Source organism: Nicotiana tabacum, chromosome 17 (assembly GCF_000715075.1).
Source record: "Nicotiana tabacum cultivar K326 chromosome 17, ASM71507v2, whole genome shotgun sequence".
NCBI classification, from domain to species: domain Eukaryota; kingdom Viridiplantae; phylum Streptophyta; class Magnoliopsida; order Solanales; family Solanaceae; genus Nicotiana; species Nicotiana tabacum.
In genome coordinates this window covers 95,083,506-95,208,824 of record NC_134096.1, presented here as the reverse complement: position 1 = coordinate 95,208,824, position 125,319 = coordinate 95,083,506, and the positions used below count along the sequence as shown (strand labels likewise).

The following is a 125,319-nucleotide window of genomic DNA, read 5'->3' as shown; positions in this document are numbered from 1 at the left end:
GACCCTCCCGCCTAGTCGCTCCTCTATAGCTTTCGACGCGGACCGGTCATTCTCCCCCTCAGCTCGAAGGGTGTTGTTCGCTAGCTCAAGCACCTCCAATCTCCTCTAAGCTTCTACACGGAGAGATTTCGCCCTTTTTATCTCGCTTTGTTTCTCATCAACTTCACCCATAAGTCCCTGCAACTGAAGACGACAATATTCCAATTGCCTATTTAGCTCAACTACCTATGCTTGAAGATCGCTACACTAAGCCTCCACGCCCTTACTGATTTTAAGCTCCTCCTCCTTACTTCGCAACGTCCCCTTAAGGATGCTTCACTTCTCGATGGACTTTACCAAATCATCATCCTTCTAGTTTAACTCATCTCGAAGGGCCTGCATGTCGCCCCCCTCATTAAGTTACCAACGAAGTTCCCGATGCTTGCGTCGGTACTCAAAGTATTTGATTTGCAATCTCATAAAAATTTCCCTACGCCTCTCCTCCCTTCGAGCACTCTCAATCTCCAATATCATCGTATACGACCAAAAAAAGAAAAGAAATGAGTCAGAAACAAAAGCAAAGAGAGAGAGAGAGAGAGAGAGAGAGAGAGAGAAAATAGAATGCCAGAAACCCACTCTAAGGGCGAGACCAGCAATACTCCTCGACAGAGTATTGCCCTTCAACTCTTTCAGGGTCTTACCCTCCGTCTCGGAACAAAGGGGGCCAAGGCTAGGGACCACGCCCTCCGTGTTCTTTAAGAGGTCGCGATCCATAGGGATCGCAATGGTCCTCGTGGACCCCTCCAACCTTACCTCAAGTTGGGTGAAACCTTCCTCCTCAGTAATACCTTTGCCCCTTTTAACGGTAGGCAAAGAAGTATCTTCGGCCGGTTGTGAAGTCGACGGCTTATCTTGCCGCAAAGTATGTGAGACCCCGGTGGCCGGCCTTTTTGTATCCATCATCACGGGGGAAGGCGCATTTCCTTCGGCCTCCCCTAACCCCGGAATCTTCGATACCAGTTCATCCTCATATCCAATGAAGATAGTCGCCGTCTCGCGTAATGAAAAATCACATTCTACCACGTCGGCGGTGTGGGCAACCCCGTCATTAGTATACACATACCTCCTCTTGCGGGGCATCAAATCCTCCTCATCGGTTGCTGGCTTCTCCTCGTCTTCATATATGAGATAGTATAATGAGGCAATCGAAGGAGGAGCAGACCGAGACTTACCAACAGAAGGAATTGAGGCACGAACAACGACATCAATAATCAAAGGAGGAATCGAGGCACTAGTAGAAGATGACATCGTCGAAGAAAAAGTGAAAGCATAGTCCTTGGCGTTCTTCCTCTTTCTGAACGCGGGGACGGGGGCCCTCGATCTCGCCGAAGACCTCATGTCTGAAGTTAAGGAAAATACAGAAAAAGCAAAAATCAGCCAAAGAGAACCCAAAAGCGAAATAACCAAGAAGATGGTAATAAAGATGACTTACCAGTCGAGGGAGGATGGGGGCCAAACTTTTTGAAGAAGCTCGGCCATTCGCGTATCCCCGCGACGTGGGGAAGAAGTCGTCCTACCCAGTAAGAAATATTGTCGACCAAGGGAAGAGACAAATATGTAACTACACAAAAGGACGGAGGGTTAGAACCACAACCAAGCACGACGGGAAATTAAATACTTACAAACGAGAAAGCCGTGTACTTACGAGTACAGTTCCAAACCTCAGGAAAACCCTCGGAATTGGCCACCACTGTTACACCCTATATTTTCGTACGTAAAACTGTGTCGTGAGCAAACTAATGTAGGACTTAAAAATGAGATCATCTTTGAATATATATAAAGCAAGTTAATCATGTTACCTCGGAAGTTACAAATAATGAAGATCATGAACAACAAGTACAAAGAGGGTTGAAAGGTTCAGAATCTAAAGGAATTGAAAAACATAATGTTTCGTCGAAAACCGAAAAGTTAGGAATGTTATAGCTTGTACTTTTGGGGTGATACCAGTGTGTTTAATATCATAAGGAGGTTATGTTATGATTTATGCTATTCGTATGATAGTCGTGTGTTATGTTATGAAGTCAAGCGAGTGGTGGAAAAAAAGTCGATGAAAGTCATCACAAGTTACATTCATAAGTTTTACTGAAACTTTGGGTCAAATGTAACTGCAATTTACACCCAATATACTTAGATTTATGGGGCGTTCTACCCATAAAATTAAAGATCTATGAGTCTATTTTCCAAGTCATTAAATCGTTTGTCAATACGATATCGAAGTAGAGAGATATGGGCGATTTTACGAGACTGCGCAGACTGTCACCTACTTGCTTAAGCGAGAATCCAAAACTGGGCCAGTTCGGGTCGTTCAAAGAGGACTTTTTAAAGGCATATCCCCTTCATATATTATTATTATAATAGGACAAAATAACCAAACTTAATCTCTGCAAAAATCCTCCAAAAAAGTTTCCACAAACCTCAATTGATTTTCTCTCCCTTTCAAATTCTAATTGGAGGTAAAGCCTAGAGTTTGAAGAACCAAGATAGGAGCTGAGTTATCCAACAAATAAGGTAAGTTTAATACTATCTTTCATCCATTATTTACCTCTGTAAATGCATAGTAAGTTGTTCTATATTTGTAAGAACTCACGGGACGGTGATCGGAAGCCGTGAGTTCGAGTTATTCACTTGTAGCGAACTATTTTGTGGATTGTTTTGTGGACGGTTTGGTGTTGCTGTTGGGCTGAGTGATTTACTATTGTTTTGTGGAGTTTTGTAGGAATAAGGGTGTGGATAAATACCACATAAATGTAAGATTTTGGGCTGGTCGTTCGCCATAACATTTTTGGGTTATTAACACTACTACGGTGGTCGTTTTGTGTATGAAGGGATTGGGGTGTGTTGGGCTGTTTTGTAGTATTGTGTGGTGTACATAAGGTTGGAAATAATGTATATATGTTGTTACTGTTGTTTTTGGTGTTGTTGGTGTTATCTTGAATTTGGAGGAAGTAAGGATTATAGGGGAGATGTTGTCCGCTTTAATACAAAATAAGCATGTTGTTCGTTGTGCGATAGTTGTACCTTTCGTAACTTAATGATAGTATCATTCTCGTTGTTGTAGATTAAGGTGAGAAGAGGCGAGTTCAACTTGGTGATTGGAAAGATTGTGATAAGGTATGTTAAGGCTAAACCTGTTCTTCATTTGGCATGATCCCGTAACTACATATGTTTGACAACGAGACATAAAAAGAAGTTCGTATTCATGAATTTAGTCACATTATCCTAGTCTCAGAAGTTATAGTATTCTCCCTTATCATGACTTTATATTTAGTTAAGTATTGTTTTATTCTAGTTAAGAGAGTAGAGGGTCCATATATATATATACAGTATTACAGTATTTTCACCATCATCGAGCTATAATCGATGGGTAGGCCCCTATTGGGCAACCTCTAATAGGTGGTAAGTTATATACCGAGCCTACTGTGGCCGAGCACCTATGAGCGAGCCCAGGATGGCTGAGATATAGAGCCTAGTATGGCCGAGCGCCTATGAGCGAGCCTACTACGGCCGAACAGTTACACGTACCGAGCCTTATAGGGTCGGACATTTATTTTACATACTATATTGAAGGAGTTGAGTCAATATGAGCAGGTAAGTATATCTCCAGATCATCTTTGACTCTAAGTTACTTCCAATTATTATATTATCCGTTCAGTTTTAGTTTTTAGTTATGTTATTACCTTACATACTCGGTACATTATTTTGTACTGACGTCTATTTTTTGGGGATGCTGCATTTCATGCATGCAGGTTCAGATAGATAGATGGGTAGACCTCCTCAGTAGGTGTTTCTAGAGTTCAGCTTGATCGGTAAACTTCATGTCCTTCGGAGTTATCGGGTCTAGGTTTTCGTGTACATCTTCTGTATGTATGTATATATGTTATGGGAAGGTCGGGGCCCTATTCAGATCACAATATATCCATCAGTAGAGGCTTGTAGACATATCCTGTTGGTTAGTACAGTATGTTGGGCTTATAGGCCCGGTACGTATATTTTGTTGGTTTGTCAGTTGTAGTAGTTATGATGGCCTTGTCAGCCCAGCTTTATATTGATGTTTAGTCAGCGCTAGTTTTTATTCAGTTTTATATTTTTCTTCGCAAATTGTCATGCAAGGTGGCCCCATGGTCAAATTATGACATTATATGTTTAGAGTCCCTTAGTCGCAATTAGGTATGCTAGGTTAGGTGAGGCACCGAGTGTCGGTCTCGCTCCCAGGTTCGGGGCGTGACAAACTTAGTATCAGAGCAGTTATGTCCTAGGGAGTCTACAAGTCGTGCCTAGTAGGGTTTTGTTTATTGATGTGTTGTGAACCACATTATATAAGCAGGGAACTACAGGGGATTTAGGAGTTGGTTACCCTTTTCTTTCAAATCTAAATCATGTTGTAGAACTGAGTTATAGGAAATCTGAGTTAAACTTACGTGTTGGGGTTTGCATACCCAGATGACGATGACTAAGAAGACTACGACTAGTCATAGGGGAGATACAACAATAGGTGAGGGGACCAGCAGGGTACCCCCAGTAGATGGGTCCCAGTCTGAGGCACAAGGCGAGACCCCTACTCAGCCATTACCAGCTCCTCCACCACTTGAGGAGATTCCTAGGGATACCGCACATCCAGTTCCCCCTCCACTTCCACCAGATCAGGACTTGAGGAGTGCGGTGCATTTGTTGACACAATTGGTAGCTACCCAGCAACAAGCTCGGGCATCAGCTAGTGCAGGATCTTCTGAAGGGTCTGGGAGTTCAAGGGTCTGAGAGTTTATTGCTTTGAGTCCCCCAGAGTTCACGGGGACAGATCAGAGGGAGGACCCGCAGGATTTCATAGATCAGCTTCACAGGATCTTTCGGGTTATGCATGTCACAGAGAAAGAGGCAGTTGAGCTAGCAGCTTTTCGACTCCGAGATATAGTCATCCTTTGGTACGAGGTATGGGAGAGGTCCAGAGCACGTGATACACCTCCAGCTAGTTGGGAGAATTTTTCAGATGCCTACCTTGACCAGTACTTACCGCAGGAGATCCGACAGGCTCGGGTCGATTAGTTTCTAGCCCTCAAGTAGGGAAATATGAGTGTTCGAGAGTATAGTCTCTGTTTTGACTCATTAGCCAGATATGCACTATCCATAGTTGCTACTATGCGTGACAAGATCCACAGGTTTATATCAGGGTTAGCCCTAGAGTTGACCGAGGCATGTACCACCACTGCATTGCATGATAATATGGATATCTCCATGATTCAGGTATTCACTCAGAATATAGAAAGAAGTATGCGTCGATAGCAGGGTACAGAGAGGATTGAGCAAGGGCAGCATAAGAGGATGAGATTTCCCAGGTCTCAGGAGTAGTCTCAAGGTAGTTATAGGCCCCAGTACTTCGGACGGCCACCTAGGCCTCCGCCACCTCGGTTACAGGGTTACAGGTATGACCGTTATACTCAGTCAGGACCAGGTGAGAGCTCACGGGTGTCGGTTTTGCAGTGACATCGAGGTTCAAGACAAACATGGTCATTTCTGCCGCGGTGTGACATATGTGGTAGAGGACACTTGGGCCAATGCCGAGCAAGTTCCGATGCTTATTATACATGTGGGCATCCGGGGCATATGATGCAAGATTGCCCAAATAGAGATTCTGGGGGTATGGCACAACCAGCAAGTTCAGCAATAGGATCATCTATGTCTATGCATCCTTCAGGGCGCAAGTCTCAGTCTTCGACTGGTAGAGGTCGAGGCAGAGGTAGAGGTTCCAGTTCAGGTGTTAATCAGAACTGTATCTATGCTTTAGCAGGTCGACAGGACCAGGAGTATTCACCAGACGTTGTGACAGGTATATTGACCATTTGCTCTCACGATGCTTATGCCTTGATAGACCCAGGATCTACTTTATCATATATTACCCCATTTGTCACATGGAAGTTTGGTATAGTGCCTGAAATACTAAGTGATCCTTTTGTGGTATCTACACCGGTCGGAGAATCGATTATTGCTAGACGGGTTTACCAATGTTGGACGGTGGCAGTTTGTAGTCATCAAACCTCAGCCGACCTAGTTGAGCTAGAGATGATGGATTTTGATGTTATCATGGGTATGGACTGGTTGGCAGCTTGCTATGCCACAGTTGATTACCGAGCAAAGGCAGCCAGATTTCATTTTCCGAGTGAGGCAGTCCTTGAATGGGTAGGTAATACAGCGACACCTAGAGGTAGGTTTATTTCCTATCTAAAGGCGAGGAAAATGATTGCAAAAGGGTGCATTTATCATATTGTGTGAGTTAGAGATGCAGATGCTGAGATACCTACACTTCAGTCTATTCTCGTAGTCAAAGAGTATGCAGATGTGTTTCCAGATGAGCTTCCAGGTATTCTTCCAGAGTGAGAGATTGATTTTAGCATCGATTTGCTTCCAGGAACTCAACCAATATCCATCCCTACGTATAGAATGGCACCTGCCGAATTAAAGGAGTAGAAGGAGCAGTTAAAAGATTTGTTGGAGAAAGGTTTCATCAGGCCCAGTACCTCACCTTGGGGTGCACAGGTACTCTTTGTGTGAAAGAAAGACGGCTCGTTAAGGATGTGTATCGATTATAGGCAACTGAAAAAGGTAACTATTAAGAATAAGTATCCACTTCCAAGGATCGATGACTTGTTTGATCAGTTACAGGGGGCTAGATTCTTTTCAAAGATAGATTTGAGATCGGGATACCACCAAGTCAGAGTTCGGGAGAAATATATTTCGAAGACAGCCCTCAAGACCCGATATAGCCACTTCAAGTTCCTTGTCATGTCCTTTGGGTTGACAAATGCACCCGCCGTATTTATGGACTTGATGAATAGCCTATTCCGGCCATTTTTAGATCTGTTCGTGATAGTATTTATTGATGATATTCTAGTCTATTCAAATTTAGAGGATGAGCATGTGGACCACTTGCGAGCGGTACTCCAAACCCTCCATGATCGTAAGTTGTATGCTAAGTTTTCTAAATGTGAGTTCTGGTTGAAGTCTGTAGCATTCTTGGGGCATATTGTATCCGATGAAGGTATAAAGGTAGACACTCAGAAGATTGAGGCCGTGAAATCTTGGCCTAGACCTACCACTCCGACAGAGGTTTGTAGCTTTTTAGGCTTAGCAGGATACTACCGGAGGTTCGTAGAGGGGTTTTCTTCCCTTTCGGCACCATTAACGAAGTTGACGCAGAAATCAACTAAGTTTCAGTGGACGGAGGCTTGCGAGTGGAGTTTCCAAGAGCTTAAGAACAGGTTGACCTCAGCGCCAGTTCTAACACTTCCAGAGGGTCCAGAGGGTTATGCCATGTATTGTGATGCCTCAGGTGTCGGGTTAGGATGTGTCCTGATGCAACATGGGAAGGTAATTGCGTATGCTTCAAGGCAGTTAAGGAAGCACGAGAAGAATTATCCAACCCACGACCTCGAGTTAGCTGCAGTTGTCTATGCACTTAAGATATGGCGGCATTATTTATATGGTGTTCATGTTGATATATTTACAGATCATAAAAGTCTGCAATATATATTCAAGCAAAAAGAGTTGAATTTGCGACAGAGGCGATGGCTTGAGTTATTGAAAGATTATGATGTTAATATTCTCTACCATCCAGGGAAAGCTAATGTTGTAGCAGACGCCTTAAGTCACCGATCTATGGGTAGCTTAGCACATGTAAAGGCCGAGAAAAGACAATTAACTAGAGAGATTCATCAATTGGCTTGTTTGGGGGTTCGGTTAGTAGATTCCGACAATGGTGGAGTTGTACTCCAAAACACTGCAAAATCATCTCTCATAGCTGAAGTCAAGGAAAGGAAGTACGAGGACCCAGAGTTGGTCGAGTTGAGAGAGCGAGTTCCGCAGTAGAAGAATCCATTGTTAGAGCTCAAGGGAGATGGGGTTCTCAGATACAGGGGTCGTCTGTGTGTTCCATATATAGCAGGGCTACGAGACAGGATTATGTCAGAGGCACATTATTCGTGGTACTCCATTCATCCTGGGTCAACGAAGATGTATCATGACATTAAGGATGTATATTGGTGGAACGATATGAAGAAAAATATTGCTGAGTTTGTCGCCCAGTGTCCTAGTTGCCAACAGGTGAAGGCAGAGCATCAGAAGCCCGGAGAGCTAATGCAGACTATAGAGATCCCGACATGGAAATGGGAGGCGATAAATATGGACTTTGTCATGGGTTTACCTCATTCTCATCGTAAGTTCGATTCTATATGGGTGATAGTCAATAGGCTCACAAAATCAGCTCATTTCCTACCGGTCAGATCTACATATACAACAGAAGATTATGCAAAGTTATATATTAAGGAGATGGTGCGGCTACACGGAGTACCAGTATCTATTATATCTGATCGTGGGGCCCAGTTTACAGCATATTTTTGGAGGTCATTTCAAAGAGGTCAAGGGACTCAAGTGAATCTCAGCATAGCTTTTCATCCACAGACTGATGGACAAGCCAAGCGCACAATTCAGACACTCGAGGATATGTTACGAGCATGTGTGTTGGATTTTAAAAGAAGTTGGGATGAACATCTACCTCTTGTCGAGTTTGCATATAATAACAATTACCACTCCAGTATCCAAATGGCTCCTTACGAGGCTTTGTATGGGCGTAAGTGTAGATCTCCTATAGGGTGGTTTGATGTTGGAGAATCTGGGTTACATGGGCCAGACCTAGTTCATCAAGCCGTATAGAAATTAAAGCTTATCCGGGAGCGACTGTTGACAGCTCAGAGTCGCTAGAAGTCATATTCTGACGTGCGGCAACGAGACTTAGAGTTCAAGGTTAATGACTGGGTATTCTTAAACGTATACCCTATGAAGGGCGTGATGATGTTTGGCAAGAAAGGCAAGCTTAGCCCACGGTATATTGGGCCTTATAGGATCATTCGGAGAGTGGGCCAAGTAGCTTATGAGTTAGAATTGCCCTCAGAATTGGAGTCAATCCATCCGATTTTTCATGTATCTATGCTACGGAAGTTCATTGGCGATCCTACCAGAGTGGTGCCCACAGATGATGTACAGATTACGGAGGACTTGTCATATGAGGAAATTTCAGTTGCCATCCTAGACCGACAAATCCGAAAGCTACGAAATAAAGAGGTAGCCTCCTTGAAGGTTTTATGGAGAAGCAGGAATGTGGAAGAGATGACATGGGAAGCGGAGGAAGAAATGAAGTATAAATACCCCCACCTATTTCAAACTGAAGATATAGCTCGAGGTGGGATGCTATAGCACAACTCTATTCAGGCTAGTAGGTCATCAGGTAAGATCTTATTTCATGACTTTCAGTATTTATGATTTACGACTGTTTGAGGCAAAGTGTTGTTATTTATAGACATTGTCCATGTGTGGCATGCATAGTATATTTTCTGGCTACATGCAGGTTGGTTATAGTCTAGTGTACGGAGGAAACTCTGTCAAAATTTATCCAAAGTCTCTAAAAGTAAACATTCGAAGATGAATGTTCCCCGGGGGAGGGGGAGGGGGAGGGATGATGTTACACCCTATATTTTCGTACGTAAAACTGGGTCGTGAGCAAACTAATGGAGGACCCAAAAATGAGATCATCTTTGAATATATATAAAGCAAGTTAATCATGTTACCTCGGAAGTTACAAATATTGAAGATCATGAACAACAAGTACAAAGAGGGTTGGAAGGTTCAGAAGCTAAAGCAATTGAAGAAAATAATGTTTCGTTGAAAGCCGACAAGTTGGGAATGTTATAGCATGTACTTTTGGGGTGAGACTAGTGTGTTTAACATGATAAGGAGGTTATGTTATGAGTTATGTTATTCGTATGATAGTCGTGTGTTATATTTTGAATTCAAGCGAGTGGTGGAACAAAAGTCGATGAAAGTCATCACAAGTTACATTCATAAGTTTTACTGAAACTTTGGGTCAAATGTAACTGCAATTTTCACCCAATATACTTAGATTTATGGGGTGTTCTACCCATAAAATTAAATATCTATGAGTCTATTTTCCAACTCATTAAACCGTTTGTCAATACGATATCAGAGAGTAGAGAGATATGGGCGATTTTACGAGACTGCGCAGACTGTCACCTACTTGCTTAAGCGAGAATCCAAAACTGGGCCAGTTCGGGTCGTCCAAAACTGGGCCAGTTCGGGTCGTTCAAAGAGGCCTTTTTAAAGGCCTATCCCTTTTATATATTAGGATTATAATAGGGCAAAATAACAAGACTTAATCTTTGCAAAAATCCTCCCAAAAATTTCTCACAAACCCCAGTTGATTTTATCTCCCTTTCAAGTTCTAATTGGAGGTAAAGCCTAGAGTTTGAAGAACCAAGATAGGAGCTGAGTTATCCAACAAATAAGGTAAGTTTACTGCTCTCTTTCATCCATTATTTACTGTTGTAGATGCATAGTAAGTTGTTCTATATTTGTAAGAACTCACGGGACGGTGATCGGAAGCCGTGAGTTCGAGTTATTCACTTGTAGCGGACTGTTTTATGGATTATTTTGTGGACTGTTTGGTGTTGTTGTTGGGCTGCGTGATTTACTATTGTTTTGTGGAGTTTTTGGAGGAGGAAGGGTGTGAAAAAACACCACATAAATGCAGGATGTTGGGCTGGTCATTCGTCGTAACATTTTTAGGTTGTTGACACTACTACGGTAGTCGTTTTGTATATGAAGGGATTGGGGTGTGTTGGGCTATTTTGTAGTATTGTGTGGTGTACATAAGGTTGGAAAATAATGTATATATGTTGTTATTGTTGTTTTTGGTGTTGTTGGTATTGTCTTGAGTTTGGAGGAAGTAAGGATTATAAGGGAGATGTTGTCCGTTTTAATACAAAATAAGCATGTCGTTCGTTATGCGATAGTAGTGCCTTTCGTAACTTAATGATAGTATTATTATCGTTGTTGTAGATAAAGGTGAGAAGAGGCGAGTTCAACTTGGTGATTGGAAAGATTGTGATAAGGTATGTTAAGGCTAAACCTTTTCTTCATTTGGCATGATCCCGTAACTACATATGTTTGACAACGAGACATAAAGAGAAGTTCGTATTCATGAATTTAGTCACATTATCCTAGTCTAAAAAGTTACAGTATTCTCCCTTATCGTGACTTTATATTTATTTAAGTATTATTTTCTTCTAGTCAAGAGAGTAGAGGGTCTATATATATATATATATTACAATATTTTGACCATCATCGAGTTATAATCGATGGGCAGGCCCCTATTGGGCAACCTCTGATCAGATGGTAAGTTATATACCGAGCTTACTGTGGCCGAGCGCCTATGAGCGAGCCAGGATGGCCGAGATATGGAGCCTAGTATGGTCGAGCGCCTATGAGTGAGCCTACTACGGTCGAGCAGTTACACGTACCGAGTCTTATAGGGCCGAACATTTATTTTACTTACTATATTGAAGGAGTTGAGTTAGTATTAGCAGGTAAGTATATCTTCAGATCCTCTTTGACTCCCAGTTACTTCCAGTTATTATATTATCAGTTCAGTTTCAGTTTTCAGTTATATTATTGCCTTACATACTCGGTACATTATTTCGTACTACGTCTCTTTTCTAGGGATGCTGCATTTCATGCATGCAGGTTCAGATAGACAGACGGGTAGACCTCCTCAGTAGGTGTTTCCAGAGTTCAGCCTGATCGGTAAGCTCCACGTCCTTCGGAGTTATCGGGTCTAGGTTTTCGTGTACATCTTCTGTATGTATGTATATATATTATGGGTAGGTCGGGGCCCTGTTCCGATCATAATATATCCATCAGTAGAGGCTTGTAGACATATCCTGTTGGTTAGTACAGTATGTTGGGCTTGTAGGCCTAGTATATATATTTTGGTGGTTTGTCAGTTGTAGTAGTTATGACGGCCTTGTCGGCCCAGCTTTATATTGATGTTTAGTCAGCGCTAGTTTCCATTCAGTTTTATATTTTGCTTTGCTAGGTTAGGTGAGGCACCGAGTGCCGGTCTCGCTCCCAGGTTCAGGGCGTGACAACCACATCCTCAATTCTGACGAAGAAGAAGTTGAGCCAGAATTGGCGGTTGGCCTTATCATCCATCTTCACCACCAAGCATTTGCCTAATCGGTGGCAGAGGTTCAACAACGTCCCTTTGTAAAATCTGGGAGTGAATAGGTTCATCAAATGTCGGAGTGAGAGCTTGATCCCGGCCAACTCCGCAAACTTGGTAAGCATCCTCAAGAGTTTGTAAACGTACAGCGCAAGCTAAGCCAGGCAAACACTGTAATAGCGACATAACTCATCTGCCAGCGGAAGAATGGGAAAAGTGTAACCGACTTGGAATGGGTAGGCATAGAAGGCGTAGTACCCAGGGCGATAAACCTGCACCGCATCCCACCTGACAGGAATCCGCTCGATATGGTTGGGGAGACCATATTTTGCTTTAAGCTCCCTCAAATCAGCCTCCGACATCGTTGATTTAAAAGTTTTGGGGTCGGCTTCAGGCAGTTTTGAGAAGTCGGACTAGATATCGGGGTTACGAGGAACTATCTCTTCTACCGTTGGGAAGCTTCCGCCCTCGGAGGCCACAGAAGCATCCTCCGCATGAGGGGAAAACACCATCGCTAAAGGTATCACATTGTTTCCCACGCTAAACTTAGAAGGTACATTAGACATATTTTCGACGAAATAAGGGAAGGTAATAATAACAGAGGATTTAAAAACAATAAGGATCCCTGGGACGAAGGGGGAAATGTGCAACAGCAGCAGCAGCAGCAGAAGAAGAAGAAGAAGAAGAAGAAGAAGAAGAAGAAGAAGAAGAAGAAGAAGAAGAAGAAGAAGAAGAAGAAGAAGAAGAAGAAGAAGAAGAAGATTTAGGGTTTCAATACAGGAATGCTGTAAAAATCGGAATTGCATTCTCCCATCCCTATTTATAGAAGTTTGGGCGTCAGAATAACGAAATTGCCTCATCATTACATGGCATCAGAATCGAAGTGGCAGGACCAATCAGGAGTCCCACGCGAAACGAACCGATGCATCGGGAACACGTGTCATGATGACGTGTGAGGTCGTGACGTCATGTGAATTCATGGACAGCACAACCCCAAAATTTGTTGTTCACGAAGGGCCATGTTGCCAATTCGCCCAATCTTCGCGACTCGCTCAGCTCGTTCAAACGTTCCGACCATGATGAACATAATTCGCTCATCAAGCCCGCCCGAGGCCGGCCTCAATAAGCGGAGGGACTAACTGTATGGGTCAAAATCCGCTCTAGAATATTTGAAATAAAATAATACTAAGGAAAGAGTTTTCGAGCCATTGTTGGTCGCGGTGGATCAGGATGAAGTAAAGCCCATAGCTGAAGAGTCAACATGAGTCGAGGTTGAGGTCGAGGTGCCAATCATGGTCGAGCTCGAGCACCGTCAATGAAACTGTAATGACTAGTTTTCAAAATAGGGTATTAAAGGGAATATTCCGTGGATATTCTCTGTACATGTACTATTAGGGTTTACTAGGAATGTGTCTCATATAAATAGAAAAAAGGGTAAGAATAGAGGCACGTGAGATTTAATTATAAGAACAACACTTTGAAACAAGATTCATTCTTCACTCAATACAAGACTTCATTTTTTTCTAAGATTCTCATCAGATTCGAAGAATCCTCAACCGTTTGAGGATCTGGTGTTCAATCATTGTCAGGTGGAAGGTTTTTTTGTTCAACCTTTTGCTTATTAAATTATTCCTTTTAATTACATAAGTGCCATTGTATTGTCATTTATTGAAAATCATATACACGCTGCTATTGTTCTTGATAGAAAAAGGGTATTTATTACAGAGAATCATTGTTTCCCTAGTAAATTCTATTTGACCACCTTTTCTGATTTATAAGATATGAGAATATTATTTTTAACTAAAATTAATCAATGTTTAACTGAAATTAATTATTTGAACCAAAATTTAAGTTTTGGGGTCAAACACTTCTCACTTCACATCTATCTATATTCTTTATCAAGAGAATGCTTATAAATAGAAAATAATTTTCTGACATAACAGAGAAATATTTTTACCGAAAAAGGTCAATGATGGGCCCATGGAATTCTCATAATAGAGTGTCTAAAAGGACGTTACAGCCTTGAATGGTTTTGTTTTGTTTCTTCCGACTATAAACGGAAAAAGGGAAAAATTGATTCTGTTTCTTTCTTTTGGTTTTCCGTCCGGTGTTCGGTATTCGTATTGAAATCCGATTATATTTTGTTTTGCACCGCATAGGACGCCATTCGAGAAAAAACGCTCCCTACCAAAGATTTTTTCATACCCAAAAACTCGAACCTGAGACCTCCGGTTAAGGAAAGAGTAACCTCATCCGCTGCACCACATTCTTTGATGGTAAATTGGTTTTGTGTCTGTTACTGTTAGATACGATACTACTATTTATTTTTAGAAAATATTCCATCCGATCCAAAAAAAAAGTGTCAGTTTAACTAAATTTAATTTGATCTAAAATAAGTGTCGACCAAAAGTGCATTAATTATATTTTTCTCAAATCTACTTTCGCTCCAATAAATGATCTAAAAGTTATGAGGAAAGATAAAAGGACAATTCGAGGAAATATAACGAATAATATTTAGTCAAAAATAATCTTTTTGATTTATTATTAGATATCTTTTTAATGAGTGTTTCATAATCTTAAAAACACTTATTTTAAATCGAGGAAATTTAAGTTTTAACTATCTTTGAGAAAAATAGACACTTATATACACAAAACAAAAATAGTTACTCCTATTACTGCTTTGTCGGAAAACAACAGACGCTTACAGAAATAAGATCAATTAAAGATGTTCCATGAAAAGAAAAAAAAAGGTTTTATATACTGATAAGTTAATTATTGTTTTTAATAAATTATTAATTTTTACCTATAATTACTTAATAAATAATTTAATTATGTAAAAATGTTTTATACCATAACTAGATATAATTTGTTTAACTAAAACAAAAAAATTCAAAGATGTTCCGATGTTCGGATGTTGAGTTGAGGACGAGGAATTGAGGGTTACACTAATTCAAAATTTGAAAAATTTCGAAAGCATTCCGCGCTTGGTGGGACCCACCTTCTCAATTTTATGCGCGCTTTTCAACTTACCCAAACCAGCAACTGAAAAACACCTCAAAAGTGTGAACTGAAAGCGGCGATTCTCTTCACATAAAAAAGGGTAAATTCTGTTCAAATTATTACGGCCATGGACGAGCTATAGAAGCAGATTTAACATTTTAAATCAGTAAGGTAGAATACTATTCGATCCCCTTTTTATTTGTGACATTGAATTGATGAATTCTATTTAGTATAAATAAATATTCGTATTAAATTATTTTAACTAAGTATTTGTTTGAGCAGTATTAGTTTGGATAGTAGAAGATGGAGGCTCTGAAGAAAGCATATGCGGGGATAATTCTGAATATGGCAAAGGAGGCGGCAGCTCGGGTTATGGCCTCAGAGCAAAAAGCCCTTAAATTTCAGCAGGATTTGCATTCCACTAAAGAGGAAGCCCTTCGAATGCTTCTTCGTTTGAAATTAATGATTGATACTAAGGTAGTTCCAAATTGTGAATATTCTACTTAAGCTGCCTACTTGTTTGATTGATTGAATTGTTTGGTTTGACGACTTATCATGTCTCTTCATTTGTACCGAATTTAACTTTTGTTTTTGAAGCAACTATACATTGAATGATCTTATTCTTAGTATAGTGAGTGCTCCATTAGATTTTATCTGTCTTTAGAGCTTAGGAGAGTAATGCTATATTTTTCTCCATCTATTTTGTTTTTGTTTTTGTTTTGTGTTGGATACTTTAACAAAGGCTTCAATCGATAAACATAACAATTATTTGATTATGTTCGTTCTCACATGTCTGTTAGTTCAACCAATACACTGTTGCAGTTATTTTAATGTGTTTTGTTATATATCCTTCTACCAGTTATATGATTGATAGGCTTTCTCGATCATATAGCACCCCCTAAAAGATATGACTAATAGAGACTTCTAAATTTTGTTGAAAATGTAGCATTATACTGAATAGAACTCATAACAGATTGAGTGCTATACCAGCAACGTTAACCACACACACACAAAAAAAAAGGCGTGTTTAGAGGGAAAAACTTGAGGGACTGGAAAAAAAGTTTATAACGACTTCAGTCAGTCCAGGGCAAAAAAATTTAAAGCTTAACTTCTTGTACAGATGTTCTCCGTTGTCTAACATCAATGGAGTTAAAGTACCAAAGAGGTCACTAATTAAAATTATGCTGGTGCTAGTAATGTAGCTGAATATTGCTTCTTACATTTAGCGTGGCACCATATTTTCTTTTTTGAATCTAAACGCGTGCATGAGGATTTAAAAGCTGAGACATATGGTGAAACAACTGTTCTATTCTTTGAGGCGATTTCACTAGAAAGACATAATAGTATATTCTAGCAGGATGTTGATTCCTATATCTCACAGTTTCAAGTGGTCTGCCTTATCTTTATTGCAGACAACTGAAGCTGAAAGATTGTCCCAAAATAAGCAAAGAAGAATTGATGAATTAGAAGCTCAGCTTAATGAAGCGGAAGGGGTGATAATAGATCTTAGAGCAGAATTATACAATGTTCGGGAGCAGTTGAATGAGGCAAAGAATAAGCATCTCCATCACTTGAGACCACATGTAAAAGAGGATTTGGTTTGTCGCAACAGTTATAAGTCAAAGCTAAATAATTCTGAGTCATTAAAGTTCCCTACTGAATTGGGATCCAATGTCTTCAAATCAGCAGACATGACAGACATAGCATTGTGCAATTACTCAACAGACAATCATATTTTGGCTGCAGAGATTGTGAAAAGCAATGAGCCCGAGATTTATCAAAATGGATATTGTGCAATAGAGATGAGCTTAGCAGATGAGAGATTGCATTCTGGAGATGATCCAAGTTTTCCCATTGAAGTTACACGGGTTACTGAACCAAGTGGACGAGATGCTGGAGCACACAATGTGCCAGTGACTAAAGCTAAGAAAATAGAGAATTTAGTTGGTGAAAAACCACTTAAAGGCCTTCCCTCTAAGCAGCGGCCCTATACATTCCGAGGAAAAAGACGAAGAAAAGCTCAATATGGCAAAACCAAAAATAGCTCTTGCAAGGTTCGTTGTAATAAGCTCATGTTGTCACAACGACCATTGACAACAATTTCTCGTTCTGCAAGATGCTTGCATGCAGGCACTTATTATGATAGTCCTGATAGTCCTTCCACTAATACCGAGAGAAAAAACGTAGCAGGAAGTTCTTTCTTGTTGGGTAAAAGATTGCCACAAAACAAGGATCTAACCATTGCTGTTGCTCGTAGAAGTATTAGGAAAAGACGCGTCAAATACTTGGACGATAGTTTTCCTGCATCATTGTCACATAGCTCCCATTCTAATCACCCGATCAGAGCTGGTCAGCAGTGTCCATCTTTTTCTCATAGCAAGTCTAATGCAGTTGAATGCACTGTGAAATCCACTAAATTAACAAATGAATGTGATATTGAAGAGGGTGCGGGTTTTCTAACAGATAACAAGATATGTAGAAAGTCTGCAAGTGCAGATTCAAATGAGGACAAAGAGTTGATAGATGTGTCGGTGATTGTAGAGGAGGGTGATGATAAATCACTGCTTGACGTGACCATGTTACCAGTTGAATCTATCTTTGGAGATGACAAAGCATGTGAAAGAAGTAAGGAATCACCTGTTCAAGGTAACAATAAGACGCCTCTCAAGTATACATTCAGCAGGAAGCGTAAGAAGGATTCCTTGTTGAACCCAAATGAGAACCCTTCTCTAGTAAGCTCAATGAAGAAAAGGACTGCAGAGATAGAAAACATTGATCCAAGATTGAAGGATTCAAACCCGTTGAAGGATTCACCTTTAAGAAGTAAACAGTTGGTGCAGGTTGCTCGTCAGGTTAGTAGTAGTAAAACTCAATAATTTCAGGAGTCCATATTATTTGCTCTGCGACATTTTGAATTGTGCTTACAGTTTTATGCTGTGTTCTGATGACACATCTTTGATAAGTTGATATCTTTATGCCCCAATATCTGGAAATCCTCTATGAGTAAGTTAACAGAGGCATATGATTAAGACAAAAAGGTCTTTTGAAATAGTAGTTTTTTAATTAAATGTTACCATTTATTTTCAAATAATGCTTAGTTAGGAACTGAATTCATCTAGTTTAATGCTGTTGCATACTTGCAATTCTCAAGAGAAGTTCTCTGTTTCTTAAATGAGAGGATCAATTAATTAAAATAGAATCAGAATTCTGGAATGAAATCTTCTTAGCTGACAATAGTAGGTCGTGAAACCATTGTATAAATTGGTCTTTCAGCTTTTATCCACATCTACTCGATCGGATTCATATATGAAAATATACATTGTGCCTTTTTTCTTTTAATCGCTTTGTTAGATGTCTGAAATTTCTGGCAATTTTGCTTTCCTCCAATCTTGCAGCTTGTCTCTCTTTCTGGAAGAAGCTGGTGGTAATAGTTTTGCAGTCCCTATGGGTGTTGAAGACCATAAATTTATAAGGCTTTTGGGCAATGTAGACGCATATTTATTCAATTTCCTGGTACCACAGCAATGGCTTAATATATAGTAGATGGGCTGTTCTTTTCCATCTCTGGCGGGATCATCGTGTAATTATCCAGGCATTATGAAAGTTAAGCTGTTTTTTGAGTGTCATTATCTGTTCTTTACTTCTTTATTTTGAGGAAGCAGCACAATGGGTTTCAACTTACTGAAGGTGTATAAGCCAGTTTATCTTTAGGCAAAAACTATCCGGACAAACTGCTTTTGGCACAAGCAAAGTGGTGATTGGTGAACCTAATCTTTGCTTGGTAGCTTTCCAGAAACATGATCTCACATATTCTGGAGCAGTTTCTGTCGAAAGATTTCTTCGTTAAGGTGTTTTGTGTGTGCAAGAAGTTAAAATAATAAAAATGAATTACACATAGAGGACGAAAAGATCAAGTGTGTGACTCATTTTCATGAGACTCCCATTGTCTACTGCCTTGACCATGACCATCCACCTCATTTAAAATTTGACCAAATGCCAGAAGAAAAAAGCCCTTTTTAAGTAACATTTTCTACTTCTATTTACCTTGATTGGGTAACTTTTCACTAAAACTCCCAACAACAAGCAACGCAACTAAAGACAAACTTTTCCAAGACGGGGCTACTCGTAAATAACATGTCTCTTTTCGAATATACAACACAGTTACTTGATAAATAAAATTCAGAACATAATACAAGAAGAGCTGAAATGCAAAAGAACTGCTACAATTGATGAGAACAAGTCCCAGCGCTGATAATATTCAACTTAAAATCATATTGATGCATGACTTTCGTGTATTTAGTAAATGGTAATTCACCAGCGAGTTTGGACATCTTTTCACCTTTTTTTGCAAAGCAATGTGAGTTCATGGCAAAATTCACTAACGCGATTGATTTGATTTTTTTGGGATATTATCACTTTTAGCCAACACCAGAAACTATTTATATCTGATAGCCGAAAAGGTGAATAAAATTTGTATAATTTTTGTATATAACATACAGAATGTATATATATACAAATTTTATACATTTTCGGCTATTATTTTTACAGCGGCTATACAATATCATTTCTACGATTTTTTTGTCTAGAAGGTCCACTAAAGGGAAAAAGCGTTCCGGAAAGAAACAATTTTCCAAGGCTCAAAATGCATCAAGTTATTCAAAACAAAGCTTGAAACTGTTCAAGTAAAAATCAAATGTAAACTTTGACCCACTCATCCTCTCTTTTCTGCTGGATTGTTTTCAACTTGCTATTTTGTGGGTTCATGTATAATGATAATGGTTTCTTTCATTCTTTTCTTTCCAATGGCCTGTGGCCACAGTATGATGTCTTGTTTCTATGTTGCAAGAAAGTAGAAGAAGTTCAAACAATAGTAGCTGAACAAAGCACTAATAAAATTTTACTCATTCGGCGTTTGAGAGATATGGTTGACATGAACAAACAAAATATGTTTGGATAGAAATAGTGATGATGTGCACATATCGGACACAAGTGGGGTCACATTGAGCTAATGGTAAACATCAAAGGACGTTGGCGTGCCTTTAGGCTCCCATGTAGTGTTGACACATTTCATCCACTTCTCTTGTCACATAGGATTCCTTATTCTTTCAGTTATTTATTTTTACTACACGTGCTATATAATTTTGACTAATTCCACCGAGTTATCTGTATTTTTCACTACCACAAGTATCGAATAAATTTATCTACCAAAATTTAGACAGATAAAAAGAAATCACTTAATATTTTTGTTTCCGCTAAAATTTGAACTTAAAACCTCATATGCTTAATACTGTAATGCATTGCCCGTTGAATATGGATAATAATGTTCGAATTATCATGATCAATAGTGACCATTTCCCCTTCTAATGCCTATGCTAGTTATCAAAATTAAAACTTACTTATCGGAAGTATTGGATGCTTGGACAGATGAAAGATTTTACATGTTAAATGTACTATCAAAAGAACGCCGCCAATCTCACCCTCTAAAGATAAGGGCGCAATAATACATAATCAAAATGGGGTAGAGGCCTCAAACTAATTCAGAGTTAGAGAAAAAATATTAAGTTAATATATCAACAAAATTGTCCTTTTATATCACATTAAAAGAAAAAGAAAAAGGAAAAAAACTATTGTAGAGAAGCAGGATTTCAAATTTCAAGGTGGTGATTGGTATAAGATCAGAATATTCTAAGCATTACTAGTTACTAGTTTATAAGAGAAGTCGATCCAATTCCTTAAGTTTAAATTGCTTTTTGGTATCATCTTAATGGTAAAAAGCCGGTGCACGCCTGAAATTGAAAAAGCCAAACAGTAACAAACAATTAAGTAAAGATAGAATAAATCAGTAGGAGCAATGATAAGATACAGCAAGCAGAGTGCAGAGGTTTCTGTGATAGTATATGAGAATGTTTTCTTGTCCCTCAAAAGACATTATCTCTTGTCACATCACCTGATCATTAAAAACTATGGCATTTCACGTAAATTTACCCCAAACTCATGCCTTATTTTTCCCTTGTACCCTCTCTATAAAAATCCCTTTTGGCTTCTCACTACTCAATAAATTAAAGATCTTTAAATATATTGTGTTAAGAAGAGTAAAATGGTGATGGTTGTAGGAATGGAGGATAGAAAGAAACAAGATAAATTACAAGCAGTATGGTTTGCTGCTGGAGTGGCTGCTTTAATGGCATGTTTGGAACGTGCTATGTTAGTTTCCTTTGTAGAGCAGTGGCGAGTAATTGCATTTCTTGCTCTTAATCTCTTGCTTTTAGCTATTCTTTTCACATCTAGAAGTACACCAATTACTCCAATAGTTGAAGAAACCAGCCCAGAATGCATCAGCAACACTACTAAATCCAAGATTGAGGTGAGAACATGTTGAATTATGTGACCATTATATTTAGCTTCCGTTTGGCCGTAATATTTGGGAACTTTTTAAAAAATTTATTTTCAAATATCAGTTTGTTTATACATTTTAACAATGTTTTGGCAGATTTTGAAGAAAAAAAATCTTCAAATCCCAAAAACGACCCTAGTGTATTTTTTTGAAGTTTTCCATGTATAAAACTTCAAATTATTTTAAAATAAAATGCATGTTCAAATACATGCTGGTATATAAGTAAACATTGACGCGTTTTAAAACCATGCGGGATTAGACTGTTACAATTTCAACTTTCAAAAGCCATTTTTATCTCATCTTCAAAAACTCTTTTTTTCAAAATTTCAACCAAATCTATGTTCTAACGCTAGCTTAAATGCTTGAATTGTTTTAAGCTATGTTGCTCGAACTTTAAAAAATATTGTTCGTGTGCGTGCCGGATTCTCCAGAAGTAATGTATTTTTGGAGAATATGATACTAACGTGACAATATTTTTAGAGAGTTCGAGCAACATATATATTAAGAGCACACGTTATTTTATTTATTTATCTATTAATTATATCTCCAACACATTGCACACTTTTATTTATTTATTTAATATTTCTTCAACAGAAAAGGAGAGTGGAAGAATGCAAGAAACCTTTGGTAGTGCCTTCTGTAGATGAAGTATCAGAAGAAGAAACAAAGGATGTGAAAGAGGATTATACAATAATAGACAATAAGGAAAATAGAGAAGACCAATTAGATGATTCTATAGATGAAACTCAGCAAATTTCAATGGAGGAATTAAATGAGAGAGCAGAGGCATTTATAGCAATGTTCAGACAACATTTAATATCTGATGCAAAGGCTTATAGTTATAGCAAAAGCTGCAGAATTCGAACTCCAATTATACTCAAAGGAGGTGACAAAACTTTTACCAAGCGTAGACCCATTTATTAATTAGGCCAACTAGTCTAGTTGGTGATCAAGATGGTTCTTCCCATTCAAAATAGCATTTTATTTTACTCTTGTAATGCTAAACTTTTTTTTTCTGAATAGAAGACCTATCTTGATCTTTAGTTTACAAGTTACACATATCATTCTATTTTCCGGAGGGAGTATTTAGTAGCAACCAAAGGGTTTCTCTTGTTGTTCCAATTGCCACAATTTTGAAGCTCTGTGTATCCTCAATATATTTCAGGTACAATCTATATAGGCAAAGAATAAAAACTGATGTTTCTCAAGCTCTTGAAATGCAGTATTTTCTATTCGAATGAAAGAGAAAATATACTTTAAAAACTTATTCACATTCTATGTTTAAATCAAACCATTGAATGCAAGATATTATGGTAAGGTGACATGAATTTTTACTTTAATTTTTAACTAATAAAGTTAATTAAATTGCTTAGTGTAATATCTTCTTTCATCTTTTCAAATTTTGATCTCGAATGAGATAAAAGAGCAATGATATTTAGACAACTTTAAAAGGACATGATTAGTAGTCTTTTTACTTTACATGCCTCGCCCCAGACCTTTTTGTTTCAAGTGAGTATATGATAGTAAGCGTGAAGGTAAGCTAATTACATAACCTTTGCACCAAGGGGCGGACCGGCAGAAATTCTGTATATGTATATGTATATATCTTAAAAATAATTAATTTAAAGTACTTAACACCCTAAATACTAAAAGCCTTTAGAGGATACTGGTTGAAGATACTGAGCCCCGTATAAAAATCCTGGGTTCATTGCACCTGTCATACTAGCCACATATATTCTGGCCTGCAATTAGAAGAGCACGCGTAGTATCTTGTTTTCTCTAGAATACTAGGCTGATCTAAACATTTTTATTCTTCCATATATTTGCATAACTAGTTGGGTATACCCTTTCGTCAAATTGTATGAGCCGCTGACTTCTTTTTTTAAATTTCCTATTACATGCGGAAGGGAAAGGGGAAAACCTTAAATGGAACTCACACACAATGTATGAAGAGTGAGTTTAATTTATATACATTGATATACCATATCACTTTTACCTAGGTGACTTGCATTTTTCAATATTACAAATACCTTTTGTTCAAAGATGGTTACTGAAGATAATTTTTAGTGACTTGACTTGATAGTGTACTAATATTTTAAATTATCAATGTATAAGAGTTAGACTTTTGTGTGCAGAGGCAGAGCCAGAATTTCAAGTTTATGGGTTTAGAATTCTAATCGTTTTAAATTATTGGGTTCTAAATTAATAATTTATCCATATTCAATGAATTTTTTAAGATAAATATAGGGTTCGAACCAAATCTACTGAGTTCGGCCGAACCCGCTGGCTACACTCTAGCTCTACCCCTGTTTGTGTGAAAGACTTCAACGATACCATGAAAATAGCATGTGATAGTTAGTTTTCGAAAAGTAGCCAGCATTTACAAAGTCATTGAAAAATAGTCATTATTTTATGCGGAGATAAAATCTGAACAAAAATACCCTAGCTGAAACACAGAATGTTCCAGCATAATATGCTGGATTATGGAGTACGTGCATATAAACATCCAGCATATTATGTTGGAATTCCAGCATATTATATTGGAATTCCAGCATATTATGAAATTCCAACACATTATGCTGAAATTTCATGTGTAAAAAATTAGAACTCCAGTATATTGTGCTGGAACTTTTTCGGATTTTTAGGGTATTTTTGTTTAGATTTTATTTTTACATGAAAAAATGGATAAATTTCAATTACTTTTGAAACCGTGGTAAATTTTCAAATAGCAATTTTTATTTTCCAACGATACCACTAATCACTTTTGGGATTTTTACCTTCCTATACTACATATAAAACTTTATTACCCTCCCTAATCAAGTTTTAACTTAATTACATGGCCATATACAATTTACCAATTATATAAAAATTAGTTTTAAATGAGTATCCTTTTATAGTATGAATTGAATAAGGAATCAGTTATTTCACATCCATGTTCTCTCTCCTGCTCGCTCTCTCTCCTACGCGCTCTCTCTCTCTCTCTCATTCTCTATTCTTTCCCCAATTTTTCTTCCTCTGATGTTATCTACTTTTTATCTTTTCATATTGTATATATTTTTAATGGAATTCATCAATAGATTTCAATCATTTTACTATAGAGTTTTAACTTAGCAATTTTCTTTCATGTTGCACAATTAGTATTTAAATTGAAATTGTCAATCAATAAATTTTGAAGGTGATTGACTCCCCACCATTGCCAGCCATTAAAAAGCTTTGAATTCGAATTTGGATTTTCAAAAACCATTATTTGTTTGGATTGGGTGTTGTTACAAACAATTGGGAATATTATTTGGAGTTTATATCTCAATTTTGAGGGTGTTTGGTGAACATTAGACTTAATTTTGGTTGAATTTCAGATTGAAACTCGAAGAAGAAGAAGAACACATGACATACAATATATACTTACGAAATTGTAGTAAAGTTGTATTATAATTGTATGTAAATTGTATCCTGTTGTAGTTATATATTTTTTTTATTTGAATATTGTATGAAAGTTGAAAATAGTTGTATAATGTATGAATCGTTGTATAAAATTTATATTTAAGTTGTCAATACTATCTTTTTACATAAACTTATTGATATATATCAAAATTGTATTAAGAGAGAGTTTTGATTGAAATTTTAGAGAGGAAAAAACACACGCCACATACAAAATATATACAAATCAGATACAAAATATACAAAAGATATATTGTATAAAATTTGTATGAAAATTGTATTTAAGTTATATGATGTTGTAGATGTATTTTAACTGGTAAAAATAATATATGAAAGTTGTAGATAAGTTATAAATAAGTGTATACTATATAATTAGTTGTATGAAATTTATTTTTAGTATGTATGAAAGTTGTAGATAAGTTATAAATAAGTTGTATATTATATAATTAGTCGTATAAAATTTGTTTTTTAGTTTATATATTGTTGTGGATGTATCAAATTTTTACGCAATTTATTTTTAATTTGTATGTTGTTATATCATACAAATTGGGTTGGGTATTGGATCCGGCTTCTCAAATGCTTTTTGTGAAGAAGGAACAGAAGTTGGACCCTAGTAAATTGTAGCGCTTGGTTGTCTTCCATCTTGAGCACTAATCAGTTTGTTGGCTCCGATATTTCTAAATCTATTAGGATTAGTTTTCTTCCCTTAGTCCAATGGTTGGAGAAATTAGAAGGTGGACAAATTTATAGCATCAGATCTAAACGTGGGTTTAGTGATTTTTATGTCTCTTGAAAAGTATTACTACCATGGCATAATGGATTATCCTCAAATGATGTAGATCGTTGATGAATTTTGTCGCCGGAGGATGTTTGTTGTCAGATAAATATATTTTTAATTTTTTTTAAAAAAAAAAGAGGAGAAAAAAAAAAGGAAAAGGGTGTAAGTGAATCCCTTAATTTAAGGCAAAATGGTAACTGAATCCCCTAATTTAAGGCACTATTAATGAATTATATATAAATGTAAGCAAACCTTATTTAGGGCGGGTAATATACAAAATTAGTATAATTTTAGTAAATAAATTTCAAATATTGTATAGGAAAGAAAAAATCCTATTCACTTTTACTCATGTGGGTCTGCATAAATTTAGAGTTTAGCCCGTTGGGCCCAAATTGTAGTGTACATATTCTAGAGAAATTTCTATTGGCCTTAAAGTTTTGAGCGGTACTGACCCTCTTCCATCAAATTGTATACTAAACTTTGTCATTTGATTTGTCAGGAGAGTGATGCATTAAAGATTGAAAGCAACTACACGCAGATGAAGAGCTAAGATTTTAATTTTAAATGCTAAGATTCATTACATATATCTATATCTATATTATATTAAAAGTACGAAGGCACTTAGCGAAATGTCGTTCGTCTTTTTTGCCCATTAACAATAGATTTCACTGTGGATAAATTTGTAATTTAATTATTAGTTTGAATCAATTGAAATATTAATTATTAATTCTTTCCTTATTTAAACTATGTAGAAAATCTAAATATTTTAGGAATTCAAAATCAACTATGATTTTCTTTGCATAAATTCATTCCTTATTTGAATTATGTAACATAATTTTTATTCCTTCCATATTAGTTGACCTGATAGTATAAAAAGACTTGCTAATCTATAGTACTTCGCCAACGATATATGCATTGCTCTTTAGTAGGTGAGTTCTTTATATTTTTTTCGATTGTTCTATAGAATATTGTTGTAATCTTTGGAGTTTTTTCTTGAAGGTTTTATGGAGAAGCAGGAATGTGGAAGAGATGACATGGGAAGCGGAGGAAGAAATGAAGTATAAATACCCCCACCTATTTCAAACTGAAGATATAGCTCGAGGTGGGATGCTATAGCACAACTCTATTCAGGCTAGTAGGTCATCAGGTAAGATCTTATTTCATGACTTTCAGTATTTATGATTTACGACTGTTTGAGGCAAAGTGTTGTTATTTATAGACATTGTCCATGTGTGGCATACATAGTATATTTTCTGGCTACATGCAGGTTGGTTATAGTCTAGTGTACGGAGAAAACTCTGTCAAAATTTATCCAAAGCCTCTAAAAGTAAACATTCGAGGATGAATGTTCCCCGGGGGGGGGGGAGGGGGAGATGATGTTACACCCTATATTTTCGTACGTAAAACTGCGTCGTGAGCAAACTAATGGAGGACCCAAAAATAAGATCATCTTTGAATATATATAAAGCAAGTTAATCATGTTACCTCGGAAGTTACAAATATTGAAGATCATGAACAACAAGTACAAAGAGGGCTGGAAGGTTCAGAAGCTAAAGCAATTGAAGAAAATAATGTTTCGTTGAAAGCCGACAAGTTGGGAATGTTATAGCATGTATTTTTGGGGTGAGACTAGTGTGTTTAACATGATAAGGAGGTTATGTTATGAGTTATGTTATTCGTATGATAGTCGTGTGTTATATTTTGAATTCAAGCGAGTGGTGGAACAAAAGTCAATGAAAGTCATCACAAGTTACATTCATAAGTTTTACTGAAACTTTGGGTCAAATGTAACTGCAATTTTCACCCAATATACTTAGATTTATGGGGTGTTCTACCCATAAAATTAAATATCTATGAGTCTATTTTCCAACTCATTAAACCGTTTGTCAATACGATATCAGAGTAGAGAGATATGGGCGATTTTACGAGACTGCGCAGACTGTCACCTACTTGCTTAAGCGAGAATCCAAAACTGGGCCAGTTCGGGTCGTCCAAAACTGGGCCAGTTCGGGTCGTTCAAAGAGGCCTTTTTAAAGGCCTATCCCTTTCATATATTAGGATTATAATAGGGCAAAATAACCAGACTTAATCTCTGCAAAAATCCTCCCAAAAATTTCTCACAAACCCCAGTTGATTTTATCTCCCTTTCAAGTTCTAATTGGAGGTAAAGCCTAGAGTTTGAAGAACCAAGATAGGAGCTGAGTTATCCAACAAATAAGGTAAGTTTACTGCTCTCTTTCATCCATTATTTACTGTTGTAGATGCATAGTAAGTTGTTCTATATTTGTAAGAACTCACGGGACGGTGATCGGAAGCCGTGAGTTCGAGTTATTTACTTGTAGCGGACTGTTTTATGGATTATTTTGTGGACTGTTTGGTGTTGCTGTTGGGCTGCGTGATTTACTATTGTTTTGTGGAGTTTTTGGAGGAGGAAGGGTGTGAAAAAACACCACATAAATGCAGGATGTTGGGCTGGTCATTCGTCGTAACATTTTTAGGTTGTTGACACTACTACGGTAGTCGTTTTGTATATGAAGGGATTGGGGTGTGTTGGGCTATTTTGTAGTATTGTGTGGTGTACATAAGGTTGGAAAATAATGTATATATGTTGTTATTGTTGTTTTTGGTGTTGTTGGTATTGTCTTGAGTTTGGAGGAAGTAAGGATTATAAGGGAGATGTTGTCCGTTTTAATACAAAATAAGCATGTCGTTCGTTATGCGATAGTAGTGCCTTTCGTAACTTAATGATAGTATTATTATCGTTGTTGTAGATAAAGGTGAGAAGAGGCGAGTTCAACTTGGTGATTGGAAAGATTGTGATAAGGTATGTTAAGGCTAAACCTTTTCTTTATTTGGCATGATCCCGTAACTACATATGTTTGACAACGAGACATAAAGAGAAGTTCGTATTCATGAATTTAGTCACATTATCCTAGTCTAAAAAGTTACAGTATTCTCCCTTATCGTGACTTTATATTTATTTAAGTATTATTTTCTTCTAGTCAAGATATATATATATATATATATATATATATATATATATATATATATATATATATATATATATATATATATATATATATATATATATATATATATATATATATATATATATATATATATATATATATATATATATATATATATATATATTGTTACATTTGTTTTTAATGCTTTTATATGGGTTTTGGAAGAATTATTTTCCGTTAATGTATTTTTCTTTTCTTATTGTCCGTCCAATTCAACTTTTTTTAGGAGTAAAAGATTATGTTGATTTTGGATTAAAAGAGGTTACACGTTTAAAGAAATATTTAAAGACTAATGTAGATCAATATGGATTTCTGTGACTAATCTGCAGGTTTTCATTCTTAGTCAGAAGCTTCTTTCAAAATCTTTGAGGCCACCTTCTTTTCTTTTCTTATTTCCATCCAATTTAATTTTCTTTTAGTAATTAAAAATTATGTTGTTTGAGATTTTGGGTTAAAAGAGAATTCCTCATGTTTGACAAAAAAATCCAAACACCATTGTCGCTAATTTATAAAAAGAGCACCACTCTAGCAACATATATGTGCAACAAAATGTTGATTCTTCTCCTAACATTTAGTAATTAAAATCAATTAAATTATAATTAATTTATATAGTTTATTCTTTTTATTAGAACAATATACCATTATTGTAATTCCTTCGACGTTACAGTCAAATATTTCACGCGATGAGCTAATATTAAGAATTTTAATCAATAAAAATAAAATTAATTCCTTTAATTTTGAGGATAAATAATTAAATATTTGAGTTAATTAGTTAGCAAAAGAACTCAATTCAATTATTTTTTTAAATTCATCTTATAAGTAAAGATTATTTTTTTAGTTGACAAAACTTTTAGAATACATAAATTTATTTCCATAAGATTGTATTGAGGGCAAAACAAGTCAGAAAAAAAGAGCAAGAAGCACTAAGAATGAAACAATAAAAGATGACATATTAAATTATTATTAATTATTTTTCTTTCATTTTTTGCATTAATTCCAATAAATGATATTTTCCTTTATTTTCTTTACAGATTAGATTATTGGTTTTAAATTTAAACTCAGTAATATACTTATCAGTTATCACTATTTTTGATGAGCAACCTTTTCATTCCGGAATCACAAACGACCAAAAAAATAATATTTTAATTTGTGTTAGTTTACAAATTTTTGAAGAATCCTGATAAGTTTTTTGTATGACTTTTTTTATTTTTGTCATAAAAATAATATCAATTTCATAAGATATCTCACAAAAGTCGTCAGAAATCACAATAAAACATCTAAGAACTTTATGAGACATAATATTTCCCTTTATAGTGCTAGCTAAATGAGATCAATATTCATCACTTTCAAAGCTTACACTTTTTTTAAAAAATATTTTATTTTATAACTCAAACACAATATTTATATATGATTAATGTACTTAAATTTTATAATACTAAGTATTAAGTGACATGGGTATACGTGCAAAACACATACCTTAAAAATAGATTTTATCTATCTATACTATATTAAAAGTACGAAGGTCCTTGTCGAAATGTTGTTCAACTTTTTTACTCCTTTAAAATATAGTTATAAAATAGTAATTTGATTTTTTTTAACTATTACCCTAATATTTAGGAATATCCACTTAATTATCCCTAATATTTAGGAATAACCACTTAATTATCCCTAATATTTTGTACTTTGACTTTTTAGTTCCTTTCTGTTCTAAAATTCCTACGTTTCTCAACTGGAAAGTTTCACCACTTTGTAAGTTTATTTTTGTTTTTTAATAAAATTTTCACTTTTAACTCTATTTTGATAAAAAGAAAAGGAACTGAAATTTTACACCCTGTTGCAGTCACTTAGTTTTTTACAACCTTTAAATTTATATGAGGAGCACTAGACATGGACGTATTTGCAATTCAAGAGTTCTCAAAATCCTTGTCTTCTTCTTTCCTACAAGTAGCTGTCAAATAAATTTACAAGGTTTGCTAATGAATAGGCGACAATTAGTGGAATACTTAATCTTCTAATAGACTCTATTCTTGAGTCCAATCTTGATTAATATATTCCAACTCGTGTGATCTATATTTCTTTTGTCTTTACTTAATTTCTATTACGATGTAATAAAATAGTAAGATGAATCTCTATTATGGCTATCTTTCATATTTCCTTGATGCATCGTCTTTTAAACTGTAAACATATCTAGAGAATACGTATTTTATCGCGTTCTGAATTCTATTAGCGACTCTTACATGATATTTTAAGAAAATTATCAAAAATTAACCGAACTGTACCGACACCAAAGAGAAATCGAGATGACCGGGACGGTTTCAAAAAGTTGTTATACAAAATAGAGTAATCGAAAAATTACTATGATATAAATTTAATAAAATAACCGGCTGAATCGAACTATTAAATTTATCTTGCTTGCTTGGATTTTTAATAACGTTTTAACTTTTGTATTTTATTGTATAAAGCGAATATAAATATAATACTTAGGTGAATTTTAAAAAAATAAATAAAATTTACTAAGGCAGTGTACACACGCAAAATACATAGCTTGTTAAAGCATGGACGTATGCAAAGTAGCACTAAACAACTTTTTTAAGTTTTTAATGATAACAAATTGCAACTCTTTGAATCTTATTATGATGAGTAGGATCTTAATTAAAAATCAAATTCTTGAATCATATTAGGATGACCGATGACCAACTAGAACAAGAGGATGAACCATCGTGAGTGGATTCAAATTCCTAAACATAATCACATTTAGGGGTGTTCATAGTTCGGTTTGGGTCGATTTTTCCCTAAAAAGAAACCAAACCAAGTAAGTCGGTTTTTTAAATATTGGAACCAAACCAATTAAGTCAGTTTTTTATCGATTCGGTTTTTGTCGGTTCGGTTTTTTCGGTTATTTGTCGGGTTTTGTTTTAAATATGAGACATACACTACCAAACGCATATTCCGGCGAGTACATTTTCAACGTAACGCTATCAAACCAATTGCTCTTTAAGAAATCTATCATTTACTAATATATATTGATGATAATTGACTCAAATAGTGATGAATAACTTAAGTACTCAATTAAAAATTAATTATTTTTAATATAAAATAAATTATTGTACTTAATAAAAGAAAACTACCAATCAAACTAGAAGGCAAATAATTAGATTATTATAAAAGCAAAGAACTAGACTAAAAATACAAATGACTAATATGTACCATAAAGTTTTAGAAACTTTATATAAAAATATACATATATATAGGTGTAATAATAAATTTAAATAGCTACTTTTATAGTCGGTTTGGTTCGGTTTTTTTTTTTATTAAAACCAAAACCAAACCAAATTTGATCGGTTTTTAAAATTTAAAACCAAAATCAAACCAAACCTAAAAATATCGATTTTTTTGGTCGGTTTGGTTTGGTACGTTTTTTCGGATTTTTATGAACACCCCTAATCACATTTATAATTTTAAGGAACTTGTAATTTTACTCAATGTTTATTGTATAACTCAAATACATATACTTTAAATATTACTATTTATATTGTTTTTAAAAGAATTTATTTTCATTAATATTGGGAACACGCGCAACGCGCGTACCCTAAGACTAGTATATATATATAATAAAATTTTTTATACAAATACACTATTTGAACAAAAGCTACTGAGTAAGGCCGAACCATTGTAGCTCTCCCAGCAAGTGACATTAACCTGAAAAAATATTCTAGAGTAGATGGTACAAAGAGTAGCAACGTATAACGTGAAAGTTGAGGAAAAATTACTCTATATAAATTTGGGGAAAAACAAAGTTAAAGGACATCGCGGTTAAAGCGTGGTCAACGGATTTCAGATGGTTATTTATTTTAATAATTAGCACGGCCTCTGTTTCAAATTATTTAGCAAAGTTTGATTGACGATGGAGTTTGAAAGAAATACATATTTTAAAAACTTACTTATTAAATATATTATAATATTTATGTGACTATAAAAGATTATCATTAAGAATAAAGTTGAGAATTTAAGTTAAAATATTTTCAATTTTAAAAACCTATTAGTTTTTGTTGAATGAATAAGAAAAAATGCTATCACATCAACTCGAATGGAGGGAGTTGCATAGGCTAAAATCGGTTTATATTAAATATTTGTATCATAGCGTGACACGTGGAACCGGAGGCAGATGGAAGATGAAGCAAGTGGAAACCAAGACCGAGGACAACGGCTTCGGTTGGCACCAGGTAGATCCCGAAGTGAACATTATCAACGGGAGAAAACGAATGTTTGTCACCAGATGACATTCAACGAAGAATATTCCTCGGTATTAAATACGTAGTCGTTACAGCGAATTTTGGTATTCATGACATGCCGTTACATATTCATCAATGACCCTCATTATTGTCATTTAAGAAGGGCTTGATCCTAGAACCTTGTTCCTTAGGTATAGCTATAAATAGTGGCTTCAACAACCATGGTAACACACGAAAATTCTGACAAACTTATGCTACACACTATTCAAAACTAAATAATACTTTATTTTCTGCCTAACGTTATTCTTATTGCCGCCTTCGGAAGCTTTGCTCCCGGAATCAAGTTGTCTGCTATTTATCTCGATTTCAACGCTAAGTCTTGCATTTTATTTAATTTATTTATTACTTTGGGATCAAATCGATTCGCCTGTCTATATATAAACCACACTATAAATTTAACTGTACCGTTTTATAGATAAACATGAGTACTATTTAATAAAAAAAGAAATAAGAGCATTAAGTATGATATATACTTGGGGAGCCGAAGACCATCAACAATGAATATCTTAACATCGATAGATGTAGCGGGACGAATGTGATTTTTCTATTCTTAACCGGACATTTCGAATTTGAGACTTGAGAATGAAGAAATTCTGATAAGGCGCATTTTCTCATTTAATAGGTCTTACGCGATGTGAATCTAGATTAATCGGGCCAATAAATTCTAAATACCAAATGTAATACAAAAAAAATCAATGGATACCTTTGATCAATATAATCGATCTTTTTTCTTCTATACGTCTATATTCTGACCGGAGATCTCTACATTATTAACGTAGATTGTGTTGATTTGGTGAAGGGCGAAAAAAGAAAATGCAAATTTGATGCTACGAATTCAGCCCAAAGATCCAGTCCGTCCCAGCTAGATATCTGCCAACCAAGCATGAAGCATATATCCTAAATTCTGACCTAACAACATGAACATCTCATCCTAGTTAGCCCAGAAATCATCAACTAGGGTATCTTCTATTACTACTTGACAAATAAATATTGCAAAGTCTTTCCTTCTTGTTCCACTTGTGTTAAAATAACTACAAAAAACTCTCAAGGGAATAAAGGGGAATGTGGCTTGACTAACATTTTTAAAAGAGAGGGATGAGCAACAAATATTTATTAATTTCACGTCTCCAAGGGTTTTCGGAAGGAAAAGCGAGAGGCGTAGAGGAGTTGACTATTTTGATTTTTGAGATAGCTTTTTGGGATGAAAAATGTGATTTTCTTTTTTCTTCAAGAATTTGCAGTAGCAAAAGTGCCATAGTCGAAAAACAATATTACGAGTACAAATTCATCTCCAATTTCGATTTTCATTTTGGGCAAATATTACTTTTAGCCCATGCGGCCAAAATTATTTATATTCGATAGTTATAAAAGTGTATAAATTTATATATAACATATATATATATATATATATATATATATATATATATATATATATATATATATATATATATTTCCAACAAATCTTAGAAGCTTTTACTTATATATTATTTTCCATTTCATTTTTTACGGTGGCAGGCCCAGCTTTCCATTTGCACGAAGTTCAAAACGAATAAGCTTAAAACGAAAAATCACATTGCCTCACGACCTCCTTGCTTTATCCTTACACTGATCAATTTGCACTATTTTAATTCTAATTAATTCCACTTAACTTGCTTGTACGATATTCTCTTTGCTAACTTTAAAAAAAGGGAGCAAGTCAAGTACAAACTTTGAATGTTATTTACCCTCCATTCTCCAAATTTTATATGTGAAGAAGCTCTCACTATGAAGAAAGGCTTATACGTTTCCGTAATGGCCGGCTTCAATCCCATCAAAGTTATAATTAATTTTGGTAGAATGTCACAACCCGAGAAAGCTACTACTATTGATGTGTCGGACGTCGAAATCCGTCGTCTTTAAATGTTAATCACACATTTTTTAAGCAATCCAGATACTCTAGTTCTCCGATCCGTGGACCATTTTACTAGTTAATGTACTTGAGTCCATCTAAATAGTCTACACTCATTTATTTATATTAAGATTAAGATATCTGAATCTAAATATATATTTGAATATTAAAATATTGCAGTATAAAAAATAACTTTTAAAAACTCCAAGAATTAAGAAAGACTAAAAAAATGCCATCAATCATACTAGTATAAAAAAACAAGTTTTGAAAACTCCACGCCAAGAATGAAGAATCTGTGACCATACAACTGGTAGATAATTAAAACGCTGGGATGGTTCACCTTGGACAAGAAATATTTATTATGATAGTTACTACCTTGAAGTAATAGGGCGTTTCACGGCCTTCTCTCAATAATAATTCACATTTTATGCTTTAATGATGGAGGCCATGCGATAAATTAAACAATACTTGCAGCTTAATTACTGATAATCCGACTTACTGCTCATGACAGTACGAGCCAAATGGTCAGAGGTGATTCTAAGATTTTAGATCAATAAACGTCGAACACTAATATGCCACCTACTAGTTTGCTATAGCAGGTACATACTTAATATATATAAATATACATATATTTAAAATTGTTCCACCATAGAGGGTACTGCAGCATATCTGCTATCTTCACCTATCCATGTTTTTGGTAGCGAAGCTTGACAAATACAAAATTTGGCACCTGAAATTTTGCTAAAGGAAACATAATGAAAAAATATTTTATGACGCGATGAATTCGAGACTTGGCAGACGATAAGTCATAGACAGCTCTAATAAGTCGTCTCACGCAAATGATGCAGATATGTACGGTTGTAAAAAAGGGTTAGTTTAGTTAGGTATCGTGTTTTGATTGAAAGTAATTAACAAATGCACGTCTTAGACAGTTTGATCTGGCCATGTGGTATGATAACTTCTACTCACAGATAAAAAGTTGCACACGAGACTTAAATGAACTTTTTGTAAAGTACAACATAATCGTAAATCTGATAGAACCTTGTGCGGCCTATATTCTGTTCTAATTTCTTCCTGGTTGAGCTACTCAGTGAAATAAAAATAGACTATTAGGGAAGCTTCTCAAATGTGCAACTCAACCACCTTTGACATTTCGTTCTTTCTCTTCAAGTCTTGGTATTATCGCTTGAATTAGGTGGTATTCGACCTTCTTGGGGCTGTCTTTTTCGTCCAGTCCATAACATTTTCTTCTATCAAGGCGACCAATACAATAATAGCTTTACCCAGAGCCTAAAAGCCAGCCATGTGGATATTCTTCAGCTATCTAACTTGACAAGAAAGAGATGTCATCTCTTTGAGTTTGAGGAATGGACTTTATTTCAAATCATGGGTAACAGGCAACGAAAATCAAGACGAAAAGCAATTCGGTTGTGGTTTATCAAAAGACGAAGCAAAGCTGATGCATCCCATTTAAGCGAAATTTCAGGTTTATTTCATTTCTTGGTAATCTTGATTGAGTCTTGCCTTGATGTTATTCGTTTAATTCATTTTATGTATTCAAATTTCTTTTGGTTGGTTTCCACAGATAACGACGAACAAGATGATGAGTGCATGGATGGTTTTGTTGGTAGGTCACTGGACATGGAACCATGCATTAGAAACAATGAATTGAGGTGAGCATTTCGGTTTGTATATCATGTTATGGACTTTAAAGCTTAACAAAATAATACATTTTTGGGGAAATAATTCGATATTTGCTCTGTAGAATCTTTGTTGGTACATGGAATGTTGCAGGAAGATCTCCAGTGGGAAGTCTAGCTCTAGATTTGATTGAGTGGCTCCATCTGAAAGAACCAGCTGATATTTATGTTCTTGGGTATGTATAAAATTCAAAATACAACAATCTTTACTCATCACACTAAAGAATTGGTCATTCAAGAAAGCTTTTGCTTTTGTAGCTTCCAGGAAATAGTACCTCTAAAGACTAAAACAGTAATTGGAGCAGAAGATCCAACAGAAGCAACTAACTGGAACTCGCTCATCGGTAAAACTCTAAATAGCAAGTATGGTGGTGCCTGGTTGACACCCATGATCAATCCAATCACCAATGATAATTATCAATATGATGCTGAATCAGATAGGAGACTAAGGAGTGACTACGAAATATCAAGTCCAGCAAGAGGTCAGACTAGAACCAAATATGAGCTTTCAGACCGTGTTGGTAGGTACAAATTGATGGCGAGCAAGAAGATGGTTGGTGTCTTCATTAGTGTCTGGATGAGAAGGGCATTGCTAAAGAAATATCGTGTCTCGGAGGTGAAAGTCTCGTCAGTAGCCTGTGGCATTATGGGCTATTTGGGAAACAAAGGATCAGTCTCTGTGAGCATGTCTATAGGAGGAACTAGTTTTTGCTTTGTGGCAGCTCACTTAGCCTCCGGAGAAAAGAAAGGTGATGAAGGGAAAAGGAACCATCAAGTCTCGGAAATTTTTAGGAGAACATCTTTCCCCCGGCTGCCTGAAGACAGACGTAAAAATCTTCCTCTCACCATTTTAGGGCACGAGTAAGTCAGTCTTTCTCATACCCGACTAAATACAAGAGTTGTGCTAACATGAAAGTACTAGTCAACGCATTCGTAACATAGATTCAACCTATTATGTTCAATATAAAACATAGGCAGAGGAATTTCCTTTCAGATTTCAGAATCAAACTACAAGAATGATAATGGCAATAATAATAGTCGGAAAGTAATTGGATTCAAAGTAAAGATATAGAAGTAAGAGGCTAAGCAGATTTTATATAATTATTGAAACTCCACTGCATAACAAAAGGATGACATGTTTTCACCTAAGATGACAAGATGTATTTTCTTGTAGAACAGCCAGATATTTTGGTTTGGAGATCTCAACTACAGATTATACTTGGAAGACAACTTAGCAAGGGAATTAATAAAGCAGCACAATTGGAGTGCCCTGCAAGAATTTGACCAGTTGCGGAAGGAACTAGAAGAAGGTGGAGTGTTTCAGGGTTGGAAAGAGGGAAATATAGAGTTTGCACCCACATACAAATATTCTTCTTACAATTGCAATCGTTATTCTGGTGGACTTCCAAGCAGAGCTGGGGAGAAGCAAAGAACTCCAGCATGGTACAGTCATCACTTGACATTTTTTCCTAGTACTTTTGACAGTTAAACATCCCCACCCCTTGCGAAAAGGCACTCGTCGCTATCCCCCAGAAAATTAAAAAACCTCAGGTCTAGTCCCTTTGTCCAAACTGATGGTTTAAATTAAACAAAAGAAAGATTCTATAGGAATCTGACCAAGTAATGGTCATTGCTAGCCCCTATGTGCTCATACTTACTATCATGACATTTGGAATGTTGATGGCAGGTGCGATAGGATCCTATGGTATGGTAAGGGAGTTAAACAGCTTTCCTATTTCCGCAGTGAAAGCAAGTTCTCTGACCATCGGCCGGTCTCTGCTTTATTCTCTATACATGTTGAAGATCAAAAGTGTGCCCGTTCAGGTCTGGTTTCATTTCCTCCTTCAGTCCCCTCCACAATTCCTAGTAAAGCTGTAAGTATCTGACTCATTGTTCACTGTGGTTTCTTGGCTCTTTAGCTGATTATGGATGACTTTTTGAATGTCAATTTACAAAGTTCTAAAGTTGAGCACATGCTGGCAGGTAACCAACTACAAGGCAAGGGTAATAGAGATGCTAGATCTCCACTCTTATCATTGATTGTGAGGGATATAGAAGGATCAACAACATATGTGCAAACAGAAAATCCAATAGGTTACTTCCTATTCAGCTGAACAAAACAATTCATATTCTTACAACAATCGCTTCCAATCCTTCAAAAAAGCATTCTGGTGGATTCACTTTCAAGCCCCCCATAACACCACAATAATGGGAGGTAGAGCATGGGCGGTGACAACCCTTTTATTAGGATATTAGAGGCAAGTGCATTTAACTTTCTTCTTTACCAATGCAAAAGATTGCTGAAAGAGCAGAAATACAACTATCCTCATGGTAACAGTATGTTTTATTTTACAGCTTTCATTAAATTTGTTCTTTGGGAAGTATTAGGGAAATGAGTAGAAAAGTAGGAGTGTCAATTTTGCAAACTAGACCTCTCTATAGTAGAACAAAGCTTAGCCAAGCCAGTGGAAGACATAAGAGCAGAAATGTAAGCACCTCAGGGTCCTTTTGACTGTCATCAGCTTAATGTCAGGGACTACTTACAAGAAGCTAATATTCATCGCCTGCTTGAAGAATTTCACCTAATGCCTCTGCATTGTCCCTATGACAACTGGGAGATACCGACCTCTGTAGCTCATCACCAAGGGAAGCACATCTGTTTTCTAATTCAGAAGTCTGCTTGCTTCCAGTCAAGGACACAAAAATAGTTGACAAATCTAAAGCATGGGTGCTCATTCCATAAGTGTCATTTTGAGGTGTGAAAGAGTTTTCTCAGTAATACAATAGGAGATTACGAGACTGTAACAGCAAACGTGGAACGTGTCATGAAAATTTGAGATCCACTGCAAATTCATTCTCTTCCACCAATGAGGTGAACTAGTAAATAATTAGCTATATGTAGACGAGTCCAAACAATAACGATTTAAGGATATCTGGCTAACTCCTGCATTTCCTTATGTTCTTTTGTGATTCTCTCTATCAGTGATGCTTTCCTCTCCGAAACACCCAACTCCTCTTCAAGCTGAAAAACACCACACAGCTCAACATACTAAGTTCTCCTAATACTAATAACCAGACAATACAGCAACAGAAGAAAGGAAATGAGAGCAGTTAGGCTCAACAAAAGCGTAATAACTTGCCTGCCTATGAATATTCTGTTCTACTTGGTATTCCTCTTCTTCCTTAGTGAACTGGGAACTATCTGAGCCAGCTTATTCTGGAGGTCAGTTTTGACAGCTTCAGCATCTTCTGCTTTGGTTTTTGCAGAACCTGCTAGTGAAGGTATAAAAATTCTTGATCCCCTTGAAAAAGCTATCGTATAGAAAAGCAACAATAGAATTTTTGAAATCATTAAATTTGAACATCCTTATAATAGAAGAAACTCCCCAACACATCAAAAAAAGAAGAGCGCTTATCTGTGTGCGTTAAACACACCAGGCTTTGATGCTGGCTCGCTGCAATTATCATTTTGGAATGTAGAGACTATTGTCTCATGGAATTTCCTTCTTCCACTTTAGTAGAAGAAAGCTCAGCCATTTAACAGCAGATCAGCTAAATCTCAACACGGTGAAGTCACAAAATTCAAATGAAATGAGCTATGGAGTTGGAGCAAAACAGATAAATTTATATCTGGCCACTAAATCTTCTGTGCTCAAGCTAACGTGTCACTTTGATAACTAAATTTGAGATATCCAGTTCCCTCAAGAAAAGAAGTATACTAACAAGACTGGCACCAATTAACAGGTTTTTCTGCCAAATTAGAAACTCAGAGTTTTAAATTACTATCACAACAGTGGAGAATATTTGCTCTGCATCTCCATGTCTACACTTTGCCAGTTGAACAACTAATGTGCATGAGTGCCAATGGAGGGAATATGTACTAGTTCCAGTGATAAGACCGCTGTATCACGTTCAATTTATATTATTTGCATACTTCTGAGCCAGAACTGAACAAGAAATATGATATAGGCTAAAGGACTGGCAGCTTAATAAAAAATTCTTTGTTTCTGTTACTATACAATATCACCAAATTAATTTTGAAAAGCAAAACAAAAACCACATAATCATTGGATAACTGTAGATTCTAATTCAGAAGGTCAAAGTGTTCGTCTTTCTCATTTAAAAAGAAGCCACAAATTATGATCACCCCCCAAGCATAATTACGCGTTGCTAGTAATCATGACATACTCAAAGATTGTAAGCATGTCTAAACAACAATATCATCTTCAAACTTCAAGTACTACAAACTGAATCAGCCATTAAAGCAATGCCAAGTTCGTTGTACTACTTAGGCCATGTCATGTATAAATGCAAATTAGATCCTAAAATATTAGCAGCAGCCAAGTAAGAGTTAGCTCTTCTAACATCAGCCTGGATTGACTAGAGACTGTTTTATCTCTGAGTCTGCACTTAGCTGTCCTATGTCTGAAAAAACTACAGAATGAAAGGGCAGCGCGGTGCACTAAACTCCCGCTATGCGCGGGTCCGGGAAAGGGCCGGACCACAAAGGTCTATTGTACGTAGCCTTACCCTGCATTTCTGCAATAGGCTGTTTCTACGGCCCGAACCCGTGACCTCCTAGTCACATGGCAGCAACTTTACCAGTTACGCCAAGGCTCCACTTGAAAAAACTACAATATAAGAGCTATAAACCTTATCTATAATTTTTTTTTTTTTTAAAATCTACTGGTAATACCTAAATAGCCAGACTTCATACTGCCATTTCAATAGTAAAACATTACTGTCTATTAAGGGGACACAAAAATTAACTCCTAATATTTGCACTTTGCAGGGGGGAAATCCTATACCACATAATGGAATCACATAAAAACTAAAATAAGATGACATCCATGTTAATAGAAGTGAAAACTACCGATAACTTACTTCAACAAACAGTACCTTATCTGTGCGTTGAGTTCAAGCATTTTCTCAATGAAGCCATCTCTGCATAAGCAGTGATAGATACAATAAGAAAGACAATTGCAAAGACATTCTAAACTTAGTTAAAGATGCAGTTTCTACTTAGCCAAAGTGATTGTAATCGAACAAAGAGAGTTGAGACTTGAGAGGTTAACTTAACGAAGCATGTCATTACCAGAGTTTCTGCCTCTTTGTTCTATTCACGGTTCAGAATATCATCAGTAGTGAGTTCGTATAAGGAACAGCGTTATTGTTAGCAAGCCAATGCAGTGATGTTCAGATTTACAAATATAATTAAGTACAAATACAAATCTAATACAAACATCAACAATCATTACAAGCTAGCAGAGAACTAACGTGCGCCTTAAAGGAGAATATAACTTCGAGTAGATGTTTTACCTTAAGTGCCTCTATTTCAGATCCATAAGCAGATAATTCATCTTAAATCAAAGCGATCCTTTCCTATAACATAAAAATTGAAACAGATCTTTTAGAAATAGGAGAAAAGTAATTTTCTGGAGTTAAAATTCAGCTAATTAAATATGTTTTTTATTAGCTTAAAAAGTTAACCAGTAAATATCAGCGAATTCAAATACGAATGAAATTGAAAACCTCTAGGGCTTGAATAGCAGATTCATTCCTGGCTAATTCAACCTCGTAGCCTTTGAGCTCTTGCTCAGCAAACTCCTTCTGATGTTTTGCCTCTTCGAACTCAGCATTTGCAATTTCAAGCTCCAATTGAAGCTTTTGACTTCGTTTCTTCAGATTTATTATTCTTCGCTCTGAAAATTTCGAGATATTAGATTACAAAATCAATTTCAGTTTGTATCAATTTTCAGTTTTCAAAATTCGTTGAATTATCAATTGAAGAATTTAACACGAGTTCTATTGGAGGAAATGAGGGAGCAAAACGAACCTCCTTCAGATTTTTCAGATGCAAAGTCGCGGATTAGATGTTAGGAATTGCTTCTAAGAATCATTTCCCGCCATCTCTTCCTTCTCTGAGAAGCTGTTTCGAAATTTCGAACTCTTCACTGTAATATATGTTACTTTTACAGTGGCACCGCGTTGATCTCGTAATGTAAAAGTTTCACCCCATACCCTATTTCTATTTGCACCCTGCTATTTAACCTGAACCTACTTTTGAAAAAAAATTAACTTGTACCCAATTTAATTTAACAATGGTGAATCAGGTTTCTTTCATATATGTTGCATCAGTTAATGAGTTTTACAACTTTTGCGACTTCAGACAAATTCTGTTCCCGTTTGGATAGGCTTATTTTAAGTGATTTTTAAACATAAGTCATAAGTTAGGAATTCGACTTTTGAATTTTTATTTTTAATCATTTTAGGTTAAAAATAAGTGCTTAAAAGTATTTTTTTTTTACTTTATTCAAACACTACAAAAAGGCTTAAACGGTATTTAGGCTTAAAAGCACTTAAAATAAGTCAATCCAAACGAACTCTTTGTCTAAAGTTTGTGCGCGGTAGTGCAAACTTTAGACTTATTTTGTCTGAATTTTATGTGCAATAGTACAAACTTCAGACTTATTTTGTTTTATCTGAAGTTAGTGTGCAATAGTGCAAACTTTCAGACTTATTTTACCTGAAGTTTTGTATGTTGTAGTGCAAACTTCATATTTATAGGGCTGTGTTCGATAGTGTAGACTTTCAGACTTATTTTGTTTTGTCTGAAGTTTGCGTGCGGTAGTGCAAACTTCAGACTCATTACCGAGTTTCTGCCTCTTTGTTCTCTTGGAGAAGAAAAGTTGGATAGAACAAAATTTTGGATAGAACATGAAGTATCACACTTGTTGGGTTATGAGTCTTCTGACTGAAGACAAGAGAGTAAATTTATGTGACATAGATTAACAGTTCCAAATGAAGTCTTTAGTTATTTTGATATGAGTAGATTGCAGCTTGAGTGGCTAATCCAATTTAGCTTCGAAATGGTGACTCTGGTAAGCAAATGTATATTCTCATCCCAAACTATAAATAATCCATAACATAAGCCGTTTGGAACTCTAGCCATCTTAAGCTGCATTTCACTATGCATCAACAATGGATCTGATGAGTTTGTGTTAATAATTATCCTATTTTATATATTTTGTTCGTTTGTCTATTAAACTATGGTGAAGGAACAAATCGAAACACGTCTATGTACTTCTTATAGAAATGTATTATAATTTAAATGAAATAAACTCACGTTATGGGAGCAAACTTCTTTCAATTTTTTACAGGAAGCTAAAAGAAAGACCAAAACTAATTACTAGTTTGTTTATCTTCAGATCCTTTTATTCTACATCCCTGCCTCTTGAGTAATTTTTCCTTCCAGAATGTCAACTGCTGCTGGGAAGGAACAAAGATGATATTTCGAAGAAAGATATACCTGGAGAGGTGAGTGGCTCATCAACTTCATTGAGGCACCTAAGAAAATTTTAAAATAAAGAACTGCATATGAGCACAACAATCGTGTTGTCGTTTAATTTTTGCTACGAGCAATAATAACATTTAATGAAATGCTGGTTAACAAGAAACTGATAGATTTGAGAATTTAAAGAGGATTAGGTATTCCACGAGCAGAGTGATGGAGAGGCCAGAGAAGCTATTGATCCACTTTAGCATAGCTCTCTGCTTTACATTGCTGTAAATTGTGGAAACAGAGCCATAAATATTAGTCACCAAACACAGAAATACAATTTGAAATTCCATAATACAGTGGACACAGGTCAAACACCTCAAGAAATTGACTGTGTTTTCTGTTGTTTCCTGTAAAGCATAATCTACAACACAGGGTCATTCAGCAATATCGCCTTCTGGCATCCACACACGAAGGAGCTGGTCATAAAATGAGCAAGTAGCAATGACATTGTTCTTATCCCTACCGTTCCTCCCTAAACAACCTCTTTGCCAATCAGCTCCATATGCCAGGGAACCATGTTTATTGTAGGTTTCAATTACTTCAGCTGTATTCCCTTTAACTTTAACAACTGCAAATCCATTGTGCATACAAGCTGTCAAGACTAGGTCAGGTACAAAAGGATGGTACTTAATTCTCCAAACTCCTCCACCTAAGGAGATTGATGTCTCGTGTACAGGTTTTGAGATTGATCTTACATCCCATACCCTTAGGTGTTCATCATAGCAACCAGTGAGTAACGTGTAAGGATCACTTGGACTCTTAGTAATGCAGCAAATCCCCATTGTGTGAACCTTTCTATTTTGGAATGCCAAGTTAGATGGATCATCTCGCAAATCCCAGCAATTAAATTTGCAGTCATCTGACCCTGTGTACACCAGCTGTGGTTGGTGGATATCAAAAGAGGCAGCCCAAAGTTCAAAGTCATGTGCTTTCCAGTCTCTGGAAATGCTTAGTTGAGACTCAAGGAGTGAAATTATTGAGACTGACCCATCCGAAAGCCCCACAGCGAGGGATGTAGCTGATGGGTTCCAGTCTATACACAAGCACATGGAGGAACTGACATGTTCATCACATACCTCTAGCAAATGATTCCCTATAAGAAAGAACATCTTGTCATGGTAGTATGCTAGTGCTTAACGCAAAAGTAAAGTGTTAAATGAAGAAAGGTACCACAAGGACCACCAGTGCTAGATGAAAAAGGATAGAAAAGCCGATGAAAATATGATAAATATAAGTCCATGTACTTGGACGAATCAGAACAAAAACATAATCCTTGTTAGAATTTACTGCACTTGGCAATTAGTAATTTAGTATCAGTAGATTCATAATAGCATATATGTTCCAGCCCCCCGCCGAAAAAGCAAATAATCTCTTGTAAGATAGTAAAGGTAGAGATAGCGATTGAAGCACTCAAACAAAAGAACTAACTAATCAAGTGTTTCAAACTCTAAAATAAATCATTTCACACTTTAAAATCAAAGAGAAGTGCTGACAGGTCATTGCTTCTTGTCATGAGAACAGACAACTAGGTAGTTTTATTAATATTCAGCATGCACATTGAACTCCTACACTTTGTCAAAATACATGCCCTCAAAGGCTCAAACCTATGATTTATGCATTCCAAGCTACCTGAAGTATGATCACTCACAAGACAAGAACTATCAGTACCAAAAACTTGAGCTAATCACTACTACTCTAAGTAACCACTTGAGTTGGCTAGCCAATTACTTAATAAAGATTAAAGGCCAAATACATATCTGCCCCTTAGCTAGCGTTTGGCCATAGATTCCCAAATTTGTTCTGAAAAATCTAATTTGGGTGAAGTTTTATATGAAGATGAAAATGTGTTTGGACATCAGTTTTCAAAACATATTTCCCAAATTTATTTTGGAAAAACATGAAACATAACTTATACCCACAAGTTCTAAAAACTAATAAAATTCATTATATTATCGCAAACCATAGTCTTGAACATAAATAAATTTGATACAAAATTATCATTTTTATAATGAACTACATGATACACTATCAGGTGACCGAGAAGACGAAGCAACATTGTTACAAAATAATAAATGATGGGCTCTTTTATAAAATACAAAAGTTTGGGGCAATTTTAGAAAAATATAATAGTGATATTTTGGCCCAAAACCAGCTATTGAGTTGGATTTTGGGATTTGGGATTTTGCCAAAATGTAGGCAAAATCTATGGCCAAACATGTGTTTGCCAAATAAAACCCAAATTTATTTTGGCAAAATCTATGGCCAAACATGTGTTTGCCAAATAAAACCCAAATTTATTTTGGCAAAATCTATGGCCAAACGGGTCCTTAAACTAGTCTAACTTTTTCATTTAGACACATAAACTCAGGCAGGTATCAAATGGACCTCTAAACTCCTTCAAAAGTGTATCAATTAGACACATTTTCTCTAATTATACCTAAACTATTAATTGTCTAATTGGTACACTTTTTAATGAGTTTAGGTGTCCAACAGATAGTAGCTGGAGTTCAAGTGTCTAAATAAAAAATCTGACAAGTTTAAGGGGTCGCATATGTATTTGCCCAAGATTAAAAAGCATGACATTAGAACTGAGGAAATTTTTTTGATAGCTACGTTATGAAAAATTCAATTTCTAATGAAGGTGGTTATGAAGTTCGTATTACATCTAGGTCATTGACCCATCGTACTCCGATTCCTGCAATCTACAGTTCTTAAAACTTTCCAGTCTTTCCTTCTTCTGGTTCAGTCTTGTACTGAGGAAAGACAACTATGTAATTCTATTAACATTTTGCATGCACATTGAACTCCTACACTTTGTCAAAATACATGCCCTCAAAGGCTCAAACCTATGATTTATGCATTCCAAGCTACCTATGAAGTATGAACACTCACAAGACAAGAATTGTCGTTATCAACAAACTTGAGTCTTTGGTCACTACTCTAAGTAACCACTTTAGTTGGCTAGATAATTACTTATAAAGATTTTAAAAAGATGATTTTAACTGAGGAACACTTCCTGATAGCTAAATTTTTTTTAAATAAAAAATTCAGTTACTAATGGAAGTGGTTAAGCGATATGTATTTTTCTTTTTCTTTTTTTGATGCATTGTACTCCAATTCCTACAATCTACATATTATTTAAAAAATAATTCCTTCTCCACCATAGACAACTGCTATATATAAATGTAATAAAAGCAAGAATATGATATTACATACAGCTATTTTTTCCTGATATGATAGTAACCAGAGAGACTTCTCCATGTTCCAATACAACATAATACGCCCTTACAATACTACAGTATATGAATCCCAAATACTCATTTCACTACACTTTGGACCCATTTCATTTCAATACTCTACAACTTGGTATTCACTAAACTGTAAAGAAAATTAAAATAGTTTTCTCTTATCACACAAAATTTCCCACATTGACAATGATAACATGTAACACGAAAGGAGACTCAAACATACCAGGAATATTTGATTCATTCAAACAAGATTCAAGCTTGTGAACTCTCACATAACCATTAGCATCAGCTTGAGCAAGTGATGGAACCACATTTCCACCAACTGGGCTCCATTTTATATCAAAAATACCAGCTGTTTGTACTCTCTGTGTCAAGCTAAGTCGACTGGATTCAGCATCAACATCAAAGAGGGATATACTGCCAGTTCTACTAGGCTGATCTCCTTCTTGTAAAGTGTAGGTGCAAGCGGCAAGAACGTTGTGGAAAGATTCGTGTGGACAAAACTCCACAGCATCGGCATTTCCATCAAGGTGGCAATGAGCTATATCCATACCTGCATAAGTTTAACAAATAGGGTGAATGGGAAAAAAAAATGTTTAGTTAGACAATTCGTCAAACAGGTTGTGAACTAAGAACTATAAGAGAAATGTGTTTTTCTCAATGGAAGGGACAATAATTATCAACTAGAGTTGTGTTAAGGATATTAAACACCTTTGTTCCTTTGGCTTCAAATTAAGACTTGACTGGTTGGTTGAAGCGCCAAAACAACATCATACTCCTTAACTACCCTGGTGTAAACTACAGGCACATTGCTCTCCTCCAAACATCTCCATAGGATCTCCCTTGCGATTTTGTCGTAACACCATATGCAAGCCCCTCTTCCTATCCCTATACTGCTCCACCAATCTCCTTACAAGGTGAATGATTTCTGTACTCGAGTGTCTCGACATGAATCCGAACTGGTTCTCGTAAGTCGTAAATAAACACACTCCTCTTCACCCTCACTTCTACCAATCTCTCCCAAACTTTCATAATGTGGCTTAGCAGCTTAATAACCCTATAGTTGTTGCATTTTTGGATATCACCCTTATTCTTGTACAACAGAATCACCGTACTCCATCTCCATTCTTCGAGCATCTTCGTCGTCCTAAAAATGATATTAAACAACCTAGTAAGCCACTCCAAATCTATCATGCCCGTGTTTTTCCAAAATTTCACCGGAATCTCGTTTGGCTCAATCGCTCTTCCCTGCCCATCTTACACATAACCCCCTCAAGCTCCACAACTTTTATGCGCCTACGATACCCAAAATCACAACGACTCTCGTAGTACTCTAAATCATCTAGCACAATGTTCCTGTCCCCCTCTTTGTTCAATTGTTTATGGAAGTATGTCTGCCATTTTCGTCTAATATGTGCCTCTCCCACATGTCTGTCATTTTCGTCTAATATGTGCCTCTTCCACCAATATCTTGCCTTCCCCGTCTCTAACGTACTTCACTTGGTCCAGGTCACGATCCTTCCTCTCTTTCACCTTGGCTAACCTGTACAACTTCTTGTCCCCACCTTTGTTTCCAGGTTTTTCCTACAAACGTCCAAAAGCTGCAATCTTAGCCACCGTAACCGCTAAGTTTAGAGAATACCAAGTTGTAGAGTAATGAAATGGGTCCAAAGTGAAGTGAAATGGGTATTTAGGATTCATATAATGTAGTATTGCAAGGGCGTAGTATGTTGTATTGGATCATTGGAACATGAAGAAGTCCCTCCAGTTATTGTCAGATCAGGAGCAAATATTGTATGTGATATTATTTCCTTACTTTTATTACATTTGTATATAGCAGTTGTCTATGATGGAAGGAAGGAAAGACTGAAAATTTGTAAGTAAGGTGTAAATTGTAGGAATTGGAGTACGATGTGTCAATGTCCTGGATGTAATACATGTTGCTTAATCACTCCTGTTAGAAACTGAATATTTTTATTTAAAAAAAAAACTTAGCTATCAGGACGTGTACCTCCGTTAAAATATCATCTCTTTAAAATCTTTATAAGCAATTCTCAGAGTAGTGGTCAAAGATTCAAGTTTTTTGGGACTGACAATTCTTGTCTTGTGAGTGTTCATACTTTATAGGTAGCTCGGAATGCATAAATCACATGTGTGAGGGCATGTATTTGACAACTTATATAAGTCCAATGCGCAAGCAAAATGTTAACAGAATTACCTAGTTATATTTTCTCATTACAAGACTGGACCAGAGGAAGAACGGGAAAGTTTTAAGAATGTGTAGACATGATTTCTGTGATTTGAATAAAATCGAAAGCTATAATCTCCGAGAGAAAGTTAACAGAATACTCTTCCATTTTTATATGATATTAAAATGGTTAAACAATGATTAATCCTAAATACTCAATAATTAATGAGTTCTATTGATGACTAGGTGCGTAGTTCATAGAATAAAGAATTCTTGACATAACACTTCTACTTCTTAACAATAAATTGAAAACAGTAGTATTTGATGAGCACGTTTCTTGGATGAGGAATGGCAAACTACAGGTAAATACTTCCAACATGACACACACAACTTCCATGCAACTTCTCAATAAGCCAGGTAAAAATAATAATAATAATAATAATAATAATAATAAATGACTAGTATGTAATATCTCTTATACTTTTCTGATCCTAAATTAATAAAGACATGCCAATAGCCGTATTCTCTTAAATCTCAACAGTGTATTACTAAATCACAAAGACACTGATTTAACAGATTAACAAACATTCAGTAACACATCCTACTTAGTTATTTTCTAATATTTTAACAATATTGCTAGCATAGGAACGCTAAAGGAATTTAAATCCAGTAACTAAACTCATTTTTCATACCAGTGATTTTCTGTGGATATGACTCTATACATAAGAAATATTGCTAGCATAGGAAGGCTAAAGGAATTTAAATCCAGTAACTACACTCATTTTTCATACCAGTGATTTTCTGTGGGTATGACTCTATACATAAGAAAAAGCAACTAAGCAACTAAGTGATTTTCTATAACCAGATAATCACAGAAATCTAGAAGATGGTTTCTACTGCACAAAATATGAAATGTTTTATGGCCTAAAACCGAACAAAGAAAGAAAATTAAAAAAAAGGAACGAAACTGACCTTTTTAGTGCAGCGAACCAGGGCGTGTACAATGGCTACCTTGAACCAGTGGCGGACCCAGGATTTTTATCAAACAGGTTCAAAATGCGAAGAAGCAAATATACAAAGAGGTCAACAAAAACTATATATTAATAAAATATATTATTACAACTGTCCTCTACGAGTTTTCATTTCCTCAAACGTATTCATAATAGTCTCATCAGAAATGGTGTTAAATATTTTTCTTTCTACATAAGGTACCAAACAACCGCTCATGAATTCGTCATTCATTCGGTTTCGCAATTCAATCTTGATCAACTTCATCGCCGAAAAAGTTCTTTCAACTGTAGCAGTGGCAATTGGTAGAAGCAAAGCAAATTTCACAAGGCGAAACACAAATGGATAATTCAAATGCTTCTTTGTCTTAACTAGTGTTTCAGAAAGATCAACAAGTCCTTGTAGATTTGAGAACCTTTTATCAACATCGCGAACATCAACAATATAAGTTTCAAGTTGATTCTTGAGCGTAACCGTTATATTCTCATCAAAATCGTTATGATACAATTCAGCCATCCTCAATATCTTATTTATGTCAAAACTTGAAAATGAGTCAACTGGATTTAAGCAAGCTACTCCAACAAGCAAGTTAGTTGTCACCTCATTAAAACGAGCATTGAGTTCTTGAACTTACCAATCAATAATCTTAAAAAATATATCAACACGATAGTGATGTAAAATAGTATAATCAACAACTTTACGTTAAGATCTTCCAGAGTTAAAATAAAGTCATCAAAGTTTGGTATCAAAATATTATACTTGACACAAAATGCAGATACCTTATCAATAAGTGAATCTCATTCTTCTTCTCTTAGCTTTTGCAACCGTCTCTTTGCCACTTCAACAAGTAGAATAGCATTTGCAATATCTTGCTCCTTTTTTTGTAAGGATGTATTAAGCTCATTTGTGATCCCCAAAACATCTCTCATTAGGTGCAACATGAAAGCAACCTCAAATGTTTGACAAGTGCTAAGATATCCCTTTGCCTTAGCTCTTTCTTCTAAAGTCCGGGCATCAACAACGATAGTATCAAGAACTTCAATAATTGAGCCAAACATAGAAATAAAGTTCTTAAAAGATTTGTAGTGCGAACCCCAACGAGTATCGGCAGTGGGCAGCGGTGCATCGATCAAATCCATCTCCAAACAAAAAGATTGATCATGTTCCTACAAAGCTGGCAAGTGCATCAAAGGAAGTTAGTATCTCTAATTCTTTTGATGCGATGGTGTATGAATCTATTGTGGGTGATGCTGGGAAGAAGGAACAACAGGTTGGGCGTGAGCCAGCCACAAAAACCAGCATGAAACAGTCACTAAGCAGTGGAAAACAGCAGCAGCAGCTAATTCTGCCTCGTCATAGCAGTGAGGAACATGGTCAACACAGTGATGCTTTGAGTGAAAATTTGGGTGCTCAACAAGTTGCATCAATGAACAACTTAACAGAGGTGTTAAAGAGTGATCGTGTACCTACTTCCAGCACTCCAGGCAGTAGCAAACAACAGAAATTTTCCAACACCATAGGTGGTCGATTAATTGTTTCGAAAGACATTGTTCCTGTTGATGGCCAAAGGCTGAGGCAGTCCAATTGTCTACTGCAACCACAATGACCAGCACTCCAAAGCTACATAATTCTAGTCCATAAGTTGCAAAAATCATTAAAGATACTCAGATGGCTATGATGATGAGTTCAAATCCTATCATCAAGCAACCATTGGTCACTTTGAACACATCGGTTCATGATGTCCCTTCTCAATCGCTAGAATCATTTGGTGAGCATGGTGATGTATCCGGGCAGCTTCTACTGTCCACTGGGAACGATTACGATGTGGTAAAAGAGGATATGAGGGAGGAGAACAATGTGCAAATTGGCCAACATGAAAATGCACAACATCAACGAGAACTCTTTCATAGATTGATGTTCCAAGGAAAATTGTGGGCTGATCAAGTTGATGATGAAGTTGATTTTGACGATAGTGATGGCAAGGAAAGTGAAGGCGGCAGCCCACTTTCAGTGGGTTCACCAACGGCAAAAGGTAACAAAGCTACTCAAACTTCTCCTAAGAAACAGTTGTGCCCGCTTGCGCCTGTTTTTGTGCCTTCAAGTAAGGCTATGATTACAGCCCATGATAGGGCACTCTTAGATGCATTGGAGAGTCCAACACCACACAAATTTGCACTGTCAGCAGGTGCACAAATGCTGCAATCTTCAGGTAAGAACAACAACACAAATATTCAATCTCAAGCTTCCATTGTTAAACCTAATATGAAAGAAGGAGTTGTCATTAGGGAACTCCCAATGAGAGTTGCAAAACAAAAAGTGGTTGCCGCAGCCACGTCTACGAGGTCCAACCATTCCAAAAAGAAATCATGAATTTTGAATACATATTGAAGAGGTTTGAAGAAGAAACCAAGGATCTACAAATTGAAGATTACACAAAGTTGAAGAAAGAGGGGCAAGACTCAATTTTTTACATTGTTTTATTTTATCACTTTTTAAGTATCATCATTTGTAATATCATCACAGAGTATGTGATAATCATAAAGTACTTCGTTATTAGTAGTTCATATTTTCTTCATGCATACTAGTAGATGAGGTTTTTTTACGCCTCAATAGGATTTGTAAGGTAAGGTCTAGCCCATTATGTGTGTGCTATATTCCTATGCCTTTGGGATTGTATCCAAGCGGCTATGAGATTATACGCCTTCGATGGACTTTTCCGACAGCTACACCATGATCCTCTACATGAGGCCGCCACCATAAGGCAATGTGAGGCGCAGAGGAGTGATTATATAGCAAAAGCATAGAGGCAACACCACTGTAGCTAATGCCCCCATTACTTGTTAAAAAAAAAAAACGAGTATTGGCAGCTCTGGCAAGACCAAATTCTTGATTCAAACCCCTACCATTTTCAAGTTTACCCATGTCTAATGCCTCTTGAACTTTTTCTGCTTGAGATTCTCGAAGATCATCCATACGTTTAAAAGAACCTCCCACTATATTCAATACATTAGAAACCAACAATATAAGTTCTCCCACTTCAAGACACTTTTTTGGATACCGCAACAAGAGTCAATTGAAATTGGTGTGCAAAACAATGAATGGAATAAGCAGATTTACTTTCTTGTTGAAACATTTTGAGGCCACGTAAATCCCCTTGCATGTTGCTTGCTCCATCGTAGCATTGTCCACGCACATAAGATAAACTCAAAGAATGTTGAGCAAGGTAATCAACAATTGCTTCCTTTAAACATAAAGCACTAGTATTACGAACATAAATGATCCCAATAAAATTTTCCACCACAGATCCACATCTATTAACATATCGCAAAACAATAGCTAATTGCTCTTTGCGTGATACATCACATGATTCATCAACTAGCAATGCAAAAAAGTCTCCATTTAGATCGTCCAAAATTGCTTTAATTGTTTCAATTTTACATGCAATGATAATGTCTTTTTGAATTTTATGAGAGGTCAACTAATCATTCTTTGGAGCCTTTTTCAACACAAGATCACGGATTTTATCGCACCTCTCTGCATACCATGAAAGAATCTCAAGAATGTTACCCTTGTTTAATGATGATTCATCTTCACGATGTCCACGAAATGCCAATCCTTGATTCAATAGGAGTCTCACCACCTCAATTGAAGCCTTCAAGCGAATTTTGTATTCGAGCTTGGTTTGACTGGATTGCCTATCAAATGAAGTTTGAATTGACTGTTTTTGTTTTAATAGATCTTCACATTTCCTTTTTGCATGATTATGAATACTGCTCGACTTACCAACATGCATATCTAATCTCTTCTTTTTGTGCCAACTCTTAAATCCTAAACTTGAAAATACATCGCCTCCACCTTGATGAATGTCTTCATCTTGAAATAAGTAACAACACAAACAATAAGCTGCATCTTCTATCACACTGTACTCCAACCAATTACGATATTCATCAAACCATTTATGATTGAAACGGCGCTTTAAGCCCGAAAAATCTCTTTGAGGAAACTTATGATATCGGGGTTGGTAAGGACCTCTTCGGAGATATTCTCTTCTAATCTCATGACGCTCATTTGGATGATAGTCTCTAATGTGTATTCTCTCCTTTGGATCAGTCGGTAAAGAATCGAGATCTATTCCTTGTCTTTGTTTTTTAGAGGATTGAGTTTGTTCTTCTAATTGGTTCAAATTTTCTTACACGGGAGTAGCAATTAGAGAGGATGAACTTGATTGTGGCAACTTGGAAGATACTGGAGGGTAAAATCTCTTCGTTGTAACACAAACTAGATTACCAAATTAGAATTAGAATTAGAAGAATAATTTTATATATGTTTAACCTTAAATTTAAACTAGCATGGCAAACAAGAATTAAAAGTAAAAGAATACAATGAGATTTTGGAACTTCAGTCCTATTCTGAGATTTTGATTTGACTTACTTTATGGTTTCATGTGCAATTTGATTTATAAGCTTCTGGTATGATATATCAATTTTGAAGAATAAGAAAAAATTAACAAGAATATATGGGTGGAAGCAATCATATTAGATTTTTTAAGTTATCTCAAAGAAGATGTAATGTCCAGTATTTTCAATGGCAAGGCCAACTAATTCCATACTACTTTCAGAGATAAGAAAGCACATACATTTATAAAATTGAAAAACCTGCCCTTCTTAGGATTTGTAACTGAAAGATAAAAGAAAGATTAGAAATCAAAGAGAAACCTGATAGTAACAGTTGATGGGCTGACGACGAGAGAGGCGACCCAACGAGAAGAGGCAGTGGCTTATGGCTAATGGAGGAGACGACTATGAAGCTGTTCTGTGAAGTTGAACTACAACAAAGAGAAGAAAGCACATATATTTAGAAAAACCTACCTTTCTCAGACTTTAGTAACTGAAAAATAACAAAGATTAATACTTTATGCAAAAGAGAAATAAATACTGAAAATTGGAAAATCAGAATTGTTGCTTATTGATCACCTGGAGTTTTAGATGAAGCCCTTTGTGAAAGACGACCTTCTCGGCAGGGGCTAACGGAGGAGACGACTATGGAAATTCTCTTTGAAATTGAACTATCAGCAAAGAAAGAGAGAGAGAGGCATCGAAGGGTTTGGGTCTTTGGGATTAGAATTTTAGAACTGATCGTTCTTTTGATTTGGGAAATTGGGGCCTTTTGTTTGGCAATTGGGAAATATTTTAAGAAATATAAACGGCGTCGTTTTATGGGAAAACAGATGTTGTATATAAATATTTAAGAAACAAAAGAGGGCATATGAGACTAACTAGTTTCGAACTTAGGACCAAGTGGAAAACTTGAACCCTCTTTGCCAGAAGGCTAGGCGTTTAACTCTTTTGAAGTGGGTTCAATATAATATTTATAACATCTCTGAAAGAAAAAATATACCTACATACACAATATTATTTTTCGACAAAGCGAGTTCATATGAACCCTCTTGATCCCATGTGGTTCCGCCCCTGCCTTGAACGGCTGTCGAACTCCGGAAAGAATAAAGTAACCCCTCTGTTGTTGTTGCGCAAAACAAGTAGAGGCTAAAAGAAGAGAGGATTCTTTAGAGTTGCCCGAAATTGTGAGATTCTTTAGAGCATGAAGATGGTACGCCAAAATGAAGGCAGATGGCGGATGGCCTTTGCATAAAATGCTGTATTTTGGGCTTAATGGGTCAATATTGGGAGAAATTCAAAAATAGCCAGATTTACAATCGGTAATTGAAAAATAGTCATAGTTTCAAAAGTAATCGAATTTTAGCATCTTTTCATGTAAAGATAAATCTGAACGAAAATATTGTTCAAAATTCAGAAAATATTCCAGCATAATATACTGGAGTTCCAGTATAATATACCGGTCTGGCATAATATGCTGGAAGTTCATACTCGGGTGCACCAATGTCCAGTATATTATGCTGGACCGTTCCGTGTTGCAGCAAAATAGTAACTATTTTTCAATGGTTTTGCAAACGCTAGCTATTTTTGATTTACCAGTCCAAAAACTGGCTAGTCCATGCTATTTTTACATCAATATTGGGTCATCCAGATCGACTGATGTACGTGCAACTTTAGTGCTTTAAAACGTTGGGCCTATAATTTTGAAATGGTCTTGTGGTCATTAGCTATACTATAATAAAAAAACTATTTACCTATTTTCTATATGTTTTATAGTTTTTAATAAGTATCTAGATTTTTCTTACGAATTGTTTATATTCCCCCTAAAAGGCTCATACCCTATTATTAGTGCATTCAATTAAGGGATTCAATTACATCATTTTTTTTTCCTCTATCCTCTTTTCTCTCCTTCCTTTTATATATCAAAATCCCTTAATCTATGCCCAGAATCTTCATCTTCTCTCTTCCCATGGAATTTGATATTCATATTTTCAGATTTTTTTTATTTGTTTGGATTGAGTATTCTTGCAAATGAATGAAAATATCCGTTGGAATTGATATCTCAATTTTGAGGGAGATTAGTTAAGTATAGAATTGGTTATAGGTGAAATCTCATATTGGAACTCGAAAAAGAAGAAGTTGCAGGAATTGTATGATAACTGTATCATAATTGTATTTGAATTGTATCTAATACATCAATGTCTAAAAAATAATTGTATCATATTTGTATTACAATTGTATCTAACTTGTATCTGGTACATTAATACTCAAAACAATGCTTGATACAAAACTAATAAATTAATATACAATTATCATATATTTGTGATACAAACTGTGAAATTGGTCTCAAACTCACAACTGCTCGTAATAATATACAATGAATATACAATTATCATACATTTGTAATACGATTCTTGTAACAATTATGATACAAATTCAATTATAATACAATCGCGATGCATTTCTAAAAAATTATGATATAATTATAATCTTCATCTTCCTCAAGTTTCAATCACAACTCTAAACTAAAAATATAATATAACATCGTATTATAATTGTATTAGTATTATATCAAGTATCTTATTGGGTATTGATGTATCATCTACAAGTCACGTACAATTTTGATACAATTGTGATATAATTCTAAAACAAATATGATACAATTGTCATATAATTCAGATTTTTACTTATCAATCACTACAGTATTGCATGCCTAGAATTCGACTTTTTGATATGTTCTTCTTGTGTAAATACACCTCAGTCGAAACTCGAAACTAGGTGTGTCGGCCACAACTTTTTCTCTATATTTTTTAAGAGATCTTCAAACTGTTGTGTTACCTATTGGTGTATCACCAACAGATTTTCCACTACGTTTCTCGAAGATTCATGCAAAGGTTTCTTACCCATTGTTAATTTTGAAAAAGGTCGAAGCAATATATATATATATATATATATATATATATATATATATATATATATATATATATTATTAAAGAGACATTGTTTAAATAGATAGAAAACACGAAGAAGAACAAATACAGAGAAATTGATACATAGTCATTGTTAATCCAGAGCAAAGCTTGAAAATTAGAAAAAATAAAGAAAGAAAACAAGATTCAAAACTTATACACAACTTGATTCTAGAGCAATATTCTGAATTTCGTCTGCACTGTATCAATAAGAAAGAGAGATTTTGGATAATTAGTAAGAAAGAGGAAAATTGGGGTTGAAAAGCTTTGGAAAAGGAAAAGAATAGCAATTTTGAGGGAATAACATTGGGTAAAAAATTAAGAGAGATTTTGGATGATTATTAAGAGAGAGAAAATATTTTTGAAATCCTTTGGAAAAGGAACAAAATCTTAAATGTAGGGAGGTTATTGGAAATGGGGGGTGAGTGTCATGTAACTGATAGGTTAAATTTAAGGTATCTTGAATTTTCTTTTTTTTAATGATTTTGTATATAACTTATAAATATAGATATACAAAGTAATTAATGAGGAACCTAAATAAAGATGGTAAATAAGTTTTTATAATAGTATAGCAAGGTAAATTTCCCGACTATTTTAGGCCGACATTACAAGACTTTAGGCTTTGCTTTGGGCCTTTTACTCCTTTCATTTTTCTTTTTCTTTAGGCTTCTAATATTTCTTGGCAATTAAGGATAAACAAATCATGAGAGACTCCAAACAGAACAAAGAACTTCAGGACGAGATTTTCGCAAATTAAAATCCTAAACATTCGCTTCCAATTTTTCCGCTCAGAAATTTGTTTTGGATATTAATACATATACCATTTGGAATTGTACCTATTATATACCATATATTATACTTATTGCTTATAATACAAAAAATGAAACTAATAAATTTGAAATATAGACTGTATAATAATATACAATGTATAAATCATGTATGGATTATAATAAATCATGTATAAATTACGGTACATAATTATACACGACATAAACCATATTACATCATATATTATATCAAGTATAAACCATGTATAATCGAAAATATATATAACAATAATTCCGGTTTATTGCAATATTTAATTAGGAATGCTGGTACAATAATGGAATAATTCAATTATATATTTACGGAATAGTAATATTTAATTATATATAATAATATAATAATGTAATAATGTATATCATTTGTGTTTATTTGTGCAGTTTATTTTTAAAAAATGCAAATTTATTTGTGTTAATAAATCTAAATGTTAAAGTGATAGAATAATCATGAAAGAGAATGGAAATAAATTGATAAGAATTAAAAGTGATCCCCTTAATTATCTAAATGTTAAAGTGATAGAATAATCATGAAAGAGAATGGAAATAAATTGATAAGAATTAAAAGTGATCCCCTTAATTTGAGGGTCAGTACTTATTAGTTTCGAAACCTAATAACTACTACACATAATCTTCTTGTAATACAATTGTTATTAAATCTGCTATTTTTAAATAAACCAAAAGTAGTGTTATTTATGAAATAAATTCTTAATTAGTAAATATTTTATGATAACATTAATATTAGTTTGGTAATTAAATTATTTAATATGACTAATTATATTTGCTAATATTTGAATAAAATATTAATCGTGAAATGTGGGAAGACTCGTTAAGTAACTATTGCTTAATATTCTAATATTTATAAATTACAGAATTACGGAAAATGCTCTCGTTTGATCATAAAATAAAAATAAAAAAGCTTTTTGCGAAAGGCAATGATAATAAATATTATGAATATATGAATGATAAAGACTATAGTGACGATGATAGCTATTTTGTCATTATAATTAAAACATAATTAAACTCTAATAGCCGACTCAAAAGTGACTATTTATCAATTTCATTGTGTTTTCATTGGTTTTGTCAGAAGGAGAGTGTAATTTCTCTATAGGCCAAAATGTTTTTGCATATTAAAGGTTGAAAGCTACTGCCTGCAGGTGGCATTAACCAGGAAAAATACTAGGGTAGAGGCAGTACAATCATACACGAGTAAAAGGACAATATAATTTGGAAAAGAAAAAAAAAAAGTAAAAGGACATCGCCGTGAAAAGCATTCTTATAATCTTATTGATGTGCGCTTCGCGAAACAAGGCGAAGTCAACATATTTCACATGGTTATTTACTTTAAAATTACTACCATGGGCAGAGTTCGTCCAAACCCAATAACTTTTGTTCAAACAATATATTTTTATTGAAAATTTTATTAAATATGTATACATATTAAATTTAGAACCTAATAGAAATCATTGTTCTAGAATCCAAAACTCATAAAATTAAAATTCTGGCTCCGCCTCTGATTACCGCTCCATCTATTTAGTTTGATTGAGCACTGAATTTAGAAAATAATAATATTTTGATACCATTTTTGTGACCGTAAGACTTTTACAATTTATATTTTTTAAACATTCCATAATATTTGTGTGACTATAAAAAGTTGTCATTTTGAGTAAAGTTGAAAGTTTTTTTAATTTAAGAAAATTATCAACTACTCCCTCCGTTCACTTTTAGTTGTTCACTTTGGACTTTTTACGCTCCTTAAGAAACAATAAATAAAATATGTATTTTATAATTTTACCCATAATAATGGTAGCATTTCCAAAAGTCTTGGGAAATGATTTGGGGAATGAGTACTTAATGATAAGGGTATAACAGAAAAAAAAAGATTGTCTTTTTCTTGATTTAGTATAATAAACAAGTAAAAGTGAAAATATATTTTTAGTATATTGAATAAGTAAAAATGAACGAATGGAGTAATTAAAATGAAAATGATGTCCTCTAGAATAGAATAGAGTGAGTACCATTTAACAAAAAGAAATAGTTGCATTAATGAAGTACTCCTAGTAGGATATATTTCGGGAAGCCTCCGAGAATGGGATCAACAATGGATTCCTTACCAACCAAGAGGTGTGGTCGGATGGATTTCATCTATCTTTAATAAAAGATTTCAGATTCTAGCCTTAAGAAGAAGAAACCCTTTTAGAGGCTTTCCCTATTTCCGCAGTGAAAGCAAGTTCTCTGAACATCGGCCCGTCACTGTTTTATTCTCTGTACATGTTGATTGTTGAAGATCAAAAGTGTGCCCGTTCAAGTCTGGTCTCATTTCCTCCTTCAGTCCCCTCCCCAATTCCTAGTAAAGATGCAAGTGTCTGACTCACTGTTCACTGTAGTCTCTTGGCTCTCAAGCTGATTATGGATGACTTTTCGAATGTCAATTTACAAAGCTGATATTACAAAGTTCTAAAGTTGAGCACATGTTGGCAGGTAGCCAGGTACAGGGCAAGGGTAATAAAGATGCTAGATCTCCAGTCTTATCACTGATTGTGAGGGATATATAAGGATCAACATGTGTGCAAACTAGCCAGTTTTTGACTAGCCCTATCTATAGTAGAGCAAAGCTTAGCCAAAAGTAAATCCAGTGGAAGACATAAGAGCAGATATGTAAGCACCTCAATGTCCTGCTTTTGACTATCATCAGCGTAACGTCCGGGACTACTTACAAGAAGCTAATTTTCATTGCCTGCTTGAACAATTTCACCCAATGCCTCTGTGTTGTCCCTATGGCAACTGGGACATACCGACCTCCTTTGTAGCTCATCACCAAGGGAAGCACATCTGTTTTCCAATTCAGAAGTCTGCTTGCTTCCAGTCAAGGATACAATAATTGCTGACGAATGTAAAGCATGAGTGCTAATTCCATAAGTATCATTTTGAGGTGTGAGAGTTTTTCAGTAATAGAATAAGATAATTTTTGCAGAAAAAGTGGAAAGTCTCATAAAATTTCGAGATCCACTGTCAGACTCATTTCTCTTTCCACCAATGAGTTGAACCTAGTAAACAATTAGCTATAAGTAGCAGGACTCCAAACAATAACGATTTAAGGATATCTGGCTAACTCCTGCATTTCCATATTTTCTTTTGTGATTCCCTCTATCAGTGATGCTTTCCTTTCCAAAATATTCAACTCCTCTTCAAGCTGAAAAACACCACACAGATCGATGTACTTAGTTCTCCAAATACTAATAACCAGACATATAGCAATAGAAGAAAGGAAATGAGAACAGACAAGCCTAACAAAAACATAATTACTTGCCTGACTATGAATATTCTGTTCAACTTGGTATTCCTCTTCTTCCTTAGTGATCTGGGAAACTATCTGAGCCAACTTATTCTGGAGGTCTCTTTTGACAGCTTCAGCATCTTCTCCTTTGGCTTTTGCTGGACCTGCTTGTGGAGGTGTAAAACAATTCTTTATCAACTTGAAGAAGCTGTTGTATTGAAGCAACAATAGAACTTTGGAAGTCTTTACAAAAACACCCCAACACATCACAAAAAGAAGAGCGCTTATCTATGTGCGATAACACACCAGGATTTGATGCTGAGTCGCTGCAATTATCATTTTGGAATATGGAGGCTCTTGTCTCATGGAATTTCCTGCATCCAGTTCAGTAGAAAAAGTTAAGCCATTTAACAGCAGGTCAGCTAGATCTCAATATAGTGTAGTCACAAAATCCAAATGAATAAGCCTCAAGTTAGAACAGAAACAGATAGATTTATCTCTGGCCACAATATCTTCTGTGGTCGTGTTAACGAGTCACTTTGATTACTACATTTGAGATATAAAGTGCCCTCGCAAGACTGGCACTAGATAACAGTTTTTCCTGCCAAATTAAAGAAACATGGTTTTAAATAATAAATACTACCACAACAGTGGAGAATATTTACTGTGCATTGAACTCTCCATGTCTAGACTATGCCAGTAGAACTAATGTGCATGAGTGTGACATGAGGGAATATGTAATAAATCAGCGATAAGACTGCTTGATCACACCCAATTTATACAATTGACATAATTCTGATATCAGAACTTAAATAATTGAGATACTATATGGGCTAGATGACTGGCAGCTTAATCAAAAAGTCTTTGTTTCTGTTACCATACAATATCACCAAATTATTTTGAAAAGCAAAACAAAAACCACGTAATCATTGTAAAAGTAGATTTTAAAGCAGAAAGTCAAGTGCTTCTCTTTCTCATTTAACAGCTATGATCACTCCCCAAGCATAATTACTTGTTGCTAGTAATCATGACATGAAAGTTTATAAGCATGACTAAACAACAATATAGATAGATGATCTCCAATCTTCAAGTATTACAAACTGAATCAGCCGTTAGAGCAATGCCATGCGGTATTACTTAGGCCATGGTATGTATAAATGCAAATTAGATCTCCTATCATAAGAGCGACAGCCAAGCAATGCCAAGTAAGTATTACTTGGGCCAGGTATGTGTAAATGCAAATTAGATATAAGAAGAACAATGACTAAGTTAGCTCTTCTAACATTAGCATGGATTGACAGGAGACTATTTTATCTCTCCGTCTGTACTTAGCTATTGTATGTTTGAAAAAAGCTACAGTATTGGAGCTTTAAACCTTATTGACATTTTTTGTGAAAAAAAATCAAATTAGCTACCAAACTAACCTGACTTCATACAGTCATTTCAATAGTTAAAGATTACTGCTTATTAAGGACACACAATAGAAGAGAACACACAAACTGTACCTTATCTGTGCATTGAGATCCAACATTTTCTCAATGAAGTCATCTCTGCATAAGCAACGATAGATACAACGAGAAAGAGAATTTCGATGAGATTCTTTTCACAACGCTAAATTGAGTTAAAGATGCATTTTCTACTTAGTCAAAGTGATTGTAATAGAACAAAAAGAGTTGAAACGTAAACTGAAGGAAGCATGTAGTTACCGAGTTTCTGATTCTTTGTTCTTTTCACAGTTCAGATATCATCAATTGACCAACGAGTTCATAAGAAGAAACAACGTCATTATTAGCAAGCCAATACAACAAAATAATGTTCAAATTTACAAATATACAACAACACCCCAGTATAATCCCACTAGTGGAGTCTGGGAAGGGTAGTGTGTACGCAGACCTTACCCCTACCCTAGGGTAGAGAGACTGTTTTCAATAGACCCTCGGCATCCTTCCCTAGTGGGTCCCTAGTGGGGTCTGGGGAGGATAGGCATCCTTCCCTAGTGGGTCCCTAGTGGGGTCTGGGGAGGATAGTGTGTACGCAGACCTTACCCCTACCCTAGGGTAGAAAGGCTGTTTCCAATAGAACCTCGGCATCCTTCCCTCCAAGAACTCCCCACCTTGCTCTTGGGGTGACTCGAACTCACAACCTCTTGGTTGGAAGTGGACGGTGCTTACCATCAGAGCAACACACCTTGTCTAAAATTTACAAATATAAATAAGTACAAATACAAATCTAATATAAACAAGTACAAACATCAACAATCAATACAAGCCAAGGGAGCATTAAGTGCGCCTTAAAGGAGAACATAACCTCAAGTCAACTTTTACCTTAAGAGCCTCTACGTCAGATCCGTAGGCTGATAATTCATCTTGAATCAAAACGATCCTTTCCTATAACGTAATCGAAACGGATCTCTTAGAAAATCGTAAAAAGAATTTATCAGCAGTTCAAATTTTAACTAATTAAATATACTTCGATAAGCTTAAAGCGTTAACAAAAAAAAGGATATACAAATACGAATGAGATTGAAAACCTCTAGGGTTTGAATAGCAGATTCATTCCTGGCCAATTCAACTTCGTAGCCTTTGAGCTCTTGGTCAGCAGTCTCCTTCTGATGTTTTGCCTCTTCAACCTCAGTGTTTGCAACTTCAAGCTCCGATTGAAGCTCTTGACTTCGTTTCTTAAGATTTATTACTCTTCGCTCTGAAAATTTTGAAGTATTATAGCTCAAAAAATCATTTTTAATGTTTCCAGTAATCAAATACGTTGAATCATCCAGTGAAGAATTTCATACGAGTTTTGAAGGAGGAAATGAAGAAGCAAAACGAACCTCCTTGAGATTTTTCAGATGCGAAGTCGCGGATTAGAGTGAGGAATTGCTTCTGAGAATCGTTTCCCGCCATCTCTTCTTTCCTAGAGTAGCTGTTTCGAAATTTTGAACTATTCTGTATTCCCTGTATGTTCTTTATAGTGGAGTAGTGGACCGCGTTGATCTCGGGATTGGGGCTCACGTGTTACTTGGGCCAATAGCCCATTATTTCACGCAAGCCCAAACATTACCAGCCCATATCTATTTTCAGTCGCAAACTGCCGGGTCCTCATATTTTGTCGACATGTCAACATTGGAAAAAGTAAAAACTACTCTAGATAGACCTTTTTTAAATCACTATTTATATTTTAATTTTATTAAGATTTTTTTTTGAGAAAATAGATCCGTGTCAGAATTTTAAAACAAGCTCGCCAGTATTTTGAAGCATCCGCAAGAATTTTAAAGCACCATAAATCTGACAATCACTAAAATTTTCATCGTCAGAATTTTGAAACACCAAATATAAAGACTATCACCAGAATTTTCAGCCACAATGCTGGAAAAATTCTAGTGATTTGTCAGGATTTATGACAAAATTCTGATGTTCACCGGAACTACTGCGTGCTTTAAAATTCATAAAATGGACTAGGGAACAAGAATCCACCTTAAGTTAATCAAAGCAATTTTAGCCCAACCACATCCAATTTTATAATTTCAGCTTGAATTTGATATGAACTAGTTATAGTACATCTACTCATAGCTTGTATGGTGATATGTGATTATAATTATATATTTTTAGTACATTATTTACTTTATATTTTAAGTGTTTTAATGTTAAATTATACTATATTTGTACTTAATTGAGTTTATTTTATGTGTAGGTACGTTGAAGAAGAAATTGAGAGCAAAGTAAAAATTTTATATATATTTTATGCAATATAAGAATGACTCATGATTTTGTCCATGCAATTGGAGACAAAAAGAAAACAAATAAAAATTAAAAGAAGCAAAAGAAGACAAAAGAACAAATTGAAAAAAAAGAGAAAACGTGAATTGGAAAGTTTGGCAGAAAGAATCAAAATTCAAAGTGAAGCACGCGAAGGGTAAAGGCCGCGTTAGAGCTTGGGTCGCTAATTTTGTTCGCGTGTTCCGAGTTTTTAAGGCCTATTTTATCTCATATTTAGTTTTGGATTTGGTTATTTTTTTTAGGTTTTTTCTTTACACATATAAATAGTCATCAAACACCAATTTGAGGGGAGACGAATATTAGATCGAAGATTCGACCTAAGGAGGCAAGAACACACTAGAAGCAAGGCGGAGCATTCTTCTACGAGTTTTTCACTTTCTTCTTCCTATTTTCATTATTAATTATGAATTTTAGTATTGTAGTTATGCATACTATTATGAATAGCTAATTTGTTATCTAGAGTTTTGATAGAACCTTTTGTAGGATAAATTCTTGTTATGATTTTATATAATTTAGCCGTTGAATTTTTTTATTTGTTCAACTACGTTTATATTGTGGTTGGTTGAAGAGCTCTCAATCGATTGTGCCTATTTAGTGTGTATTACTCGGGAGAGAGTGCATATTTAGGTAGTTGTTAAACAACGTCACTCCTAACGTATATGAGGGATCAATACAAAGGGTTTAAAGATGGGATTAGGGATAACAAAACCTTGGTGCGATCCGAGTGAGCCGTACTTAATGCCAGCTAGCTAATTCGGTATAATATGTCTAGTAAATTGTGGTAATTACTCTAGAGAGAGAGTTACGACACTCAGAGCGCTCATGATCGGTAGGAAAAACTTAGGCGAAATTATATAAGGATTCCGACAATTGGGGAAATCATAACTCTAGACCTTCTTAGTCTTGTCTAAAATTTCATCCTTGTTAGTTGATAATTTTACTTCTTTATAATAGTTGTTAGTTAATTAGTTAGAAATAAATATTATAATCTCTATAATTAGGAAATTATTTGGACTTGTGTTTCTTAGCAATATTAAACAGTTGTAGCTACGCCTTAGTTCTCTGTGGGATTCGACTCCGTACTTATAAACCAGATTATATTTGCAAGGACCGCTTAGTCCTTTTTATAAGGCATAGTTGGGCGTGATCAAATTTGGCATCGTTGCCGGGGAACTAACAATGTAGTTGTAGGTGTACATATTGCTAGGTTGCAAGTTTGAACTTTCATTTTTATTTTCTTGTATTTGATTTTTTATATTTTTGTTTTACTTGTTGATTTTAGAAGCATGGCATCTTGGAATTATGAGAGTTTTGATGTTGGTAATTCTACTTTTGATGAAGTTAATAGGAACAAAGAACCTAGGGAAACTGACCTGAATGAGATCAAAGATATGTTAAAGTGTTTCATGGAACAAAGTAATGAGAAACATCTGCAAATACAAAGGCTATGAGATACTATCCAAAGGCAAGAGGCAACTATGTATAACCTGGAGACACAAGTGAGTCAATTAGCTGAAGCATTTAATGCTCAACAAGGTGATATTGTGGATAGTAGCCAAAATGAGCATGCATTAGATGCAGAAATTGAGGTACCAATAGAGGGGTCCATAGTAGAACACCAACAATCAATCAAACTAGAATTTGAGGATGCCGATGTTGTAAAAGAGATATTAGAGTCAACCAAGGACATTGATGATACATATTTAATTGACTCTAGTGTCATTAGTGTTGAGGGTGTAGACATTCCCAATGTTCATGCAGTTGAGCGCATTGGTCCATACTCCAAGTTTTTTTCCACATTGTGTTTGGATGATGATATAGAAATAGAGTCATCCGAGCCACTCGAGGAGTCAAGGAATGAGAAACAAGGTGCCTACATTCTAGAATTCTTCTTGCCAGAAAGTCGGAATTACACACCTCGTCTAAAGGCCAAGAAGTGCAAAATACTATATTATTTTATTGGGCCAGTCAGATTCGTTCCACCACCCCAGGAGCATGATCATAGAGCAGAATCAAAACCTGGGATCTAATTCATAAGTTCAAAGTAAAGGCAGAAAGTGATTCACGTCGTGCCGCGGCGTTAAATCAAGCGCTTGTTGGGAGGCAACCCAACTTTACTGCTTTCTTTTACTTTTTATTTTTTTTTAATTGTATTACGTTTGTAGTGTCATTTTTTAATTTTCTAGGAGCATGGAAAGTAAAGCTATTGAAAGGATGCAACAACAAACCAGATGGTTGGAACTAAGTGTCAGGTACCCGCACGAAGGACCATGCCTGGGAGAAGTCTGAGTACCCCATGAGCTGTTAGTGCTTTGACATTTGGCTTACCAAGGAGTTTCTTTTAACCTCTTATTAATATGATGTGCATTGGGGATAATGCACAATTTTAAGTGTGGGGTGAGGAGATTGTCTGGGTGACTCTCTACGCTATTTTAGTTGTGGTAGTTTAATTGGATAATTTTTTTTTTAGAAAAAAAAAAGAAAAAGAGTGGACTTTTCTCGACGATGGATATCCTAGACAATTTTTTTGAGGGATTAAAGTCTAAAAAATATAATACAAAAGTATGTCTTTTTATTTTTTTCGGTAGTAATAACCCCCCGTGATATTTCTTTGTGCATCGGTTTTTTTTTATGGGATGTAGTTTGAACCGGGTAGTAGTTTTTCCTTTTATTTCTTTTAGAGTAGATTAGAATTTAGGAAATTATCACGACCCAAAATCCAACTAGTCGTGATAGCACCCAACCCAAACCGTTAGGTAAGCCAATTACCAACTAACCAATTTCAATAATAATTATTAAAGTAATTTAAGTGAATAAAGGTCTTAATCTTGTACAATCCCCAAGAACTGGTAGTACAAATCATGAGTTTCTAAGAATAGAGTATACAAAGCGGAAATGAAATAAATATATAGTTTGTTTGAATAATACTTAAACAGAGCTTTTATAAATCTAAGGCTACCCTGAACAAGAGGCAGCTACAACAGGAACACAGGTACATATTCAAATCCTGCAACCATCGAGCACAGCAACAACAACAGCCATCATCTGCACGAAATGTGCTTAAGTGTAGTATCAGTACAACCGACCCCATGTACTGAGTAAATAACAAACCTAGTCGTAAGTTGAAAGTAGTGACAAGCTTCTACCAAGGTTAGGTCCACAACCAATAGTCCGCAACAACATAAAGCAAATAATACCAGAAGTAACTCACAGATAAAATGCTCAGCCAAATCATGATTTCAAAAATAATAGTTTTTCTTTTCAAATACATCAGTGAAAACCCAAGTCGTTTGCTGAAGTTGCCAAAAATATGAATAGTTTGAAAACAATAATTTCTCCCAAATTTTTTTTTCAATAATAAATAAGATGTTTCATTTTCCTTCGGATAACCCGTGTAAAAACAAATGCATCACTATGCCCATCAGTAAAAAATGTGTGAGAAATTATGAATGATATGATGTTGTACAGCATGAGAAAAATACATATCTATGCTTGTATGTCATGTGTGCATGCCAATACGATGCAACTCAGTGATAAAATCATAAACAACCCCTCGGGCTTACCTCACAATCACTCATGCCTCCCAGTCACCCATCACTCGACACTCGCACTCAGTAGGTACCTGCACTCACTGGGGGTGTGTACAGATTCCGGAGGGGCTCCTTAAGCCCAAGCGCTATATTAAGCCAAATCATGGCATAAATCACTCAGGCCCTCGGTCTATATCAAACATGCTGCGGCGTCCAGTCCGATAACATAAATATGCAACATGCTGCGGCGTGCAGCCCGATCTCATAAATATGCAACATGCTGCGGCGTGTAGCCCGATCCCATAAATATTCTCACAAATCAGGCCATCGGCCTCACTCAGTCATCAATCTCTTCGGTCTCTCTCTCATGGGCTCAAAATGTCATGAAAATATAAAATAGCCTAAAAATGAACATATGATGTATCAATAAATAACAATAGAGATTGAGATATGAAATGCAATGAAATGAATATGACTGAGTATGAATTTTCAATTTAAAATAAATAATTCACAGCAATATGACCTCTGTGAGTCCCAATAATACTTGCACATAGCCTCAACATGATTTTTAATATGCTTTTCAGCTCAATTTCTTTAACTCATAAAACCGCATGGAAAATGGCAAGATCATTCAACTACAAAATTTCACAGAAACAATTATGTCACTATTTCTATAGTGCACTCCCATACACCCGTCACCTAGCACGTGCGTCACCTCCCAATAATTTACGAAATACATAAATTCAGGGTTCATACCCTCAACTCCAAGATTAGAAGAGTTACTTACCTCGAACAAGCCGAATTCAATGTCGAGCAAGCTAAGCAATGCTCCAGTAATTCCATTCTGCGCGTATCAACTTCCAAACGGCTCGAATCTAGTCACAATTAATTTGATTCAGCCCACAAAATTCATAGGAATTAATTCCATATCAAAATACTAATATTTTTTAAAAATTTAAAATTACGCCCCAAAAACCACTTGTGGGTCCACGTCTCAGAAATCCGATAAAAGTTATAAAACCCGGAAGTCCATTCAACCACGAGTCTAACCATACTAATTTTACAGAAATCCGACCTCAACTCGACCTCCAAATCTTCAAATCTTATTTTCTAATACCTAAGTTCAAACCCCCGATTTACACTTCAAAAACATGTAATCTAGACGGATTATTCGATGATAATTCAATATTATGGAGTAGAAATGATCACAAGTGACTTACCTCAAGTTTCCCTTGAATTCTCTATCAAAATCGCCCAAAAAACCGTGCTTGAAGGTCCAAAAATAGTAAAAACTCGGAACCCCTCTGTTTTTAACATTCTGTCCAGGATTTTCGTACCCGCGATGATTTCTTCGCGCCTGCGGTCTTCGCACCCGCGATGATTCCTTCGCACCCGCAGTTTTCGCACTTGCGATGACTGTTTTCGCACCCGCGATGATTTTTTTCGCACCCGCGGTGCCTGGACAACCCATGCATTTTTGCTTCTGCGTATCATCCTCGCATCCGCGAGCTCGCACCTGCTGCCCTTTTTGCGTATGTGTGATCACACTAGCAGCCCAGCTGCTTCAGCTCATCTTCCAAATTCGAATTCAATCCGTTAAGCATCCAAAACTCACCTGAGGCCCGAGGGACCTCGTCCGAACATACCAACAAGTTCCATAACATAACACGGACCTACTCGAGGCCTCAAATCGTATCAAACAATATCAAAACGACGAATCGCACCTTAAATCAAAATCTATGAACTTTAAACTTTCAAATTCTATATCTTATACCGAAACATATCAAATCAATCCGGAATGACTTCAAATTTTGTACACAAGTCACATTTTACATTATAGACCTATTTTAATTTTCAGAATCGGATTCCGACCCCGATATAAAAAGTCAACCCATGGTTAAACTTTTCAAAAATTCATCTTTCGGCATTTCAAGCCTAATTCCACTACGGACCTCAAAAAAAATTTTCGGACATGCTCCTAAGTCTAAAATTACCGTACAGAGCTATTGGAATCATCAAAACTCCATTCTGGGGTCGTTTACACATAAGTCGACATCCAGTCACTATTTTAATTTAAGCTTTAAATCTTAGAACTAAGTGTTCCAATTCATTCCAAAACCTCACCGGACCCGAACCAATTACCCCGACAAGTCACACAATAACTGTAAAGTATAATTTGAGCAGAAAATAGGGAAGTAGGGTTGTAATACTCAAAATGACCGTCCGGGTCGTTACAGAAATAAATGGAGGAAGAAAGATGAAATTCCTAGACGCCCTTGACTTGTTTGATAGTAGCATATTTAGGTTTTGGCATATATAGTATCTTCTCTACGAGCTAAAATTGCTTATGATGCCTTGGTTAGTTGGATAGCATATTTTGTGGCGACTACGTCTCATTTTCTTGACTTATGTTCACTTTGTGCTTAATGCTTAATATCTTGTGGCTTCGTGAATACTTGCATTGCTTGAAAGTTAGAATGAGACCATCCTTAGTGAATAATGTGCCGCATGTGAAGTGAATTTTTGTGTAGTCCATCTCATTGTGATTGAGTCTAGAAGTTGCCCGGTATGTGAGTCGAAGCGAAATTTTAGGTGATGCTCGATTTGAAAAATGATTTTAGGCTTCCTTTGATCTTATTGAGTTTATTGTTTACCATAAATAAAATTTATCCCTAGTAAAACCTTTTGAACTTATAGACTTTTATTTGGCACCCACATTACAAGCCTATACCCTTTTTATTTTTAATTGATATTGTTTTGATCCTTTTACCTCTTAAAGCACTTTAATTGTGAAATTAGCGCTAGAAGAAGTAAGGATTAAGTGTGGGGTGGCTTTTGAGTGTAATCAATGAAAAGAAGAAAGGTGCACTTATTTGGTAAAAGAATACACCACTAGTAGAAATTGTAAAAGTTTTTCTTTTAGATGAATAAATTGATATCTTGTTCTTGATAGTGGGTATGAATTAAAGTAGTGCCTAAAGAAAGAGGAAACGTTGTTAGAAATAATTTTGTTTGTGAAATTGAAGTGGATTGAGGAATTTACGCTTAAAGTTATTATGTGATGTGTTAAAGTGCTTAGGATGGTGAACCACTATTCCTAAATATATCCTACCCATCCCTTAGCCACATTACAACCTTGAAAAAGTTCTAATTGATTTTAGATCGAGTAAGCCTACATTAGTAGAGATTTACATTAAGAGCAAGCCTATGGTGTCAATTGCATGCATGTGACTTCTGTTGTGAGAGTGGGAGATTTTCTTTGATATATATATAAGTCCTTAAAGTATATTTGAGCATTTGATTTAAGTGTGTAGATTCAAGTTACTCTTTTGTTCTTGTTGTGAGGGCACATGGTTTCACGAGGGATATGTAACGTTATTAGACTTCTCTAGGATGTTGGGTATTTAAGCCAGGAGTGCATTGTGACTTTTGAGTCGATTTTTGAGGTTAGGATTGTTACGAGCATGTTGTAGTTGTTGTGAATATTTTGAAGTATGACATAAGAAAAGGGAAGTGTATGAGATTGCATATGCTAAAATTTAATTGCTGCTATCAACCATAGTTATTGGTGTAGTGTGCTTCAAAAGTATTAAATATGTTAAGTGCTCAAAGATAGTGTAAAGTGTTGATTGACTCGAGGACGAGCAACGTTTAAGTGTGGAGTAGTGATGTGTGGCTATAATTATATATTTTTAGTACATTACTTACTTTACATTTTAAGTGCTTTAATGCTAAACTATATTATATTTGTGCTTAATTGAGTTTATTTTATGTGTAGGTACGTTGAAGACGAAATTGAAAGCAAAATAAAAATTTTATATGTATTTTATACATTACAAGAATGACTCATGATTATGTCCATGCAATTGGAGTCAAAAAGAAAACAAATAAAAATTAAAAGAAGCAAAAGAAGACAAAAGAACAAATTCAAAAAAAAAGAGAAAACGTGAATTGGAAAGTTTGGCAGAAAGAATCAAAATTCAAAGTGAAGCAGAAAGCAGCAGGCGACGCGAAGGGTAAAGCTGTCGTTAGAGCTTGCATCGCCAGGTCTACAACGAGGTGTTTGTATGTTCCGAGTTTTTAAGGTCTATTTTGTCTCATATTTGATTTTGGACTTGGTTAGTTCGTTTAGACTTTTTCCTTACACATATAAATAGTCATCAAATACCAATTTGAGGGGAGACCGACGTTAGACCGGAGATTCGATTTAAGGAGGCAAGAACACACTAGAAGCAAGGCAGAGCATTCTTCTACGAGTTTTTCACTTCCTTCTTCCTATTTCCATTATTGGTTATGAATTCTAGTATTGTAGTTGTGCATACTACTATGAATAGCTAATTTGTTATCTAGAGTTTTGATAGAACCTTTTGTAGGATAAATTCTTGTTATGGTTTTATATAATTGAGCTGTTGGATTTCTCTATTTGTTCAACTACATTTATATTGTGGTTGGTTGAAGAGCTCTCAATCGACTGCGCCTATTTAATGTGTATTACTCGGGAGAGAGTGCATATTTAGGTAGTTGTTGAACAACATCACTCCTAACGTATATGAGGGATCAATACGAAGGGTTTAAAGGTGAGATTAGGGATAACGAAACCTTGGTGCGATCCGAGTGCGCCGTACTTAATGCCTGCTAGCGTAATTCAGGATAATATGTCTAGTAAATTGTGATAATTACTCGGGAGAGAGTTACGATAGTCAAAGCGCTCATGATCGGTAAAGAAAACTTAAGCGAAATTATTGAAGGCATATCGGAAAGGATTCCGACAATTGGGGAAATCATAACTCTAGACCTCCTTAGTCTTGTCTAAAATTTCATCCTTGTTAGTTGATAATTTTACTGCTTTATAATAGTTGTTAGTTAATTAGTTAGAAATAAATATTATAATCTCTATAATTAGGAAATTGTTTGGACTTGTGTTTCCTAGCAATATTGAACAGTTGTAGCTAAGCCTTAGTTCTCTGTGGGATTCGACTTCGGTATTGTAAATCGGATTATATTTGCAACGATCGCTAAGTTCTTTTTATAAGGCATAACTGGGCGTGATCATATGGCTATGATACAAATCTAAAATTTCAAAATGCATTCAATGAAATTGATAAGATATTATATTAATATTAGTACGGTTCTGCCATTGGTTGCTCTAAGAGGAGGTTAGAAGGATTAGAGACGGAGGTACAAAAGGGACGTAAAAATTATAACACCTGCAGCATAACTGCTTCCATGTTCGAACTAGTAGAATTTCTGTCCAGAACAGAAGACGGAGGTAAAAAAGAGATTTTTTTTTTGTTTACTTCAGTTAGTATAAGTTTTAATGATTTACTTCTAGTTGAGTTGTATGTTAAAATTAGAGGAGAAGTAAATATGATATACTTCAGGAAAGAGGGCTTTGATTTTTTTTTTTTCTTAATTCTTTTTCTCATGCTGACGATTGTATTTAATTATTGTAAAGGAAATATTAGACAGTTTGCAGAAAATATAGGCGACGAAGCTCCTGTAAGGCTGTAACCTTTTAAAGGCTCTAGGAATTTATTTTTTTCGGAATGTGAAAATATATGAATTTACGAACAACTTAGGAGTTAGGAGTCAAAGGGGTCACGTTTTCCACTAACTGGGATGAAGACAAAAAAACACAAGAAGTAAAAAAAAAAAAAAAAAAAACAAGAAGTTAAAGCATATAAATAGTGGAGTATAAGAAAGAGTGAAATTAATGGCACTCAGAATTAAATCCGTCTTTCTCGGGTCTGCCATGCCATCAATTTTCATGTTTATTCCATTTGCATAATATACCAACTCCATTCTAATATAGGAAGTCTAGTCCGTCTCCATATATAATAGAAGTTTAAGGTGGCTAATAAAAACAGTATCCAGGTGTAATATGGTGTAAAGAATTTTTATTCAAATTATTTGAGCCTAGAGAAAACGTTAATGCCTAAATAGTACGGTACTAAGTAGTTTAATTTTTGGGTTAATTTCACTGATGGTCATTGAACTATCTTTCAATTTCACTAAAGTCATTCAACTATTTTTTACCACTTAAAAATAACTAAGCTTTATCATTGTCAATTAAAAATTATTTTGCCCCAAACCCCTACGATAAATATGACATGACATAAAATTTAATAAGAAAAATTCAGAAATAAATGCCACATAAACTTAAATGGGTTATACCCACTTTAAATCCATGTCTCCCTTAATAAGATTTGACCCAAAACCAAAATGGGTTTCGATAATAAATAAATAAATAAATTCCACATTAGTTTAAAATGATTATCATATACTACAAAATTTTTGCCTTTTTTGTTACATAATGCACATTCATAATTATTCTATACTAAAATAATCTATGCTAGAAAATTCTTATTTTGTTTGTATGCCGTATCCGAGTCATTTTATAACTCTACTGAAGCTAAAATAATTCTGTATCCAACTCACATAACATATTTATAATTTTCTAGTGAAGTTAATATAGACAGTTTTATGCCCTATCCGAGTCATTTTCTAGTATTTTAACTTTACTAGAAAATTATAAATATGTTATGTGAGTTGGATACAGTAGTATTTTAGCTTCAGTAGAGTTATACAATGATTCGGATAAGGCATACAAACAAAATAAAAATTTTCTAGTATAGATTATTTTAGTATAGAATAATTATGAATGTGCATTATGTAATAATTTATTTTTGGATTTTTCTTATTAAATTTTATATCATGTCATATTTATGGTAGGAGTTTGAGGCAAAATAATTTTTAAATGACAATGATAAAGTTTAGTTACTTTTAAGTGATAAAAAATAGTTAAATGACTTTAGTGAAATTGAAAGATAGTTCAATGAACATCAGTGAAATTAATTTTCCAATTTTCAGATTTTTGGAAACTGAGCAACTGATGGCGATAAATGGAAAATAAAACAAATCAATCTTATCCGAAATGGGATTGCATATTTTTCCTCTAGGATGGACGACCTATGAATGACAAAGTTCAATAAATCGGCAAAAATCTTAACCAGTAAAAAGTACGACATTAATTAACAGCTTGTTTGGATGGTTGTTACATGTCATTTCATAATAATATATAGTATCGTATTGTATTGTATTGTTTCGATGAATAGAATATTTGGGTAGATTGTATCGTTTGTGATAAGTAATGAGATTTTAGTTTTGATGATTTGCCAAACTTCATGGAAGAACCAGAGATAAGGAACTTGATACAATTAGTTTCCTTGCGCTCATTATAACTAATCAGATGTCTGATTTAATTTTCAAGGAAAACAGATAAGGGAATAACATAGAAAACAAATGGGATCAGTTCCTCCAATCGCCGTACAAGTCAACTCTATAGTTGTTAAAGTTATTGCACTCTACTCACAATAGTACAACATCATTGTTGAAGGTTGCTAGAGACCGGACACTCCCTTGCACATCTCTCGTGACCTTACACATATATTATCAATATGAGGCAAGGATTTGACAACACTTGCAAAACCTAAACATTGAATTCTTTCAAGTGTGCAGCCGTCCTTAATTCCTCTGAGGCATTGAAGAATAAAGCAACTACAAATCAAAGGACCAGTTCCCAGCATTGATTATGTCTTACGTCCTTTAGTATTGTTGTGTCTTTGTTTTATGCTACGCACTTGTAATTCCTACACATCTTTTTAGAAGCATTTGGTAGAGAATCATTTAAACCAATATTGCTTTTGGTTGTTTGACTAGAGTTAGTCGAGAGTGTGACTTTATAATAGAGTTATTACAAAGGGCTTACAATAGAGTTATTGTAAGGGTGAGAGATTAAGAGTTTAATTCCTAGATTGCAATAGGTTGTACATAAGTTTGCTCAATTAACGAAGTTGAAATCCTACTAGGGTAGGTCGTGGTTTTTAATCCCGTGAGCTGAGAGTTTTCCATGTAAATTTAGTTGTGTTCTTTATTTACTGTTGTTTACTATGGGAACTGATAGAGAATCAGGTTCTCTATACAGTTTGGTGGATCCTTAGTTTCTATCAGTTTGTCGTCATTTCATGATGTCACGTACCATTAATATGAAGAATAAACTCGTAATATTACAAAGAAAAAAAATGATATGGGGTAGAATTATTATATAAAAAAGTAGGATAAAGAATAAAATATAATTATTTAATACTAATAAGAAAGGACAAGATGAGAGAAAAAATAAGGTACGTAACAATGCGATCATGCCAAATCGTCGTTACACAAAGTGACACTTTTTGTCATTACATAACAACATATTTAACGATACGATATTATAATATTTAAGTAATATTCTAAATAGACATTATATTTAAAGTAAAAATATGATATAATACAATAGATAACAACCATATCAAAATTGATATATGTACTTATGAATGAGAAAGAGGAAGACTAAAACGTACTGAAGAGAGAATGCAAGTGTGATTCTCCTAACACTTAATGACGCGTGAAATACTATAGTTTGGGAAAGTTTTTGATATATTCCAAGATATTTTTCAACTTGCTTAAATTGGAAAAGATGGAATGAGACTCATGGGAAGCCCCATTAAGTAGTTCAAAGCTCTAGTCATGATGATCGAAAAGAACTTAGCTTTTCTTTTGTAAAATGCGTGGTCCTTCGAAACCAAATCAAGCAACAAGAGTCCAATACATGTGCTTTTCCAATTCCATTCTTCGTATGACATTAGTCGATGTCAGTTTGATAATACTGTGGGTTAACTTATGTTGGTGCATTTTGCACACCAGGACTTCTCTGTTTCAACCTGACACGCACTCTAAAGTCTAAACCAATGGAAAGATCCCCAACAGCGGCACATTTGCGAATGAGTCGTTGAGTATCAGTTACATCCTTAGATTCCGAAATCTACGTGGTTGCTTTATACTCTTTTATTTTATTTTATTTTATGTGACACATTTTTTTATTTGCGCAAAAAGAAGAAGATTTTTATCTCTTTTTCGAAAGTTATTTAACCTTAGCATTTCCAATTTACCCTTAAGTGATTTATTGTGATACATTTGATATAAAAGTTCATTATTTTATAAGGTGACTTAGACTAGATTTGGACTAATTGTTTGTACTGTGCCTTAAAAGAGTGTAGCTTACCACATATATATATATATATATGGTTTAAAGAGGGTGAATCTTGAAGAAAAGTTTTAGGAAATTAACGTTAGTGTATATAAACTTGAAAAAGACTTTGAAAAATAAATCAACAAATTTTGTTTCTTTCCTCGACCTGACTCCACACAAGTTCCACTTGCTCCAGTTCAGTTGGCTTATGGGTTTTGATCGAGACACTTTCACTGCAGAGAATGATAAGATAATGACACTACTACTGAGTGTCTCCCCCCTCCCCCCCTGCTGTATGTCCTTTTGTCGTTCTCAACAAAGTGCGTGGAGGCTATGATTCAATGATGTGATATATTTTCATGGTTCTCCATGCCCTGCCCAAATCAGTCCCGACTTAAACAAATCGTTCAATAGTCAATACCTTATAAGCTCGCTGTTTTTTATATGGCGTATGTAGGTTCGGTTAAATTTGGATTTGTACCGAAACGTATTATATTAGGGGATAAAGTCCTTCCTAACAAAGATCATTTCATACCCAAAATTTGAATTCAAAATCTCTTATGAAGGATAAAAGAATACTTACTGCTCCACAACGACGACCTTGCTAATTTAGTTCATTGTTTTTATTTTTTGATCATGAGCCTTGTAGCTTGCTGCACTTTCCTCCCTAACATTCCATAAATTAATATATCTAATAAGCTCTTAAGCACATGAAGATCAACGGACTTATCAAATTAGATCAGGAGAAAAACTTATCTACTTCGCTATCAAGAAGGTTTTCCGACAATCATAATACAGCAAAAAGGTGAGTAATTCAAATAGTTTAACCACTTGCTTAACTGGTAAGCTATGTGTATATGTTCAAGCCCTAATTAAAGTATGTTATGGTAAAAGGACAAAGAAGCAAACCAGACATATTGCGAGAATAAATACCCCTATAAAAGAAAAAGATATAGATGTGTGCCCATCTATCTATTCATGTCTCTTGTCCTATTACGAAAATCCTGTAAATCAGCCCTACCGCAGATTTCGTGATCAATCCAGACATTATTTTCTAATTTGGCAAAAAAGGTTTTCCTTTTATGATTATCATCGATACCCAACCCACTCCCATGCATCGATACAGCGCGATATAGTCTTTTGGTTACATGTTCATTTAAATTTTGAATTTGCGATATAAATTATAAATATATATATATATGTAAAACTTAATAAAAGTTAATAACAATATAATGATTAAATATAAGACTGAAATTATTACGTTTAAATTCTGTATCTGCCTCTGGACTTATATACTGACCAAGCACACTAACAAGAAAGGTACTTGGATGTAAACAGCAACGTAAGTGCAAGATTATACTGTCTTTTCGTCGCGTGCAACTGTTTTATAAGCTTGGTCCAAATCATCATAATAATTATGACGACGGCTAAGAGGAAATAATTTACTTAAACTCGATGTTTCTACATCAATCAATAAATATATAGTATGTGTTTTTTTTTTTACGTTTTTTATATTAATTTATCATTTTTAATCTCAATTTATGACTTAACCAAAATAAACTAATATAACATAAACATCGAGAGTGAATAAGTCTAAATAATGAAATATAAAGTCTTAAATCATCTTTAATGTTTTATACTCGAGTTTTTTTTTTTCTCTGAATCCTTCACCAGAATAACCAAAGCATAAATTGCGTGGTTCTCTGTTATGATTGCCCCATGTACTTTCAGATTATCAGTCACATAAGTATTAAGTACATAAATGCTCTTAAAATTTTTGAAGATCATTTACGTAAATTGATTTTCCAGCAGTGGGATATCAATTTTTTTATACAATCCGATATTAGTACATGCATTATATGCCAAGATTAGTTAGCCAAGGGCGAGGCTGTTGGAGTTTACCTCTCAAGGCCTCCTTTTTAAATGATTATTATCTAAATAAGCCACGGATTCCTTTCTTAAAAGGATAGAGGTTCTTCCAGTAAATCCGGATCGTTGACCAAGTATTTTCTTTCTTTCTTTTTTATGGCCTTCAGAAACTAATTTAATTTTTGAACGAAAACTTTAAATGTGTTTTAAAATGGAAAATATATATTTAAAGAGTAAACTTTACAAAAACTAATACGAATAATCCACAAAAACACATTTTCAAACGGTTATAAGCCAACCAGAAGCAACCAAATGTTTGATGTGTTAATGTAGTTTTACTTCCTACTCAAAAATAATGCTGCTTCTTACCAATATAGTTTTGTATCGGTAAATACATAATTAAACTTCCTTCACTCACTTCCACGGGTGAATGGCACTTTTTTTTTTACTTTGTTTTTTTTTTCACGCTGGAAGGAAGCAGAAAAGAATAATTAAATAGACGAACAATTGTCTATATTCTGATTTGGCAAGACAAAAAAAAATAAATAGAAACTGATATTAGAGAACGTGTGCGTGCGGGGGGAGGTGCATTATTTTAAGGAATATATGTTATTCCCGGTCAATATTCCTGTATTTGTAAATATTAATTCTGCAAAATATAGGTTAACGTAATGAAACAATAATAATGAATTCGAGCCCACTGAATTCACAGTGTTTCCTTAAGGAATTTAATCCCCTCCTAGTACCCAAGGTAATGGATTATTTCCTCCCAGGATAGAACGAATAACACACTGGTGTAGCGGTACTTCAAACCCCAGTGTTTCGGCGAACACAAAGTTCGGTAGCAAATCACACTTACAGTTGCTTTGTTTGAAGTTTAAAAACAATGCAGAACAAAGGAGGAGATACTCAGAAAATCGAATGGAAATGCTGAGAGGAAGGAATGCAATGTATAGCTAATTGTATGTTGAGTTCTTGTATCTTCCTTCAACATTGCTGCTCATTTATATAGCAACCAAGAAGGAGTGCAAGACCAAAACGTCCACCCTTCATGGTGGAGCAAGCATTAAGTGTTTGTGGAGCAAGCACTTCATGGTGTGTGGAGCAAGCACTTCATGGTGGGAAGACCATTATCCGGCTGCCAATTATCAATACACGGATTGGAAAATATCCGTTACAAATACGGATAATCTTACGTTAATATTTACTATTAACAAATAAATTTGGTCCAAAAAATTAATCAATCAATCGATCATTTGACCAAATCCAAATCCAAATCCAAATCCAAATCCGAATCCGAAGCCGAAGCCGAAGCCGAAGCCGAAGCCGTAGCCGTAGCCGAAGCCGAGCCGAGCGAGCGAGCGACGACGACGGCGCGAGGCTTGCTTTCTTCTTAACTCTTTAAGAGCTACAAGAAGAGCAATCATTTATATACCCACCAAAAATGTCTTCCACTTCCAATATGGGACAATGTCTTATTGTTAAGAGGGGGAAACTTAAAATTTTACTCAAAATTTCATTTTCCCTCCATTTCCCATTCACCCTCATTTTAAGAATATTACATCTTAAAATAAAACCTCAACAATCCCCCACATGAATGGGGAATGGCTATATCACGGAAGTATGCATGAAAAACTGTGTGATTTACAAGCAAGGATTAATTGCATCTGGATAAGTAGGTTTCCCTTTGAACTTTCCGTAGTAAACTTATGTCGGATATACTCGGTCAATCGGTAGATTTGATATCTTTGAACCGTCGATCTTTGGTGTATACCTAGACAACCATAAGTCACACAATCAACCCTTAACCGTCTTTGGTTCTCATTGTTGTGTTCGTTTCAGCCATGAACACCGCCTGGTTCATAAGTGCGTAGAGAACTGGCCTTACAAAGTTCTCCTTGAAGCGGCTCACACTTCACACTTAAATAGGTGATTCCTAAACGTGTCATCCTGTAGATACACTCTTTGATATACCCCGTATCAAATTTAGAAATCATTAAAAAGCCTTAATGCTTTATCCTTGGTACTGAACATTGTCTCATCACGAGAATGGACTAAAATTTTATTTGACAATGTTGAACCGTCATTAATGACTTTGTTTGATCTCTTTGAACCTAGATCTTGGGATCTCCAGTCTTCTAGGTAGAGTTACCGCCACAATGACTTGTTCTCGGCCATAGCCCCATTCCCCTTGATGATTTCTCAACTACCTCTCTAGTTAGGCCTTTTGTAAGTGGATCCGACACATTATCACTTGACTTTACATAGTCAATTGTGATAATTCCCCTAGAGAGTAATTGCCTAACGGTTTTATGTCTTCGTCGTATATGACGAGATTTACCGTTATACATGACGCTCCCAGCCCTTCCAATTGCCGCTTGACTATCACAATGTATGCATATTGATGTCAACGGTTTGGGCCAAAATGGAATGTCTTCCAAGAAATTCCGGAGCCATTCAGCTTCTTCACCGGCTTTATCTAAGGCTATGAATTCAGCCTCCATTGTAGAGCGGGCAATACATGTTTGTTTGGACGACTTCCAAGATACCGCTCCTCCACCAATAGTGAAAACATATCCACTCGTGGACTTAGAATCAGTTGAACCGGTGATCCAATTTGCATCACAGTATCCCTCAATCACCGCAGGGAAATTACTGTAGTGCAATTCAAAGTTCTGGGTATGTTCTAAATATCCCAAAACTCGTTTCATTGCCATCCAATGAGATTGGCCTGGATTGCTCGTATATCGACTCAGTTTACTTATAGCACAAGCTATGTCTGGTCGTGTACAATTCATGATATACATTAAGCATCCCAATACACGAGCATAATCCAATTGTGATATGCTTTGGCCTTTGTTCTTTGCTAATGCAAGATTCACGTCAATTGGAGTCTTTGCAACTTTAAAGCCCAAGTGCTTGAATTTTTCAAGTACTGTCTTAATATAATGAGATTGTGACAATGCCAGACCTTGAGGAGTCTTATTGATCTTAATTCCCAGAATTAAATCAGCAACTCCCAAGTCTTTCATATCAAATTTGCTATTGAACATACGCTTAGTAGCATTTATGTTGGCAATGTCATTACTCATTATCAACATATCATCCACATATAGGCAAACAATGACTATGTGATTTGGAACATTTTTAATGTACACGCATTTATCACATTCATTTATCTTAAAACCATTTGACAACATTGTTTGGTCAAATTTCGCATGCCATTGTTTGGGTGCTTGTTTTAGTCCGTAAAGAGACTTAACAAGTCTACATACCTTCTTTTCTTTACCTGGAACCACAAACCCTTCGGGTTGTTCCATGTAAATTTCTTCCTCCAACTCTCCATTTAAGAAGGCCGTCTTAACATCCATTTGATGAATTTCAAGACCATACACTGCAGCTAATGCTACTAACATCCGTATGGACGTAATTCTTGTAACTGGAGAGTATGTATCAAAGTAGTCTAGACCTTCTCGTTGTCTATACCCTTTGACTACGAGCCTTGCCTTGAATTTATCAATAGTGCCATCATCTTTGATTTTTCTCTTAAAAATCCATTTAGAACCCAAAGGTTTATTTCCAGGAGGAAGATCAACCAATTCCCAGGTATGGTTGTTCAATATGGATTCTATTTCACTATTGACTGCCTCTTTCCAAAACAATGATTCCGAAGAAGTCATAGCTTCTTTAAATGTTTGAGGCTCATTCTCCAATAAGAAAGTCACAAAATCTGGTCCAAATGAAGTAGACGTTCTTTGACGTTTACTACGTCTTGGATTCTCCTGATTACATGTACTTTCTTTTGTTTCTTCCCGAGGTCGTTTAGATCCTTCACCAAACGACTCACATTCCTTTTTATACGGATATATATTTTCAAAAAACTCAGCATTATCTGATTCTATAACCGTATTATTATGAATCTCGGGATTTTCTGATTTATGAACCAGAAATCGATATGCTTTACTATTTGTCGCATATCCTATGAAAACACAATCAACGGTTTTCGGTCCTATCTTTACCCTTTTGGGTTTAGGAACTTGCACTTTTGCCAAACACCCCCACACTTTAAAATAATTCAAGTTGGGCTTCCTTCCTTTCCATTGTTCATAAGGAATGGATTGTGTTTTGCTATGGGGCACTCGATTTAATATTCGATTAGCCGTAAGAATGGCTTCCCCCACAAGTTCTGTGGCAAACCAGAACTTATCAACAACGCATTCATCATCTCCTTTAATGTGCGATTCTTTCTTTCCGCAATCCCATTAGATTGGGGCGTGTAAGGGGCTGTTGTTTGATGAATAATTCCATATTCTAAACATATTTCTTCAAAAGGAGATTCATATTCACCACCCCTATCACTTCTTATCATTTTTACTTTCTTGTTAAGTTGCGTTTCAACTTCATTTTTGTATTGCCTGAATGCGTCTATTGCTTCATCTTTACTATTCAGTAAGTAAACATAGCAATATCGAGTACCATCGTCAATAAAAGTTATGAAATACTTCTTTCCACCGCGAGATGGTATTGACTTCATGTCACAAATATCTGTGTGAATTAAGTCTAAAGGATTCGAATTCCTTTCAACTGACTTATAAGGATGTTTAACATACTTACATTCCACACATATTTGACATTTTGATTTTTCGCATTCAAACTTGGGCAGTACTTCCAAGTTAATCATTTTCCGCAAGGTTTTATAATTGACATGACCCAAACGCACATGCCATAAATCATTTGACTCAAGTAAGTAAGAAGAAGCTGGAATATTATTATTATTTTCAACAACCATTACATTGAGATTGAAAAGGCCCTCGGTGAGGTAACCTTTTCCCACAAATATTCCATTCTTACTAATTACAACCTTGTTGGATACAAAAACGCACTTAAAACCGTGCTTAACAAGAAGTCCAGTAGAGACTAAATTCTTTCTCATTTCGGGAACATGAAGGACATTGTTCAAAGTCATGACCTTGCCAGAAGTCATTTTTAGAAATACCTTCCCATATCCTTCAACTTTTGCTGTTGAAGCATTTCCCATATAAACTGTCTCTCCGGGTTCAGCAAGAGCATAGGTAGCAAAAGCCTCTCTAACTCCACAAACATGGCGAGTGGCTCCTGAATCAAACCACCACAGTTTAGGATTTCCCACCAAGTTACATTCAGAGAGCATGGCACACAAGTTATCAACATCATCATGGTTTACTACCATGTTTGCTTGACCCCTTTTCTTGTCTTTCTTCGGAGCACGACACTCCGTAGATTTGTGTCCGGATTTCCCACAGTTGTAGCAGTTTCCACTGAACCGCTTCTTGCTTGGGTTGTATTTCGGACCAGAAGCCTTCTTCCTCTTTTTGTTAGCTTCAACAATATTTGCTCCCATTATTGTTGAATTTCCACGGCCTCTCCTTTCAGCAGCTTTATTGTCCTCTTCGATTCTCAACCGAACAATGAGATCTTCAAGGGACATTTCCTTTCGTTTGTGTTTCAAATAATTTTTGAAGTCCTTCCACAACGGAGGCAACTTCTCAATCATTGCTGCTACTTGGAATGCTTCGTTGATTACAAGACCTTCAGCAAGTAGATCATGAATAATCACTTGCAATTCCTGGACTTGAGTAATAACAGACTTGCTATCTATCATTTTGTAGTCCAGAAATTTTGCGGCAACGAATTTCTTCATCCCGGCATCTTCAGTCTTATATTTCTTTTCAAGCGCATTCCACAATTCTTTGGATGTCTCCATGCTACTGTATACATTATACAGATTATCATCCAGTCCGCTAAGAATATAATTCTTGCATAAAAAATCAGAATGCTTCCACGCTTCAATCACGAGAAAGCGTTCATTATCTGGAGTTTTATCCGGCAGATCAGGAACATCTTCCTTGATGAACTTCTGTAAACATAACGTAGTTAAGTAGAAGAACATCTTCTGCTGCCAGCGTTTGAAATCAATCCCGGAAAATTTTCCGGGTTTTTCTGCCGGTGCCAACGCCGGTGTTCGGCTTGTCGTTGCGTTGGCAGTCGCCATCGGAACAGCTTGGTTTTCGTTTTCAGTCATCATCTTTTCTGTAAAAGAATGACACAAACAAACGTTTAATACACGTTTTCAAACTGGAGTAAAAATCACGTAGATTTTAATATCCAACAAAACGCCACGAAGGCTTTACTCTCCAAAACGGGAGTACACAAAACCACAAAGGTTTTAGTTTGCAGAATAATAAGAATAACACAAGTACAGAAATAAAGATTAAATTCCTTAAGATTGTTATTCCCGGTCAATATTCCTGTATTTGTAAATATTAATTCTGCAAAATATAGGTTAACGTAATGAAACAATAATAATGAATTCGAGCCCACTGAATTCACAGTGTTTCCTTAAGGAATTTAATCCCCTCCTAGTACCCAAGGTAATGGATTATTTCCTCCCAGGATAGAACGAATAACACACTGGTGTAGCGGTACTTCAAACCCCAGTGTTTCGGCGAACACAAAGTTCGGTAGCAAATCACACTTACAGTTGCTTTGTTTGAAGTTTAAAAACAATGCAGAACAAAGGAGGAGATACTCAGAAAATCGAATGGAAATGCTGAGAGGAAGGAATGCAATGTATAGCTAATTGTATGTTGAGTTCTTGTATCTTCCTTCAACATTGCTGCTCATTTATATAGCAACCAAGAAGGAGTGCAAGACCAAAACGTCCACCCTTCATGGTGGAGCAAGCATTAAGTGTTTGTGGAGCAAGCACTTCATGGTGTGTGGAGCAAGCACTTCATGGTGGGAAGACCATTATCCGGCTGCCAATTATCAATACACGGATTGGAAAATATCCGTTACAAATACGGATAATCTTACGAAGCCGAAGCCGAAGCCGAAGCCGTAGCCGGAGCCGAGCGAGCGAGCGACGACGACGGCGCGAGGCTTGCTTTCTTCTTAACTCTTTAAGAGCTACAAGAAGAGCAATCATTTATATACCCACCAAAAATGTCTTCCACTTCCAATATGGGACAATGTCTTATTGTTAAGAGGGGGAAACTTAAAATTTTACTCAAAATTTCATTTTCCCTCCATTTCCCATTCACCCTCATTTTAAGAATATTACATCTTAAAATAAAACCTCAACAATATATTATAGTACTTATATGGTTTTATACTTTTATTAGAAATCAGAACGCCTATGGTTTGCTCTCCCCGTTGACATGTGGTGTATTATTTAAATTAAGTTGGAACAGCCACGTTTTCTAATTTTAGAAAAATGTCCAAGACCTCCAATAGTTTGTTGTCTCCATATATTTATAAGTTCAACTTATAATATATAAGTTTTTTACGCTGTCAATTTAATTTTTTCCCACCAACCATCAGATTAGTTAACTTATAATATATAATAGATAGCTAATCTTAACAAGCTTGATATAATGTCCTAAAAAATAAATTAATCAACTACTTATTACCAATTAAATTACTTTGATAATACAAAAGAAAATTACTAGTGTATGCAACTTAAGTCCTCTTCTTCAACTAGTGGCTTATTACCAATTCTTAATGTATGGGTGCAAGTATCATGTACGGACGGACGTCACTATTAAGTTCTCTCGTTCAAACAGAAGATGAACCAATATCAACCTCTCGCTAAGTCAACACTTAAAACTCCCTAAGACACCAAGAACACGGCGAAACTAGGAATTTTTCCAAAGGTGTTTAAATTTAAAAGAAGTGAAAAAGACCGACAAAAAGTGTTTAATATGTGTTATATACCTCTATAAAGTAATATTTTACATATGTATACAATACAATTTTTCGACGAACGGTGGTCGGTGAATACCTTTAACTTATAGTAGTATATATTTGTCCTTTGGTCTTTCGAGTTAATAGACAAGTTTTTGTAAAAGAACATAAAATTCTTACCAATTAAAAAACCCCTCAAATGGGGAAAGATAAGTACTGAATCCTCTCATCAAACAGCCGGGATGTTTTTTATTTAGGTTTTTAACAAAGTTAATATTTTTTACTCCGATCGAGAAAATTATATATGTCAAATTGCAGACCAGGTTGCTGGTGTTAATTATGAAAAAGAATATTTCTTCTATTAATTAAGCGCATCGAACTAGAAGTGGACAGTATGATGAATTATCATTGCTGCAGAAAAATCAAACTTAACAACACTCCTCCAAATTAACTCCTCACGCTAACAACCTGCACTCTTTTAAATTTGGCATTTACTTTTATTTCTTTATACATGCTGTTATTTTAGCCCTGCAATTTTTCACTTCTTCAATATACGGTCAAACTTTGCGCATTGGTAGTGGCTAGTGGTGGCAAAATGGTTAAAAGAAAATAGTTATTCATTCATATTATTCATTAGAAAATGAGTTGGATAACGAATTTTTTAAAAACGGGTCAAATATAGAGGATAAGAACCATATTATCCATTTATAAAATGGATAATTAATGGATAACTAATGTTTTTAACTTTTACATTTGTAAAGAAATGTAAAGGCTCAAATTGGGGGCTCCTCAACTTTGGGAGACTAGAAATTCTCCCAAAAGTGATCATATTCGTGAATTCATGGATAATATGAATATCCATATTATCCGTCAGTTAACCCATTTTTATCCGTATTAAATATGAACCGGACCGGATAATTTGCCACCGGTGCTTAGAGGAATTACTGCGAGAGCAATTTTATTGATTTCTTAGAGAGGGTTTCAGTGCTTTTCCTCTAATCTCATTCTTGAGTTCTATGTTAGCGCTTTTAAGATGGACATAAAAGGTCAAGCCACCCAAATTGAGTGTATGAGTATGACTATGTCATGATTTTATCACAAACCATGAAAATGATGTGTTTGAAGTACTCCTTTCGGACTTTTAAGACTGTCATTTTAGTTGAAAAAAATTGTTCCAAATTATTTTTTAAATTTTTACAACTTCAAGTGAACTGACTGTTAATTTGTACTCATTTAGGAAGAGATAATGATAACTTAGTTAAATACTTCATATAATTGCTGTTACTAACTAAATGAATTTTTAAGGTGTGAGTCAAAACCTTAAATGAGAGATAAAAAGGTAGTAATAACATTTTTCTTATCCGGTGTCCAATACTTATATTGAGGCACGACTATTTCGGATTCCGCCATGTAATAAGGCTCATTAAAATGGAGAATGTTTTTCATCAGAATTTTTTCATTCTTAAGGCTCGAATCCAGGACATCTAGTTAAAGATAGAGGGATTTTATTCATCTACCATAATCCTTCGTAGAGTTGAAATGGAGTATAAATTTGGAGAAATTGCTGGATAACTCCCATTTGAGTCTTGTGAATGAACGATATCTAATGATTTGCAATATATTTATAAGATGCTTATGCATGTTAAAAAGCGTATAATCTCCCACTGAATTTAACACTCTAATAATTCATACTAGTCAATGTATAAATCCTTTTTTTAAAAAAGTAAGCAACATAAGAAGGGAAAAAAAAAGAGTTAAATGAGCAACAGTAATCATGAGGTGACTCTCTCTCTCTTACCGTTTTTTTTTTAATAACATGAGGTCTCTTGATATAAAATCGCAAAATTTCGATCGATCTCTGTGTCACAGGGAAAATGGAAAATGATGTGCTATTTTGTTTGCCAATTAGAATAAAAAGTTTCAAGAAAATTAATTACTCCCACAAAACAAGGAAAATTTTGGAGCGCGCAATAACTAGTAATTCAGTCATAGTGGTGTGGTTGTTCAATATTATGTCATTATTGTGTCAAGGATATGATTCGAAGAATTAATTTTTCAAACTTAATCTGGTAATTAGAGGAAGGTAATTAGATCCCCATGTCAACGACATATTTATTGATCTCTCATATAAATGGGATCCATTCGGCTTAACTGTGAGGTTGATGGAAAATCTTCTTTTAAATTTAAGTTATACTTTTATTCATTAGGCAATAGCAAACGCATTTTCATTTTTAATTGAAACTATTCAGGTCGATAATGACATATTCTTTACTTTGTGACATTTTAATTTCCATATCTCAACATCGTGGAAGACAGAGTTATGGTATAGAAGATCCTTTTCTCCTAAAAACTTTTATTGAACTGTTTATTGAATTTTACAAGAGCGATGTTATTTTAATCAGTATCTAATATTGGAGATGGAATCATACCGGATTATAAGGATAGAAGAATCATGCAATTGGCAAATCGATCACATCTTTTTCCTACATTTTTTCTTTGTTGAATTCCTTGTTTTCTTTTTTCTTTTGAATTTTCTTTGTATTTTTTTTAAAATTGAGGATTATCAACAATATATCCTTACAAGTATTAAAAGTGGAATTACGCAACCAATGATGAAATTAATGATACCTATCACTATTGGAGAGCATCATATCTTTATGAAATAATTTAAGACAGGGGTGTTAATGGTTTGGTTCGGCCGGTTATTTTATAAAATTTGTATCATACCAATTTTTCGATTATTTTCTTATGTATAATCAAAATTAAACTTTTTGAAATCGTCTCAATCCTGTCGGTTTCTCTTCGATATCGGTACGGTTCGGTTAATTTTCGATATTTTTTAAATGTCATGTAAAAGTCACTAGTAAAAGTAGAATGCAATAATTTACATACTTTTATAGGACTTAGCAAAATTCTCTAGACACTTTCACTGTTTAAATAGTGATGAATTAAGAAACATGAAAGATGGCTAGAGTATAGATCCATCTATTACTCTACAATACCGTAAAAGAAACTAGCAAAGATAAAGAAAATATAAATCACACGAGTAAAAAGATATTAACCAAGGTGGGACTCAAGAATAAAGTATATATAAGATTAAATGTTCAAAAAGATAAATCTAAATCATATGAAATGAAACATATTCAATACATTGTAGTTTGCTACTCATAATCACTAGAATACTTTATGTCTTGCTAGTAAATATGTTGGAAATAATTTAGTCTAAGTAGGTGGATCCCTGTCATATCTAGGTGGGACCAAGCAAAACAATCCATATTATCGATAAGAAATCTAATAAAAATTTTTCTGAGTTTGGGGGTTAACTCCGTACCCAGTTATACATTTCGATCGGGTAGATGCTCGATCAGTATGACTTGCTCCAGTTCCTCGACAGTCGATTTGGTGGCGTCGGAATCCTCGGGGATTATGAAGGATCGAGGGATCCAGTAGTTATCATCCTCGTCCGTTCCCTAATTCTCCGACTGAGTCGAGGCTGGTGACTGTGGTTTCTATTTAGCTTCCTATTTTCCTTTGGACTCCGATCCCTTTGTTGACGAAAGCGCTGATACCGGTATTACTTCGTCGACCGCGAACATCTCTTTTGCAGCATGTTGTTCCCCATTCATCGTTTTTACTCCATCCGGTATTGGGAACTTTAACATTTGGTGAAGGGTTGAGGGGACCGCCCTCATGTTATGAATCTAGGTCTTCAAAGCAGTGGGTTGTATCTCATATCGCCCTCGATCACATGGAACTTTACTTTTTGAGTAGTCCCGGCTACATTAACTGGTAGGGTGATTTCACCTTTAGTTGTTTCACTCGCCATGTTGAACCCATTGAGAATTCGAGCTGCGGGTACGATCTAATCTTGTAGACCGAGCTGCTCCACGACCCTCGATCGAATAATATTGGCCGAGCTTCCTGGATCAAATAGAACACGTTTAACCTGAATTTTGTTCATAAGAATAGAGATTACCAAAGCATCATTGTGGGGTTGTGAGATCCCTTCTGCTTCCTCATCATTGAATGATAAAGTGCCTTCTGGCATATAGTCTCGAGTTCGTTTTTCCCCTGGTGATTGATACTTTAGTGCGTTTGAACATGGGCCCTTATGAAATATCGATCCCGCCAACGATCATGTGAATCACATGCTGTGGTTCTTCCAGCTCATTTTTCCTGTTTGCATCCTTGTGTCTGGAATGGTTCTTAGCTTGGTCACTCAAGAATTCTCGAAGGTGACCCTCGTTGAATAGACGGGCCACCTCCTCCCTTAGTTGTCTGCAGTCTTCTGTTCTATGACCATGTGTACCATGGTATTTGCATATTTGATTGGGGTTTCTTTGTGATGAATCAGTTTGTAAGGGTCTGGGCCATCTAATATCTTTGATTCTCCCAATGGCTGACACAATACCTGATGCGTCGATGCTGAAGTTGTATTCTCATAATCGTGGTGCTTCTCTGGGATCGACATGTTTATCGAAGCCACTTTTGCTCATGAGCCCTCGAGAGCTCTGTCCTCGATCGTTCCTTCGATCATTTCAGATGGAATTGCGTCCTGGGCCGATGTTTCTACGATATGCATTTTATGGTTGATACCGATCTCTGTTCGACCGGAGTTCTCTGTCGATATCCCTTTGAGTTCTGCCGATGGGCCTGTTTGGATAAACGGAACTGGAAGGGGTCCCCAATTGATCATCCTCGATCGTGATCTTTGACTGGTACCGATTATGTACATCGGCCTGGATATTAAATTAAATTCTATTTTAGCTGTCGTGATGCCACCGAACTGCGTTCGTTCAAACCCTGAGTAAAGGCTTGAACAACCCAATCATCTGTGACCGGTGGTAGTTCCATGTGTTCCATCTGGAACCGAGATACGAATTCCCTCAACATTTCGTTGTCTTTTTGTTTCACCTTGAAGAGGTCTGACTTCCTAGTTGCAACCTTTATCTCTCCGGCATGTTCCTTTACGAAGGAGTCTGCTGTTACACCCTATATTTTCGTACATAAAAATACGCCATAAGTAAATTGATGAAAACTCGGAAATGAGATATTACATCTCGCATTTTCGTACGTTAAAGTTTTGTCGTAACTTAATCGACGTAAGTTTGGGAATGAGATTATTTTGAGATTATAAGCATTATGCTATTTCAAACAAGTGACGAGTAAATTCGTGAAGGTGAGAGGGTAAGCAAATCGAAGAAAATAAATTTCGTCGAAGTTTGACATTTTGGATAAAATACGACCCAAGCTAAAATACCCGGTATTTATGGATTAGTACCATACAAGGTACCACATGATCATGATGGTATGATGTATAAAGTGTGTTAAAAATGAGTTATATTTTAAGTAATTTGAGATAATTCTTAATTATATGGATAATTAGTTAATTATTGGATTAGTGGAGGATTAATGAATTGATTAAAAAATTAAGTGGATGATTTTTGGATAAGCCTTATAACCATTTACGTGGCAGCCCATCACTATAATTAGTGACTCATGAATTATGTTGCAAAATGACAAAGTTAGGTGAATTTTTGGTGGCTTAGTCATTATGCAAATGGGGCCCACAAATCTTAATTTTAAAGGATTTTCATATATCTTTAAGTGAGACACTTACGAATGAAAAATTTAAAACAAGATTCATTTGACTCTTTTACAAAGTGAGATAAAGTAACGTGAGTTTGCTTCAACAAGTTCATACAAGAACATGTATATACATGTAACGTGAGAATTTTAGCATCTTCAACAAATTCATTTAGTAAGGGAGTTATACAGAAAGGCAAAGCAAAGAACGAAGGTGAGGAAATTTGGAAATTCATACGAGACTCCATATTATAATAGCAACAGGATTTTGCGATTCTAAGGGAGTACGATACAATCTTTCTCAAGAATATCATACAGAATTTTCCCTACTCCGGGTATGTTAAGGCTACCCCTTCTTTCTTTTTGGCATGATCCAAATGATACAAACGAAATGAGCAAAATACTGCAACTTTCATAAATGACTTTATTCATAGAAATACTAGGGGTATCTATATTCTTGATTCCCCATATGAATTATTATTATATCCTCTGTTCATGGGTCTTAGAAAAATACGTATTTGATAAAGTTTATCCGAAAGACATATTGATTTTATGATATTCCGATAAATCTTATTAACGTATTTCTTATGCATTTCATGCATTTATACATTTACATTGACCCATGACCAGATGGCATTATATACGCGTATATTATATGTATATGGGATATGGAAAAAGATTATGGCGTTATATACGCACCACCACCTGATCAGCTGGTATACGTTAATGATTTGCCCACAGTGGCTGAGATGATATGATGGAATGCCCTCAGAGGCTTGATGATGTTATGAATGCATATACCTAAACATGGTATGATATTTATATGCATATGCATGACATTGTAAATATTAGTGATTCATAGTGTTATTCAGGCCTATATGTCGAGTCTTTTACTCCATGTTTTTCTCATGTCTATTGTTTACTGATTTTCATTCCTTACATACTCGGTGCATTATTTGTACTGATGTCCCTTTTGCCTGGGGACGCTGCGTTTCATACCCGCAGGTCCCGATAGACAGGTCGAGAGCCCTCCAAGTAGGCTGTCAGCTCAGCGGAAGATGTTGGTGCGCTCCATTTGCTCCAGAGTTGCTTGTTTGGTCAGTATGATTTAGATGTGTATTGTTTGGTATGGCGGGACTTTGTCCAGGCCTTTATGAAAATTATGTATTTTTAGAGGCTTGTAGATAGATGTCATGTACGTAAAAGATTGTATGGCCTTGTCGGCCTATGTTCAGTGTACGAGTGGTTATTTTGGTCTTATAGGCCCGTATGTCTTAAGTATAAGTTGGTATTTCATGTTGTATTCTACTTATATCACGGTAGTCTCTCCGGCTCAGTTAGCTATGATAGTATGATACGAAAAGATATGTTATATTGGTACTCAGTTGAGTAAGGTATCGGGTGCCCGTTGCGGCCCATCGGTTTGGGTCATGACAAAAGTGGTATCAGAGCAGTTCTATCCTAGGGAGTCTACAAGCCGTGTCTAGTAGAGTCTTGTTTATGGGTGTGTTGTGCACCACACTTATAAGCAGGAGGCTATAGGGCATTTAGGACTGTCACTCTTTCTTCTTACGCTAGATCGTGTGGTAGAGCTTAGTTGTAAGAACTCAATTCCGTAAAATCTATCTTATTTATAATACGACGATACTTTTATCCAGAAAGACGGTTGTGGAAGAGTTGAGTTAGAGGAACTCGATTTTGCATCATGCTTATGCTGAGTAAATGTAAGGTCTCGAGCAGATCATGTGTGTACTAAGACGTGTGAGCTTCTGGAAAAGGAGCCTAAGGCATGAATATCTATCCACCCATATGGTAAAAAGCAACGAGAAATTCAGAAGGTAGATACAAGCTTCAACAAGTAAAAGGAGCAAGGTGAGTAGGGTACGAGGTACCCAGTTAATGAAGATTATCGGTATTTACAATTCAGGCAGAAAAATATAAGCATTTTGAGTTACCTTCAATAGTAATAGAGGTATGTATAATTGGCCACACCCATCTCAGCTATGCCCTATGGAAACTAACAGATATGGTTTAAGAGAATGTCAAGATATCAGGATCCGGCTGGGGTTAGAGTAACCCAAAATGGTGAATGGATTGTTTGTGTTAGTTGACATTTCCGAAGGATATTGCAAATGTGATAATAGACCTCCTTGTGAGACACCAGATGGTGCACTCTAAAATAGTACATCTAGATATGAGTATTACAAGGATAGGCACTGGAAGCCTTGAAGGGATAAATATTGCCTTAGTGTGGCTCCCGTCCCTAGTAGAGCGAGAATGTTAGGCAACTCGAAGAGCTAGGGGATGGAGCAAGGGGAGCTAAAAGCAAAAAAATATCTTGTTGGAATTTTCAAAATAAAGTGATAGACAGAGATGTTAGTAGGGAAATAAGAAGAGAGTTAATGAAGCATTATGAGTAAGACGTGATACATGGATAACAACGGTAAATCAAAAAAATGACAGTATTACATAGTCTATAGTTAAGTGAAGGAAGAGACGAGAGGTGATAGGCCTTGAGACAACAAAAGAGTATAGGCCATAAAGTCATATTCTCATTTCGAGAAATAAGTTCGTGATTCCAACGCGACTACCAGAAGGAAAGTTAGACCCTAGAGTAATAGAAATCAGTATGGGTTGGTGAACAAGATACACTAAACATGAATTAGGGACTGAATGATTTGAGAATGGTCGACATCATAAGAATTTCAGATTTCGTTCCAGCGATAATAGAATGGACAACAGAAGAAGATTCATGAGAAATTCAGAGAATGATCATTCAGGAAGACGCTTCCCTAAAGCAAGCAATATGAGCAATGTTAAGCTTAAGGGACTGTATGTGCCAGTTATACTAATGTCACCCTCGCGAGTAAGGAAATTTGTTATCCTTGGTACAGAAGAATTACCGCGAGGTGAGTAAGGATCATCGATGATGTGAAAAGACGCCAAAGATGAAGAGGTAAAACATCTATACGTAGATCATCGTAGCACTAAATCTTAGTGCCCCATAAAGGGAGGAATATGCTGTGATATGGCATTAAGTCAGAATTTAGTGGTTCTAGTAACTATGGAATGGTAAAGAAAGAATTCGATAAAAATAAGAAAGGAATGAGATTGCATTTATCTAAATCCTACAAATATGCTACGATTCCAGAATATTATGCAAGCACAAAGAAAGTAAGGGTTCCTACCCGGGATGTTATTGATAAATAAGGAGCCAGTACGAGAGGTAAGTTAATACAAAGGAAATAATCCAAGAAATATTGCGCGGAATATTGTTATGAGAAAGGGCCAACGAGTAGCTAGTAGTTGATCCAGGAAGAGCCTAGTTATGGCTAAACAAAAGGACAACGACAAATCAACAGATTGTGCAAGATGAGCATAGTGAACCCCAACATGGGGAATTCAGTCTCGTAGATATGACATCGTGAATCCTTGAGAAATATTCAGATAGGAGTTGGGGTAGTTAAAGGTACCGTACGAGTATTACGAAAATAAAATAAAATACCACTGGGAAAACTATCAAAATATCAAGTTTATAAGCAACCCTACAAGCGCAAAGGCGTGGAAGTAAGTAACTACGGATAATTATAGGCAAGGAAGGACATCAAAAGGTCCGTCAAATATACAATGTAATAAGCTCACATCTTTAAAAGAGTCAGAGTATCCTCCCTAAGTATTACGATGAAAGACTAGCTGAGAAAATAAGGAAGAAGGCTTCAACCTAAGCACGGTGACCTAAAGAGGAAATGGTCTTGTAACAACAGTCTCACAACAACATTGTATGCACCCAATAAGAAAGTGGCACCTATCGTGGCTAATGAACGGGAAGAAAAAAAATCAAAAGGTGATATTCAAGATCATATGGGTTGTATGGAATTCCAATATGTGTGGGCACTAAGATAAGCCAAGTATTCATGCAACAAGTGGTAGAACGACCATGAAAAGTAATTGCTTACATTTAAAGAAAGTTGAGAAGAAACGAAAGGAATTATTCGATTAATGATCCAGAGTTAGTTACGTTATGAATACACTTAAGATTTTGGAGTATCATCCATGCAACATATATGTTAACAATCATAAAGCCGTAGAAGACTCCGGTATAAGTTAAAAGAAAGAATTGAGCTCAGGTCATAAACAAATGATTGAATTGTTAGAAGATTGTGTCATGGATATTCCATAGCGTCCATGAAAGACTAAAGTAATAACAAATACCATGAGCCACAGATCGGAAGATAGCTTAAGCCTACACAAAGGCTGGTCATAAGGAAGAGGAAACTAAAGAGTTACATCAACGAAGCAAATCAGGAGTCTGATTATTGGACCCAGAAAATTTTAGACATCATGATTGAGAGCATTGCAGAATCACTCTTAATATCAGAGGTACAAGAGAGATAGTACAACAACCATATTCTATAACGGCTCTACGACAAAGCCAGTTAGAAGAGTACCAGCCTCATAAAAAGTCAGTATGAAGCTCTCACCGGATTGTGTATGCACCAGAGGTGCAAGTATTATAATAGAGCTTCAAGTTGTGGATGTGAATTATACCTGTGTGGAAGGGAAGTCACGAAAGAGATAGAAGATATGATGCGAGATTTTAAGGTAAGTAAGGTAAAGGTGAACAACGTACGAGATACTCAAAGCAGAAGGTTGTGAATAGTCCATACTACAGATAGAAGGCCAGAAACGCTGAGACTCAGTATCCAGGAATGATAACGGCATCGTCAGTGGCATATTTCCTGGCCTATGGTTTCTATATATCAAGAGGTCTAGTTAAAAGAATAAAGAAGAGTTAGAAATGATGTGATATCTCGCTTGATGTTCCAGGATGACATAAGGAAATCTACGATGCAAGTAAGTTGAAGGAAGGTTGCAAGTAGTATAAATGGATATGTATAGGTCACAAGCTAAAGTATGGTAAAGCGACAACGTTTTAGGAAGACAGGAGTAAGGATAAGAAATGGTGAGTGAGAAGGTGACGAGAATGGATAAGTCCTCGAGATTAAGCCCATGAAAATAAGAGAGCTGATGGTTTCTCTAAGTTATAGAAAGCCCAGTATAGCGTGAATGAACTCAAAAGAGTAATAAGGGTGTAATTGTGATAGATAAAGGATAACGTTTGGACCTTAGATTGAGTAATGATTTGAAGAAAACAAAAGGGGATTTCACGGACGGCATATGATTAAAATACCTACGTAAGGTGAATCACATTGGGATGCTATAAAATATGGTTATGGATGTATGGTACCGCCCCCAGGTGGATCATGAAAATCACTTCAAATGTTCCTCGATGCAACGTAAGCCCTAGTGGCAATGTATTACGTAAGAAGTTTCAAGTTATCATTAGTAGATTGTAGATCAACATTGAGATGAATCAACAATGGATGGATAAAAGTTACAAAGTATGAGATGAGATTAGACCATCATTCTTAAGATGAACGGAAACGAGAGTAACCTGGAGTTTGGTAGCAGACCTCAGTAACGATAAATCAAAGTAAGATTTATGGTAGTAAAGTCATACGGATGGATAAACGGATCTATTAAATAAGATATAGCAATATTTTTAAGTTCAACAAAGTATCGAGCAAAGAACTTCAGTATACCTATAGATGCCAGAGAGACATTTTATCAAGCTCTGTATATGTTTACAAAGTGAGGCCTAGAGATTGGCTAAAAAATTGGAGGAAAAAGAAGAGAGAGTAGCATAGGCGCACATACAAGGAAAAAGTCGTTAAGGCTGTACGACAGAAGGTAGCAAGAGTTACGAGGTTGGAAGAATTCCGACCACAGACCGTGGTGTGAGAAAGAGGCCTGAAGGGGAGAATGCCTTGGCCTTTGAATTTATTCAAAGAACAGTTGCCTAAATGGCAAGAAGAGTATTAAAGTATTCGCAAGAGCTATGGGTTATGAGAATGATAAGTGCCTCAGTCAACATTCGAGGACGAATATTCCAAAGGGGGGAATGATATTACACCCCATATTTTCGTACATAAAAGTACGCCATAAGTAAATTGATGAAAGTTCAGAAATGAGATATTATATCTCGCATTTTCCTACGTTAAAGTTTCGTCGTAAGTTCGGGAATGGGATTATTTTGAGATTATAAGCATTATGCTATTTCAAACAATTGACGAGTAAATTCGTGAAGGTGAGAGGGTAAGCAAATCGAAGAAAATGAATTTCGTCGAAGTTTGACATTTTTGGATAAAATACTACTCGAGCTAAAATATTCGGTATTTATGGACTAGTACCATACAAGGTACCACATGATCATGATGGTATGATGTATAAAGTGTGTTAAAATGAGTAATATTTCAAGTAATTTGAGATAATTTTTAATTATATGGATAATTGATTAATTATTGAATTAGTAGGAGATTAATAAATTGATTAAGAAATTAAGTGGATGATTTTTGGATAAACCTTATAATCATTTACGTGGCAGCCCATCACTATAATTAGTGACTTATGAATTATGTTGCAAAATGGTAAAGTTAGGTGAATTTTTGGTGGCTTAGTCATTATGCAAATGGAGCCCACAAATCTTAATTTTAAAGGACTTTCATATGTCTTTAAGTGAGAAACTCACGTATGGAAAATCTAAAACAAGATTCATTTGACTTCTTTACAAAGTGAGATAAAGTAACATGAGTTTGCTTCAACAAGTTCATACAAGAACATGTATATACATGTAACGTGAGAATTTTAGCATCTTCAACAAATTCATTTAGTAAGGGAGTTATACATAAAGGCAAAGCCAAGAATGAAGGTAAGGGAATTTGAAAATTCATACGAGACTAAATATTATAATAGCAACGGAATTTTGCGATTCTAAGGGAGCGCCTCAAGAATATCATACGGAATTTTTCCTACTCCAGGTATGTTAAGGCTATCCCTTCTTTCTTTTTGGCATGATTCAAATGATACAAATGAAACGAGCAAAATACTACAACTTTCATAAATGACTTTATTCATAGAAATACTAGGGGTGTCTATATTCTTGATTTCCCATGTGAATTATTATTATATCGTCTGTTCATGGATCTCAGGAAAATACGTATTTGATAAAGTTTATCTGAAAGGTATATTGATTTTATGATATTTCGAGAAATCTTATTAACGTATTTCTTATGCATTTCATGCATTTATACATGTACATTGACCCATGACCAGATGGTGTTATATACGCGTATATTATATGTATATGAGATATGTGAAAAGGTTATGGCATTATATACGCACCACCACCCGATCAGCTGGTATACGTTGATGATTTGTCCACAGTGGCCGAGATGATATGATGGGATGCCCTCAGAGGCTTGATGATATTATGAACGCATATACCTAAACATGGTATGGTATTTATACGCATATGCTTGACTCTGTAAATATTAATGATTCATAGAGTTATTCAGGCATACATGTCGAGTCTTTTACTCCATATTTTTCTCATGTCTATTGTTTATTGATTTTTATTCCTTACATACTCGGTGCATTATTTGTACTGATATTCCTTTTGCCTGGGGATACTGCGTTTCATGCCTGTATGTCCCGATAGACAGGTCGAGAGCCCTCCAAGTAGGCTATCAGCTCATCGGAAGATGTTGGTGCGCTCCATTTGCTCAGGAGTTGCTTGTTTGGTCAGTATGATTGAGACGTGTATTGTTTGGTATGGCGGGACTCTATCCCGACCTTTATAAAAATTATGTATTCTTAGAGGCTTGTAGACAGATGTCATGTACGTAAAAGATTGTATGGCCTTGTCGGCCTATGTTCAGTGTACGAGTGGTTATTTTGGTCTTATAGGCTCGTATGTCTTTAGTATAAGTTGGTACTTCATGTTGTATTCTACTTATCTCACGGTAGCCTCTCCGGCTCAGTTATCTATGATAGTATGATACGAAAAAATACGTTATGTTGGTATTCGGTTGAGTAAGGTATCGGGTGCCCGTCGCGGCCCATCGATTTGGGTCGTGACATCTGCAAGTATGGCAAATGAATCGATGGAATTAGGCGACAAATTGTGGTACCATATCATTGCTCCTTTCGACAAGGTTTTTCCAAATTTCTTCAGTAAAACAGATTCAATCTCATCATTTTCCAAGTCATTCCCTTTTTATTGCGTATGTATAAGAAGTGACATGCTCACTAGGGTCAGTGGTCCCATTGTACTTAGGAATTTCTGGCATTCGGAATTTCTTCGAAATGGGTTTCGGTGCCGCACTTGGAGGTAAAGGCTTCTGTACAAATTTCTTTGAATCCATACCCTTTAGAATCGGCGGTGCCCTCGGTATTTGGTCAACCCAGGAGTTGTATGTCTCTACTTTCTTGTCATTTTTCTGGATTTTCCTTTCTCCCGATTCAATCTGTTTAGTGAGCTCCTCGAACATTTTCATAATGGCGGGGTCAGTCTCCGATTCGTTGGCATTCGACCTTCCCGGCACATGCTCGGTCCTTTGAACGACTTCTGGTTCGATCCTACTCGGTGTTCGGTGTTAATTTTGTAGTTGTGCTATAGTGGCCTGTTGATCCTGTAATATTTCGAATATCAATTGGAGGCTAACTCCACCATCTTCTCCGCCCTGCGTACCTCGACCACCTGATCGAACTTCCCTGCGTATACTACCTTCGGGCTCAACGCCCAAATTTGCATTTAGGATGACATGTGAATTGACATCGACAGGATTTTCAATTGGTGCTCCCTCGAGGTCGGCCTGGGGAACCTCGATTCCTGGGGCGGCTATGTTGTCATTTTTCCCGTGAAATCCGATGTTGTTGTCACCATGTGTAGGCGCTGCTTGTGAGTTTGACATGTTTATCCTGAAAACAAAATTTCTTACGAGAACAAGTGTAAAGCAATGTGTGTTATCGAAATCAGTATTAAGCAATCACTATTATCCTAGGCCCCACGGTGGGCGCCAAACTGTTTACCCTTAAAATTGGATAACAATTAAACTTATAATGAGGTTCTAAGGATATGTGATTTTACTTAATACCAATAGATAAATATGAAGATTAATGACAGAAATATACAATAAAGTAAAGCGAACCAGTATTGAAACGGAATTCGACCCTCGAGCTAGGAGACCCTCGAATTGATTGATACCAAAACAGTTAAGAATAAAGCAAGCTGATGGACAATAGAGTATAAGCTAAAGAGAGAGAGTTATATTGGTTTTTTTATGCGAGAATAATGTGTCCTACAAATGGTTTAATACTCCTCTTTATATAGTAGAGGAGTTCTACTTATGGTATAATTCTAATTACAGAAGGAAATCACATGATTAGCTAATTAACCATTTCTGATTTGATCTGTTTCGAGATTTACGCCATGATCCTCGACCAGTCATCGAAGTTTACGCCGTGATCCTCGACCAGTTACGGATATTTCGCCTTTATGTTATTGCGCTATCTTCGATCTTGCTCGATGTCTGTCTCGTTTGGCTTCGATCGCTATTAGCCTCGATTTCGATAGGCACCTCGGTTTTGAACTTGGTACCTAGTCCTCGTGATTTAGTCTGTTCCGTTACGAGGCCGTCCTTCGATGCAATCTCCCGATCTCTGTCAAATAATAAAATCGGGTAGGTCTAGTTTTAACTGTATACAAAGATCATTAATGTATTTTGGAATCCCTAAGTGCCAAATATTTTTAGTATTTCACGTTTCCTTTGGTTGAGGAATTCACGGAGTTGCTGGTTTTTTAGAAGAAAAGGATATTAAAGTAATTAGTCGTAGCTTGCTTAATTAGGTAGTAAACTTTTAAAACTTTAGCATCGCCAATTAAGTGCACTCACTTCGATGATTGAAAAATCTATGACTAAGATGATAAATAATTGAGTCAAAAGCATTCGTTCATTGTATGCAGAATCTTTTCTATAATTTTCACTTTTTCTTGCCTCTCCTTTTTCTTTTCCTTTGTCATTAGTCTATTAATGACTAGTGACTAAAAAATGAATGTATCTCCTATGGAAATTCATGCACATTTAATCCGGATGCACGTGATATAAGATACTACTCTTAAAATTGAAGTCATTAGAGCTTTTATATCATTTCTCCGATACAACTTTGATGGGATATGCCTCGTAAATATAAGTCATTTCAATTTCAATCTAACAAGACAGCGTCAAAGGAGGACACAGTAATCTTTCAAGTTCATTCTTCGATGCTCAATATTTAATTGATGATTTACGTTTGGCTTCAATTGCTCTTGAAGAAAGTCTTGGTATTGAACGCAAATTAACTAGATTAGCATTTCTAGTCCAGAGGCAAATTTGTGTATGGGTAAAAGCGGGCAACATTTTTTCCGATTTCCCAATAAGGAAAGGGAAGCACGGTATGACGCAACTACGAGCAAGTTCGAAGGATCCCCGTATCGAAATTCGGAAGGAATGAGCGATGCATCCGGAATTGGATACGGCAAAACAATGGACCCGGACCGAGTAAAATTTCTAGACCACGATAAAAAGAGAAACGGTTGGGCATGACAAGTGGGGAGCCGTAATATTCGCCCTCAACCGTATATTACGGTGCAAATCCCATCCAATATCAATTGCGGATAGATATTTACCAGAAAAGAAGATTGTTACCTTATTTAGACTTGTACTAAGATTGAAATTCCCGTACTATATGAAAGAGAGAATTTTTTTTAATTTTTTCATGTTGTTGACACGCATATCAAAATAATAAAAATTTATTTTTGTCTTTTAGCTATCATTCAAAGTATTCTCCGGCTATTCTTTTCTTTAAATTGCAACCGAGTCCATATCGAGGATCCGATAGAGGCCATATTTCAGTGTTCAACTTAAGACCTGATTTGATCATCACATTACGATTGGTTTGAGCTTTCACTCTCTCTTTAATTTAATTATTTGTTGTTCTTAGCTCGTTCGTATTGAATTAAATCACGTATCCTTTAAATCGCATACAAATTTAATTGTTACTCATTTTTAAGGATAAACAAGATTCAGAATTTAAATTCTATGAGCTAAAATAAAGTTGCGTCCACCCTAGTCTAAGCGTGTCTATTTTCCACGGTGAATCCAAGAATTTTGGGGGCACAATTGTAGAATCTCAAGTATATGTCTGTTTTTGTCATGTTGCAGAAAATCACTCTGCTATAAGTCAATTACTTTGATTTATGCATCTTGTCTATTTTACAACTCATAGTCAGCTCATATACTAACATTTTTTCCCTACCCAGATTAAAAAAATAATTAAGGAGATAAAGAAAATTCGAAATAAACGATGGTAGTCTTTCGCTATAAGTCGCTAGCTAACAGCCATAGATCATATTTGTATTTATATATCAACGTGTCTCTGTATATCTCTATAATATATATTGTCACAAAACAGCGTCGCCAATTATATATCTTAATCTTGGACTTAAGTTGTCAATGGTTATTTTAACAAATTTAATTTGTCGAACACTACTTATTTTCATTAAAAGATGAACTACTCTCCAGCTATATATATAAACTACAAGAGTGAAAGAGATCATTGGTGACGCTGAAACTAAATCATTCGAGCTATGATCGTCATTAATGACGATACTCGTAAAATTTTGAAAAGTCAACCGCGATACACTCTACAGGCACATGTACAATGAATTTAAATTTTTAATATTTTAATTCTCTACTATAGTATATATTTTTTTAACATAGCTTTTACTATTTCTGTATTCAATACGAACTACTTATAGAATACCACCAAATCGTGCTACCTTTCATTCCCCATGTCTCTCAGGTCTCTTTCTTAATTTCTCTGACTCCCTCTCCTCTATATATAACTGATCACATAGACTTGTTATTTATTGAGTTGTGAACCGTCTCAATATTTGTCTTTCTCTAAGTTGTGAGATGACTTAATAGCATATATTGCAACAAAAGAGTAGTTGGGGAGAATTAATCTTAGGGAAATTAAGTGTTCAGAAATGACTCCTACGAAGAGTAAAACCATGATACAAAAGAAAAGCTACGGCTCTTTTGTGTCAATTTTCATGCATGCCGATAGAGCAGATATCTTGTTGATGATTTTAGGTTTTTTTGGAGCAGTTTGCGACGGGTTTTCCATGCCGATAATGCTCATAGTCACCAGCAAACTCATGAACAATCTTGGTGGTACTGACACTTCAAACGCCGATAATTTCACGCACCACATCAATGAGGTAACAAATACACATTAAAAAGTAGTAATACTTTTTTCATACAAAGAAGCGACATGGATTGGTTGTCAAAACTTTCTATATCACAGCCTCGTTTGTTCCAAATATTTTTGGATGTTATAGCGAAGTGCTATTATATAGAACATATATTATAACGTAACATGAAAATTAATTTCGGAAAAAATTTGACTTTTATAGTGAAGTGTTGTTATATAGGGATGTTGTTATATAGATCGTCTTACCGTAATATATAGTAATGAATTAACAAAGTTTGGTTTATGATCTGATTGCAGAATGCTTTGGTTCTGGTTTTCCTTGCATGTGGACAATGGGTCGCTTGTTTCTTAGGTTTGTCTATCCTCTTTCCAATCCATTGATTTTCATTCGATCTCAATTTGCATCAAATTTAAAAATTTCTTTTCCTTTTTTTTTTTTTTTTTTTTTTGCGCTATAGAGGGATTTTGTTGGACAAGAACAGCAGAGAGGCAAGCTTCAAGGCTACGAATAAGATACTTGAAAGCAGTTCTAAGGCAAGATGTTGGCTACTTTGATCTACATGTTGCTAGCACAGCCGACGTTATAACTAGCGTCTCAAGTGACAGTCTTGTCATTCAAGACTGCATTAGTGAAAAGGTTCGTTTAATTTCCTTTTCCACTCAAGTCTCAAAAAATAATGTGTTGCTATAAGTTATATAATACCGATCGACAGTGTAATGAATTTTTATAGCAATGTTATGAATGTACAGAATTTAAACTCTTTGAGGTTTAGCTGACATTATTTATAATTTGGACATATATATAGGTTCCAGTTTTCTTGATGAACGTAGCAGCTTTTATTGGATCATACGTGGTAGGATTCTTGATGCTATGGAGGCTGGCATTAGTAGGATTTCCCTTTGTTATTTTCTTAGTAATACCAGGTCTCATGTACGGGCGGGCTCTAATGGGCATAGTCAGAAAAATCAGGGACGAATATGGCAAAGCTGGAACAGTTGTGGAGCAAGCAATTTCTTCGGTTAGAACAGTTTATTCGTTTGTAGGAGAAAACAAAACTATAGCAGAGTACTCTGCTGCACTAGAGGGAACTGTAGAATTGGGACTAAAGCAAGGTTTAGCAAAAGGTTTGGCCATTGGAAGTAATGGCATAGTATTTGCAATTTGGTCCTTCATGTCTTATTATGGTAGCAGATTGGTCATGTATAATGGAGCACATGGTGGCACCGTTTTTGCCGTCGGCGCTGCAATTGCTATCGGTGGACTGTAATTATCTTTACCTTTTCTCACTCTCTCTTCCTTTTTTCTCTCCTTTAAGTTTGTTTATTACTATGTCGAAAATTATTGAAAAATGTCCTTTGTGAAAATATTTTTGATATTTGATTAGTGAATGAAAAGGATCAACAATATTTTGATTAATTAATAAAAAATAATAAAAGTATTTAAATATTAATTAAAATAAGTAATATGGAATTAAAAAGTTAAGATAATTAGGGAAAAAATAAGTTTGCTCATACGTGAAAGAAGTTATTTCCTCCTTTAGATGAAAATTATTTTTTCTTGAAGAACGACTTCTGACATATCAAACTAACTTGCTTATTGAAAAACATTTTGCTGCAATTCCGTGATATTCAATGCAGCCTTTTTCTCTTAAATTATTCATGAAACGGTTATTCAAACCTGGGAAATGTGTTATGGTTCAATTTTTTGGACTGTTCATTTATTTCGCAGATATGACAAGTTTGACAAATACTACATAACACCAAAATCCTTAAAATAATTAATGTGCGTCGTAGTTTGTACTCCTGTTGTTTCAAATTTTTAAAAAAATCTTAAAAAAGATTTCTGATTAATTTATAAAACATGGGTTTTTTTGCACTCCAAACAGATCATTGGGTTCTGGTTTGTCCAACGTGAAGTATTTTTCCGAAGCAAGTGCAGCTGGTGAACGAGTAATGGAAGTGATAAAAAGGGTACCAAAAATAGACTCAGATAACATGGAAGGCCAAATACTGGAAAGCGTAACAGGGGAAGTGGAATTCAGACACGTGGAATTCGCATACCCTTCGAGACCCGAAAGCATAATTTTGAAAGACTTTAACTTAAAAGTCCCAACAGGTACCAAAATTTGAAATTTTATGAATTCTAAACTTATTGTTCGTTTTAGTTACTGAATTCATAATTAAATATTTATATATATTTGATAAATTTACTAATGCAAATATAAAATTAAAGTAAAGGTTAGTACAGTCAAATCTCTTTATATTCGTTTGTTCCGAATATTTTTGGTTGTTATAGTTGACTTTTATATTGAAGTGTTGTTATATAGGGATACTGTTATAGAGATACCTGACTATAGTACTAAATATTGTTGGTATCTAATCCTCTAACTTCGCCCTGCAGGAAAAACAGTAGCATTAGTGGGCGGAAGTGGATCTGGGAAATCAACAGTAGTAGCATTGCTACAGAGATTTTACGAACCACTTGCAGGAGAGATATTTGTGGATGGGGTCGCTATTGAAAAGTTGCAGCTCAAGTGGCTAAGGTCTCAAATGGGTTTAGTGAGTCAAGAGCCAGCACTTTTTGCAACTACAATTAAGGAAAATATACTTTTTGGGAAAGAGGATGCATCTATGGAACAAGTTATTGAGGCTGCAAAAGCTTCTAATGCTCATAACTTCATCAGTCAGTTGCCTCAGGGTTATGATACCCAGGTGCGTTCCCTTTAATTTGTACTTATCAACCTGCAATTTCCTTCTATTTGTCCTTATCCTTACGTTATCATGAGAAATAAAAATTGTGGAAAACGGTCAAAAATATCTAATATAAAATAAAAAATAAAAAAATACACACATATATATATATATGTAATTTTAGTTTGACAAATCATTTCGTACAGTATAGTGAATGATAATTTTAAGCCAAAATCAAAAGTAAAGCGATAAATTTAGACCTCTTCTTTGAAGTATTTTGACACGTAAAACTTGTCAAATACACATGAAGCTCTATTAAAGTCACGAACAAACACAAGATGATTGGCTAATAGTAAAAGTATGAATAATCTCAAAGCAACCGAGCGTAAAATTAATATATTTCGTATCATAGATAGGTATATTTGGACCATTTCTCTTAAAACTGAAAATAGTTGTTTACTCTCAACTTGACTCGCTAACAAGGAGGAGTAGAGTTCTTATCTTGCTAAAATTGTTCTCGTGCTGATTTCCACTTGTGTCTCAAACTGGCCATATACAAGTCGCTGTTAATGAATAGCTTTTGCTACCACGATTTGAGTCAAAATGATTGATTCTTTTGTGTGCAAGGAATTCCGAATGCACTTAACTTATGCTTTATAATGTCTCGGTTCTTGAAAGGTCAAAATGTTTTTGTTAGATGTCATTTTCTTTTCATGTTGTCAAACAAGTGGGTTCTGCTATGGAATATGTCATTAAGTAATTTGACCAAATAAACTAATCTAAAACTCTATTTTTTTTTTGGTAGTGCTGCAACGAAATGCAAAAGATATTTTACTCAACTAAGTTTATTCGTACTACTAGATCAAAACAAAGTGTTCATTTTATGTGGTATGTTTTCTTTTTTAGTAAAATTATACATTTTTATATCTAAAAACTTTTTAACTTTTTAACTTCTCATTTTGAACTTAATAATATAGTCGCATAGAAATGTCACAATTACAAGTTCTTAGACTACTTTTGTAAGTGTGAACACAATGCCTTTTTTTTCTTCTTATAACACCTGCCATATAAAAGTGAAACAAGAGATACATTGTTAAATAACATATCAAAAATCAAATCCGTTGCACTTATATAATTTAGTTTATGCCTGAAAATTTTCAGAACTTGTAGAAAAATTACATGCACGCATACAAAATGTCCCTCTATGTTTTGTACAATATAACATATGCATTTGAGAGTTATCATTTTGAAACTCGAGAGTTACAATTTCATCAGTGGGCTATGCAAGGGTGTTCAAAGTCTATTTTTAATCAATAACAAGTAATATTTTACCTTATACGTAGTATAATTTTTCGTCCATGAATTTCACCACATAAAAACCTGAGATTTAACATGAACAAACATGCATACAGGTGGGGGAGAGAGGTGTACAAATGTCAGGGGGGCAGAAGCAGAGGATAGCCATAGCAAGAGCCACAATCAAATCGCCCAGAATACTCCTCCTAGACGAGGCAACCAGTGCACTTGACTCTGAATCAGAGCGCGTCGTGCAGGAAGCTCTAGACATGGCCGCTGTTGGCCGCACCACAATCATCATAGCCCATCGCCTCTCCACTATTCGCAATGCTGACCTTATAGCCGTGGTCCAAGATGGTCAAGTCAAGGAAATTGGCTCACACGACGACCTGATTGAAGAGGAAAATGGACTATACACCTCCTTAGTCCGTCTCCAACAAACTGAAAAACCAAGTGATGAATTCTACATTGCACCTACCAATAAAAACATTGTCTTTGCCCCATCAAATTTAAATCCTGGATCCGCCTCTGACTATGACATACAAAATACAAGTAGCCGAAGGCTTTCAATTGTGAGCCGGTCAAGTTCAGCAAACTCAGCTGCGCAAAGCCGTAGAGTGGATCAAAATGCAACAATTTCCAGTACTACAGAACAATTATTTCCTGTACCTTCATTTAAAAGGCTACTGGCTATGAATTTGCCAGAATGGAAGGAAGCAACGCTGGGATGTATAGGAGCAATATTATTTGGAGGAGTTCAACCAGTGTATGCTTTTGCAATGGGGTCAATGATTTCTGTCTATTTCTTGCCTAGTCATGATGAGATTAAGGAGAAGACTAAGATATATGCTCTGTGTTTCCTCGGGCTGGCATTCTTTTCCCTTATTGTCAATGTACTTCAGCACTATAATTTTGCAGCCATGGGAGAGCAATTGACTAAAAGGGTTAGGGAAAGGATGTTGTCCAAGATGCTTACTTTTGAAATTGGGTGGTATGACAAGGACGAGAATTCCACTGGTGCTATTTGCTCTAGACTAGCCAAGGATGCCAATGTGGTAAGTCCTTTAGTATTATTAACACTTACTGCAACAACAATCTAAATTAACACAACTTGCTTTGCTGTGAGCCTGTGACCAACCAAAAGCTAAGACTACAATCATTAAGCAAAAGCTAAATGTATTTTTGGGGCCTTACATTTGTATGCACTATTGTTCAAAAGTCTGAAGATAACACTTACTGGTTTTATAATTGTGCAGGTGAGGTCTTTGGTCGGGGACAGGATGGCATTACTCATTCAAACAGTCTCGGCAGTGACCATTGCTTGCACCATGGGCCTAGTTATCGCGTGGAAACTTGCATTGGTTATGATCGCGGTCCAGCCTCTCATCATAGTGTGCTACTATTGCAAGAGAGTGCTATTGAAAAGTATGTCTAAGAAATCCATAAAGTCACAAGAAGAAAGCAGCAAGTTGGCAGCTGAAGCAGTTTCCAATCTCAGAACTGTAACAGCCTTCTCCTCCCAGGCACGAATCCTACAAATGCTCAAGAAAGCCCAAGAAGGCCCACAACGAGAAAGTATACGCCAATCATGGTTCGCTGGAATTGGGCTTGGCACTTCCAACAGTCTCATGACCTGTACTTGGGCTCTTGATTTCTGGTATGGCGGCAAACTCATGGCAGCAGGGGAAATTGGAGCAAAGGCACTCTTCCAGACCTTCATGATTTTAGTTAGCACTGGGCGTGTCATTGCGGATGCTGGAACAATGACGAACGACCTCGCCAAAGGTGCCGATGCAGTTGGGTCGGTCTTTTCAGTGTTGGATCGATATTCCTTAATCGAGCCAGAGGATTCAGAAGGTTACAAGCCCAAGAAGATAACGGGCAATGTCGAGCTGTGTGATGTGGATTTCGCGTACCCTGCTAGGCCCAATGTGATTATCTTCAAGGGGTTCTCAATAAAAATCGAAGCAGGAAAATCAACAGCATTGGTAGGACAAAGTGGATCAGGAAAGTCTAATATAATTGGTCTAATAGAAAGATTCTATGATCCCTCAAGTGGCTTAGTGAAAATAGATGGCCGTGACATAAGATCATACCACTTGAGATCATTGAGGAAACAGATTGCACTTGTAAGCCAAGAACCAACATTATTTGCAGGAACCATAAGGGAAAACATAGCCTATGGAGCATCAGAAGAAGTGGATGAATCAGAAATAATTGAGGCTGCGAAGGCAGCAAACGCCCATGATTTCATCTCAGCATTAAAAGATGGATATGAGACTTGGTGTGGGGACAGGGGACTGCAGTTGTCAGGAGGCCAAAAGCAGAGAATCGCGATAGCACGGGCAATATTAAAAAATCCAGGAGTGCTATTGTTGGACGAGGCAACAAGTGCATTGGACAGTCAATCTGAGAAAGTAGTACAAGATGCACTTGAGAGAGTGATGGTCGGGCGAACAAGTGTGGTGGTGGCACACAGGCTAAGTACTATACAGAATTGTGATACCATTGCTGTATTGGACAAAGGTAAAATTGTGGAGAAAGGGACTCACTCTTCTTTGTTAGCCAAAGGGCCTAGTGGAGTTTACTACTCTCTTGTTAGCCTTCAAAGAACACCAAACTCTAGCAACACCTACATCAGTTAATCATTCATCAAATGAGATAGGTTGGTGTTCCCAAATAATCTTGAAAATCAGCAGCCTCTTTTTTGTTTCTTGTTTTCGCCTTCTTTCCCAAAGAACCCTTTGGCATATTAGTTTGCTGCTTGGAAGTCTTTGTCCCATTTTAAATGTATAGATATTTTGGTAATTTTAGCAATACATATAACTTTACAGCTGGTTACTTGAATCATTCCACCTTCCATTGCGACACCAGACCTGTTATATGTTTCATTCTTATTTTTCTTTTTTGTTCTTGTTGTAAGAGTACTAGAGCTTCATACAGATTCTGTTCAAGCAGTTTTAGCGGTAAAACATTATAACCTTAAATACTAAAAGACCCCAGGAGAGACTAGAAATCCGGCATAGCGAAGGATCCACAACTTAAACACTAATCAAGTAAGAACGAATGTCATCATTGAAACAGGTTACACTAAACATGAATCGGCAATTAGAAAAAGAAGCAACCAAAAAAGTTCTAGGATCTAGGGGAATAGAGGAAAGCATCACATTATTAGCTGAATCCTGAGAAATCACAAATCAGGATTTTCACTATTGCAGTGCCTTCCATGGATTTGATGTCAATAGGAAACAACAGAAAACATCATCCGTACTACCTGAAATTGCTTCTGCTTTGGACAGCTTCAGGAAAAAACACATTGTTCGTTCATATCGTGGAATAAATACGCCTTAAGTTTTATAAAATTCAACTTTTTATCCCCTTCGAGGTGATCAACCAGTGAAAGATAAAAAACACAAAGTTCAACAATTTACAGACGCCCCTACCTTTTTATGAATTACACCTACTAAAACACTAAACATGACATAGGAACCAATGTTAGATTGGTTAAATTGAGCTATCAGCAACACCTCAAATCCTAAGTCAACAAAATAACACTGCTAAAACCTCTCCTTCACCTTTTCACATAATGCTATCTCCTAGAATCTTCATGGCCCTTCAGAAGATGTCTCATTCATTCCACATAGATAACAATGACGAAATTCAAGAGTTAAAAGCATCCAACCTCTACAGAATACATCAGACAATCACCAATTGAACATGATATTTTGAATGATATATATGGAGCTAAAAGGGTGATCTATGATTTCCAAAAATTATGATACCACAATTAGAATGTTAAGTAACCTGTTACAACATCAATATCAAAATTTGCACAAACCCGCGACTCTAGATCTTTTGATGCACTAATGGTCTTGGTGCAAAAGTAATTCAGTGCCCAAAATGGACTCCTTTGACTGTGAAATTATTTTTGTTACTATAATCAACAGCGGAAAAACTTAAAACAGATAAGAACAAACAAATGTGAATTAATCAAAGAAACAGATTACATCTAACTTCAAGCACCAAGCAGTTGCTTGAAGGAGTTATCTAAACCCTATGATTATCTCATATGATAACCTAATCCATCAAACAAACAAAAGATTTTGGATAATTTAATAATCCATCAAACAATATTAACCATAAAATTAACCTCAATCTCACAAATAACCTGAGAAGGACATAAGTTACCATAACTATAGTTCATTATACATAAAGAGCATCATTATATTACCACCCAAAAAAATACAAGGCAAAAGAGAAATCATGAGAAAAGAAGAGTTCAACTTACTACATTCTGTTGACCCTTTTCAAAATCTTCTATTAGAAGGGGGTCAACATTTTCTTCCGGTTCCCAGGTAGCTTCCTCAATATCAGTCCATTTAACCAAATATTCTCCCTTCCCATCCTCACCTTCTCTCTTCTCAAGAATACACTCTGCCACTGCATATTCCAAACCAGCCTCAAAATCTCTCACCAAATCCTCACTTATCAGCCATGCTTTCACCCATTCATTATCCTCCCCATCCTTCCACTTGACTAAATACTCCACATTTTCACCTTTCCCTCTCTTCTCCAATATCTCCTCCACTGTTGCATATTCGAAAATCGCATCCTCCAATATCCTAACCACATTCTCTAGTCCCAATCTCCTAGCAAATTGCATTGGGTTTCCTTTAGGCGTTTGATTCAAAATCATCCTCGCCAAGCTCAGAGGCGTTTGTCCTCTATAATCCTCGACCTCAGGGTCTGCCCCGAGGTCAATTAACAGCTTGGCGACACCCGGCTTAACATAGCCGGCTGCCATGTGCAGAGCCGTCAAGCCGCCATTCCTATCGCGATAGTCCACGTCAGCGCCAGCTTCAGCTAGCAGCTTGACACACGGCTCGGACCCCAGACCCGAGACAAAGAGCAAAGCCGTACGTCCATCCTCATCAACTGCGTCCACATCTCTGTCGTCGTCAGCTTCTAGAAATTTCTTAAGAGCGGATTCGTCGGCCTTTTTAGCGGCATTCCACCAAGGAGTTTCGTACTCGGCCACAACATCTTTAGCAATGTAATCAGAGGGGACCCATGTTGGGGCATGTTCGTCTTTCCACTCTATCAAGTACTCCATTCCTTTCCCACCTTCAATTGCTCTACTTCCGATGATTTTGTTAACTTCTCCGTACGTTTCATCCTCATCGTAATCTTCAAACAGTACCGGTTCTTCCTCTTCAGCAGCTGCGACTGCTTGTTGCTGCTGGTTCTGAAGCGTAGCAAATACTGAGAAATTGTTCTTGTTGCCGAGTTTCTTTAGACGGATAAAAGGTTGATGAGAGAAGGTGGGAGGGAATTGAGGGGAGAATTTGAGTTTGAGGCGGGAGAGAGAGGAATTGACGAACAGAGCATCCATTGGAGAGCGACGCTGGGAATCGGGCTCTGCTTCTTTTGAATGGCCATGAGCATCTCATAATCCTATGAGGGGATGCTTTATGGATAAGATATTATATCTATTCATTTTCCACTGTAATGAATGGAACTTTTAGCCAAAATTGTGCCTTATGTTTGGGTTAACTTATTGTTTAAATTTGCAAAACTTGAGCAGGTTTAATACTAAGTTTAACTTTCTCCTTTATCTATTGCCCTTAGTATTTATTATCCTTTAAGTTTATTAAACTTGAGCAAGTTTAGTCCACTTAACAAAAGACCCAAACTGATGGGTAAAAAAACTTTCAGTACTCAAATTTTACAGAACCGATGTAGTGAACCTAAACCTGTTTAACGGGCCGGGTTGACCCGATTTCGGACCGGCCTAGACCGGTAGTAAATCGGACCAGCCCGGACTGGTGGAAGGGGTCGGGTAGGGCTGGGTTTGGGGGGGTTTGGGGGTTAGTCCGTATATATTTTTTTACTGGTTAACCAGACCGGTCAAACTCGATCAATGCAAATTACTGTTGAACCGGTTAGCCGAACTGGCCCGGTTGAAAAAAATAGTGACCGGTCGGTCACCAATCCTGACCGGTTGCCAAGTTTTTAAAATCGGGCTTAACTAGTCCGGGCCCATCCGATGAAAAATTGAACCGGAACGGTTCTGGGCCTAAGGCCCGGCCCGGCCCACCTCTTTGTCACCTTTAAGATTGTAGAAACAAGTGTGATAATTTTTTTAAAAAATTAAAAAATAGTCGTTGAACCGGGTCGGGCCGGTTCGGTTAACTGGTTCAAAAGTAACTTTTATTGATCGGGTTTGACCGATCCGGTTAACCGATAAAAAAATATATACGGACCAACCCCCTAACCCCCCAAACCCAACCCTACCCGGCCCCCTTCCACCGGGCCGGTCCGGAACCGGGTCAACCCGGCCCGTTAAACAGGTTTAGGTTCACTACATCGGTTCTGCAAAATTTGAGTACTGAAAGTTTTTTTACCCACCAGTTTGGGTCTTTTGCTAAGTGGACTAAAACTGCTCAAGTTTAGCAAACTTAAAGGATAATAAGTGCTCAGGGCAATAGATAAAGGACAAAGTTAGACTTACCCCCAAACATAATGTATAATTTTGGCTAAAAACTCTTAAGTGGACTAAACCTGCTCAAGTTTAGCAAACTTAAAGGACAATAAGTGCTCAGGGCAATAGATAAAGGAAAAAGTTAAACTTACCCCCAAACATAAGGGACAATTTTGGTTAAAAACTCGTAATGAATGTCTCCCTTGGCGTTTACTCAAGTGCCGAAAATTAATATACTATCTTAATAGGATTGTATCGTATTATTATTCTAAATACAATATTTGTTTTGATTGTTACTTAAATTTTATTGTATTGTATCCTTAGATTGTATTGTATCGTATCGTTACGTAACAACGAAAAATATCACATTATGGAACGACGGATTTGGTGTAATGGCGTCGTTTCCTTGATTTTTTTTTTCTCTCATCTTGCCCTTATTATTTAATAATCATATTTTATTATTTCTCATACTTTTATATAATAATTCTACTCTTTATCCTATATTTTCTTAGTAATGTTGCGAGTTTATTCTTCATATTGTTAGTGCGTGATATTATGAAACGACGACAAACGATACAATCTATCCAAACGTTGTATTATCAAACAATACAAGATAATGCAGTACAATACAATACGATATATTATGAAACGACATGTAACAACAATCCAAACAAGCTGTAAGTCTAATACTCAAAATAAAACGGTATAATCGAAATTCTAGACGTCGGCTCTCTAATCCTATTAGATGTAGGACATAGACGAATACTACATGTTAGCATGTACATCTATCCCCTAAACCAAATACCAATAGCTCTGAGGAACATGTTATATTGTCTGAATCTAAACTTAATACCAATACCTCTAGGAATGTGTTATACTTCTTATATTTGACAATGTCTGTCCAAATTCATTCCTATTACTAATTTAATTTGAGAACATTGTCTAAATCCATTAGAAAAAAAGGAGTCAAACACTAATATAAAAGAAGCCACTATTCCATATTTTCCATCATAACCTTTTTGAGAAGAATTACTCCATAACAAAATTTTGCAAACTTTGCGACTCTGCAAACATCTAGAAAGGTATTGTTTCTTCTGCTTATTATATTTCTTTATATTATTGACCTTACCAACCAAGTTCTTTTGCTTTAGCTTATGTTTGCACGTATTTTTAGTTTGTCCTATAATAGTTAATGGTTTTGGTATAAAAATTAAATTTTGATTCCTCTTAACAGAATTGTTGGTTCTTCTAACTCTTTGTTACTATTGGTTAGACCTCTAAATCTTTGTTACTATTAACTTGTCCATTGGCAAATACTTAAGGTCAAAAGTGTTGCCCATGAATAAGCGAGAAACAACACTTGTTAAAACTTGAAGTTCTACTATGCGAATGAATAGTATTTTAGGTTTCGAGTACAAGTGTAAGAATAAAGCTTTTTTTTATAAGAAACTATTTAGTGAATTCTATATATATTTTGGGAATTTGAGTTAGTCGGGCCAATGTGCCACAAATATAATATGGTTAAACGAAAATATAAGTTCTTTCTTTTATTTATACCGTCTTTAATTAGTAGTTTTAGTAATAATTTATAATCATCTTTAATTCATAGTAATCTAATTTACTACGTATTTAACTTCTAGTCAATAAGCGTATAAGTGCGAACTTTTGCTAACTGTCGGAATTCATTTGGCCCTAATTATTAACAGAGACGAAGTTAAACCATCACATAAGGCAAATTTGACTCATTAATATAAAAAAATCTTTATAATGACAATGAATATTAATTAAATTCTTTGTAAACTGCCTAGTGGAGAGAAGCATGGTTCAGCCCGGGGATACATCTTCAACGAAGCGGTGTCACACGACAACGCTTCATCGAAAAATTTTACTAAACATATATATTAATACTGTGAGGAAACGAATAAATAGAAAAAAAAATGATGTCACTTGACGCAGATTATCTTAGCGTGTTGGTTATGTGTTTGATTTTGCTCTAAGAGGTAGATGTTCAAATCTCAACTAACACATATTTTTGGCAAATATTTGAGAGAGCCTATATGAATAAAATTTGTGATTAAGTAGAATTGAACTTAGGACCTTTTCTAACTTAAGACTCAACAAAACTAATGGTCTAAGGTTATTTTTTGTCTAAAAATATGACAACTAAAGTTATTATTTCCGTTCTTTTAAAAATTTCGACACCGCTTACAAAAATTTCTGTGTACGCCTCTGGGTACAACAATACACGTGAAGGGATTAAAATGTCGAAATCGAATGGAATATAGAGAACAATGTACCAACAAAAAATAAAGTAGTACAAATAAATGAAATTGAAAAACAATTAGCTATTGACTATTAATAATCTGTGGCAAAGAAAATAGTGAAGAAGTTACAAACTGACCTTTGCATTTTGATCTGACAAGTTACATTATTCTTGAGAAATTTTTGGCCCAATAATTTAGTGAGTCATGTTAGGCTAATCAATTAGATAACGAGTCATAACCTAGCCCATTTAAACTTTGATAGACTATTAAAAAAACATAAAATAGTCAAATATAATTCTGTATTTTCGAAAAAGGTTTAAATATACCTCGCATTTAAACAGAGAGACACGTATCTTCGTCTTGTTGACCAATTTTAAATATCTCTTAATTAATTAAAAAGACTCATACCCATGCCTACCATTTCCAAAAGCTTCTTCATGAATGACTGCTATGATTAGAAATAATAAATAAACTTTATTTCCAATTCCTTTAACTATTTCTAAAGCAAAAGCCTTTACCTGAGGTTATTTTAGATCAATGCAAAAGCCTTTCTAATCATAGCAGCCATTGATGAAGAAGCTTTTGAAGCTTGCTTTTCAAATATATGTAATGAGTATGAATCTTTTTAATTAACTAGTCTCTATATACGTGTTTTGCTAATGTTTAGTCAATTATTCATATGAATGAACAATAAATTCTTGTTGTCGAGATTCATATCCCTCTTAAAAATTCAACATATAATTGTTCACGTGAAAAATCATGTAGCATCAAAGACAGTCTATTATCTGAGATTGTATGATCATGTGCTTTATTTATCTTCTCCACAAAACACAAGTGTAACTAAAATTATTCTTGTCCATATTTAAATACTTTCATCGTTCGACATTTAGTGCGGAATATTAAAAATAAAAAAATAAATAAAATAATAATAATATAAGAAAGTAGATATTAACAGTGTACTCCGTAGATGCGATTATCAATTTATATTTATAAGTGACTGTCTGTTGTCCGACAATATTAATTTCATGCTACTTATAAAGATATTAGATATGGGGAGTCTCTCACTCAAATTTTATGTTTTTCACTCCTATAAAAGAGTTACATAGCGTAGTAATCCTTAATCCCCAAAATATCTAAAAATAACATAACCAAGTAGATTTGCATATCTCTTAAACTTGGTTTATGAATCATGTGTCCTGTTTTTTTTTTTTAAACTTCGTAGCTAATTAGCAAATTTATGCTACGTACTTGATAATTTTTTCCCTTTTAATTAATCGTTTAATCTCCCTTTTAAGATTATATTAAAAGTTAAATAGTAACATAACAAATCTAAAGCCATTTTTCCTAGACCATAGCTCTCACAACAATCAAGCTTTCCAAACTCAAATCTGACCAACGATTTCTCAAATAAATTAATTAAGTCATGACAAAATAAAATTTCTTGATAAAATTTTTAAAAATGTTTTGTTAAATTCCATATCAAACGTATACAACAAACAGATAAAACATTAACATTAAATAAAAAATTGACACAAAAATTTAATGTTGTAACGCAAGTTCTCAGATCATTGGTCAAAGATATCTAAGATCTAATATCTAGCGTAAAGAGGAGGTGATTGAACAACGAAAGTGATGTTGTAACGACCTGACCGGTCGTTTTGAGTATTACAACCCCATTTCCCCATTTACTGCTCAAATTGGGCTTTACAATTATTGTGTGACTTGTCGGGGCAATTGGTTCGGGTCCAGTAAGGTTTTGAAATGAATTGGAACACTTAGTTCAAAGGTTTAAAGCTTAAATTAAAATAGTGACTGGATGTCGACTTATGTGTAAACGACCTCAAAATTTAATTCTGATGGTTCCAATAGCTCCGTATAGTAATTTTGGACTTAGGAGCGTGTCCGAAAAATTATTTGGAGGTTCGTAGTGGAATTATACTTGAAATGCCGAAAGTTAAATTTTTGGGAAGTTTGACCGGGGGGGGGGGGGGGGGGGGTTGACTTTTTGATATCGAGGTCGGAATCTAGTTCTAAAAATTTTCATAGCTCCATTATGTCGTTTATGACTGGTGTACAAAATTTGAGGTCAATCGGACGTGATTTGATAGGTTCCAGCATCGTTTGTAGAAGTTGGAAGTTTCAAAGTTCATTAGGCTTGAATTGAGGTACAATTCATAGTTTTAGCATTGTTTGAGGTGATTGGAGGGCTCGACTAAGTTCGTATGATGTTTTAGGACTTGTCGGTATATTTGGTTGAGGTCCCGAGGGGCTCGGGTGATTTTCAGGGGGTTTAACGGATCATTCTTGGCCTTGGTGAGATTGCTGATATCTGCTGCTACATTTTTCTGATTTTCTCTTTCGCGTTTGTGAGTGGGCCCTCGCGTTCGCGAAGAGTATTTTCTGAGTGAGAGGTTTTGTTCTTCGCGTTCGCGAAGGGGAGGACGCGAACGCGAAGGTTTGGTTTGTGTGTGCATCGTGAGGTGTCGCGTTCACGAAGAGGAGTGAGGCGATTGGGGACCCCCAGGTCCTTGTTCTACGCGTTCGCGAGGTGGCGTTCACGTTCGCGAAGGTTTGAGCTGGTAAAGCTTCGTGTTCGCGAAGCCGTGGTTGCATTCGCGAAGGGTAAGATTTGCAAAGCTTCGCGTTCACGAAGCTACGGTCGCGTTCGCGAAGAGTTAAATTTGTGGGCAGTCGAGTTGTGCTTCGCGAACGCGAGGGACCTGTCACGTTCGCGAAGAAGAGAGGTCTAGACAGAAAGTTTAAGTTCAGAAAATGGGACTTCGTCCCATTTTCCATTTCTAACGATTTGGAGCTCGGATTAAGGTGATATTTGGGAGAGTTTCAGAGGAAACAACGGGGTAAGTGTTCTTAACTCAATATTGGTTAAATTACCCGAATCCATAGTTGTTTTTAATATTTAATTGGTGAATTAAGTTGAAAAATTGTGCAAAACCCTCTTGGTTTAATTTGGAGATTTGAGGGTCGAGTTGATGTCGGATTTGAGTAAAATTTATATGGTTGGACTCGTGGTTGAATGGGCATTCATATTTTGTAAATTTTGTTGTGTTCCGAGACGTGGAATGTTTTAGTGTAATTTCGGAATTTTTGGAAAATATTAGTATTTTGATATGGAATTAATTCTTATAATTTTTGTAAGCTCAATCAAATTAATTGTGACTAGATTCGAGCTGTTTGGAAGTTGATACGCGCATAATGGAATTTCTGGAGTATTTCTTAGCTTGCTCGACATTGGATTTGGCTTGTTCGAGGTAAGTAACTCTTCTAATCTTGGAGTTGAGGGTATGGACCCTGAATATATGTATTTCGTGAATTGTTGGGAGGTGACGCACATGCTAGGTGACGTGCATGTGGGCATGCACTATAGAAATTGTGACATAATTGCTTCTGTAGAATTTTGTAGTTAAATGATCTTGGCATTTTCTATGCGGTTTTATGAGTTAAAGAAATTGAGCTGAAAAGCATATTAAAAATCATATTGAGGCTATGTGTCAGTATTATCGGGACCCACAGAGGTCATATTGCTGTGAATTATTTATTTAAATTAAAAATTCATACTCAGTCATATTCATTTCATTACATATCATATCTCAGTCTCTGTTGTTATTTATTGATACATCATATCATCATTTTGGGCTATTCTCATGACATTGTGAGCCCATGAGAGAGAGACTGGAGAGATTGATGACTGAGGGAGTCCGAGGGCCTGATTGTGAGGATATATTTGGGATCGGGCTGCACGCCGCAACAGGTCATGTTGTCTTTATATATATTATACTATTGTACGTGAGTTGGTTGTGCAGCATGTGAGTTGGCCGTGCGGATCCATATATTATACTATTGCACGTGAGTTGGCCGTGAAACACGTGAGTTGGCCGTGAGGATCCATATATTATACTATTGCACGTGAGTTGGCTGTGCAGCACGTGAGTTTTGCGTGCGGATCCAGATATTATTATAGCACATGAGTTATCCGTGCGGATCCAGATATGACATTATAACACGTGAGTTGTCTGTGCTTATAGCGCTTGGGCTGTAGGAGCCCTTCATGAGTCTGTACACACCCCCAGTGAGCGCAGTCGACTATAAACAGGGATCGGACTGCACGCCGCAACAGGTATTGTATAGCACTGAGCGATTGAGTGTGCTGAGTATAGTGAGAGAGAATGCGAGATAGTGAGATTGAGTACTATGAGAGTGTGAGTACATGAGTACAATATCTGAGATACATTGCATTGACATGCACATATGTTGACAGATGGGCATATTGATGCATTTGTTTTACACAGGTTATCTGGAAAGAAAATGAAACATATCATTTATTATTGAAAGGATATTTGGGAAAATTATTTCTTTCAAACTTATTCATATTTTTGGAAATTTTGGTAAATGATTTGGGTTTTTCACTGATGTACTTGAAAGGAAGAACTATTATTTTTGAAATCATAATTTAGCTGAGCATTTATTCTTTGAGTAACTTCTGGTATTACTTGTTTTATATTGTTATGAACCATTGTTGGTTATGGAAGTTGGACTCTGACCTTGGTACAAGTTCGTCACTACTTTCAACCTAAGGCTAGGTTTGTTACTTACTCAGTACATGGGGTCGGTTGTATTGATACTACACTTCTGCACATTGCGTGCAGATATTGGCTGTCGTTGTTGCTGTAGTCGATGGTTGCCGGATTTGAAGATGCACCTGCGTTCCGGTTGTTGCTGCCTCTTGTTCATGGTAGCCTTAGATTCATGACAACTCTGTTTATGTACTTTTCAAATAGATGATGTATTATTTCGTACCAGCTTTGTATACTCTATTCTTAGAAGCTCATGATTTGTACTATCAGTTCTTGGGGAAATGTAATGGTTTCATATATTTTCTTTAATAAATGTCTTGTTAAATTACATTGGAATTGGATAATTGAAAGTTGGCTTACCTAGCGGGTTGAGTTAGGTGCCATCACGACTAGTTAAATTTTGGGTCGTGACAAGGTGGTATCAGAGCTCTAGGTTTATAGGTTCTACAAGTCATGAGCAAGTTTCTAGTAGAGTCTTGCGGATCGGTATGATGACGTCCATACTTATCTTCGAGAGGCTACATGGCATTAGGATATATACTTCCCGTCTTTCTTTTCTTATCATGCGGGATTGATTCAGCTTGGGACATAACTCTTTGAATTCCTTCCACGTATTCGTATGTGCACATGAGCGCTCGGTATCAGCTGTGCATCATTGTCTTGTGATTCTATGAACGAGGTTCGAGGTAAGTATTATGTGTTTTGGTGATGGGCCAGTCTGGAGGACTTGAGGCCATGGTTAGACCGTATCTTGAGCTCAGTAGCTTCAGTTATAACCTGTACAATTGGGCTCATATGTCCGGTAATGACCCTACAATGGAATTTATGGCTCGATGAGCGGTGAAATGGCTTTGTGATGAGTATGATGTAACTGCGGGATGTGTCAAGACGATTTGAATGTGAAAAGAAGTGCTTCCTTGAAATCTAAAAGAAGGCAATTAGGTGCTTGATTTTTGTTTTGATGTGACGTATAGTCTCGAGTGTTAATATTTTTGCAGGATCTTTCACGATTGTTAAATTTTGGGATAAATTAAATTCTTATGTCTGGTTAGTGAGTTTGTACTCAGATAGACTAAGTGATTGCATAGTAATTGTGATTGCGAAAGGGTATATGAAGATACTAATTTGAGGTTAAGCAGGTGGGTTATTTCTTACGGAGTAATCTACGTAGGTGTATTCCTTATGATGTGAGTAGAGAGTTTCTTTTATGCCAGTGGGACATATGTGTGGAGATTTGAATTTGAATCAGGCTGAGAAAGTTGACTTGAGTGTCAAGAGAATGATTGCGAGCTTAGCAGATAATTTGGGGTATTTTTATGGTTGGCGTTGCAGGAGTTTGAGAAAAAGTTTCGTTGAACTGACTGTGGCATTATGAAAGTAATAGAGTATTGGTATTGTGAGTTATGGAATATTTTAATCTATGGCTTTGAGCCAAGTGGGGGAGCCTGCTATTGATAATTCAATTTCATGATTATATGTAAAGGTTTAGTTTTGGGCTGAGGCATACTGGTGGGTTAGTTATGACTTGCAAAAGTTGAGATCGATGATGGCTCGAATAAGAAAATTCCTGGATACGGGTTATATTGCACTTATGAGTATATGAAAATTGTGGGATGAGTGAGTTATTGATTGTGAATGATGTAGTGCGCATGGAGTATGAATTTGATAGGTGGTATTAAAGTAGAGTTACTTCTTTGAGAGCTGTTATGCTAATGAGGCACGTGTCTTTTGTCCCATTTGGGCGGTGTAATGTGGATTTGAACAAAAAGGGTAATTCTCGAGAAAGTTCTAATGGATTCGAGATTTATATGTAACCATTGAGAAGTTTTGGTGGATTTAAGTTGGATGGTGTCGAGACTTGTGGCATTTTTGTATATCATTATGGATTTTATATTTTGGTATCAGGAAGGTGAATGAAACGGCCTTAGACTCAAATAAGGTATTTTCAGAGTGGGTGTTTCGGTTGTGGTATTTATATAGGTAATTATGATGTGGTGAGACTCTACAGATATTTTGGTGATAATATTCTTGGGTTTGGTGACCTACATGATTTGATCGAGTTAGAGGAATTTAGTTCTAATAGCTTGGTTGTGTGCAGATGGATTTCAAAGTGTTCTTGATGGTTTCTACCATAGTTGGAACCAGATATTTTCTACTGGTGTGAGAAACGTGTTGTGTATTGTGATTTCCTCTTGGAAGGAAGCAAGATAAAGGTTTCTAACTAACTGGATATGTAATTTGCTGGTGACCAAAGTTGATAATGAGATTCTTGTGCTTTTCACATGAATACAAGATAGATGTTATGTATTGTGCGGAAGTTAGATTTACATGTATAAGGTAGCAGTTCAGTCTTGAAGGAAGGTAACAAAGTTTGGGCAGAATGGTCATGAATTCTTAGACAACATGGGCAGTTCCAAATGACTAGA

The 125,319-nt window shown here is 35.8% G+C and overlaps 7 protein-coding genes and 1 long non-coding RNA gene across 17 annotated transcripts; 4 read left to right on the top strand and 4 right to left on the bottom strand.

The window, feature by feature from the left end:
* The first annotated feature begins 15,131 nt into the window (after positions 1–15,131).
* On the top strand, positions 15,132–18,723 carry LOC107828659 (uncharacterized). Its single transcript, XM_016656019.2, has 4 exons — positions 15,132–15,271; positions 15,383–15,577; positions 16,513–17,952; positions 18,496–18,723. Exons 2-4 carry the CDS (start codon positions 15,404–15,406, stop codon positions 18,526–18,528), a joined length of 1,647 nt encoding a protein of 548 aa, XP_016511505.2. The 5' UTR covers positions 15,132–15,271; positions 15,383–15,403; the 3' UTR covers positions 18,529–18,723.
* Positions 18,724–21,164: 2,441 nt separating this feature from the next.
* LOC107828660 (uncharacterized) lies at positions 21,165–22,546 on the top strand. The gene is made up of 2 exons (XM_016656020.2): positions 21,165–21,464; positions 22,089–22,546. The coding sequence occupies exons 1-2, from the start codon at positions 21,198–21,200 to the stop codon at positions 22,416–22,418; spliced, it is 597 nt and encodes a 198-aa protein (XP_016511506.1). The 5' UTR covers positions 21,165–21,197; the 3' UTR covers positions 22,419–22,546.
* Positions 22,547–35,305: 12,759 nt separating this feature from the next.
* On the top strand, positions 35,306–39,589 carry LOC107764925 (type I inositol polyphosphate 5-phosphatase 8). Of its 3 annotated transcripts, none has more exons than XR_012701336.1 (8): positions 35,306–36,405; positions 36,505–36,592; positions 36,685–36,795; positions 36,878–37,480; positions 37,799–38,062; positions 38,307–38,493; positions 38,603–38,877; positions 38,975–39,589. XR_012701336.1 is itself a non-coding variant. In XM_016583507.2 (8 exons), exons 1-8 carry the CDS (start codon positions 36,306–36,308, stop codon positions 38,657–38,659), a joined length of 1,317 nt encoding a protein of 438 aa, XP_016438993.1. In that variant the 5' UTR covers positions 35,843–36,305; the 3' UTR covers positions 38,660–39,589. The 3 variants fall into 3 exon arrangements, 2 of the variants coding, with proteins under 2 accessions (XP_016438992.1, XP_016438993.1); XM_016583507.2 differs by having other exon boundaries at positions 35,843–36,405; positions 36,878–36,963; positions 37,057–37,480; positions 38,603–39,589; XM_016583506.2 differs by having other exon boundaries at positions 38,603–39,589.
* LOC107764926 (uncharacterized) lies at positions 39,553–42,882 on the bottom strand. Of its 3 annotated transcripts, none has more exons than XR_012701338.1 (6): positions 42,456–42,882; positions 42,152–42,321; positions 41,939–42,001; positions 41,504–41,563; positions 39,760–39,889; positions 39,553–39,641 (listed from the first exon to the last, which is right to left on the bottom strand). It is a non-coding gene; the product is annotated as an uncharacterized LOC107764926 (long non-coding RNA). The 3 variants fall into 3 exon arrangements; XR_012701339.1 differs by having other exon boundaries at positions 39,760–39,892; positions 41,519–41,563; XR_012701337.1 differs by having other exon boundaries at positions 41,519–41,563; positions 42,456–42,876.
* Positions 42,883–44,084: 1,202 nt separating this feature from the next.
* LOC107764929 (uncharacterized) lies at positions 44,085–55,563 on the bottom strand. 5 transcript variants are annotated; one of them, XM_075234678.1, is made up of 5 exons: positions 55,379–55,563; positions 55,121–55,230; positions 47,921–48,793; positions 47,433–47,762; positions 44,085–45,054 (listed from the first exon to the last, which is right to left on the bottom strand). In XM_075234678.1, exons 4-5 carry the CDS (start codon positions 47,758–47,760, stop codon positions 44,336–44,338), a joined length of 1,047 nt encoding a protein of 348 aa, XP_075090779.1. In that variant the 5' UTR covers positions 47,761–47,762; positions 47,921–48,793; positions 55,121–55,230; positions 55,379–55,563; the 3' UTR covers positions 44,085–44,335. The 5 variants fall into 5 exon arrangements, with proteins under 5 accessions (XP_075090779.1, XP_075090777.1, XP_075090778.1 ...); XM_075234676.1 differs by having other exon boundaries at positions 47,433–48,793; positions 55,379–55,546; XM_075234677.1 differs by lacking the exon at positions 47,921–48,793 and having other exon boundaries at positions 55,379–55,546.
* Positions 55,564–60,021: 4,458 nt separating this feature from the next.
* LOC107788503 (uncharacterized) lies at positions 60,022–64,782 on the bottom strand. Of its 2 annotated transcripts, none has more exons than XM_016610177.2 (9): positions 64,691–64,782; positions 64,394–64,563; positions 64,188–64,250; positions 63,570–63,589; positions 63,369–63,413; positions 62,170–62,237; positions 61,897–62,030; positions 61,691–61,779; positions 60,022–61,442 (listed from the first exon to the last, which is right to left on the bottom strand). In XM_016610177.2, exons 1-9 carry the CDS (start codon positions 64,761–64,763, stop codon positions 61,310–61,312), a joined length of 795 nt encoding a protein of 264 aa, XP_016465663.1. In that variant the 5' UTR covers positions 64,764–64,782; the 3' UTR covers positions 60,022–61,309. The 2 variants fall into 2 exon arrangements, with proteins under 2 accessions (XP_016465663.1, XP_016465664.1); XM_016610178.2 differs by having other exon boundaries at positions 61,897–62,027.
* A 40,430-nt stretch (positions 64,783–105,212) lies between these two features.
* LOC107768291 (ABC transporter B family member 15) lies at positions 105,213–112,406 on the top strand. Its single transcript, XM_016587403.2, has 8 exons — positions 105,213–105,576; positions 105,867–105,921; positions 106,028–106,206; positions 106,376–106,833; positions 107,456–107,685; positions 107,971–108,281; positions 109,673–110,611; positions 110,813–112,406. Exons 1-8 carry the CDS (start codon positions 105,343–105,345, stop codon positions 112,199–112,201), a joined length of 3,795 nt encoding a protein of 1,264 aa, XP_016442889.2. The 5' UTR covers positions 105,213–105,342; the 3' UTR covers positions 112,202–112,406.
* Positions 112,407–113,657: 1,251 nt separating this feature from the next.
* LOC107768293 (signal recognition particle 43 kDa protein, chloroplastic-like) lies at positions 113,658–115,071 on the bottom strand. Its single transcript, XM_016587404.2, has one exon. It carries the CDS (start codon positions 114,946–114,948, stop codon positions 113,836–113,838), a length of 1,113 nt encoding a protein of 370 aa, XP_016442890.1. The 5' UTR covers positions 114,949–115,071; the 3' UTR covers positions 113,658–113,835.
* Positions 115,072–125,319: the final 10,248 nt, after the last annotated feature.

What these genes read in the sequence shown, in the direction of transcription:
- LOC107764929 (XM_075234678.1), bottom strand. Translation starts at nt 47,760, where the DNA reads ATGGATATAGCTCATTGCCACCTTGATGGAAATGCCGATGCTGTGGAG. An exon ending in GAATGAATCAAATATTCCTG is followed by an intron (nt 45,055 to 47,432) that starts GTATGTTTGAGT and finishes TCTTTCTTATAG; the next exon opens with GGAATCATTTGCTAGAGGTA.
- LOC107788503 (XM_016610177.2), bottom strand. Translation starts at nt 64,763, where the DNA reads ATGGCGGGAAACGATTCTCAGAAGCAATTCCTCACTCTAATCCGCGAC. An exon ending in AACAAAGAATCAGAAACTCG is followed by an intron (nt 63,414 to 63,569) that starts GTAACTACATGC and finishes TTGCTTATGCAG; the next exon opens with AGATGACTTCATTGAGAAAA. An exon ending in GAAATGCAGGAGTTAGCCAG is followed by an intron (nt 61,443 to 61,690) that starts ATATCCTTAAAT and finishes GACTGGAAGCAA; the next exon opens with GCAGACTTCTGAATTGGAAA.
- LOC107768291 (XM_016587403.2), top strand. Translation starts at nt 105,343, where the DNA reads ATGACTCCTACGAAGAGTAAAACCATGATACAAAAGAAAAGCTACGGC. An exon ending in GCAATTGCTATCGGTGGACT is followed by an intron (nt 106,834 to 107,455) that starts GTAATTATCTTT and finishes CACTCCAAACAG; the next exon opens with ATCATTGGGTTCTGGTTTGT. An exon ending in TAGCCAAGGATGCCAATGTG is followed by an intron (nt 110,612 to 110,812) that starts GTAAGTCCTTTA and finishes ATAATTGTGCAG; the next exon opens with GTGAGGTCTTTGGTCGGGGA.
- LOC107828660 (XM_016656020.2), top strand. Translation starts at nt 21,198, where the DNA reads ATGGTGATGGTTGTAGGAATGGAGGATAGAAAGAAACAAGATAAATTA. An exon ending in CTACTAAATCCAAGATTGAG is followed by an intron (nt 21,465 to 22,088) that starts GTGAGAACATGT and finishes TTTCTTCAACAG; the next exon opens with AAAAGGAGAGTGGAAGAATG.
- LOC107828659 (XM_016656019.2), top strand. Translation starts at nt 15,404, where the DNA reads ATGGAGGCTCTGAAGAAAGCATATGCGGGGATAATTCTGAATATGGCA. An exon ending in AATTAATGATTGATACTAAG is followed by an intron (nt 15,578 to 16,512) that starts GTAGTTCCAAAT and finishes TCTTTATTGCAG; the next exon opens with ACAACTGAAGCTGAAAGATT. An exon ending in TGGTGCAGGTTGCTCGTCAG is followed by an intron (nt 17,953 to 18,495) that starts GTTAGTAGTAGT and finishes CCAATCTTGCAG; the next exon opens with CTTGTCTCTCTTTCTGGAAG.
- LOC107764925 (XM_016583506.2), top strand. Translation starts at nt 36,306, where the DNA reads ATGGGTAACAGGCAACGAAAATCAAGACGAAAAGCAATTCGGTTGTGG. An exon ending in ATTAGAAACAATGAATTGAG is followed by an intron (nt 36,593 to 36,684) that starts GTGAGCATTTCG and finishes TTTGCTCTGTAG; the next exon opens with AATCTTTGTTGGTACATGGA. An exon ending in AAGCAAAGAACTCCAGCATG is followed by an intron (nt 38,063 to 38,306) that starts GTACAGTCATCA and finishes TGTTGATGGCAG; the next exon opens with GTGCGATAGGATCCTATGGT.
- LOC107768293 (XM_016587404.2), bottom strand. Translation starts at nt 114,948, where the DNA reads ATGGATGCTCTGTTCGTCAATTCCTCTCTCTCCCGCCTCAAACTCAAA.